This window comes from Lynx rufus, unplaced genomic scaffold, assembly GCF_022079265.1.
Source record: "Lynx rufus isolate CCGP_SWC_20201006 ecotype Redwood Valley unplaced genomic scaffold, mLynRuf1.p SCAF_5, whole genome shotgun sequence".
Lineage (NCBI taxonomy): Eukaryota > Metazoa > Chordata > Mammalia > Carnivora > Felidae > Lynx > Lynx rufus.
This window is the reverse complement of record NW_025814867.1, coordinates 155,340,312-155,455,008: the sequence shown is the minus strand read 5'-3', so window position 1 is coordinate 155,455,008 and position 114,697 is coordinate 155,340,312. Positions and strand designations below refer to the sequence as shown.

Below are 114,697 nucleotides of genomic sequence, written 5' to 3'. Positions count from 1 at the left end.
CTCTCCCCGGCGCCCCGCGCCCCCGCCTGGCCGGCATCGCGGTCCCTCCCCAGCCCCGGAGCCCCCGGGGTCCGGAAACTCGCGGGGGCTGGGCGGGCGGCCCCGGGCGTCCAACTGACAGCCGGGGTCTCCCTCCAGGACCGCCGCCTCCGAGCCTGCGCGGCTATGTGGATGGGGCCCGAGGGGGCGTCAGGAAGGAGGGTAGAGGGACAGGGCGTCTTTTCTTTTCTCTTTTCACTGTTGAGCACCTTTCTGCCAGGTAGGAGCGTGAGGACTAGAGAAGAAGAGATGGCCGGTCCACTGCCCTCCGCACTACAGCTCCGTATCTGGGGTGACACCCCCCTCCTCCTCCACACACTGAGACGATGCAAATTCTCATTCCTGGTGCACTGTTGTGGCCAGATGCAGAACTACTCTTTGGTTAACAAGGGGACGCCGGGTGAAGGTGCCCAGGCCTCTGTCCTCGCCCCCGCCCATCGGCCGCACCCCAATAAAAAAAAAGACACGGCTTGTTGCCGGCGCCTGGCTCAGTACGGCCCACAGCTGTGTTCAGGTAACTGCGTACGGAATGGAACTCCAGGCACCCTCTCATTTGGCCCCAGACTGGAATATCAGATGGCCTGGCGTCTGCTAAAGCCCTTATTATATATAAGTGGGTCCATTTCCTGGTAACCATGGTGACAAGACATTCTTACTCCCAGTCTCGGAGGCTAATGCTTTTGTTCAGCGGTTTGCATGTTGGGTCCGCAGGTAGGAACGCATTTTTTCTCACCCCGGCACACCTGGCTCACCCGTCCCCCCACACCTCAAAGGAGCCAAGTCCCCATCTTTCTCCTCACCTAGAAAGAAGTCAGGGCTTCTCCTGCCAGGCAGGTGGACTTCACACCCAGGGGTCTGACGACCATGGCCAAATTCTCCTCTCAGATCAAAGGAGGAAAGGGCGTTACAATATATGAGTTCAAGGGGAGTGCGGCCCTGCTTTTGTCTGAATAGTTTCGCTTGAAGGTGGACGCATTACCTCGATTCTACCTTTGGCCAAGACGAAGGAATCCTGACCACGGTATTTTCAGGGGCCACTGTGCACGGCGGGCCCAGCAGGCTGTGTGGTGCCTTAAACGTAGTGAACGGGGAAGCCAAAAAACTCCAAGTGTTCTGGAAAGAGGATTCAAATCCACAAACCTCCTGGGGAGAGATGAGGCCAAAAGGCAGAGACAAAGGGGCCTGGCTTCTGGGGCCCAGGGTGGCTGACCAGCCCTGCAGCCCAGCACCTGCTCTGGGGCAGATGGGATTTCTCCGTGAGAACATGCCTGGACACTGCCCCGCTCTGTGGTCAGGGCAAGTAATGTGACATTGTAGTCCCGTTGTGCCGGCCTCCATTCTCTGTCCAGTATCCATGCTCCTCGCTCCCAGGGACATGTCCGGAATTTCCTTCTGGAAACCTCCCCACCCCCCTCACCCCCCCCCCAGTTCTGTGTTATGCAATTTATAGCACTGGTTGGTCAGGAACTAGAGATGTAAGGCGATGCCTGCTGGGCTTCAGGGGATGGCCGAGGGGACAGCATGTAGGAGCTGAGTAAGAAGCCAGGGAGGGAGGACAGCGGGAAAGCGGGGCCTTGTTGGCGTGACTCGAGCTGCCGGCTTTCCCATTGCAGGTGCTGAAAGGGTCCTCACTTCTACATCTGCACACTGGGTAATTAGACTCTCAGCCACACGGGAACTGGGGCATGTCAAGCACTTCCCACCACGCATGGCCCCTGGCAAGCAATCCAATCCCAATCCTCTGGTGCCAAAGCAGGGAATATGCAAACAGCAGACTAAGATCTGTGATGTTTGTCTCAGGACTCTAGGTTGTAAGTAACAGAAACTCAACCCCAACTGGGCTATGTTAAAGGTAATGCGTGGTCCTAGGTTCTTGATCTCTAGCTCTTTCCATGCCTCCACCGTCCCTCTGCTGACCTCCCCCCCCCCCAGCAACGCTGTCTCTGCCCAGCCCACCCAGCAGCTTCAGGCTTGCACGTGCCAAACATCGATTAGCCCGGTCAAACAGGCCACAGAGGAGAGCAGGGGAACCGTGCAGAAAGGTTAGGACACGGGCGCTTCACCGAGGCCATTTTGGAGCACTCTGAGCGGACGTGTGTGCGCCACGCAGGCAAACACAAGAGAAGCTTGTCACAAGACTGGCCAGTCCAGAGCCCAAACCCAGTAGGAATTTCTGCTAAGACACTACTGACAGGCGGGCCGGGCCGAGCTTGAGAACTTCCCGTGGAGAGGCACTCACCCAGTATGTGGCCCTTGCGGCACTAAGTAGCTGTCATTGCCAGCAATGTCATTGCCAACATGTGCCCAACTGGACTCCCAGTCACCCTGGGTGATCCGTGATCCACGGTCACAGAGCCAGCCCTCCTCCCCACGGTAGACCCTAAGTTGTTCGATCAAGGCCCTGTATTTCTCGCCAGGCCTTTGCCTAGAGACGGAAAGTCCCTGGGCCCCCCATCGTTGCTTCTTGGACCATGCCGCTTCTTCCCGCTTACCTTCCCCTGTGTGGGTTCCATTTACCCAGTGTCCCTCGTGAAGCTTGGGGTAAACCACTGACTGCCTATTCAAGGTACTCCCTCCTCTCACTGGGAAGCCAGTGCTCCCAGGCTCCACTCAGACCACCAATAAGGACAAACTTCCCTGGGGCAGAACCAGCTCCCTGATATCCTGGGGACACGCAGGCCAGTGGACTCAATCACCAGGGACTGAATTCACTTTCTTTATAATTACGTACTCACAGTTGCCTAGTTGGCCTGTTATCCCCCAAATTCCATTTTAAAGGCTGTCCGATTTATCTCTGCAAGATGGCCAGCCACTAAGGCTGGGAGATGGGGGGGTGGGGGCACCCTGGGGACTTGGCCTTGGGTGCAAGTGTTCTGCCCTTGGTGTCCAGTGAAGGGAGGGATGGGTAGGTCAGACATCCAGACGGGCTCGTAACGGGACTGCGGACTGACACAGGTGAACGTCTGCAGGGAGCTGGCCGCAAGGGGTGAGGCTGGCTTAGCCTCTTGGACTGCCCCACCCCTGCAGGTCCCCAACACAAGATCCCTCCAGAGCAATCTTTGGGGACATCCCATGGCTTCCCAGCCTCCCCACTCCCAGCTGGCGAGGAAGACATCTCATGAACATATTCTCTATTAATACGGTCTTCTTCATATTTTGGCGATTTGGTTTCCAGCAATTTTGACCTTGAACCTTCTTTGCTTACAGGGTGGCTGGCTCTGAACTGATCTAAGCGGCGGACTCTATCGGCTGCTTTTCTTCTGCTCAACAACAGAGCTACACCAACCTCAACTTCGTTTTCCAGAACCTACGACTTTAGCCCCACCCCCTGCCCCGCCTTAGCAGACACGCAGAGATTGCCTGCTCTCCGCATCGGAACACGGGGTACAAAACAGAGAAAACCCTGCCCTATAGTGTGGTCAGGCGGTAGTCACGGTGGAAAGCTGAAGTTCTTATCCAGACTGGGTATGTTTGTAACTTCTCCCGTGAACTCACCATACTTCAGGGATCCTTCTTTACCTAAGCTGCGCAATTGCTTTGTGGTTTAGGGGAGAGGCAGAGTGGGGTGCACGGGCCTCCCGGCATCCCCTCCGGGGTGGAAAAGTGCCTGTCCTGCCCATCTTCCAGCATAAGAACATCTCTCTCATTTCACACACCAACATTTCATGGAGGAAAACACAAAACCTCACGGGTCTCCCTGCCCAGTCTCCAGCGCCCCTTCCACTACACCTGTCTCTGCACAGTGACAACGTGCCGGCTAATGGGACTTCTTTCCCCGAAGCCTCAAGGAAACTGGGTTTAGGAGGGGACGGTGGAGAGAGGTGTTTGCTAGCTTTTCTTGCTACAACCCAGAGCTCTGACTCTGAAGGTGAACGTTTTCAGACAAGTAAAAGCAAATACGGTGTCATAATAGCCAGCAGGAAAGGGGCTTTCACTCCTCCTGGACTCCTGGCTCATGGTGGGGGGGGGGAACGTGGTGGGGACCCCTGGGCTGGGCCAGCGGGGTGAATCCCACCCCTGCTGTATCCCAGACCTACGACCTCACGGCAGGTGCTAGAGACCTACCTGGGGTCGTGGCCCATGCCTTGTTGGCTTTTCTGATCCTTTCTCTGTCATGTTAGCAGAGAATTAGAGCCATTGGGCCTTTTCTGTCTCTGTTTACATGAAAGCCAGTGCCTCCACTTTAAAATAGGAAGAGATGGGGCGCCTGGGTGGCGCAGTCGGTTAAGCGTCCGACTTCAGCCAGGTCACGATCTCGCGGTCCGTGAGTTCGAGCCCCGCGTCAGGCTCTGGGCCGATGGCTCGGAGCCTGGAGCCTGTTTCCGATTCTGTGTCTCCCTCTCTCTCTGCCCCTCCCCCGTTCATGCTCTGTCTCTCTCTGTCCCAAAAATAAATAAAAAACGTTGAAAAAAAAAAATTTAAAAAAAAAAAAAAATAAATAAAATAGGAAGAGAGAGAAAGAGGGAAAGTACAAAGCTGAGGGAGTGAGATAGAATGAGAAAGAGAAGGCGGGAGGGGTGGGGAGGGGAGTTAGAAAGAATATTAAGAGGTTGGAGCAGGTGCAGGGGAAAACCATGTCCCAGCCCTTGTGGGCAGAGATGGGAAATAGCAGAAGACATATGCGGTGTGTCAGGGAGGGCAGCCTAGGCTGGACCTGCGTAGCAAACTCTATAAGCTGCTTCATTCTAAAGAAACATTGTTTTCATCTCCATGGTTTGCTGGGTTCCTGTTTTGCTGGCCCTCCCGCCTCTTGCCACGTTCTGTCTCCAGTCCCGCATTGCACCCTCTGGCCCAGTCCCCAAGGGGGCCTCTCTCTCCTCACCCTGCTGGGGGGGGGGCAGAAGAAGGGCTGCAGGTGCACGCAGGGTGGAGGGAGGGAGAGGGGGCACGCCAGAAGATGGAAAGATTAGGTCAATGAGGGATGCTTGCAGGAAAAGAAAAATGCAAGTAAATATTCACAAACTAAATTAGGAAGTAGTAAGTGTTGCTGATTATTCCTGTTTTCCTCCATTAGCACAGAATAGAGAGTGGCAGGAAAGTTCTAGGAAAACAATCTCCACAAATGAAGAAAGAGAAAATAACATCTGGCGATGAGATGACCTCCAAAGCTGAAGATCAGGGCAGAAGTCTCAGAGACAGACACAGGAAAACTCCTGGAGGCCTCCTCCCACACATAAATAAAAGCCTTCCACTGAGCCCTTTCGAGCTTTCCAGGTCCCAGTTGGGAAATAACCAGTAACCCGTGGAGTGCACCCCACTTTTCCTCTGTGGACCTGCCCTCCCTCGATCAATCCTAGAACGCAACCCCCACCGGGAACCATTCAGAACGTTCCATCCCTCGGGCCACTGCATTTTTTCTGGAGAGGATTTGCGAGCCCCATGGAGTTGTCCCGGGGACTCGCCAGGGCCCTGAGAAGAGAGTCGACCTCCCCACATGGCGGCCATCTTCCCTGTCTGCACGGCAGGACCTGCTGGGCACCTTGAACAGGTCCGTGCCTCTCGGCACCTCCCTGACCGCAGCTGTGAAGAGAGTGACAGCTGTGTCCACCTCATAGGATCATTTGGGAGGATTAAATGAGTCAAATTTTTGATAATCACGTCTGACTCATAGTGTGTGTCTTATAAATAAATGTTGGTCATCCTCATTAAGAGACCCAGCACTTTCCCTCTGACCTTGAACTAGTACGAATTAGGTTTCAGTCATTTGAAGCCTGAAAATCCTGATTAGGACACACAGTCTGTTAAAAGTCAGGGCCCCTAAGCCAGTCTATGGGGGAGATCTCACAACAAGTTTATAGGTCAACCTCATAACCCTTTATTGCCTTAGCCTCTGTTCACCCAGGCACGTGCCTTATCTCCCCCAGGAGGTCATAAATCCCAATGCTTCTGGAATGTTTCTTTGTCTCCAACATCATGCTGGCATCTAGCCAGAGTAGGTGCTTGATAAAAATCATGAGTTATGTTGAACAACCTCTAATGTTTTGGAAGGTGCTCTAACAGGCATTGTCCCATGTGACACTCAGGACGTCCCCTCAAGGTAAGAAGGCAGATGCCCTCACTGGAACACACTAGGATCTGACACTCCAGCCCCAAGTACAGGGCAGACCACATTTTGTTTTTCTCAGCAGTCAAATAATCTGCCCCTGGTCCCTGGAAGGCAAGGCTTCCATACTGTGTCAGCTCCGGTACAGACCTACTCTCCTTGCTCCAAAGACCACAGGTGGAGTCCTTTGTGCTCTTTGCCCTGAAGTCCTCTTGCCTCCCGAGACACCTGAGCTCTCCTGTGATCCGCAAACCCCACCTGTTCCCTCCCCAGCCAGGGGATGTTTTTCCTGAGCCGCCTCCCTCTCTCCTCCACTCACCCGCCCCCCCCCCAACTCCCCAGGAAGACCTGGGCAATCACCTACTTGAACCTGGGCTTTTGGAAGCAAAAATTTGGTTGGGGAGATTATTTTCTGCATGGCTGGAAACTTCTGGGCAGGCCCCTGCAACTCACAAGTCCCCAAGGCAAGAGAGAAACAATTTAATTAAAAAGATTTGGCTACTTTTTCAGAGAAGGGAGGGAAAAATAGCTAAGGCAAGGAAATTAGCTTCCGAAATTATCTCAGTAAATGATCCTGCCTTGGAAACACAGTGATGCAGGTTCCGTGAGGTTTGGAAACCCCGGGTCTCCCGACTCTTGCTGAGTACTCTTTGCACTTGAGCACCACACCTCTTTCAAACAGGGAGAGAGATCTGAAGAAGTGCGCGTTCAATGTGTTAAAAATCACAGGCACGCTAGTGGGGGTGGGGATGGGGCAGATGTGCTTTTCTCTATTCCCCCCACCGAAGCACGGCTAAAATCTCTGGACATTGGATCCCCCCAAGGAAGGCAGCTATGCTCACCACTATACCACCAATGCACACCTTAGGGGACCCAAAGAACCACACTGGCTAAGGTCCCCGGGTTTTCTTTGTGACTCATATATCCCAAACACTCATTTGAAGAAACCAACAACCTGGAAATGCTAATGGGGACAAACAAGCAAAAAAAAAAAAAAAAAAAAAAAAAAAAAAAAAAAGCCCCCCACCCCAAACAGCCAAAAGAACAGAAAAGGGGCACCCTAGAAATATAGACATTTTTTCGGCAATTACTGCTCTACTCCAGTCAAATACCACATGATAAAATGTGGCCCCATCCCACCTACACCAATAAAGATGAGTGGTGAGCCTAATTTCCACCCTCCTCAGGCCACAATGGAGCACCAGAACCTGTCCCCATCCCTGGTCAACATGGTGGCAGAGAAGACCATAAACGGAGGCTGGAATCCGTCCGCACCAGGCAGTAATGAGGAGCTTCCCCTTTCCTCGCTGGGACGGTGGCAGAGGAGATCCAGTAGAGTCAGGACCTTCACCACCGCCCAGTGTCAACAAGAACTCTACACTCTCCCCAAACCACGGTGCCAGTAGAGATCAGGTGGGGAGCATAATGAGGTCCCCTATCTCTCCCAGCTGGGGAGGTATGGGTGGAAGCCAAGAGGGGATGCAGACTCCAATCCTTCCCAGCAGTAATGAGGAGCTCCTCCCTTGGAGGTCAACAAAGACTGAGCAGGAAACCTGGACTTCTACCCTCATCTGGCGGTAACGAGGCAGTGACCTCCCACTTCTCCTACCTTCGTGATATCAGAGGAAGCCAACTTAAACAGAAAGCTTAAATAAGACCTAAAGTTTCATTACATAATATCAAAAATATTTAAGTTTCCATCAAAATTCTCATTATCCAAGAACCAAGAAAATCACAATTCAAATGAAAAAAAGCAGTCACTGGATGCTAACATCAAGATGCCAAAAAATACCATGATTACCTAACAAAATTTAAAAGCAACCTTCATCAAAATGCTTCAGTGAACAATTGTGACAACACTTGAAACAAAGGAAGACAGAAAGTCTCAGCAAAGAAATAGAAGATATAAAGAAAATGAAATGGAAATTTTAGAACTGAAAAATACGATACCTAAAATGGAAAACTCAGCAGATGGGCCCAACAGCAGAATAGAGAGGAGAAAGGAAAGAATCAATGAACTGGACAATAGAATGACAGGAATTATACAGTCTGGACAACAGGGAGAAAATGGCCTATACATGAGCAGAGGCTGAGGGCTCTATGGGACCCTAACAGAAGATCTAACAGAATACGTATAGTCTCAGAAGGGTGTTTGGAGGTTGGAAATACTCAAAGAAATAATGGCTAAAAACTTCCAGATTTGGCAAAAGACAGAAACCTCCAGATTCAAAAGATTCAAGAAGTTAAGTAATTCCAAATAGGATAAATCCAAATAAATCTACAATAAGACACACCATAGTCAAACTTCTGATACTGAAGACAGTGAGGGAGACATGACATCTTACCTGGAAAGAAAAAGCAATTCAAATTACAGCAGATTTCTTATTGAAAACAACAGTGGTTGGAAAGAATTGGCACAACATTTTTCACTCGCGGAAAGAAAAGAACTATCAACCCAGACTCTTATATCCAGAAAAAAAATCCAGGAATGAAAGGGAAATCAAGACAAATTTAAGAAAATGTGTTACAAGTACACATACCCTAAAAAAATGGCTGAAGGAAATTCTCCAAAACATAAAGAAAATGGTAAAAGAAGGAAGTTTTGTACATCCAAAAAGAGAAAGAACACTTTAAGTAAAAATATGAGTAAACCAAATAAACTTTTCCTTCCACTCTTGAGTTTTTCAAATTGTATCTGATGGTTAAAGCAAAAGTTGTAGTATTGTTTGATGTGCTTCTACATGTGTGTAAAGTAAATATTTAAGACAATTACATTATAAACAAAGGAGGGTGAGGAGGTATAAGGGGAGGCAAGATCTCTACATGATAACTCCAACTTATAAAACCATGACACTAAAAGACTGATGTCATGTAATGTAATACCTTGAGAAACCACTAAAAAAGTAATACAAAGAGATGCTTTCAAAACACAGAGAAGTCAGAAAGCAATTCTAAAAAAAAAAAATGTTCAAGTGACTCCTAGGAAGGCAGAAAAAAGAAAACAGGAAAATGAAAAACATAGAACATGGAAAATAAAAAATAAAATACATACTTAAGCCCAACATGTCAATACTTACATTACATGTCAATACTTACAGGGGCACCTGGGTGGCTCAGTCATTTAAGCCTCCGACTTTAGCTCAAGTCATGATCTCACGGTTTGTGAGTTCGAGCCTGCTTCAGATTCTGTGTCTGTCTCTATCTCTGCCCCTTCCCTGCTGGCTCTCTGTCTCTGTCTCTCTCAAAATAAACATTAAAAAAATTTTTTAAGTGTAAATTACCCAAACAACAGAACTACAAGGTATGTGGAGCAAAATCTGATAGAACTGAAAGAAGAAATAGATAAATTCACAATTACAGCCGGAGACTTAATCGCCTCTCTCAACAACCACTAGAACAACTAGACGGAAAAATCAGCAAGGATACAGAACTCAACAGCACCACTGAGCAACAGGATCCAATCAGTATTTATAGAACGCTCCAGCCAACAATGGGAGAATGCACATTCTTCTCAAATGTTCATGGAACATGTACCAACATAGATCTTATCCTTATAAAACAAACCTCAACACATTCAAAAGAACTGAAATTATGCAGAGTGTGTTCTCTGACCCAAATGGAATCAAACTTGAAATCAATAATAAAAAGATAATAGGAAAATCTCCAACACTTGGAATTGAAACAGTTCACTTCTAAATAATCCATGAGTCTAAGAGGGGATCCTAAGGGCAAATGAAATACAGTTAACTGAATTAAAATGAAAGTACCTGTATCAAAGTACACATGTGAGGACTACATCAGTGTGGAGTGGAAATGTATAGTGCTAAAAGCATATTTTAAAGTTAAAATTTCCTCATTAAAAATGAAGAAAAATCTCAAATCCATAATGTAAACTCTTACCTCAAGAATGTAGAAAAAGAAGAGAAAAATAAACCAAAATATAGGAAATCATAAAGATATGAGCAGAAATCAATGAAATTAAAAATGGAAGAATAAAGAAAATCAATGAAACACGATCATTTAGAAATGATCAGTAAAACTGAAAAACCTCCAGCAAGACTGACAAAGAGGAAACACAGAAGACACAAATTACCAATATTAAAGACAAGGCAGGGGACATCAATACAGATCCTACAGACATCTGGAAGACCGTAAAGCAACAATACAGACAACTCTGCACAATAAATTTGACAATTTAGATGAAATGAATGAATTCCTCAAAAAAGACATAGGTTATTTGAATAGCCCTATAACTATTTAGGAAATTGAACTCATCATTTTAAAACTCAAAAAGAGGAAGGAAGGAGGTAAGGAAGGAAGGAAGGAAGAGAGAAAGAGAGAAGGAACTCTCCAGGCCCAGACAGCTTCCCTGGAGAGTTCTACCAAATGTTTGAAGAATTCACACCAATTCTATACAATCTCCTCCAGAAATAGAAAAGGAGGGAACTCTTCCCAATTCATTTTATTTAACTAGTATTACCCTCGTATCAGACAAAGTATTAAAAAAAGAAAAACTACAGACCAAAATCCCTCATAAATATAGATGCAAAAACCATTAACAAAATATTAGCAAACAATTCAACAATATACATTTAAAATGATACACTATGTCCAAGTGGGGTTTATCCCAAGCATGCAACTCTGGTTCAATATATGAACACCATATTGTAGTACACCATATTAACAGACTAAAGAAGAAAAATCATACAATCGTGCCAGTTGATGTGGAAAAAGCCCTTGACAAAGTTGAACACCTATTCATGGTTTAAAAAAAAAAACACTCAGAGAAATAGAACTAGAAGGCCATCGCCTCAATTTCTAGCAATTGCACTCCTGGACATTTGTCCCAGAGAATGAAAACTTATATTCCCACAAAAATTAGCAAGAAATGTTTACACAGTTCTATCTGTAATAGCCAAAACCTACAAACAACCCAGATGTCTGTCAATAGGTAGTTAAACTGTCGCCCGTCTATAATATGGATCGCTACTCAGCGATAAAAACCAAAGAACTCTTCAATACCCAACAACCTGGATGGATCTCTAGAGAATTCTCCTGGAAAAAGCCAGTCCTAAGAGGTTATACATTGTATAATTCCATTTATGTGCCATTCTTGAAATGGCAAAATTACACAAATGGGGAACAGGTTTGTGGTTGTCAAGAGTTAGGGAGGGGACTGAGTGGAAAGAAAGAGAATGGAGCTATAGAAGGGGGGGGGGATGAGGGACCCTTGTGTGGATGGCATTCTGTATCTGGACTCTATCAGTGTCAGTATCCGGGATGTGATGTTGTACTGCAATTTTGCAAGATGTTACCATGGAGGGAGCTAGGTAAAGGGCACATAGGGTCTCTCTTTGTTCTTTCTTACAACTCCATGGGAGCCTGCAATTAACTCAAAATTCAAAGACTAATTTTTTTTTTTTAAGTCACAGGACAGTCCTGAGTGAGGCCACTCCAGATGAGGTGGCCTTAGACCACCCTGTGGCAGAAAATAGACGTCTCATGGAGCATGGGGAGTGAGGAGGTAGGTGGTAGAGTTTTAGGGATGAATAGGGAGAGGACACGGAACCAGAGAGCACTAGGTCACTCAGGACCACACGGTGGGCTGCCGGGCAACGAAGCATTTATGACCGTTCTTTGTCAACTGTGAAGGTGAGAAGGTGAGGAGGGATGGGACAATGTTCTTCCTCCTTACTAGAAATTATATGTGTGCGTGCACAGGCACCCAGGCACCTGCAGGGACAGTGATGGGTAGGATGCCGGCCCCATCATTAGCCATCTGTGGTGCTGAGCCGGTCCTAACGTCTCAAAGCCTCAGTCTTCATCAGCAAAATGGGAATATCAAGAACACCACCGTGGCAGTTGGATAAGATGGGGTAGTTACAGTGCCTGGGAGCTGAGAAGAGGGAAGGGTGGGTAGCTCGTGTGCCTCTAATATTGTCTTCCAGGTCCTCAGACCATGACCTTCTCCCACCCTCCCCCACTGTTGTCATTACTCACCATCCTCCCAAATGGCTTACTCTTCTCTTCTTCCTGTGATGAACAGTTCTGTGTGGGAAAAATGGGTGCATAAATGTACAAAGGAACTCCTAGCTCAGAGTGACATTTCAATATCAAATGTTAAGGCGTCAGTATGGTAGTCAAAGGTTAAAACTTCTAGTTATAAGATAAGTAAGTCCTGGAGGATGTAACATACGTAGGGCACGGTGAACATTACCGTATTGTGTCTTTGAGAACCACTAAGAGAATAAATCTGAATTTTTTTTTAATGTTTATTCATTTTTGAAAGACAGAGAGACACAGCACAAGCCGGGGTGGTGCAGAGAGAGAGGGAGACACAGACTCCCAAGCAGGCTCCAGGCTCCGAGCTGTCGGCACAGAGCCCGACGCGGGGCTCGAACCCACGAACCGGGAGATCATGACCTGAGCCGAAGTCAGACGCTTAACGGACGGAACCACCCAGGCGCCCCACTAAGAGAATAAATCTTAAAAGTTCTCCTCACAGGAAAAAACTCGTAACTATGCGAGGTGATGGGTGTCAGCTACGCTTATCGTGGTGATTCTTTTGAGATACAAACATTATCAAATGGTTATATGGCACACTTCGGACTAGTACCGTATTCCCTGTCGATTCGTTCTCAATAAAACTGGAAAAAAATTAAGGCATCTTACTTTTCCTTGACAGGCAACTCATCCACATTTACAGACTGGTTGTGTTTCCCTCACTGGTCTGTGGGCTCGGAGGACAGAGAGGCGCTGGCCCATTCTCACTGAGCCCCAACATCCAGCCGATGCCTGCCTCCTACCTGGCTCTCCGGTTATTTGCCGGCTGACCGATCTCAGTCACAGACACTTCACGTCACAGCTTACATTACAAATTTTTGTCGGTGCCCGTACTAACACACACGACATCTTTTCTTTGATCTACAACTGGCTACATTTACTGTATACATTTACATTAAAAAAAAAGTTTTTTTACTAAAAAGCACCTTGTCAGCGACTTACCCACAAGCTTAGATGTAAACACTTCCCAGGGAGCCCTTCTGCTGCAAAACAGACCCCTCTGCACGCAATGTATTTATTTTGCCGTTAAGAAAGGGAAGTAACATCTGCCTTATGCAGGCCAGGATTTCAATTTTCATCACTGCAGACATGTGAAAACCCCCAAACCAGAAGCCATGATTTCAGTTTCTGTTCTGTGTCCATACAAAACGAATTGTTTTAAAATGGGCATAATGCAATCACATGCGTAATAATATTACCAGTGCAATGGTTCCTGCAGCAAACAGGAAGCATGAGAGGTTACTAAGGGTCGGTCTGCTCCCTCTGGGGTTACTGTCACAAAATAGCACCTGTCTGCCCACAGACTGGCTGAGTGCCCGTCTACGGGTAGCTTCCCGCTTTTGGTCAGATGATAGATTTCACATTTCGGAGCGCTGTGAAATTTATTTTTTTAATGACGCACGTTTAAAACAATTAACAGCAAAGACTGCAGTTCATCAGGGCCTTGAGGGTAATAGTCAAGGATAAAGGGAGCATCTCCTAGTGGAAGGTCTAGAATAACTTACATAACATCATATCATGATAACTCTGGTCAATGATCGTCGCTGCAAAGTGGGGACAAAGTGAGCTAGTGAAGCATCTGAGAGCTCAGGGCTTTCGGGGAGAGCAGCCATCACCTAATAGCAAAAACTGATAGCCTTAGAGGCCATGGTGGTTTCGAGAATAGTGCTTTGAACTTTAAAGCTGCTAATTCACTTAATCCTCATCACAACTGCATGGGCCAGACACTATTACTATCCACAGCGGGGAAGTAAGGCACAGATAGGTTATGTAACTCGCCTGAGGTCCCACTCTCCCAGTACCCAATCTCAGAGCCTAAACAGTCAAGGCTGGCTCCAGAGATCGCAACATTTTTCCCCCGTAAGAAGGATTTCTTTTCACTTTTTAAAGTAGAGCACAAAAATGTCAATGTCAGGATGGGTGAATTTTACATGTCTCTACACTTGGATACTCGCTGCCCAGATCGCGATCTAGAACATTTCCATCTAGAACATTTTCACCGTGTGACCTGTATCGTGTGCCCGATCCCAATCAAGCCCCGCCTCTGAACACAAGTACTACTCTGGCTTTGATCAGCATCGATGAATTTTGTTTGTTCTGCACCTTCATATAATTGGCTTATCGAACGTACTTCTTCACGTCTGGATTCTTCCACTCGACAGGGGGTGTTTGAAACCCATTCACACGTGGATGTGTGCGCACCCCCAGCTCCTTCCTTTGTAGTTTGCTTTCCTTTCTGCCACAGGCGGGCAGGTGGCCTGTGTCCGGTTTTCAGCCATTAGAGTGAAGCTGCTGTCATATCGGCCTTCCTGCATGTCCTCGTGGGGGACACGGACATTCATTTCCCTCGAGGAAAAGTCTGGCAGCGAAATCCCTGGGTTATGAAGTAAGAAGGTTTAACTTTAGTAAATCCTACCGATCAGCTTTCTACGTTTCTACCGATTCATACTCCCTGCTGCTTCACACCCGTACCGTCACTGGGCATTTTTGGTTTTTTAGAAAACGTGGCCACCCTGACAGGTGTGTGGTGATCGTATCGCCAAGGTTTTAATTTCCTTCCTGTACTGACTAGTGATCGTCAGTTCCATTTCCCCTCATTTAAAAATGGCATTGTTTTGGGGCGCCTGGGTGGCGCAGTCGGTTAAGCGTCCGACTTCGGCCAGGTCACGATCTCGCGGTCCGTGAGTTCGAGCCCCGCGTCGGGCTCTGGGCTGATGGCTCAGAGCCTGGAGCCTGCTTCGGATTCTGTGTCTCCCTCTCTCTCTGCCCCTCACCCGTTCATGCTCTGTCTCTCTCTGTCCCAAAAAAAATAAATAAAACGTTGAAAAAAAATTTTTTTTAATAAAAATGGCATTGTTTTGTCTTTAGTCTTGGTCTATAGGATTTCTTTTTTTTGTTATCAAGACTTTTAAATTTTTAAGTAATCTCTACACCCAACGTGGGGCTTGAACTCACAACCCCGAGATCCAGAGTCGAACGCTCCACCAATGGAGCCCGCCAGACGCCCTTGTTGGGTAGGATTTCTTGATGTATTCTGGATACGTGTTCTCCGTCCCATCGGTAGGTTGGAAGTGTGTTCTCCCAGTCTGAGGCTCGCCATTCAGTTTCTTGTGTTCCTCGTTTTCATAAAATCCAAGTTCTCACTATTTTCCTTGATGGTTATGGGTGGGGGTTCCATCTGTAGGCGTGCCTTCTTTATGAAATCTCTGCCTACGACAAGAATATGAAAATATTTTCCTGTGTTTTCTTCCAGAAGCACCATTGTTTTCTTTTCACAGCTAAGTTTAGGATCCATCTCAAAAATTTTTTTAACGTTTTATATATTTTTGAGAGAGAGAGAGAGAGAGAGAGAGAGAGAGAACAAGCAGGGGGTGGGGACAGAGAGAGAGAGAGAGAGAGAGGGAGACACAGAATCCGAAGCAGGTTCCAGGCTCTGAGCTGTCAGCGCAGAGCCCAACGTGGGGCTCGGACCCGTGAGCCGTGAGCTCATGACCCGAGCAGAAATCAGACGCTCAACGAGGCGCCCCTAAGTTTTAATAATTTTTTAAAATTATTCATCCTGGTTGGATTGAGTTTCTTGAACCTATGGGTTACTACCTTCCATAAGATTTGGAATATATTTGGCTATTTTTTCTCCAAATACTGCTTTTCTCTCTCCATCCCTCTCCCTCTCTGTCTCCTCTACACCTGTTTGCTATCGGTCATGTCCTTCTCACAATTTGTTCTGGGTTTATGATTTTTTTCCTCTCTGTGATTCATTTTGGATACTTTCTACCGATCTCTCTTCAAATTTATTTTCTTGTGTTCCGCCGTATTCAGTCTGCTGTGAAAGCCACCTGAAATACCCTTGTTTAAAATATTTATTTGTTCACCTAGCATGTCCACTTGGTGATTTTCGTAGATTCCAATTCTCCTGCGAAATGCCCCCTCTTTGCATTGATTTTCTCTACCTTTTACTCTATGCTTCACATATTTATCATAGCTATTTTGATGTCAGGGGCTGCTAATGCTTTTTCTGAGTCATTCTCTGAAGTGTGACCTTTAAACATGTGAGCCATTTCCACAGAGGAGGTGAAATGAAGCCTGTCTCCTGACTCATACGGCTCCTGGTGCTGTGTTACTTCTCACCTACAGCGTGTGGCTGTTTCGGGGGGGTGCTTGTCTTAGGGTGCTGGTATACATTTCCAGGAACCGGTCAGGAGACGGGCGTTGCTATCCACCCTCAGTAATAACACCGATGCAATAACCCAAACTGTGTGGTCACTGGACATCAGGAGGCGTCTGTCCCTCCCACAAACCACACTCAGTTGTCTTGGGCAACACCAAGTCTCTAGATAAAAATTAATTTTCGGGCACCTGGATGGCTCAGTCAGTTAAGCGACTGACTTTTGATTTCGGCTCAGGTCATGGTCTTGCTGTTTGTGAGATCAAGCCCCACGTCGGGCCCCATAGCTGGCAGCACAGAGCCTGCTTGGGATTCTCTCTGTCTGTCTCTGTCTCTCTCTGCCCTTCCCCCAATCGCGCTATCTGTGTCTCTCAAAATAAATTAAAAAAAATCATTTTCACCGTTCTCTCTCCTTGAATTTGCCCATCTGTATTGAGGATCGCTGATTCACCCATTTACAAACCACAGTTTGAGTAAGATGGCCCAAAATGAGGTTTCTCTGTAGAATCTTCTGGGAGAGGGGCTCTTTAAAAATTTCACTACCTCCCTTCACCCCAGACCGTGAATCAGCCGCAGTGGGGGAGCCGGGAAAGAGGTCCAGGACCATGCCTTGGAGCCACTGCTGGGCCACTGGAGGCAGACCAGGACCCAGGTGTCCCCACGTCTTTTACAACCCTTGGCCGCCACTCTACCCACATCGCTGGGAGCGTTGCACCCCAGCAGGAGATGGCTGAACCTGTTTCCTAACTTGACCTGCTGGCCTGAGTCTGTCCAGCTGCCCGGGCCCTCTGTGCCTGTCACACAGGGTCCTGCGGTCTGAGGTCACTATGGGGCAAGACTGTAGCCTACCCTATGGGGCAAGACTGTTGAGGCTCTCGAGGACACAGAGATGAGGGTGGGGTTTCCCTGATGAACTGCAGGGTAAGAGATGAGAAGTAAAAGGTGCACTCAAGTCAACTGCTTTATTTATTCTCCAAAAAACGTCCTGGAATGTTTTCTTGATATGCCCAAGGTTAAATGGGCTTGATAAGAACAGGCCTCAAAACAAAACAAACAAACAGAAAAGTAGGAAGTTGGGGGCGGACCCTTTTGTCCCCAACAAAGGAAGACGGATCCTAGAATGCTCCCAATTAACGGCAGCAGATTCTTTAAACAAATTTTTAATGTTTATTTATTTTTGACAGACAGAGTGCAAGCAGGGGAGGGGTGGAAAGAGAGGGAGACACGGAATCGGAAGCAGGCTCCAGGCTCCGAGCCATCAGCACAGAGCTCTTGAGCCCACGAAGTGCGGGATCATGACCTGGGCCAAAGTTGGCCACCCAACCCACCGAGCCCCCCAGGTGCCCCGACAGCAGCAGATTCTCACAGCCACCTCGCTCTGTTGAATTTTTTCAGAACAAGGACACCGGAAAAGCACGTAAGAATATCTCACGTGGTTGGGATTGAAAAACATACATATACAATTTGATATAAGTCACAAGGATGCTGGCAAAAAAAAACCTCAAACCTGCTCTCACAGTGGGGACAGTCCCAGTGGCCATGGGAAAGGCTGTTCGTGTGACCCTGGAGCCAAGAGGAGAGACAAAAGCAAACCCAGCAGGTGCCTCCCCAGGGTCAGAGGACTTTGAAGACAGGGTGAATGGCTGTGGTCTGATGTACTGCAGCTCTCCCCACGGTCAGTGTTCACGGGGACGGGTGTTTGTCGTGGTCAGGTCTCCGGGCAATGACAGTGGGGTCCAGGCTAAGCCGAGGGGGTGGGTGGTACAAGCTGGTGTGGAGCATGGAACAGCTTGTGGACAGGGCCCCCAAACCGTCCTGTGATGTCTAGAACCCATGAGAACCAACCCTGAAGGCTGAGCATCTAAGAAACTTCCATCAGGGCAGTGGCAGTGATGTGGGGACAGAGCGAGGCTCTGTTCTGGCCTCCCCGTCTCAAGAGCCTACCCTTGAGGCCACGCCCACCCAGCACCGAACATGCGCCCCCGTTGTCAGGACGTTAGCTTCCGAAGGCTTTGCTTTCTGAATCCTAGAAATCCCAACTTAAAATTTTGACTCTTCAGTTGGGTGTCCGACTTCCGTTCAGGTCATGATCTCACAGTTTGTGAGTTCGAGCTCTGCATCGGGCTCTGGGCTGACAGCTCAGAGCCTGGAGCCTGCTTTGGATTCTGGGTCCCCCTGTCTCTCTGCCCTCCCCTGCTTTTGTTCTGTCTCTTTGTCTCTCTTTCTTTCTCTGTCTCTCAAAAATGAATTAAAAACCATTAAAAATTAAAAAAAAATGCTTTGACTCTAGAATGCCTTCACAAAATGTCGGTGGAGCATTGTACGGAAAGGACCTTTCCCACTTCGCTTGGCCCCGCACCGGCCCCACACCCCAAGGACTAGCAGCCTTGCCCCTCCACCTCGCCTGGCGCCATTCCACTGGGGGACACGCAGGATCCGGAGCGCTGGCAGTCCCCGCGCTGGGCGGGCCAGCGGTCTCCCTGGCTTATTGTTTAGAATTTAGAAAGCACTTTCCCATAGACACAGGGGTTAGGTTCCCAGGCCAGGCATGAAAGCCCATTCTTGTTTCACTTGTAGATAAACTGCATTACTGCAATTCTCCACCCGACCACATTGTGGAACTCGGTATAGAAAGTTCTACCACCCTACGTTTGTTGGAAAATATCCCCAATTCAGTCTTCGACCTCCCGGACGTGGGGTATGGGCTCCGTCTCCCCTCCTGCCAGAGACCAATCTTCAGTGACGTGGGCCCTGGGGCTCCCACCTGCGTCCAGATGGGGGCTGGTGCGTGGACCACCATGGCCCAGAGGTGGCAATGCCAGGGCCACAGAAGCAAAGCCAGGAATTGAGGGAAAGAGCGGAGTCCCAGGCTGAGGCAGCGTTTCATACATAAAATTATCAGTAGTTTCTGGAAGTGGAGCCTTGAGTCCCATGCTGGTTTGTGATCTCTGTCACAAGCTAGGGCAGATGAGATGCACACAACCAGAGGTCCTGGTCAGGACAAAGGATCTAACCCAGAGGAGGGCAGGGAGGGTTCATCTCGAAGGCTAAGTTGGGTTCATCACTATGGCTGTCATTGCCTCAATCCCCGTCAAGCTGAGTCTGGGCTCAGCAGAACCCAGAGCCCTGATCGATTAGTGATGTCTGCCGAGGGAAGGGGCAGGGACAGTCCCTGCGTGTTTGCCAATCCTGGCTATGCCCTCACGGGGAAAGTCAGTACCCACCATGTTTTTAGAATTCCCCAAGGAAAGGTGTGCTTTTATACACAAGCCACTCGGGTAATTTTCGGAGGTCGATCATAGAAGCGTTACTTATCAAGGCTTCTACAGTCGGGCACATGAATCTGAAAATGTTGTATGCCAGATGATGTCTGTACAGTGTGGGGAAAAAGAACGTGATCACGTGCTGGGGGAAAGGCTTTGCTATACCTAAAATTGAATGTTGCCTGGACAGCTGAAATCACTACTACTGAAAGGTTCACATTTCTTACCATAGTGTCCAGAAAAGCACAGCTACGTAATATACGTGTGCCTGCTGCGTCCTGAACCTGAATTTTTACTGTAATTTTATCTTACCATACTTTATGAGTCATCATAATTATACATGCATGTATTGGGGGCAGTAAAATAGTATTTTGTTGATCGATTTACAACATAATTTGAAGACGCTTTCTCTCCAAAATGCTAACATTCTATTATCGTCATGTAAAAATGTTTTTCCTCTGCAACGACCCCCTCAAATTGTGTGTTTCAGTGGGTACTTTTCCCGAGCAGCTCCCGAGGTACAACCAGATGCTCCAGGTCTCACGGGAAGCACACCGTGAATCCTGAGTGAGGGAGGGTGTTTCTTCATAGCAGAAACCTCAACACTGCTGACACCCCACTGGAGGAGTTCGCTTCGCACAGCCCAGCTCAGAACCAAGACAGGGGACTGTGGACCCAAAGGCATTCGTGTGACCTGCAGTCCAGTTGTCCAGCAGAGCTCATGCCGGCCCTGCAGCTTCAGGTGGAACGAGCTGGCTTGTTCCCCCACCCACCCCTGAAGAGGTCAGGTCTCCCCTGAAATCCACTGCAAACCTTTCATGCTTTTTAAATAAAAAAGATGTCTTGTGGTTAACATAGTGAGCTCAACTCACATGAAGCAACCACATTTAGGATGTTCTTTTGCGTGATCGCATGAAAGATGGATGGATGGGTGGTGGATGGATAGATGGTGGATAGATGGATGGATAGATGGATAGATGGACAGATGGATGGATGGTGGATGGATGAATAGATGGATGGATGGATGTTGGATGCATGGATAGATGAGTGGATGGATAGATGGATAGTGGATGGATGGACAGAAGGATAGATGGATGGATGATGGATATATGATGATAGATTTTAAATGAATAAATTCCCAGCCTAGGCCCCTCTTGATGGTCTGTATTTGGCTTCCCTTCTTTGGTGGAGGCAAAAGCCCCTGGCTGCAGATTTGCTTACGTTCCAGAACCATCTCTGTAACAGCTGGCTGCCCTGCTCGTCCACGGCTTCCTGGCTGTCACAGCCTCAGCTGTGACATTTCATCATGGGAAATGCCCTGGTGGCTCTTTTTGGCCTTATCATTGCTAACGCTCCCACGGGCCTTCTCTGCCCAGAGAGGACAAAGGGACACCGGTCAGGCCCCTGCACCCTCTATAGTCTGCCGCCTCAGACTGCAGATGGCAGGTGGCCCTCCTGGACTCACCAGGACATTTATTCCCGTTGCTTCCCCAGTGAGCGGCCGCTGGCATGGGACAGACCTTGGGGTGCTGGCCCTGCCTGGACAGGAGGGCGTGCCCTGGCACCCTGCCCTCCCTTCGGCTATCACTGGGCTGCAGAATTAAGTATAAATATGGGCTTCTGATCAGCCACTTAAACTGGCTTGTTTATAATCCCGAATCTGTTTTGCACACCAAATTTTAATATGTCACACTTTCTCCCAAGTAGACGTCTGTAACTGTTTCCATCATTATGAAAATAGTACGTACCTTTTATCAGGCACCTTCCACATGCCTGGCACCTCGCTCGGCTGTTTACATACTTTGTATCCTTTACTCCTTAGGACACCCTAGAGGGGGAGGTGTTATTTCCGGGGACCACGTGTCCTGGTTTTCCCAGCACTGGGGACGGCAGTAAGAGGGGTCCCTGGGACGTGGGACTTTCAGTGCTAAAAGCAGGATGAGTTGGTTGCCCTATATTATCCCCACTTTATGAGAATGTGCTCTGGATAATGGCAGTTTTGAAAATTTGTTGAAACTTAAAAAAAAAGCGCTCTTCCCTATGATTAATTAACATACTGCCATGTGCCCTTGAAAGAATGCATTTTCTGCTTGTTGCTGGCCACTGTTGTGAGCAACCGGGGCTTGACCCAGCTGGGAACCTGTTGGGAAGGGTGTAGAACGTTCTAGACTTCTCTGTCCAGGGAATGAAGGTTTGGGGTTCCTGCCTCCTGCTGGTGCATCACCTCCAGGGCTAAGCAGCGAGTAGGGTCCGGCGGACAACCTCCTTCCAAGGCATCAGAGAAGTGGGGGCAGGGCCTGGGAGACGTGGGGCTGGGCCCGGGGAAGCTTGAGGTGAGAGCCATTGGCAGGAGGGGAGCAGAACCTGCAGGCACCTGTTTGCCAAGGCCACGGCCATCACCAGGCAGAAGCCCATGGACCTGAGCTGCGTACGAGACATCCCGTGCAATTTGTTCTCTAATTTATTAAGGTCTGTTTGGCATGTATTACCTCCTTCCTTTTTCTTTGGGCTTTATTTGCTCATTCTTTTTCGGACTTCTTACATTTGGGAATCTAGTTCATTATTATTTTAGCCTCTCCTCTTTTCGAGTAGAAGCTTTCAGGGTTTTGAACATCTCTTTGAGGAACATTGTTTCTATATCCCTAAGAATTAAGATGTAGGTTTAACATGGCTGTTTAAAATATTTTCTACCAGTGCATGGGCGGCTCAGTCGGTTGAGCGTCTGACTTCGGCTCAGGTCATGATCTCACGGTTCGTGAGTTCAGGTCCTGTGTCAGGCTCTGTGCTGACAGCTCAGAGCCCGCAACCTGCTTCGGATTCTGCGTCTCCCTGTCTGTCTGCCCCTCCCCTGCTCATGCTCTGTCTCTCGTCTCTCTCAAAAATAGATAAACACTTAAAAAAAGAATAAAATATTTTCTAACTTCAACATAGTTTCTTTTTTTGGCCCAGGAGTTAGGGGTGGATATATTAATTCCCCTTCATATGTCTCCTCCCCCCAAATTACCTTCGTGGTTAATTACTCACCCAAGTGTGGACAAAGAATGTGATGTTAACGAAGCCAAACGTGAAGTTTTTTTGAGACCGGGCTTGCGCCCCATTCTGTAGATGTCCTGAGTGTGCCTGAGAAGTCCCTGTATTCTCTCATAGCATGAGATATCTGCATCTCAGTGTATGAAGGTGTTTCTGGAACTCTGGAAGACAGGGCAGGGTGGAGAGGCCTGGGACGGACACCCCCAGGGGAAGCCGGCAGGAGTGAGGATGGGCGGGGGGTGGGGCGCCTGGGTGGCTCCGTTGGTTGAGCATCCGACTTCAGCTCAGGCCATGATCTCACTGTTTGCGAGTTCGAGCCCCGTGTCAGGCTCCTGTCCTGTCATCCTATCAACATGGAGCCTGCTTGGGATCCTCTGTCCCCACCTCTCTCTCTGCCCTTCTCCTGCTCACATGCTCCCTACCTCTCTCTCTCTCTCTCTCTCTCCCAAAAATAAAATAAACATTTTAAAAAAAAGTGAAGATGGGCTCTTCGGACGGGGGCCCTCGAGCTGCAGCCCATCAGGGTTGCCGTGCCCTGCGAGTGGAGCTTTAGTGTGGACGCTGGCACTCTTGATTTCCTGCTCACGCTTTGCTTTAAATGTCATTTTGTCTGATACCGATATGTATTCTTTTGCTAATATTTTCCTGTTATTTCCCCTTCTCTCTCCCTCTACTTTTTAATAGAAAAACTCCTGAGCATAACAGCAGAGAGAACGGTGCAACAAACTACTTTGTACCCTCGACCCTGCTTTAAAAACCTGTTTTTAATCTTCAGAGGGAGGAGTCGGGTTTGAGCAGAATGAGGGTCGCCCACATGGGGTGGAGAGGAGGAACCAGAGTGAGGTGTGCAAGTGTCGCCACCCAGGCCGTGGTGCCCCAGAGGGGGGCGAGGCGCGTGTCCTCGTAGGGGCTGCTTGTGTCCTGACAAGTCTGTCCTACTCTCTGTTCCTTATGTCTTCAGGATTAATCTGAGGCGTGGAAAGACCTTCTCCGCACATTCTCAGTGTGCCGAGACCATTAAGAAAGATGTTTTGATAGTTTCGTGGAAATAAGAACATTCTGGAGGTGGGCAAGTCCTGGTGGAGAGGCCTGGACTCAAACCAGCAGGGCTGGGACCTGGCCGCCTCTCTCCTGTGCGCCCTGGACAAACTGTGGAGTCCTCTGGGCCTCAGTTGCCCTATCTGCATTGCAATTAAATTACAAATCAACAACACAGACGCTTCAAAAGCATGCTTAGAAAATGCAAACACTTTGCTAAGTGACTCTGGAGTCAGGAAATTATGGTAGAAATTAGGAGGCCTCGGCTCCCCCGGAATGGAGGGCTGGCGAGAACACGTGATTTGGTAACAGCTAAATATCATCCCCAGAAGCAACAACAAAAATCAACGAACTTAAAAGTGAGTTCTCTGTAAAAACTCAGAAAACAGGCAAACCCCCTAGCCTGAAAGCTCTAGAAGAGAGGGGGTGGGAGGGGGGAGGGAGAGAGGGAGAGAGAAATTATGACTAATAAGAATGAAAAGTGGGATTTAATTACAGCAAAAAACTAAAGGGATACATTTAAGAGATACTATGAATAACTTTATCCAAGGAATCTGAAAACAGCAATGAAATGCATCATCTTTAGAAAGGTAAAAATCACCAAAATTGAATCAAGGAGAGAAAAGCTGAAATAAGCCCTTAACCCTTGCATCAAAGAACTCGGTAGCCAAATTCTCCCGCCTCCCCTAGGCGTCCCAGACTGATTTTCAGGTGCACTTTATCAAATCTTCAGGAAATAGATCATTTTCATCTTACCTCTTACACAAATTGTTTCAAAGAGAGAAAGAGAGAGAGGGCTATACAATTTGTTGTGAGATGCTGGTATAAATTTGATAAGGAAATTGACCAGAGAAGATGTGTATGTGCAACTCAGCCCCAAGGACTTACTATCTAGACTATATAAAGAATTCCTACAAATTAACAGAAAAAAAAAACCACCTCTATCATTTAAAATGGGCAGAGTAGGGGGCGCCTGGGTGGCTCAGTCAGATAAGCATCCGACTTGGGCTCAGGTCATGATCTCGCAGTTTGTGGGTTTGAGCCCCGCGTCAGGCTCTGTGCTGGCAGCTCGGAGCCTGGAACCTGCTTCGGATCCTGTGTCTCTCTCTCTCTCTCTCTGCTCCTTCCCTGCTCGCACTCTGTCTCCGTCTCTCTCAAAAATAAAGAAACATTAAAAAAAAATTTTACAGAACATAACATGGGCAGAGTAGGTGAACAGGAAATTCATGGAAGAAACCCAAGCATCCAATAAGATGCTCACATTGGTTGGTGAGCGTGGAGCTGGAATGAAACTATGACACCCCACCTCATGCTCCTCGGACTGGCGGATACCTGAAGTCTGTCAATGACGAGTGTCCCCAAGCACGTGGAGAGGCAAGACTTCTCGGGCCTTCCGTGGGGCGCAAAAAATGGTCCAACTACCTTGCAGGGCAACGGGGCGGCATTTGGTGAATTCGAAATTTCGTGTTCTTTACAACCTGATTCTTTTCAAAGCTGAAGGAAAGGAGGCACGCAGTCCTGGCTACGTGGCCAGTGCGTGGTGGCACCCGGCTCTGTCCACCGGGCATTCGCCTCTCAAATGAGGAGAACAATCATGTACGGTGGTGATTCATCTCTTAAGGGCGTTTGAACATTTTAATAAATCAAGACTTTTTTCTCACTCAAATGATTGTCTCATGATTACAAAAAAAAAAGAAAGAAAAACTTCCAAAGTATTTAATCCCAATAGAAGATCTAACCGTCAAATGTCAGCTCTTTGAATGTGTCGATATAAAGGATGTCAAAATTCAAGTAGAGGGGGAAAAAAAAACAGTGGGTGTATTTTTAGCTTTAATGCTAACACCGAAGCATCCAGTGCAATCATGTGAAAATGTTTCCAGGAACATTTTAACCGCTGAAAAATGGCCTGTTTTGTAAAAGGAAACCAAGGGTATTTTGCCGGAGGACTTCCATGTTTCTAAGAAGTTGAATTGGACTTGGGGTGAATGACAGCGTGGAAAGGACCGCTTTTAGGAATCGTTCCTCCCCAGTCCTGCACACATCTACTGTGCTCCCAAGTCAGGCTTTTCAGCTGCAAGGGACACGTGGGTCGTCACGCTGAGCTTCTGATTTTACAGACGAAGGACATCATCTGGCATTTCTCCTGTTTCACTGTGAATTCTTAGGGAGACCCGGGCGTGCCTTCCCAGCTACCTGGTGATCTTTCTCACCTTTGGGGGAGCAGAGCACCCGGGGGCGGGGAGGGGGAGACGCCAGCAAACTGAGAACTTCCAGGAGATGCGCTGATACCTCGGCACTGGATTTTGTGCTTTCAGATGTTGAACCTTAAAGGAGGGGCCACTTTGGGGTTCCAGAAAGGTGTGCGAAAGCAGTTCCACCACCCCCCACCCCTACCTACCGCAACTGTGTGGCTCTGGGGGCCGAGGGTGTGTAAGGAGCAGCCTGATGGGTGGGGGATGAGGAGCAACGATCTGTTAGGGCAGGTGTGAAAAGCTGGGGAGGACACAGAAGACGCTTTGTAGACATTGAAATAGTTCATTTACTGAACATCTGCTATGATGTGAATCATCACACAAGGTAGACCCTCGGAGGAGTCCGGAGCTGTGGGACACTCGGTCCCCAACTCAAGCTCACAAATTAAATTCTGTGAATGCCTGAATGCACATATGAACACACCCACCCACCCACCCACACACACCCACACACACACACACGCCCACATGCATCCAAAACATAACAAATCTTTAACCAGCATTTGATTAAGCATCAGTGATTTGTAGAAGCCCAAAGAGGAACGTATTTCCCGTGAAATGGGACAGCTGGATGGCTTCTAGAAAGAGGTAGAGATGTGTCAGGCATGTATTGGAATTAAATTTACCAGGATTAGTTACAGGCCCATCATGTGCAGGGAAGAAGTCCTTGAGGCCTATTGTCAATTGGCCAAGGACGGGGGCCCTCGCCTTGAGGAGCTACAGCATTTCTTCACTGCTTTATAAAGCCAACTTCAAGCCTACAATTCGAGGTCATTTCTCACGATAATCCAACAGATCAAAATATCTACATGGCAGCTAAGAGAAGGCACGCAGAGCCCGGAAGCTGTGAGGGGACGTGAGCTGATCACAAGGTCCATGCAGCATGTGGACGGCCCAGGGTGAAGGTGTGCAAGCAAACGCTAGAAAGGCCATCAAGGCCATCAGGAAAACATACCGACATTTTTAAGAACATTGCCAGAGAGAGCAGGAATATCCTCCTTCCCCAGGGGAGGCCTTCCTGGCAGGTTGAAGGTCTGTGCACCTGGGAATTCAAGCGGCCAAGGACAGCAGGTGGAAAAGCACAAATTGCAAAGACGTTCCTGCGCTAAAAGCTCTCAGCTTAGGGATGTTGCTAAATCTCTGAGTTCTTGAAGTCGAGGTGGAAATGCGTTGCCAGAACCAACGGGCTTTATGTGAGAAACGAACCCAGGAAGCCAGCTACAATTAAAGCCCTAGCAACAGGCACAGCAGGCAGCAAAGTTTTAAAATGAGCCACGACGTGTGGTTGCACACGTACGTACTGACACCCAGCCTCGCTCCAGGAACACTCTGGGGGTAGAACAGGTGTTGTCTGTGGGTCTATCAAGATTAAAGCTAATTTAAGGGACAAACTGGGGTCTGAAAAACAGGGTCCAACTCTGGTGGGGTTTGTGTGGCCAGGACCCTTCCTGTCTTTCTACAGCGGACCAACCCCTGCGTTTCCACTTGACCCAGAAAGGACGGACATCTTGTCGACCATGTGATCTCGCTCTGACCAATCAGAGCCCCCTACTTCCCAGCCTCAGGGATTGGTTTGGACGTGCTCATGTGACTTGGGCTGGACCAATCAGAGTCCTTCCTGGCCTCTGCTCCTGGAGCTGGTGGGAACGCGGTCCGGGTGCACTGATACTGAGCCAAGGCTCCGCCAGCCAGGGCTGCAGAGCATCCCGGAGAGGTGTCTTATCCGAGTGCCGTCAGGGGCCCGTGTTGTGCGCCTGGACCCCCCTCACCCGTGTGAACCAGTAAGCGCCCTGCCCTGATCAGGCTGGTTTGGGGTGGTTGCAGCTCGGAAAGACTCCTGGCTAATCCAGCCTTTTATGATGATGGTTTTTAAAGTGGCATTTTAAGGAAATTACAGCTAATAATTGCCCAGAATAGAAATAGAACTGCCTGTTAGTTGAGGCCACTGAGAAATGATCTACATTTTAGCGGTACTGATAAACCTTTGTGTTTATATAGTATTTCCCCCAAACTCCCTCTCCCTCCCCTTCCCTCACCTTCCCTCTCTCTCACTCCTTCCCTCCCGCTCCCTCCCTCCTCCTTCACCTCCTTCCCTCCCTTCCTCTCCCTCCCCTCCCTCTCCCCTCCTTCTCTCTCTCTCTCTTTCTCTTTCTCTCTCTCACACACACACCTTTCACAGAGTGTTATGAGATGAAATCAATTTTCCCAGTTGCTAGGATGTCTTTATGTACGAGAGAGTAGTAATTTACCGAAGGGCACCTTATCATTTTAGAAAGTTAGTGGAACTTCTGAAACATCTGGCTCACTTTCTTGGAGCAGTTTTTGAATAGTTGAACCAGGCTGGCTAGTTCCAGAAAATTCTGAGCTCCAGCCGTAGACGGCCATTTTAAATACAAAGCAGATATGGGCACAGTCTTGTGTGGTGCCACTGGGAGTGTGTGTGGAGCCCTTGGGGCCTTAGATGACATTCTGGAAAGTTCTTCTGGAGCTCCCCCGTGGGCCACACAGAATGCTTCCTGAGGAAAAAGCCCTACCTCGATTCCCCTTGGGGATTCACTGACCTCTCCATCCAGTGTCTAGGTTAGAGGTCCCCGTACCCCTGCCAACCACACATAAGCAGCTCTCTACACCCGCCAGGGCCCAAATCGACCCAAAATGGGCTTTTCGTGAGATCCTGGACTAGCTTCAGGCTCAGAGAGGCCCCTGCTTCCAAGGCCGCCTGGATGCCAGAGGTCCAGCCACTGACTCAGCCAGGCACCCCTGCTGCAGCCATCGGGCGCCCGGAGGTGCCAGCCACCTCCCAGAGCAGCCCCTCGTCTCCTCACCCACCCCCCTGGCCACCACAGAGGGACAAAGCTCTGAGAGCCTGGCGACACCCGCCCAGGAGTCACTAGACCCCATAATCCAGGACGGTTCTGACAAGGGGTTGTGGGGCCTTGGACAAGTCACCGAGCCTCCCTGGATGGCAACTTCCCTGTGTGTAAGTGGACAGACTGAACTAGGACGGTGGTTTCCAACTGTCCACGGCCCAAGCCTCAGGTGGGGAGGGAGGGCTGGTGGGGAGGGGGCAGAGCGGCCAGTCTGCCACCCCCCACCCCTCCCGCAGCCAGGCAGTCAGTCCCAGCTCTATCTGAATCACTGGGCAGTGGGGCTCCTTGGCCAAAAAAAAAAGGGGGGGCGGCGCCTGGGTGGCTCAGTCAGTTAAGCGACTGATTTAGGCTCAGGTCATGATCTCATGGTTTGTGGGTTCGAGCCCCGCGTCAGGCTCCGTGCTGACAGCTCAGAGCCTGGAGCCTGCTTCAGATTCTGTGTCTCCCTGTCTCTCTGCCCCTCCCTTGTTCATGCTCTGTCTCTCTCTGTCTCAAAAATAAATTAACAACAACAAAAAAAAAAATTAAAAAAAAATTTTTAAAAAAAGTGTAAAATCCACTTCAGTCCATTATCCTTAAAGGCCTTTCCAGTCCTGAGATGCAGTGAACAGGGAGCCCAATGGCTAATCCACAAATGCATCAGAGAGACAAAGATAAATCTGGAGAGAATCGGAGGTCATTTGTGGGGAACAGCCCCTCTGAGGAGTGGGCACACGGTACCTTCCTCACCCCATCAATAAATGCTCAGTATGTACTGCTAAGTAAATAAGATATGAAACAAGAAGATTGTTGACCTTAAAGCTGAATTTTACATTTGAAAGAAAATTCTTTAGTTTTTCTTTTTAAAAAAAAATTATGTCTATATTAAAGATCCCTCTATGAAATAAGTTCTCCCCTACAACAGCAGGTTAAAACTAGCTGGAAGGGGGAAATAGTATTTTTGGTTTGCTATTTATTAACGTAGAATTTTCTTTAAAGCACATTGTGAACATTTTTATAATCCTCTCAACATTTCAAGGATTAGAAAACGAGAGAAAGATCAGCAAAGCAGAGTAAAACCCATAATGCTCTGATTGTTCCGAATTCAAAATGCTGGAAGAGAAATATTTCCACATCCACATTTTCGGGACTCACTGTTGCCCATTGTGAGTTGGCTTTAACTCTTCCTGAGCCACTCAACCATTCTAGCAAAGAGTCAGTATATAACTTCGAAGCCGTAGGCACGAAATGTCCACACCTCAGGTGATTAATACCATCTGCATTATTAAGCGGTCAATGCCCTCGTGCAGCTGCAGAGAACCCTTTGCATTGGATGCCTGGGCCCCTTTCCAGGCCAGCCAGAGCACGATCCGGTGGCCCACTCCATTCCCAGACCCCACCCAGGGTCACATTTGTTCACAACATAAGCACATCTGAGGCCTCCAGACACAATGACGTACCCAACGGGGCCACGCCTGGCAGCTCCTGGAAGGTGGCCAACGTCGGATTCCACCCTGAGTCCTGATCGGTGACCTTTTCAGCTCTTATCTCTTTGAGGTCCCTGTGTTCCTCTTCTCGCCTGCCAGGTTGTGGCCGGGAGGCTGATGGTGACAACGGGGACAAAGGTGGCCAAAATATATATAAAAGTGATTAGGAGCTGGTGTATATGTCTATTGCCTGCTGGAGGGATTCCACCTGTGTCTAGTGTTTCTATTGCAGCCGTCTGGGCATCCTTCGCTGAGTAAGCCAGTGAGGAAATCAGTGAGTCGTCCAACGTTTGTTGGAAGCCCCAGGCACTAGGCTAAGCCTGTAAGATGAATAGACTCTGTTTTGGCTCTCAAGGGCTTTATTGTCTAATGTGGGGGAAAGACAAATAAATAACAACAGCTCGAAAATGCTGCAACCGCAGTACAGACAGTCCGCTCTGCACGCAAGAGGAAGAAGCAATCACTTGCTGTGTCTTTTCGGCATCTCATGTTAATGATGTGGTTATTTGAAATTTCACCCCCCCCCCACATCACACCGTGGTTTTAAAAGACCCGCTTTAAAAAGCGATCAGCACGTATTATGGGATTCCTACGGTGTGCAAAAGTGGAATGTGTGAAAACAATCCCCCAGAGGAAGGAATGGGCAAACGGAAGTCCCCACTTTCAGTTGCGAGGTCTCAGGCTCTTCAGGTGAAGTGGCCCAGTGCTGGGTGTTACTGACCGTGGACAGTGGCACCTTAGAGATGCAACAGAGCATCACACGAAAAACAAAGGAGCGGCTGAGGGACAAAGCAATGCACAACAGCTAGTACGTGTTCAAAGTGGAGATGTCCACTGTGGAGATGACACCAAGCGCTAAAAAGTACTCAGTTTCAGATGCGTGTTCTGTATGTTATAATCACCACGACAATAAAAATACCTGATGCCCAGCTGATTAAAACGTGGCATGAAAAAATGGAAAAAGAAACAATGTAACAGTATAAACCCCACTATACCCCAAATCATCTGGAACACAGATGGGCTAAGCACTCCAATCAAAGGGCAGAGATGATCAAGGGGGACCAAAGAGCAGAACATCAATGTATGTTTTCTGCAAGGAACCTGTTCTAAATATAGTGACACAGGTTGATGAAAGGGACAGGAATGGGAGAAGATCTAGGACAGTCCTAAATGTGTACACGCCCGATTACAGAGCTTCAAAAGCGCCTGAAGGAAAAGCTAACAGACCTAAAAGGAGGAACAGACAAATCAACAACTTTGGTTGGAGATTTCCGTGTTCCTCTCTCAGTAATTGGCGGGACAAGCAAACAAAATTAGTAACAGTATCGCCTTTGCTCAGGAACACAGCATCAGCCAGAGGGCCTGATTTACAGTTGTGGACCCTCCACCAACAACTGCAGGACCCACTCTTGCCAACGGCACGGGGACATCGGCCAAGGGAGACCAGGTGCCAGGCCACAAACCAAGTCGTAATAAATGTCAACTGGCTCAAATTATGTAATGTCTGTTCTCGGAGCATAAAAGAATTAAACTAGAAATCAGTCGACAGCGAAGTAGGTGGGAAATCTCCCGGATATTTGGAAATTAAATAACACACTTTTAGATAACCCATAAGCCAAGGAAGAAATCACGAAAGAAATGAGAAAATACTGCGAACTGAATGAAAATGAAATCACAACATATGAAAATTGGCGAGGTGCCATACAATAGTGCTTACAAGGGTATTTATATACCTTGGCATATATACATAATACCGTGGCATTCACCTAGGTATTAATATATCGTATTATATGCGATACTCAGGTAAGAAAAGAATAAAGGCCTCAAAGCAATGATCTCATTTCACAAGTTCAGAAACGAAAAAGACGGCAGTGAATCAAGTCCAAATTAAGAAGGAAGGAAATAATAGGTGGAAATCAGTGAAATGGAACATAGAAAAAGAACAGAAAATTCAGTGAAAGTGAAACCAAGTTCATTGAAGAGATCGACGTGCCTGATAAACCTCTAGCCAGAAAAATCAGAAATTAAAAAAAGTCAAGGCCTACATCAATACTAGAGATTATAAAGAAAACATGACTATGGATACTATAAAAATTTTTAAATAACCAAGGAATATTACAAGCAACTTACGCCAATACATTTGACAAGTTACTTGAAATCAACAAGTATCTTAAAACATGCAAATTATCCCAGAACTCACTCAAGAACAAATAACAACCTGACTATCCCTGTATCTACTAAAGCCATTGAATTTGTACTTAAGAACATTCCTCAAAGAAAACTCTAAACCCCGGTGGCTTCACTGGAGAATTCTACTACACATTTTAGGAAGAAGTAATTTTGACCCTGTATAAATTCGTCCCCCAAATCCCGGCAGCCTCTTTTTGTAGAAATTGACCAGCTGATTATAAAGCTTCGGCAGGCAATGAAGGGGACGGGGACACAGCCACACTGTTTTGGAAAATGAATGAATGACAGCTTTAACTGACTGTCCCAGCGTCAGAAAATAGAATCTTTAGGGACAGCTGGGTGGCTCAGTGGGTTAAGCGCCTGACTTCTGCTCAGGTCATGATCTCACATGAGCTCAAGCCCCACATCCGGCTCTGTGCTGGCAAGTCCGAGCCTGGAGCCTGCTTCAGAGTCTCTGTTTCCCTCTCTCTCTGCTCCTCCCCCACTCATGCTCTCTCTCTCTCTCTCAAAAGATAAATAAACATAAAAAAATAGAATCTTTAGTCTTATTCATCTGTGAGCAAATAAATGTTGATACACAAATACTTACGTGGTAGACATTCATCTATTATTTTACTTGACAAAGGAGGACAGATAAATGTCTAAACAGCACCCCCAAAAATGTTCAACATCATTAGTAATCAGGAAAAACCTAAATAAGTCACAAGATATTATCCCACACCCACCAGAGTGGCTAAAATTAAAAAGAATGGCAACACCAAATGTTGGGAAAGACGTGGTCCAGCTCGAGTCTCATCCACTGGTTGGCGGGGGGGGCGGGGCACGGGACAGCGGTGCAACCATTTTGGAGAAATGCCTGGCAGGGCCTTATAAAACTGAACATACACCCGCCCCCTGGGCCAGCCTTCCACTCGTCGGTGCTTACCCAAGGGAAGTAAAAAGCATCAGAAGGATTGTACCAGAAACAGCGGCTTAATCCACACCAACCAAACACTGGAATCAGCTTGGGAGACTGTCATCAGGAGAATAACAAACCGTGGCATTCACCTAACAGCGGAGTCCTATTCTTCGGTAGAAAGGCCAGCACCTGGGGCGCCTGGGTGGCTCAGTCGGTTAAGCGTCCGACTTGGGCTCAGGTCACGATCTCCCGGTTTGTGGGTTCGAGCCCCGCGTCGGGCTCTGTGCTGACAGCTCGGAGCCTGGAGCCTGCTTTGGATTCTGTGTCTCCCCCTCTCTCTTCCCCTCCCCAGCTCACACTGTCTCTCTCTCTCAAAACTAAATAAATAAACGTTTAAAAAACATATGTAAAAGCCTCCTGTTAGTACCGTGACCCTGTGTGCACATCACCCCCTCCCTCTTCTATAGTTTTTGCACCGTCCGTGCTGGAGCATATTTGGTATGTAAGCATCCACAGCTGGGCTGAGTTGTTACGAACTGCGTTCTTTATTCTAAGGAGCCCATCTTGGTCCCGCTCCTCCACGCGTCTGCACCTAATCTCCGCCTCGGCCAACATCAACCACCTGTGCCTTCACTCCTCCTTCGGATTTTCAGCCTTTCTCTGTCTCTGGGACGAGCAGTGCCTCCTAGATAGGGCAGAGAATGGGGCTTTTCGTTGTTAAGTTCATCCCGTTGACGTACATGACCTGACGTGCCCTTGACCATAGTTCCCTCGGATTTCTGTAGATTCCACTTTCTCTTTTTGTGATAAGGTGCCGCGTCCACACAACGCTTCCGGGTAATTCCTCCTCCCGCCGCACGTGCTCTGCTTGCCAGAACCAACGCGGACTTGGGGAGCTCCCGGTGCCCGCGCACCAGCCTCACCTGTCCCGTCCATTCGAGAGACCCTCCCTTGGCCGGGATCCTCTCTCCATCCCTCCTACGCCACTGCTTTCCTATCCCTCCCACCCGTCTTCTGGCGGAGGTCTCGTGGGTGGCCTCGCCTCATCACAGAGACTTTATGCTACTGTCCTTCTTCTTCCTCGAGGGAGAGGGGAGTGCTGACTTAGACCACTGGCTTTTGTTTTTGTTTCTGAGAGAGAGAGAAAGTGCAGGCACTAGAGGTGGGGGGGGGGTGGTGACAGAGAATCCTAAGCAGGCTCATTTGCTCATTTATTATGCTAAGCTACTTAAGGGCAAGGATTACTGCGAGGATCTGAACTGTTAATTGAAGAAATATTTGAGGGACGACCGCCCTAAGATAAAAGCGTGTACAACATGAAGGTCCCTTCTGTCCTCCGAATTTGCCGCCTGCCGGAAAGAATCAGGTATGAATCAAATCGCGCAAATAGTTTAGAAAATAGAATTGCTTGCAGTTAACCTCTGTTCTCTTTGTAGGCTTGCTTGGCTCTACTGATCCAGTCGTTCTAGAACATGTACACGCGGCAAAAGTTTAATCGTCAGATGCTAGGTGTGTGGGCTATGCCTGCCGAGATCCAGAGAGTCTGAGGACATTTCTTGTGCCTTGATATATGGAGGACCCCACCCCAAACCTTTTCTTATGCTCGCCTTCAAAGCCTGTATGTATGGGGTGCCTGGTGGCTCAGATGGTTAAGGGTCCAACTCCTGATTTGGGCTCAGGTCATGATTTCATGGTTCATGAGTTCAGGCCCTGCATCAGGTTCTGCACCGACAGCGTGGAGCCTGCTTGGGATTCTCTCTCTCTGTCTCTCTCTCTCTCTGCCCATCTCCCTCTCTGTCTCTCTCTTTCAAAATAAATAAGTAAATAAACTTTGAAAAATTTTTGAAAAGAAAAAAACAACAACCACCCTGTATGTATGATCTCAAGACCATGAGATCATGACCTGAGCCAAAATCAAGAGTCAGATGCTCAGGGATGCCTGGGTGGCTCAGTCAGTTAAGCGTCCAACTCTTTATCTTGGCTCAGATCGTGATCTCACAGTTTGTGGGATCGAGCCCCACGTGAGGCTCTGTGCGGACCTCATGGAGCCTGCTTGGGATTCTCTCTCTCCCCTGTCTCTTGTTCCCCCCTCTCTCTCAAAATAAATAAAATTTTTAAAAAAAGGAGTCAAGACAGTCAACCAACTGAGCCAACAGGCACCCGTAGACCACCGTTGTTTTTTAGACGGGAAGACCTGCAGGGCATTTTACTGGTGTATCCGCTCTAAGCGCCATTTACATTTTCACCGCGTCATTTTCCACATGAGGGCGAAACCAGATGCTGTCCTTACTCAGAGAAAATCCAAGGCCATTCTTTTATTTCGCTGCCGGGGTTATTAAAACAAGGTAGTCCGTGGGTTAAATACAATGAGGTGGATGAGTAAATCCAATTTCCCATAACGAACAAAATGTGACGATACAGAATTTCTCAGCACAGATGAGCACAACGGGCATCGCAGTCTCCAGGCCCAGAGTCATATAAAATAAACCATCATAATGTAAGTAGAATCTCACAGGGAAGCTGCTTTGCTGGTAGTGACTCGGTTTTACGACAGTAAGACACAGACCGAATGTCAGTTTGACTTTAAGTACAATCCCAGGGAGCTGAAGTTCTTTCCGCTCTCAGAGTCACACGTTTTCAGCACCGTGAGCTTGTCTACACGACATCGGACGGGGCCCAGCGCGGGACATCCTCAAACACACCTGTGTCCACGGGCTCTTTACCCCGAGGTTGTCATTTGAATCTCGTTGCAACGCGTGGCCTCCGATTCCACCTAACAATTCTGTGCAACACTAAACCAAGGGCTGGGGAGTCAGATTAGTCACAGATCCCTGACTTCGGAGGCGGCCCTTGACCGCTGGCCACCGTGGGCAGGCTTAGGGGACCGTCAGTCGTGGGGCTCCTCCCCCTTGGCCGAGGGTGGGGCTTGGACACAAGCCTGGTCAATGGAACTTTCTCACCTGGGCTCGCCCGCTCACTCCCGGCCCACCTGCATTTGCTGCCCGGGCTCAGGCCACTTGCCGTCCTGCCGCAGCCCCAGCCCTCGCCCCCTCACCTCCCTCCCTCCTCACCCCACCCCTCCTCGCGCGGGTCCCCTGCAAAACGTGAACGGGGAAGAAGGAAGCCTTCCTCGGGAGACTGTTGGAGGGAAGCTATGGTGGCAACAGGGATTAGAAACGTTGGAAGACGTTATGCTTGAAAGTGTGCAGACAGGAGCAACTCGGGGCAGCACATCCCTCCCGTGGCCACTGGGGGCGCTCTGTGCGCCCTCGCGTGTCCCGTGTGTGAGTGTGCGTGTGCCCCTGTGGGGGTGCGAGCAGCTGGGGTAAGACACACGAGCAACCCAGGGGACCTTTGCCCGTGCCTCGTCAGCACCGTGAAGCCCACCCCCCACCACCTGCCTGATCGGGAGCAGTTCTCTCGCCACAAAGTCATTGAAGGCTCTGGCCACGTTCCCAGCTGGAGCCGCCCCAGGAACGCTTCCCGGCCCTCCCGTATCGTCCGGACATTCTGCGGCCTGGAGGAGAACGTAGCTCCTTGTGGGCCACAGTAACCTGGCCACGCCCGGGAGACGTTGAAAGAGTCCAGGCAGACCCCGCAGCCGTGGGAGACGGCTGGTGCCGAGGCCACGAGCTCCGCCGCCCTGCCCCCGGCTGCCCCGTCCTTCTGTGGCCAGGCCGCGTCTCCTTGCCTCTCCTTCCTACCTGCCCAGGCCAAGTTTTCCCCGGGCGTTCCCGGTGGCGTCCGCTCACTCCAAACTCCAAGTCCAAGGAGAGGAGGCACCGGGATAGGTGCCTCCAGCTGGGGTTGGGCCGGAGCAGGAGAGGAGCCCCTAGCGGGTGAGGCCAGAGGGCTGGACAGGTGCCCCTGGGGGGGTTCGGCAACCTCAGGCCAGGTGAGGAATTTGCAGACGGCACCGGGTATTTTTTTTAAAGAGTTTTTAAATGTTTATTAGTTTTAGAGAAAAGAGAGGGTGCGGGAGGAGCGGGGGGGGGGGGGGCCCAGGATCCAAAGTGGGCTCTGTGCTGACAGCAGAGATCCTGCTGGGCGGGGCTCAAACCCATGAACTTCAAGGTCATGACCTGAGCCCAGGTCGGATGTTTAACCGACTGAGCCGCCCAGGTGCCCTGGCACCAAGTATTTTAAGGCCACAGCTGGCAGGCGTTTTGTGTGGTCTCGGGGCTCGGGTCTAAGAAGCTGTCCTGGCCCTGACGTTCACCAGGTGCAAACCTCCATCTCCCGTCCGCAAAACGGGGTGATGCCGCCTTGTTCGTAGCAGAAGGGCCTGGCCCGGCGTCTGGCAAGGCAGGGTCCCACCATCGCGGCCACCGTTACAACCACCTGACCTGGCGTCTCTCCTGGGTCCCGTCTGGTCTCCCCTGCGCCCCCGCCCCGTCGTCCTAGCCGTGCAAAGCAGCGAGCCGTCCGTGAGGCCCGCATCGCCTCCTGTGAGGGCCTCCCGCCATTCGCCACTGAGCCCGGACGCGGGTGGAGGAAGGGGGCCGTGTGGACGGCCCCCCACATCTGGGCCGACTGTGCCAGGGGCTCCCCTGGGAGCTCCGTCCCTACTAACTGCCTCACTTTCCTTTGTTTATCTTCCTAGCGCACCTGGGGAGGATCTCGGTTCCCAGGATCCCCCCCTGGGGAGGCGGCTGATCTGCCCGGAGTCCTGGGCTCCTGTCCCCGTGGATCTGCATAATCCACAATTTGTCAGGGGTGGCAGGCGTTCGAAGGGGTGGCTGGGGTCCTCCCTCCAGACACCCCCCCACCCCACCATGTGCCCAGAAGCCCCCTCCGCTGCCTTCAGAATTACGTCTGCATCAGTCCCGGTCCTCCCTCTCCTGTTTCCTTCTGTCCCGGGAGAGACCAGGAGGCCTCCCCGAGTCAGGAACAGTCCTGGGGTGGGTTTCGTTGAGCACCTGCCACGTAGGGCTTGTCAGACTGTGCACAGCCAGGCCCGGGGATAAAAACAGAGAAGTGAGTCTGATTCTGTGGGGTGTGGTGTGAGCTGAGATAGGGGACTTGCGGGTGATGAGAGCACAGAAGGGCCACTGAACCCCCCAGGGCCAAGGCAGTCTCCTGGGCAAGACGGCTCCCGGGCTGTGCCCATGGGAACAGCAGGGTCAGCCGGACGTTGGACGGGTGGGGTGGGGTGGGTTACGCCACACTGAGCAAACAGCATGTGTACGAGCAGAGAAGCGTCTGGAAAGACTGAGCGGTTAAGAGGGTGAGCCCACAGCCCACAGCCGCGTACGTCCGTTTCCTCTCCATTCCATTGGCGTAAAGGGAGCACAGCGTGCCGTTTGCCAATAATAACAAAATAGCACTTTTTGTTGCAAATTCCACAGAGCCAATGGCTTTACGCAGAACGCTCTCGATGACGGTGCCTAACTCTGGTATTGGTTTCGGTTCGATTTCGATTGGACGACTTCTTGTGCTTTTCACGATGCAGCCGTTACAGACGAGGCACATTCAGTTCATCTGCATTAATACGTTCTCCATCACGTTTCTCAAGTCTAAATAATCAGCAAAAAATGTCAGTGCCGCCCGCACTGTCATGCACTGTGTTTCTTCGTGTCCACGGCGCTCACTGCCCAGTTGCGGACAATCACAAGCCATCACCACGATAGCACGGAACGCAGGGCCGGGACGAGATGTGCGGTCGGCAAAGTGCCAGCATTTCCACCATTCTGGGCCAGTAGACACAAATAACCACAGAACGCAGGCGACGGGAACACGTAATAAAATAATGGAAAGTGATGAATTTTGAGCATTCGTTATCTGTGTTTTAATACATAATTCATTTTTTTAAATGTTTATTTATGAGACAGAGCACAAGCAGGGGAGGGGCAGAGAGAAAGGGAGACACAGACTCCGAAGCGGGCTCCAGACCCCGAGCTGTCAGCACAGAGCCCGACCCGGGGCTCGAACCCACGAACCGTGAGATCACGACCTGAGCCGAAGTTGGAGGTCATGCTCAATCGACTGAGCCCCTAATACATGCCAACCCAGGTGCCCCAATACATAATTTATTTAACTGTGCATTTATGTGGCTTATTAATACCAGCTCATGCTGGGCTCCCAAAGCCAGTACAAGGTGGCACCAGCACACCCTGTAGGGACAGACGGACCTCAGAGGTAGGAATGGCCAGTCTGAGTGATGTGTAAAAGGCTGCATGGAGGACACAGATATGAATGTGCCGCTCCTGGGTCCCAACCCCAGACCCTGTGAAGCTATTTCTTACTGGGCAAAAGGGATTAAGGTAACAGACAGAACTGAAGATGTTAATCAGCCGGCCTTAAAATAGGGAGATTATTCCAGGGGCGCCTGGGTGGCTCAGTTGCTTGAGCGTCTGACTTCCCTTCAGGTCAGGATCTCACGGTTCGTGAGTTCGAGCCCCGCGTCAGGCTCTGGGCTGACGGCTCAGAGCCTGGAGCCTGCTTCGGATTCGGTGTCTCCCTCTCTCTCTGCCCCTCCCCCATTAGTGCTCCCTCTGTCTCTGTCTCTCTCTCAAAAATAAATGAGCATTTTTAAAAATTTGTTTAAAAAAATAGGGAGATTATTCTGGGTTACCCAAAGGTCCAAAGGAGTCCCCAGGATCCTTCAGTGTGGCAGAGGAGGCAAGGGGCAGCTCAGAGCGACGTGAGCCCAGAGCCTGGCCCCGACGACCTGCCGTGGAGGTAGAGGGCAGGCTCCGAGCCAGGGAACGGGGTGGCCTCTGGAAGCTGGCCACCTCCCCCACGAGCCTCCCAGAAGAGCCTGCCCTGCCCACACCCCGATTCAGCCCAGCGAGACGTGCCAGGCTTCTAGCCTCCAGAAGTGCAAGGTAACAAACTCATGTGGTTTTAAGCCACCAAGCTTGTGGAAGCCTGTTACACCTGCCGTGTTTCTCTCCCCCGGCCCCCCGACTCCTGGGAGCAACCGTGGGGGTCACCGAGCCTCACTGAAAGAGGCAGGAGGGCAGCGGGATTGATCACATCAGGCCTTTATGAGGATTAATCAGGATTATGAACGTGACGCTCTGCGCGGGTCCCCTTGAACCGCTGCGGAAACGGGGCGCGGGGAGGGTTGAGTCCTTACGAAACCAGCTTCCCTGGGAAGACTGGGTGCTCTTTCCCCCAGAAACAGCGGTGGTTGGGAACTAGCCCACGTCCTGGGGACAACGACCGCTGTGCATTGTTTCCCAACAGTTGCAGCTGCAGAAAATGCCTAATTCCTGACCGCGGCGTGGCCCCGGGCCAGCAAGGCCACTGGTGTTTTTGTTTGCCTTTGTCCTTTAATGACTTGGGAGAAAGCCATCTTTGGGCGTTGTGTCCTTCAGACAGATCAGCAGAGCAGAAAATGCCTCTTTTCTCGGGCACAGCTGGGCTGGGGGGAGGAGGGCCCTCCCCCTCCCCCCACCACCCCACCCCCACCTCCGGAGCCCAAGGCTCAGGTTTCCAGCTGCCCAGCTGCTCCAGCTGCGTCTCACCTGAGAGCAGGTGCAGGGAGGCGGGGCTGGGACATGGACGAAGACCGCAGTTTTACCAAAGCCCCTGCTGAGAGGAGGGGACACCTGCTGTAGAGGCTCCCCGACACCCCAGGTCCCCGCAGACTTTGTCTTTCACCGTCTCATCCCGCACCCGAGGGTCCCCGAGCCCTTCCAGCCTCAAGGGTTTTGGCCTCCAAGTCCAGTTGACTCATTGCCCGGGGAGCAGAGCAAGGGCACAAGGAGGGGGGCGGGGTGCCTTTGGGGTGCCAGGCCCCCCGCCATCCTCCCACCGTCCTGGCCTGGTGGTGCCAGCTGCTGCCTCTCCCCGTCCCTCTATCAGCACCCCAGATGGGGCTCCTGGGGCGAGCCGAAAAGCTCAAGATCCCGGTGTGAGGGGCTGGGGACCGGGGCCGGGGGCAGGGGCAGGTCCACAGAGGGCAAAGCTCTAGTGTGTGCTTCCCGGGAAGTCAGACCCTGGCGGCCGAGGACCCGGCAGTGCCGCCCGCGCGCTGAGCTGTATGACTCTGAGGACGGGGTTTGAGGTGCGCTCACGGGGCCCCATGCGGTGTCCACAGTGTCCAGAATCACAGGGCAGCTTGAGGCCGCTCATTTCTTCAGTCCTGTAGACGATACAGACGGTCAGCCATGGAGCAGGTGGTCGCAGGCAGCGGGGGGGACCCGAAACTGCCATTTCTCTGAGGGTCCTGCGTGCTCGTGGGCTGCCCAGGGAGAAAGTCCAGGGGCTCGAGGGTTCTGGGTCAGACGGGCAGGGAGCAGCGGGGCCGTCGGTTAAGCGGGGCGGGTAGGCCGAAGCTTGAAGAAACATGCGCGAAAGATGAGGTTACCCCTGGTTTGTTGAATCAGAACCTCTGCAGGGGGGGCCTGGGAACCCGCGATGCAGACCCCTCCCCCAACCCCCGGATGCTGGTGCTTCGGGAAGCCTGGGGAAAACCCTTCTCCCGTCACTCGTGCTCAGGGCGCTCCGATGGCGTCCGGGCACATCCCAGCCGTTTCCCAGGCCAGAAGGCTGGCCCCACGGGGCCCCGACTCAGGTGCAACCTGTGTGCCTCCCCCGGACTCCAGACCCAGACCCCAGACGCAGCAAAGTCTTCTGCCCGCTGCCCACCTGCCAGGGGCCTCCAGGAAAGCCAAGCTGCCTGCTGGGCACTGAGGTCCAAGGTCACAGTCCCCACGGAGCCTGTGACCACACTTCACAGTGGAAGGGTGCACCAGCGTCTGGGACTTTTCTCCAGGCCCTTCTCCCGCACGCCTGCCCTGATCCCAGCCCCCGGTGACCTGCGAGGGTCACTGACCCCTAGGAGCACCCAACAGGCTGGCCCTGTCTGGCTCAGCCCCGGTGTGTCCAGCCTCCGGGCACTCAGCCTCGCCCCTCCCTTTTGAGACCACAGAACCTTCTGGACTCTGCTGGACGAGGAGAGAAAAGCCACAGGAAGGGAGCCGTACGGTCTTCTGTGAATTTTTTAAATATTCTAATGTGGTTGTCACAAAACACTCCTAATGCTACCAAAAGTGTGCCCGCACAGGGACCGGATCCCTTGGAGCAGCCACTGGCAGAGCCCCTCCTCCGTGGGGGGGGGGGGGGGGTGAGGGCTCTCGACCCGACCGGGCAGCGGGGGGTGGGGGGGGGTGGGGGGGGATGGGAGGTTCACTCCCAAGGCATCTCCGCACTCCTCACCCCATGTCCCGTTACAGGGCCAAGGACTCAACCTTGCATCTTAATACAGACATGGCTCCGTGCTTGGAATTGCTCCTCGGAGGCGTTCCCCGAACCCACGACGATGCGACACGGGCGGGGTCTATTCCTCACTTTCACAGATGCTTGTAGACACAGCTCCAAACTCGAGATGTGTGTGGTCGGTGATTTGGGGGTAATTTTCCACTGAAAGTTCGGCAAGCTGACTACGTTTTATCTTACTTTTAGTTCCTTGGGGTTCTGTTGTTCCTCTCTCTCTCTCTCTCTCTCTCTCCCGCTCCTCTCTCTTTCCTTTAGTCACAAAATCCACAGGGATAAGACTGGAGTTAGCCTGTGACCTTTGCAATACTTGGGCTTCTGGGCACCAGCTTCGTGAGAAAGAAACCCCACACCTGGCGGGGCCGGGCCCTGGGGAAGGGGGCCCGGAGCACCATGCGCAGGACATCGGCCACAGTGGAAGAGCCTGCAGGCCTGGGGCGCCGGGGGTGGCCTCGGGAGCCGGGCCGGGGCACCGGCAGCTACAGCTTGTTGGGGCTCCGGAGGGTGAAATGAGGGCAGACACACACAGGAAGGTGAGAAATGCTGGTCCCCGCAGTGCTATAAACCGCACCCCAAAGTCTATAGCGGTGCCTTCCTCAATAGCCAAATTATGGAAAGAGCCCAAATGTGCACTGACTGGTGAAAGGGTAAAGAAGGTGGTTTATATACAAAGGTGAGCTACTCAGCGACGAAAAAGAATGAAACTTGCCATTTGCAACAACGTGGATGGAACTAGAGTGTATTATGCTACGCGAAATGAGTCAGAGAAAGACAAATATATGATTTCACTCATAGGTGGGGTTTGAGAAACTTAACATATGACCATAGGGGAAGGGAAGGAAAAATAAGATAAAAACAGAGAGGGAGGCAAACTGTAAGACACTCTTAAATACAGAGAATAAACTGAGGGCTGCTGGAGGGAAGGTGGGTGGGGGATGGGCTAAATGGGGGATGGGCATTAGGAGGACACCTGTTGGGATGGGCACTGGGTGTTCTATGTACGTGATGGATCACTGGGTTCTACTCCTGAAGCCAAGACTACACTGTATGATAGCTAACTGGAGAAGAAAGAAAGAAAGAAAGAAAGAAAGAAAGAAAGAAAGAAAGAAAGAAGAAAGAAAGAAGAAAGAAAGAGGAAGAAAGAAAAAGGAAGAAAGAAAGGAAGGAAGGAAGAAAGAAAAAGGGAAGAGAGAAAGAAAGAAAGAAAAAGGGAAGGAAGAAAGAAAGAAAGAAAGAGGAAGAAAGAAGAAAAAGGAAGAAAGGAAGAAAGGAAGAAAGGAAGGAAGGAAGGAAGGAAGAAAGAGAAAGAAAGAAAAAGGGAAGAAAAGAAAGAAAGGAAGAAAAAGAAAAAGAAAGAAAGAAAAAAGGAAGGAAGGAAAATAGGAAGGAAGGAAGAAAGGAAGGAAGAAGAGAGAAAGAGAAAAGAAATACTGGTCCCCAGAGGCTAAAGGTTTTCAGTCGCATCAATTCTGCCTTGAACCAAACTCTTGGATAAACGTATTAAACCGAGGTCTTTTCTGCCTAGTACGGAAATACCCAAATCACCATGGTTACCAACATGTTTATTTTGCTGAGCTGATGGCAACTTCTTCTACTCTAAAGAGAGGATTTATAAACACTTGAGGGATGAGTAAAATACGAGGCGGCCAAAACGACCGAGGGAAGCTTCCCCGCTCCGGGGCAGGCGGCCCTGGGCCAAGCCCCCCACCCATCCCCGGAGGCCAGCTCTGGGTTTCGGGTGATCCTCCTGCTCCGGTCTCTCTGGGCCTCCTCCCTGGGCGTCTCCTCCTTTGCCGACTGTCATCTGCACCCTTGTGTTACAACAAACGAAGCCCGGGTGTCCTGTGAGTCCTTGGAAAGGTCACCGAACATGAAGATGGCCTTGGGGGACCCCTGGCACATCCTCCTTCCCCCCAAAATGTCCCTGACCCCTGGCTCCATTGGAACAGGATTAAGATGACGCCTGCCCTTTATGGGAGAGAGGGATCTGCCTGTCAGCCTTCCCCCAGCAGGGCCGGGATGGGGAGGGGCATGCCAGACTGGGTCTCCGTCTCCCCGACCCCCCTTTCCCTGTGCAGAGTAGCCCCCTGATGGGCCCTGGTCAGCACCCGGTGGGCGCAGCCGGGAAGTCCTGGGAGCCGAGGGCCAGGAAGCCACAGCGGGACGGCGGGCACGCCCGGGGACAGCACACTTGATCCCGAGGCACCTCCTCCCGCCGACCCCCACGTTGTTCCTGCCCCTCCCCCCGGGGAGCCCACCTGGCTGCAGGTAAGGGAGGCTTCCGGAGGAGAGGTCTCTGCAGCCCATGGCATCGTCTCCATCTGGGGGTGAGGTGGGAGGTGGGGAGCTCTCTGTGGCCCCCGAGAGCTGGATTATGTTAGCTGAAGCTCGGGCTGCAGGTAGGGGACCCACCAGAGGACATCGGCGTGGCCCTCCTTGGTCAAGTGGGGGAGGAGTGTGAGGGAGGACTGCCTCGAGCAAAGAGCTGATGGCTCTAAGACCCCCGTGCTCATGGGCGTCGGGTGAGCCGATCTTCCCCAGACGGAGGGCGGGCCGGGCAGCCCACGGGGGTCGGAGGCCACACAGGCCACGACGGCGACACAGCTTCGAGCACCGTGTGAGCGCTGAGGTGCCCCCTCCCCCCAGCCACCAGGGCTCCGTGGCCGCCCTCCTCTGCAGCCAGGTGACGAGGGGTCCCGGGAAGGCAAAGTCTCGGGGCCTCTGACACAGCCCTTGAAGGGAGACTGAGGGCATTGTTGTTTCAAGGTTCTGCCCCACGGTCCCAGCCCCTTTGGTCATGGCAGGTGGTGAGCCCAGGTCCACCTTAAGGAGGAAAGTTCTGGAGCAAGGGCGGGCATGGGGCTAGTGTTTACCCAAGCCCACCTCGGGGGCCAGGCACGGTGCTCCCCCACCCCGTGTCGTGTCTTTAATATTCTCCGCTGCTCCCCTGGGGGGTCCGAGAAGGAGTGTGAAGGTCAAGGGCACGGCGTGGCCAGGCCTGGGATGCCTGCAGGGCCACCACGTACTCGAGGAAGCTAAGAGGCCCTGTCACAAACCACTGGAGTCGTAGCCAGGCGTTCTCACATGTGCTGCAACATAAGCCCCCCCTCCCAACTTCGGAGCACCCGGTGACACCCGTGGGACTCATGCTCTGCAGTCCACACTCTGGGAAATCTGGCCCAGCTCCTGCACCGACTGCTCGAACGGGGGCAGGTCCCTAATGTCTCAGGGTCTCTGTTCTCTTCCTACGGTTTCAGGGTGCTGACACGGGCCTCCCAAGGTAGCGTGTGTCCATGTGTGTGTCACGCCATGTGACTGATGCCCCGGGGGCCAGGCCCTGGTGGTAAGAATCACGACGTGGACCCCGTGTCTCTCCCGTGTGCACTGGGAGTCTCTGGCTGGCTGAAACTGACCAGCAGGAGGCCACCCCCTTGATGGAAGTGGCCTGTGCCCGGGTCTCAGCAGGCAGAATGGGACACCCTCCTAGCCAGAGTGACTGGCTCAGGGTGGGGACAGGACCCAGGATGTTTCAACCCGGACGTAATCCCAGCTCCTTTCGTCAATAGTTAGGGGAGACACTGTCATCCTTTGGCCATACGTGAATGAAGGAGCGCCTGATCCTGATCACCCCTTGCAGCTACCGGGGGACTAAGAGGGACCTGTTGGCTGAAGCTGAAACCACGGAAGGAACGCAAAAAAGATGAACCAAACCTGGGTCCTTGAGAGCTGCGGGAGCAAGCCTCACCTGAAGCCCACCCTGCCTTGGACTTGCCATTTGCAAGAGGCCAGGAATCGTCTTTATCGTGGAAGCCTGTTGGAGTTGATGTTTCCCTACTCGGAACCCAAAGCTCCCCGACCAACGCTAGATGGCATGCCCCATGCGGGAGAGCCAGCGCCGGTAACCTCAACAGCACCCTGACTCCCACGATTACGCGCTACCTTGTGGGGTGCAAACTCTAGGTAGTCCTTGCATTGAAGAGCTCCCCGCTAAGTCCCTAATCTATTTCTTTCCATCAGAATCACTCTGGTGTCCGGGGTCTCACAGAGTAAGAATCTGCAGCCCCTGGAGTTGGGAATGACCCTTCCCCACCCAGCAGACACCCGGCATCCTGAGTTGTGGGGCCAGCCTGGGGTACCCCGGTTCTCCTCCACGCTCCACAGGCCCCCAGCCCTGCCTTGACCATAACCTCCCCAGCACTTAGACTTGGAAAGATGTCCAGGCTACGTTCAGGCCGGAAGCACTTCTACTCTGTGGCACAAAGGCTTTCCTCCCCCACTCGGCCATTTCTCCGGCTTTGCTGGAGTCCCGGGAACCTGCGGGAAGCGGCCACCGTGGTCCCCACTGGTCCCCACCCGGGAGTCTCCAGGGAAGCCTGGTCCACTGGCTCATTCCCTGGGGGCTCCATTGCACAGACTGTTTCCTGGTGTGGCTGTCTTTTCCCTCCCAGACACACAGAGAGAGAGGAGAGGAGGCGTCCCCTCCCTCAGCCGGTCCTGGTGGAAAGCAGGGTCCCCTCGGGCCGGGGCCACACAGGCGCAGGGCCAGCGCATGGAAATGACCGTTCTCCAGGCGGCCGTGTCCATCCTGAAAGACCGGCGCCGTTTCCCCAGCTGTTTCCGGGACTCCCCGGTCCCACCCCAGCAGAATCGTGTCCTAGGACCCCAAAGCCCTGCAGAACGATTTCAGATTCCCCTTTGTTTGCAGGCAAAAGGCTCAAATCCAGCAAGAACAGAAGAGAACGAGGGCTCTGGTTGCAGGAGACACAAAGGGACCTCCCGCCTTGGTCTGCAGCCCCATCTAGTGGCCGGTATGAGGCATTGCAGGTCGGGTAGAGGGTGCACAGGAAATACAGGTGGTTCTCACCTCGCCTGACCCTTGAGCGCAGAGAGGGCATCACAGCCTGGATCCCGGGCTGGGGAGGACGCGGGGCTGCAGGTGGTGTCTCGATGTGAGAACTGCTAGGGACCCAGAGCCTGAGCCGATCGAAGCCCCCCACCTTGCCGAGCTCCTGGGTGCTCTCTCCACGGCTCAGAGGGACTCAGTGTTCAGGTCCTCGAAGGCTCCCATGCCTCACCAGTGAACCAACTAAGTCTTCTCCGGGGCAGCAGAAAGAGCCTGAACTAGGAGGGAGAAGATCTGGGTTTCCACTGTGAGCTGCTTGGAGCGGTGGTTTAAAATTTTAGCCTCAGTTTGCTTGTCCGTAAAACGGGACCGGGGACTCGTAACTCGTAGGCTTGTTGCAACAATCAGATGGACAAGGGGAGAACGTTCGCGGTCACGCTCAGGTCCCACCGCAGCCCGCGGCAGGAGCAGAGCAGGAGCGGCGACCTTTCAACCAGACAGGCTTGGGTCTAACGCCAGGACCCCGCTTCCTAGCTGACTGCGGGAGGGTCACGTGATGTCTCCATTTCCTTGTCTGTAAAGTGAACATGGTCATGTGGGAGGCTTGTGAGCCACCCAGTCACGGGTCTTGAAACCTGGGTTGACTGAAACGTTTATTGCCTCTTTTCAAGGCAGGCGAGTGACAGGTACCGGGTCAATATCACAACAAATGGGCGCAGACACGTTCCCGGTGTCCCCAGAGTGCCCAGCACAGCACCGTGGACTCAGTGATTCCGGGTAAGCCCGGGAGGCGACTGAACCGAACAGAGCAAACGGCACGGTCACAGTTCAATGTCACATGCGATTTATTCTACTTGCGCAAAATCAGTTTAGCCACATGTTGTAATGCTTTACCGACTCTTGAGAATATCCACTAAATCAAAACACTCGCATTCTCCAGATACGAATCGCTGTTAGTTACACTCAGCAAAATTAATCTCCAATTAGTTACATTCAACAAAAGTAATCTCATGAATTAAAGACCATGACCACCTTGTAATTCTAAGTTCATCGAGGAAAAACGCGATGCTTTCAGGTGTTAGCTATCGAATACAATCCAATTTGTTTCACATAAAGTAAAAAAGCACAATCCGTCAGTATGGTGTAATGGAGAACATTCTAAGGTAAAAATTTAGATTCTACACCCAGTTCCTTATTAATTCATTTTGTGGCCATATGAAAATGACTCACCCATTTCTTCTCTGCTTTCCCATTGTGCAATGGATAAATAGTACCTCTCCTGGGGTAAAATTATATTTTTAAATGGCTGTGAAAATACTTGGAAAAAATATAAAATAGTGAGTATGTGTATGTATATAATGTTATTTCTACTTATAAAGATTTTCATATTAGTGGAGTGTCTTTTGAGTCTCTGTTGTGTAAATAAAAACAATGTCCTGGAAAGGCAGACGTTAAAGAGCATATATGTCCACTAAAAATAACATTAGCAGTGCATTTATGACTGACCTATTGTTAAAAGAACTCCCAAGTGCACCCTCAAATATCTTTGAAAATGTGAAATATATATATGACAGAGCGTTGGATGACTGGCTGGCTGAATGGATGGGTAGCTACGTGGCTGAGTGGATGGGGGGATGGGTGGCAGGTGACAGATGTCAGTGGTGAGCAAAACCAGAAAGGACCACTTGAGCCAGTTAGGAGGGTAAAGAGTCTGGGGGCTCTGGGGCGGTGGAGGTGATCTGGGTGGTGGCAAGGCCGGATCCAAGCTTGTTTGAAGATCCCCATGCCTGGGGCATACCCCTCACCCCACCTCCTACTCCAAAAGCTCTTACATCCGCCTGGTGGGCATTGCTTATCTGGGACCTACACAGACGATGGGTCTCCTGGGTCAGTCAGAGGCTGTGTTTTCACCACCCCCGGGACTCATCCAAGCTCTGGATGTGGGACAGAGCAGGTTTCCGTCGATGCTTCATGGATTAAGAACCGAGGTTGATTCACAGCCACCTGCACGGAGAAGGAGGTGACCAGGGTCAGTGCGCACGCCGGAAAGGAGAGGTTCATGCAGGAATACCCCCCTGAGCCTGGGTAGTGTAGGGTGACCATCACCCCGAGGACAGGACTTCTACGCTCACTGGATGGTGAGAGATTGTGCCCGAATAAAAGGGCAGTGGCTCCCAGAAGGCACAGAGGAATGGGGACCATGGCGGCTGGACTGGTCTCCGGTGAATGGGGCTCCGGTGGATGTCAGCACATAGGTGCGCCTGGCCCGGACACCTGAGCCGGACGACCACACCCTCGGGGCCTTTGTGCCATTGTCCTGTCTGCGGAGGACACACTGAGACGCGGGGCTCCCGGTGCCGAGGGCCGCGCCGAGTGCCAGCCTGGTGGGGACGGTTTGTTTGATGTTTTTCACAGAGCACATTTTTGCAGGAACTCGAGACCCAGTTAGAGATGTCCTTCACTTGGGAAACAGAAGCCACGGGAGAACAAGAAAGGGTGAGAGGCCAATCTTCCCTCCGGTGTTTTTTCATTTTAGGTGGGGAGGACATCCAGAGTCACCTTGCCCCCACACACCAGATGTCCTCAGAAATTGAGCAGGACAAACGTTGGCATCCTTGTTGGGATTCACGTGGTAAGTATTCAGTAAGATTCACTGAAATTCCCTTGGAACTCTATCCAGGGAGGTGACTGGCCTCGTGTGCTGGCCCCGGTCTTACTCTGCCCATCTGAACTGCAGTGGTTCCTAGAACTTAGATAATGTGCACATATGCTATCAGGTCCTGGAGCAAAGGGGCCGCGGCAAAGCAGAGGCGTGATCCCTGCAAAACCAGCTCCTGGAGCTCCTCTAACGAAGACGAAGTCACGCGGAAAGCGACGTCGCCCCGTGGGGGACGTGTGCTAATCTGGCCTCCGCTGTGTGACTCAGAGGGTTCGCTTGAGCTCTCTGGGCCCGATTTCCTCATTTCAAGGATAGCTCCTATCAACCACACTTTGCTGGGTTGGTTCAAAGTCTTATCTCAAGAGAATAAAGAGCTGAGTGTGGGGAAGGCGGCCTTGGCTGGGGAAGAGACTGAGGAGACAGGGGCATGTCCACACGACAGTGTCCCCTGATGGGGGACAGGACGCAATGGGTCAGTAAGCAGAAGGGTCTCCATGACTCAAACTGCGTGGGCCCCAAACCAGAGAGAGACTAGAAGGCGCCGTGCTAAGGAGTCTTAGTTATAATCGAGTGTCGTTGAACCTGAACCACTGCCAGTCACCCACATGCTGGGGCCCTCGGGGTGGCAGAGAGCCCTGACCAGTGGGGGCAGCACCTGCGTCCCCAGGGGCTTCAGGGCCCCAGGAGGGTTCTTCCTTCGGACCACAACACTGCTCCCTCCACTGCTGGGCACCATGGAGCCCCACGGAGGGAATTGTGCATTTCTCAGATAATTGCTAAAATACAACGTCTCCGGGTCTCCAACGAAAGGAAAAGCCAAGGGGCCTCATTCTAAACACCTGCCAGTCACGTGCACGCCAGTCTAAGTTACTGGAGCTCCGTGGCTAAAAGAATGGACCCCAGACCCGAACCCCAGCTCTGTCCCTTCCTAGTTACGTTCCCAGGACATTCCTTCACCTGCCTGCCCCAGGTCCCCAGCTGTAAAAGTAGTAATAACACAACCTCACGCGGTTGTTGGGAACCTGAGGGAGTTAACTTGTTTACAGTGTGTAGGAAGGGTTCTCACGCACCCACACGCTCAGCACTCCTGGGTATTTGCTAATATCGGTAAGAAACAGGGTCCTTCCCCAAGAGCCTGCTTGAGAGGGGAGAGAAAGAAACCCTGATGAGCTATGGGGTTGCTAAGGGCGTGGGGAGAACACAGCTCAAGTCTGGGGAGTGTGCGGACAGAAAACCCCACTGAGTCTGGGGGGAAGCTGTCTGCTGTCGGAAGGATCAGGGCCCCGAGCATTGAAAGGGCAGAAAAGCGTCCTTCTGGCCAGCCAGCGGGGGGACGATGAGGACGTGGTTGGTGCGGCCGTCCTAAGCCAGGCATCACACGCTGTGCCCGGCAGGGAGGCCAGTGACGAGGCAGGACTGAGGCCGGGGGTCAGGGGGAGCTGAGATTCCCTGTGGGACGTCCCCCAGCACCGGGGACTCAGTGTGGCCCTGAGCAAGTCAGTCCCACCGGGGAATCTGCCATTTTCCCACTGGCAATTCCTACGGAGTGGGCTCTTCTCACGTGATGGGGTTTGTGAGGGAGAGAGCGAGACAGAAGTGAATGTCCCCTGCTGGGAGAGGTGAAGTGATAACCTGAAATCCTTGTTCGGGGCCACCTCCCGAGTCCTTAACTCCTGTCAGGGGAGGGAGCTCCCTGGCAGGCCAGAGGGGCCAGAGACACGCAGGGGACTGGGCGCAGGGGAGGGGCGTAGGGGAAGGGTGCAGGGGAGGGGTGCAGGGGAGGGGTGTAGGGGAGGGGTGCAGGGGAAGGGTGCAGGGGAGGGGCATAAGGGAAGGATGCAGGGGAAGGGCGTAGGGGAGGGGAGCAGGGGAGGGGAGCAAGGGAGGAGTACAGGTAGGGGGTGTGGCTAAGGGGTGCCGGTGAAGGGTGGTACCCAAGATGCCTTGGGGCAGCCCCAGGGCCCAGAGGCGATCCCAGGCCACCGTCCCGTCTGTAACCACATGGAGTCCAACAGTGTTTGGAGGCAGCAAACGACAGCTGCCAAACGTGGGCTGTGATTTTTTCTCTCTAAATCTCAAAGCCTTTACAGAAATCACAGGCCTGGGCGATCCCCCCTACAGGCGGGCGCTAAGAAAACGGCGCTCCTCCGGAACGAGCGTCACCCGTCTGTGATGAGCTGTATTTGGGCCCAGAAGGAGGTCCAGGCACCCGTGACCGTCATGGCTCAAAAGAGCCACTTCACGCTCGGGGTGCAGGTACTTAAAATCACGGAGAGGACACGGCAAGGCAGAGGCGTGTGCCCATCACATCATCCGGGACACGAGGCACAGTTCGTGGCAAGGGCAAGGCTGTGGGGACACGGGACAGAGAGGAGTCGCGGATTCACTCAGCACTCAAGGTGCCGGAGGCCGCCAGGGGTCTGCCTGTCCTCACCTGGTTCCTGCCCTCTGTGCGCATGGTACCGCCGTCACCCGGCCCTGCTACAAAGGAGGAAAAATGAAGAAACCAAGGCACCAGGGGCTCGGGGCCTCACCTGGGGCCGCCCGGGAGCGGGGGGCACAGGGCTGGCCTCGGAGGGGCACCGGGGCCGGCTCTCGTCTCGCCGCACCCCCCGGGGGCTCCGCGAGGCCTGCCCTTGTGCAAATGGACAGAACCTGACCTGGACAACCGATGGCCCACTTCCCCTCCTGCAGCTTCGGGGGCTTTCCGCTAAGGGGCACGGAACGTGCCACCGGCCACCCGCCGTTCTCCAAAGCCCCCAGCACACGCCGTGTCGTCTCCGCCAGTGGCGAGGGTAGGACGTGCGCATCGGAGGCACGTGGTTCTTCACTCACCTGCGGGCCCGCCGGGACCGCCTACCCAGAGAACACCTGGTAGCCGAAGTCGTCCGGCCCGGCTCTGAAGCTGTATTTGCCAGTCATTCTCTGGTAGTGCACGAGGACAAGGGCAGCCGCCCCGGCCACCACGGCGAAGACGGCCACCACGATGAGGACCAGGTAACCGGCTCCCAGGCCCGGCTCCGCGCCTGGGCGCTCACCTGCAGGGAACGAGACGGATACAGCTGTGAGGTGTGCCCAGACCGGGAGGGACGCGTCTCCGTGGGCCGTGCGTCACCCGCGGCCCCAGCCCTGCAACCTCATGGTCAGGGTGGACCGGAGGGCTTAGGACGGATTGGCGATGGAGCGAGCTCGCCACGGAGTCCGCCGCTCGGTGACCTTATTATCGGGATCTGACTGACCCGGAGCACCGTGCCGTGAGGCTCCGCACGGGCCCGTGTACGTGTGGGTTTCCGAAGGGGACAAAGCAGGTGTCCCAAGCCTGAGAGAGCGGGCATCAGCCAGGACAGCTCAGCCCGCCCGGCGTTCTGGATAACTCCTAGCCCCCCGGGGAGCGACAGGGCCTACGGTGCGGGGAGGTTGAGAGCTCGGCTGCGCGTGGAGACCCGGCTGGGCGCTGGAGAGGAGCGCGGGCCTTCCCTGGACCCCGACGGCCGGTAAAAACACAGGAAAGCACGGACCCAAAAAAGTTGGAAATGGGGACTCGAGTATACTCAGGCACCCATGTTCATAGCAGCATTATTCACAACAGCCCAAGGGCGGAAACAAGCCAAGCGTTCATCAAAGGATGAATGGATAGGGGCGCCTGGGCGGCTCAGTCGGTTAAGCGTGGGACTTCGGCTCAGGTCATGATCTCACGGTTCGTGGGTTCGAGCCCCGCGTCGGGCTCTGGGCTGACAGCTTGGAGCCTGGAGCCTGCTTCCGATTCTGTGTCTCCCTCTCTCTCTGCCCCTCCCCCACTCACACTCTGTCTCTCTCTCTCTCTCAAAAATAAATAAACATTAAAAAAAAAAAAAGGATGACTGGATAAACAAATGTGGTCCATCCACACAACGGAATATTGTCTGGCCATAGAAAGGAGCAAAGTCCCAGTGGGTGCTTCAACATGAAGGAACCTCAAAACATCATGCCTAGCAAAAGGGGAGAGTCACAAGGGACGGCACACAGTATGACCCTGTCTATAGAACTATCCAGGAGGGGCAAAACCAGAGGCAGAAAGCAGACTGGTGCCCGGCTCGGAAGGAAGGGGACAGGGAGGGACTCCTAATCGGTGCGGGGCCACCAGCCGTCCCCACCCCCAGGGGAGAGAACTGCTCGCCCCCGTGAGGAAGTCGGGGTGCGTGGAGCGCAGTGAGAGTGAGTGGGACCCACGACAGGGCACCTGCGGCGGGAGCCAAAACCACCCCTACACCACGTTCACCTCCGTCCAGTCCCTCTGCATTGGGGGTGTCCACCTGGGTGACAAGGGACACCCGAGAGCCTGTCTCCTGCGTGGTTGCCGAGGTAGATGTCACTCTGGGTCTCCAGGGCATAGCACAGGTATGCAAAGTGGTCCGACAGTGGCATTGGGGACGCCTCCTGGCTGCCTGGGACAGAGGCAGTCATATCCTCCAGAGGGAAGGGTGTCCTGGATGAGGCTCTTGGGGACGCGTGCTGGAGCGGCATAACCTCCCAAGGCGCCCAGACACCGGACGGCCAGTTCCCCGACAGCTGCAGGGCTGGCCCCTAGACCCGGCCTCTGCGGTGCTATGGCGGGCGCCTGGCCTCCTCCCGTCCTCCGTGCGGGGCCGCGGTGCTAGCCCGAGCAGGGGGACCACACTGAGGATGTTGCAGCAGGAGAGAGGTAGACCCCGCTCACAGTGGAGCCCAGGGCGGAGCCCGGATGCAGCCTCCGGAGACAAATGAACCTGTCTGCTCGCTGCCTGTTTCCCCGGGTTTCCGTCACCTGCAGCCGAACGCTCCCACCTGACCCACCGGCCCAGAGCTGCTCTAGGTGGGGTCCACAGGCCAGCACGGTCCACCGGTTACTGTGGCCCCGCAGTGGTTACCAGTCGACACAAAATGGAGAGCAAGACATGACCCTCCCCATGGGAGGGGGTGTCTACCTGCCCAGGAGAGACCGGTCACGTGGCGGGAGTTGCATGCGGGGCCCACGGTCGGACCACCTGTCAATCTCTTAATAAAGCACTGGCCCTTCACCAGGATTGCTTGAGAAGCCTGCACCGCGGGCAGGACGGTTGCCATGGTCACTTGGGGTAACCCACACAAACAGTTGTTTTGCAAAGACACTGAGTGATCAATGCTTCGGTGACGGGGACACAGCCCCTGCTGTGGGAAAGTGATGGAGAGCCTCTAAGCACATGTAGGGAACCCCCAGCTCCTCACTTCCGGGCAACCTCAATGATGATTCTGGACCCTTCCTTCCGGGACATTTGTGCATCTGACAGACATCACCTCAACTTTCTCTCCCTCTTTGTACAAAGCAACTCTAGCGAGGGAGGACTAATGAGTGATCTCGTGAAGCAAATGGCCAAGGAAGAGTTCCCGGAAGGAAATTAGAATATTGCGATGCTAACATAAGATGTCTTGGCAGCATGCATTCCGGAACGATGCCCACGGATTCCTCCTCAATCTCACCAATGCGCAGTGCTACGTGCGTCCTCCAGAACGATACGTTGAGGTCCTGACCCCCACTACCACAGAACGTGATGGTCCTTGCAAATGTAATCAGTGAGGGACTCCTAATCGGTGCTGAAGCAGGAGAGGCTCTGACCCAATAGGACCCATGTCCTTGTAGGACGGCCATGTGAGGACACAGAGGCACCAGGGGAACCCCACATGAGGACAGAGGCAGAGCTCCAGTAACGAGATCCTGCCAGCCAAGGAGAGCCACAGCAGCAAATGCCAGAAGCTGGGAGAGCCGGAGATAGATTCTCCCTCACTGCCCTAGCGGGACCCAGACCTGTTGACACCTTGATCTTGAATTTCTGGTCTCCAGAACCATGAGGTGCTCAGTCTGTGGCACTTAGTGTCCTGTGGCCCCAGCCCCAGAAAACTAACATGGGGGGGTGGGGGGCAGAGAGTGGGTGCACAGTCAGGGGACAGAGTGTGGGCACAGGGTGGGAGGGGGGCAATCCCAAAGAGATTTGTCTGCCAGTCTATCCCACCCCTGCAGTCCCCAACAGTATTTCTGTTCATATACACAATTAAAATGCAAAGTTTCCACCAACCGGGAGATTCCATGTTTCTAAATGACTTTTCTGTACATTTATATGGCACAATTATGGAGCACACAAGAGCTAATAACACAATGAGAAAGAACGATGCACCAAAGGAATGATCCTTGTTTTTGAGCCTCACAATTTATACCCTCATTATATTTGGTGTTCTCTGCAATGGTTGTTAGTTGATGCTCTACTGGCTACAAATGATAACAACTAGCACTTATCTGGTAATTTCTATGGACAAGGCACTATATGAAGTAGAAATTAGTACTATTCCCACTTTATAGATGTGGGAAATGAGGCACAATGTAGTATGCCCATGTTGCAGAAAAAAAAGAGAGTGCTGGACACATAGTAGGGATATATGCCTGCCACATAGATGGAATAATGAATAAGTGGTTGGATGGATGGAGGGATGGATGGATGATGGGTGGATGGATGGTAAGTGGATGGATGGATGGATGGATGGATGGTGGGTGGGTGGGTGGATGGATGGATGGAAGGATGGATGGCTGGCTGGATGGAAGGATGGATGGGTGGATGGATGGGTGGATGGTGGGTGGGTGGATGGGTGGGTAGGCGGGTGGACGTATGGAGGAATAATGGATGGATGGATAGGGTCCAGAAGACTCAGGAATTTTCCCAAGACCACACAACTAGAAGCATGAGAGTCCATATTCAAATTCAGGTCTCCTAACTCCAAGCCCAGTGCTTTTTCCACTCCAGTAGTTTCGACATTATCTATAATATCTGTGAATAAACAGGAATCCCATTTCTATAAACGAGAATGCAATTCACACATATTGTCTTTCGTATTAGGGCTCCTGGTCAACCAGTTCTCCTCAGCAGGTTAAGAAATGAAGAGGGTAGGAGAAGAATGTGGTCCCAGGATGGGCCCTTCAGCTGCCTGATGACCAGTGCAGACACCAGAGCCCGGAGCCCAGCTCCAGAAACTCTGAGTTAGTAGGCCTAGGACGTGCCCCCAAACCTGGGGTCTTTTAAATTTCACAAATACTTGGATGAGAACCAACAGTTGAGAATCGCTGGCCCTTCTCTTACTCCCTCATCTTTCTTCCTAAGCCCTGATCAACATTCGGACCCCGGCTCACATCCCGCATCCAAAGCCCAGAAGTTCTTGTGCAGGAAAATATGGAGAGGCAAGGAGGGCCATCAAAGTAGGGAAGAAAAGCAACAAAAAAGGAAAATCGACTAGGATTACATTTAGCTGCAAACGGGAGAAAAAGCCAAATAGCAGTGACAAAGAACATGGAAGTTTATGTCTTTCTGGCACAAAACTTGGAGGTCGGAGACCTGGCCTGGCCTTGCTGCCTTGCTCTAAGGTGTCCTTGGAAATGGGGCTCCTTCCAGCTCCTGTCCCCATGGCCCTCCCCTGGGGTCTGAGAAGGGGGATGATGAAGAAAGGGGAAAACAATGGCCTGAGCCCCTGGGGAGCTGGCACTTGACCTCCATTTGCATTTCATTGGCCAGAACTTACTCATAGGGCCACACTCAACAGCCAGGTCGACTGGAAATTATGGTTTTCATTCCTGGCAGCCAGCTAAAAATGGGGTGGGTTGGGGGTGGGCGTGGGTTTCTATTAGGATGAAGGGGCGAACAGATATTAGGGGACAGCTAGCCATTTCTGTCTTCATACCCAAAGCACGCCATTTCCCCCAACCAATTTTTTTTTTTTGAAAAAACAATGAAATCAATCTCAAAGGAAATAAAATGTCTTCCTGGAAAAATGATGGCAGCCTTTGAAATGACATGGAATGTAATTGTCTTGTGGAAGTTTTATACCAAGAGAGAAAGCGATATCATTTTTTTATTTTTGCATCTTCCGAGTTAACCAAGCCCAGAATAAACAGTTTAGGCATCACCTGAGTTCCTGTGGCCCAACAACCCATTCGGTGTGTTTATCCAACATAAACACATGGCTCGAAATACTGCTTTATCTAAGGGTGTGCTGACATCCTGAAGCCCCAGCCTTTTCTTCTGCAATGTGGGTATGACAACGGCCCCTCCCTCCCGGCCACACTCTGTAGGTGATGGACTCGATGCAACCCGGGGAAGTCGGGGAAGTCGCTCTCAGCAGCCAGCAGCTGTTATGTCCCCTGATCCCGAGTCTGCTGCGGAACATCCCAGGTGCTCTGGCTCCCGGGGGGGCGGAGTTGTGGCTCCCACGCTGGTGAGATGGGACTCAGGACCGTCTAAACCAAGTCACCAACTAACCTTCAGACCGGACGAGGGGTCCCCAGGATGTCTGGTGTATGGTGGATGCCTCGCTGCTTCTCGGGGACTTGACATCGTTGCAATTCTGTTGTTTTGAAAGAAAAGAAACTTGGAGTTAGTCGAGCAGAACTACTGAGTTCGGAGACGAGTCCTGACCGTTGGGGTAGTACCCTGATCCGTACATTCTATCTGGCTGGAGACAGCAAGTCGAGGGTGGGTGAGCTCAGACAGGGGAGGGACCTGGGGGCCTGGACCGCCTGGATCACAGGAGGAATCGAGGTTCAAGAGAGCAGCTCGCTGCGCCTCCAAGCCCTGGCCCCTCGGCCCCTCAGGCCCTCTGTGGGCGCTGAGTCATGTTGGCGTTCTCCATGGCCATGGCCAGCTGCAGCCGCCTGCTCCTTTCAATGCCTCTGCCTTGCACGAAGGTTCAGGGACACGGTGGAACCTTCTTAGAATACACCTGCCATGGGCTGCATTCTGCCCCTCTAAAAGATGTTGACCCCATAGTCCCCGGTACCTGTGCATGTGACCTTATTTGGAAATAGGGTCTTTGCAGATGAGGAGAAGGTGAGGTCATTAGGGTGGGTACCTAGTCCAACATGACTGTGTCCTTGGGAAAAGGGGACGTTGGACACAGACACAGACATGCACAGAGGGGAGATACGAACACACGGGGAGAAGCTGGGTCTGCACCCCAAGGGGAGAGCCTGGAAGGACTCTCCCTCGCGGCCTGAGGGGGAGCCAGCCCTGCCCCAAGGCTGATCTTGGGCTCCCCCCCCCCAGGCTGTGAGAGAATGCACTCCTGATGTCTCAGCTGCAGCTGCAGCCACAGAAAAGCAGTCAATGCCTCTCCTAGGAAAGCTGGGAAAGGAAGGCGTGAAGCCATATTATCAAGAATCTGAGAACCGGCCCCTCCTTACAGAGGTGGTTGTGGCTATTAATACTCTTAGTATGTGTGAGGGGCTCTCGGAGCCTGGTGCAGGGTCATGCACGCCCCTAGCTGACAGTCACCCAGGGGTCTGTGTCCCTTTCAACGCTTTTTTTCTGGAAGATTTACTGTGTGTGAAAAAGTGACATCAACAAAATTGATGTTCTTGGGTTTCTTCTCCTATGCGTGTCCCGTGGATCCTTGAAGGCTGGTGACCTGGGGGCAGGGATGGGGACGGTAGGGGTTCTGTGAGCAGCACGGAAACAAGCCCATTGCCCAGAGATGAGGCAAACACACAGCCCCTGAACCCAAGGCCAGCAGAGTTCTCCACACTGTCCTGGGAGCAGACCGCATGTGACGGTGAGCTCACATCCTCGTCTGTGGTGTGAACAAGGCTCTCAAAACTCAGGACTGCAAAGCATATTTCACATTCAAAGGTCTATGGAAATGGGAATGTAAAATTATTCATTATCCCAAATTCGTGCACATGAAAATAAAAAAAAAACCCTCTTATTAAATATCACAGTGGCTGGGATTCAGTAGTGTTCCCTCAATGTTACTAAAAATAATACTGAATTAAAGCAAAGTTTTTACACCTGAATATGCATTAAAGCACCTGGAGGAGAAGCACCACTGCATCATGGCCAGGAATGGATGGGATGGGATGGGATGGGATGGGATGGGATGGGATGGGATGGAATAGGGATGAGATGGGATGGGATGGAATAGGGATGGGATGGGATGGGATGGAATAGGGATGGGATGGGATGGGATGGGATGGGATGGGGATGGGGATGGGATGGAATAGGGATGGGATGGGATGGGATGGGATGGGATGGGATGGGATGGGATAGGATGGAATGCAATAGGGATGGGATGGGATGGGATGGGATGGGATGGGATGGGATGGGATGGAATAGGGATGGGATGGGATGGGATGGAATAGGGATGGGATGGGATGGGATGGAATAGGAATAGGATGGGATGCGATGGAATAGGGACGGGATGGGATGGGATGGGATGGGGATGGGATGGGATGGGATGGAATGCAATAGGGATGGGATGGGATGGGATGGGATGGAATAGGGATGGGATGGAATAGGAATAGGATGGGATGGGATGGGATGGGATGGGATGGGATGGGATGGGATGGGATGGGATGGAATAGGGATGGGATGGGATGGGATGGAATAGGGATGGGATGGGATGGAATAGGGATGGGATGGGATGGGATGGAATAGGGATGGGATGGGATGGGATGGAATAGGGATGGGATGGGATGGGATGGGATGGGGATGGGATGGGATGGGATGGGATGGGATGGGATGGGATGGGATGGGATGGAATGCAATAGGGATGGGATGGGATGGGATGGGATGGGATGGGATGGGATGGAATAGGGATGGGATGGGAATGGGATGGAATAGGAATAGGATGGGAATGGGATGGAATAGGAATAGGATGGGATGGGATGGGATAGAATAGGGATGGGATGGGATGGGATGGAATAGGGATGGGATGGGATGGGATGGGATGGGATGGGATGGGATGGGATGGGATGGAATAGGGATGGGATGGGATGGGATGGGATGGGGATGGGATGGGGATGGGATGGGGATGGGATGGGATGGAATGGGATAGGAATGGAAATGGGATAGGAATGGGAATGGGATGGGATGGCCAACATGTGGTACGACATCTGGAAGGATGTAGCTTAGCCAGCTAGCTGCAGAGTCCTCTGCCCACGGGCTGCCTGCCATCCACGCCTCATTTCACACCTTGTGCAGAGTCTGCTCCCAGAGGTCGGGCCCCAGAGCCGCCCAAAGCCTGGGCTTCAGATAACAGAGTGGCCCTCCTCAGGGTGATCAGGGGCACAAGTCAGGCACAAGGTTAGAGAAGTAAAACACCTACTATTTTGCACGTGCTTCCAGGGGAGTCCATGCAAATACGAAGCCTGCAGTGCAGGTAGACGATGGAGTTGTTGATGAAGGAGAAGATTTTCAGCTTAAACTGGGCCTTGCTGGAGTCCCCGTTCTTGATCACGTTCGTGTGTGTGTTGGGGATGGGGCAGCTGGGAAGGAAGGAACGTGGCTCATTAGTGAGGAGCCGGCCTCCCATCCCCGTCCCAGATGAGCTTCCCAGCAGTACCTCTGACTGCACACACCGTGTCTGCCATCACCCATGGGAGGCGAGGACCGCCACCCTCCGGTCCCCCAGGGACGCGGCCCCCATATCCGTGCGTGTCTGGGAGGCGGCCCACACCCGACACCTGCCTGTTGTTGATGAAGCCAAACATGACCGGGTCCCTGGCGTTGCTGGATGGTGTCGCCCAGCACTCGGTCAGGACCACCTTGAGGTTGCTCTTCTGTTTATAGAGCCCCACCTCGATCTTGACATCATCACTGGCAGACACACTATAATTTCGAGGTATAGGGGAGTCCCCAATAAACAACCGCATCTCGGTGACAAAACTGCCAGCACCATGGAGGTCCTCGATGATGGTATAGACCCTGTAAGAGTGAGTGGTTTCAGGAGGTGCGCTCCTGTGACCCCACCGTTCCCATTGCTCCCCAAAAAGCAACTCCAAAGAAGTATGGAAATAAAGGAAGACCGCCCAGATGAGAACAGGCAAGGCTACCGACTCTGAGCTGGCTGGAGCCGTGTGTCGCCCCCCAACTTGAGTTTGGAGGAGACTCAAGGACAGACAGGGGAGGGGCATCCTCAGAGAGGGAAAGGGAGGCCCCAGGCGCCCCAGGCGTGTCATGGGGAAGCCGTGGGTGGGCTCACCAGCACTGGAGTGTCCTATGGGATTGGCGAGGGTGCGTATCTGGCTTTCTTTGGTTGGTCTTAAGTTGGAAGTGAGGACAAGTATTAGGGGCGCCGGGGGTTACGAACCAAGTCCTAGCCACTGTCCGTTTCTATATTCAGTCTCACAAAAGGATCCCCAAGTGACTAAAATCCTAAAGGAACCCAAAGCTGGGGCACCTGGATGGCTCAGTCGTTTGGGCGTCCGACTTCGGCTCAGGTCACGACCTCACAGTCCGTGAGTTCGAGCCCCGTGTCGGGCTCTGTGCTGACAGCTCAGAGCCTGGAGCCTGCTTTGGATGCTGTGTCTCCCTCTCTCTCTCTGCCCCTTCCCTGCTCACACTCTGTCTCTGTCTCTCAAAAATAAATAAACATTTAAAAAAAATCCTAAAGAAACCCAAAGTAAAGGCGCTAGAGTGGACAGTGAGCTGGAGAGGGGTGGGGAGAGACCCTCCACTCACCCCCATTCTGGGGTGTAGCCTGACGACGTCAGGAGGTCGTTCTGGAAGGCACAGTGGATGGGGCTCAGGATCTTCAGATGGTGGATGATGCCCTCAGGGGACAGGTCGTTCCTCAGGGTGGTCCTCACCACCGTACTCGTCACGTTCTGAACACAAACAGGGTGTCAGTGCGCTCCTGGACCCCAGCAGGCCCCCAACACGACTGCAGACTGGTGGCTCAGGAGTGTTGGGGGAGGGGTGGTTCCTCTCTAACGCTTGTCCCCAAAACAAGAAAACCCAACAATCTCTTCCTAACATCAAATGCCAAAGAGAGTGTGATGTCCCGACCCCTGGTTTAGCCTGCGTCCTGTGCCCACGTTCCTCATTGGAAGAGAACCAGAGACAAGCCGGGTCAGCCGACACCCCCAAATAATAGATCGGATTCCTCCCCCAAATAACCCCCAAGCACGTTTCTGAAAATGAGGGCACGATGTGCTCCCTGAAGAAATGGAGCTAAAATCAATTGGTTAAAGTCTGCACAAGACCACCAGCATCCTCTCCGGGGGCCATCACGTGGGGGTGGGGGTGGGGGTATGACCTGGAGCCCAGGGGCCAGAGGACCAGCTCCAGAGAGTGAACGTCATCGTGTCGGGGACTCCGGGAGTGTGAGCACACTCTCCACCCGAGCCCCCAGGGAAAACGCTGACGGGGTTCGTGCCTGGGAAGGGAAGCCCGAGGACAAAGCATGAAGACTAGTGGTTTGTCTTCTGAAGTTTGGCAGGACAGACCCTCCAGACGGCAGCGCGCCAGTGCACGGAGATGCACCTTCCCTGGCGCACGAGAGTTCCAGGATTTCTCCAGCGCCCAAAACAGAGCCGGAGCATCTGAGTCGGGCCGATCTTTCTGGGAAAACCACCATCGTTGTACTGAAGCCGAACCAAGTCCTCCTTCGGCAGGACGCCCCAAGTTACATTTGTCCCCAGCGCTTTGCTGGCTCGTGGCTTGGAGTTTGATCGGCACGGTGGTGGGCTCTCCAAGACTGGCAGCCCCGCACGGACACCTCCTACGTCGTCACCAGCACAGGGCCCGGCGCCAGCCAAGGACAGCTGCGGGTTGTTCGTGGTTGATGCGGAGGGGCGGGTGCCGTCCGGCTTCCGCTAAAGTCACCGGCCTTAGCCGTTTAGAAGTAGCCAAGAGACAAGGGCATCTGTGTGAAACGGACAAGCCGGACCACCCACGTGGGGGGAGCAAGGGGTGGGGCTTAAATTTATGCTGATGAGGACGTACTGATGAGCGTCCACGGGAGCACACATCCACTCCGCGTGGGCAGCGGGGCAGAGCCCCTCTGAGCCGCACAACAGGGCATCGGGCCACAGTAAGGCTTCCAGGGCAGCGTGGGCCGAAAATAGAAATTCAGAGCCTAGCAGCACTAATGGCACCCATGAATCCGACGGAGACACGGAATCCAGCGGCCAACCGGGGAAGTGGCTGTTTTCAGATGGTCCTGGGCTGAAAGTCACCGCAGGGAAGACGTTTTGAATGTTCTTTTGCTTCTCCAGCCCCTACATCGACTTCTTACCTGCTGCTTTATAAGAAACTACAGCATGTGTAATTTCACGTATGAAACACAGCAGGGCAGACACCGGTAAGCTGACTGCAGCAAAGGGTCGTTAGCTTATGTTGGAAGCTACTGGAAATGACTGGTCTCTCTGGGTTTTTATATAAATGGTGAGATTAGAGTTCTTGAAAACCACCCTGATTCTTGGAGTTCACCTTCCTTAGTAGAGACTAGTGATGCTACTGCTTCTCTCTCTCTTTTTTTTAAAACGTTTATTTATTTTTGGGACAGAGAGAGAGCATGAACGGGGGAGGGGCAGAGAGAGAGGGAGACACAGAATCGGAAGCAGGCTCCAGGCTCTGAGCGGTCAGCCCAGAGCCCGACGCGGGGCTCGAACCCACGGACCGCGAGATCGTGACCTGAGCCGAAGTCGGTCGCTCAACCGACTGAGCCACCCACACACCCCTGCTTCTGCTTCTGAGAACAAACCTGCCTCAGTTCTTCATTGAAGTATCCAAAATGGAAGCATTGAAACACTTTTCGTTAATACCCGTCTCCGGGTGTGCTCGTATCTCTATCTCTGTATTGTGGAGAATTTATCTACATGATGCCTGTGGGCCCTGTGGCTTTTTCCAGCTAAGAAGCAGAAACTCTTTCAGTACGTGAAGTGTCGTAACGGACGCAACATCAAGTCTCTGACGGACTGTGCTCCAGGCGCCCAGTCCAGAGTGTCTGCTCCCAATGGCACACGTAAGGTGCCTTTGAAAATTACTTTGTGGGGCACCTGGGTGGCTCAGTCAAGTCATGATCTCACAGTTCCCGGGTTTGAGCCCTGCACTGGGCTCTGCACTGACAGTGTGGAGCCTGCTTGGGATTCTCTCCCTCTGTGTTCCTCCGCTACACTCTCTCTGTGTCTCAAAATAAATAAATAGGGGCTCCTGAGTGGCTGAGTCAGTTAAGCAGCATTTGACTTCGGCTCAGCTCATGATCTCAAGGTCCATGAGGTCAAGCCCCGGGTCAGGCTCTGTGCTGACAGCTCAGAGCCTGGAGCCTGCTTGGGATTCTGTTTCTCCCTCTCTCTCTGTCCCTCCCTTGCTCGTGCTCTGTCTGTCTCTCTGTCTCTGTCTCTCTCTCTCTCTCCCTCTCAAAATAAACATTAAAAAAATTGTTTGAACACAGGCTTGAATTCTTAAACTGCTTAACCAAAACCAGGAGGCAGACGGCTAACTGTACATACTCCATTGTACTCGTATAAGTAAGTCCTCGAGGAAATTTTAGTTGTCGACAAATGTCAAGAAACATCAAGAACTTTTGTGGCTTCCAGGGCTGGGATGATTATCAGAGATGAATCCCCTCTGCTCTGAACGGCCGAGCCCTACTGAGTGGACCGGCTGTAGCAGGTGCCTGGCCGGCTCAGAACAGGGCAGGCGGAGAGTCCGCGCAGCCCCGCCCCCGGGGCCCCGCCCATCGGCAGGAGACTCCGCCCCAACAGCCTGCCTGGCTGCGTTGACCTGACCACGTTACTTTCAGCATCGTTCCCTCCTGTTCTGCAAGCCTGCGGTGCGCGAACTTGGGCCCGAGACCCTGAGGGCGGCTGTGCCCTTGCCCACCCTCCAGCCTGTGCCCACAGACTCTGGGGCTCAGGCGCCAAGGAGCTGCTACCCCCGTCTCCGTGTCGGGTACCTCCACGCGACCGTCGGGGATCCTCGAGAAGTAAAGCCCCACGGTTATGTTTAGGCTGTGCTGGCTGGAGGGCTGGAGGGGGGCCGACAAAGGCTCTGCGGTCCCCGGAATGTCCTGGTTGCTCCTTCAACCCAGAGGGGGTCTGAGGACCCCCAGGGAGGGTGGACGCACAAGCAGGCTTAGCGTGCGGGGGCGCTGCTCTGCCTGGGCTCCCACACATCCACGTGCCCGCTGACCCCACAGCTGCCCGGCCCCCACGGGTCCACGCTGACCCCCGCAGCCCCAGCGCCTGGCCCCGGGCAGGCCCACACCTCACCGCCGTCTCCACCCGTGCCCCATCTCTCCTCTGGCCCAGACTCTCCCCCGAGAAGTCTCCCGCCGTGTCCCTCACCAGCCTCTGGAGCCCCTGCCTCCCTCCCCGGGGACAGCCCCCGGACCCACTGTCCACAGCTGTGCCTCCTGCCCAGCAGGACATTGCCTGCTGGTATCGCCTCCCCGGGCCTGTGGCCCTTGGCACCATGAACAAGCTCAGCCCCTACAAGTGCCCGGGGCCCAGGTGTCCCCACTGGGGAGCAAGGCCCAGGCTCCAGCCAGAAGCATCTGAGGGCCTCTGCCTTCCTTGTACCCCTGAAGGCCCCTGGAAAGGCAGAATCACAGACGCTGTAGGGCTGGTCCCCGGAGGCAGGGCAACCTTGACCTTGACCCCCCCCCATGGACCTTGCCGAACCTCCCAGTCCCATTGGTTAAACTGGGGGGGGGGGTGCAGCAGACCAGAGAGGCTCACATGGGCCCAGAGTGGCCTCCAGCTGGGCGGCCCCACCCCCTGACCGGGAGCCTCTTTGTGCCGGTAGAGGGACGACCCTGCGGCCGTAAAAGACTGCGGTAAAGACGAATCCCGGTAGGACCACAGTCCCTCTGGCCGGGTCGTTCTGATCACACCAGGCCACCTGCCGGGTGCGCACACTCACGCACACACGCACACACACACATTCACAATCACACCTACACACACACACGTGTTCTCACACACTGGCACACCTGGACACTCACGTTAACACACGTAGCTTTCCTGCCTTTTCCGTCTCCCCCCGGCTCTCCATCTGCTATACTTCAGCATCACTGGGAGCATCCTTCAAGCCCTGAAACCCACCCCAGGCCCTTTGCACCAGAATCTCACAGGGCGAGAGCCCAAAACTCCCTCCTGACTCCAGGGCACAGTCTGGTCCCTGGTGAAGACTTGCCCTGTCCCCCTTTGTTGGGTCCCCCCGCTTAGAGTCAGAGACCTTGGGGTGCACAGCCTTCCCTGGTCCCTCCCCCATATGGTGCTAACACTCGCTGCCCCCGGCCCCCACACGCAGCCCCCCGCCCCACCCTGGCCGCCCAGCCCTTACACTTTGCACGACGGTCCCGCACTCGCTCCACCCGGCCACCAGGAGCACGTGCGTGCTGTTGTGGTCGCTCACGTTACAGGATGGGTGTCCCAGGTACAGGGAGGACTCGGGGATGGACTCCTGCTGCAGGAAGCGCCTCTGGACGGCGATGGCCACCTTCTCAATGTCGCAGAGCACGCTGACCGCCTCGGTCAGGTTCAGTCGCGGGGGCAGGCCCTGGGGACCCGGGCCGGCACCTGGTGCCATGGCAGCCGCGGTTCCTGTCGGGGTGGGGGCCTGCTCGGGGCCAGCGGCCAGAGTGGGGCCGGGAGCCTGGGTTGTGTTTCCGGGAGAGTCACCTGCAAGGCACAAGGAGGTGGAACCAAGGTGGCTCTGTGTTCAGGGACAGCCACCCGACCCCTGGCCCGTGAGGCCCGCACGGAGGGACAGACGGGGACGGCAGCAGACACGTGGACCCCGCGTCCCGGCCGCAGCCCCACACAGGCCCCTGCTGCGTGCTGGATGTTTGTAAAGATATTCAGGGTTGTCCGGGGGCTCCCTCCCGGGCCCGCCACCCTGGCACCTGCCTTCTCTTATCCCGAGGTGGGGCTCACCCACTGCTCTGCCCCCTCCCTGCGGTCCCTCATCTCCAACACGCAGCCCAAAGCCCGGCTCGTGGCGTTCATGCCTTCTCGACCGGCCTCACCCGCCTCTTGGCAGCCGGCGTCCCACCCTCTCCCACCACCTCCCTGCAGGGGCCCGCGCCGCAGCTAACCGTAACCCTAACCCCGCCCCACTGCAGCCCTCGCTGCCCGGTGCTGTGCTGCTGTCCTTTCAGACTGGCTCTAAGACACCTCTTCCGGGAAGCCCTCCCTGACCGCGCTCGTGGGGCTACAGGAACTCAGTCCCCGTGAGCCCCCTGCTTCTCCCTCCAGCAGAGCACATCCTGTCTCCGGTGACAAGTGTTTACTCGCATAAACGTCTGTCTTGCACCACTTGACCACAGATCCCTGGCTGGCAGGGGTCACCTCAGCGTCAGCGCTGAATCTCCTGAGGCCCCATTTAACGGCAAAAGTAGCGGGTGGGAGGAGGGCCCCAGGAGAGGCACTTCTCCCGTGCTGCTTATCACACGGGCTGCGTGCTCTGTGCGGTCGTCTTTTAGAACCCGAGAGAACGTGGCGGGCCTCACTGTAATAAACGGATTTTCCCATCACGGGCACTTGGGGGATGCGAGGCTGGAGACGCATGGAGAATGGGAAGGGACACATACGTGTGCACATACACGCGTGTGCACGCAGACGCACACGTTAGAAAACTCGTCCAGGACGGAAAAACCTGCCGACCTCGTTGGGAAAAGAGACGCTTTGCCGACGAAAGTCCTTCAAAGCACAGATCACCCGACAGTATCTCAGGAGAAGGGATTGTGAGACTCTCACCGTCACAGGATCTTCCCGAAAATTCCACAGGGAAGTGGGGGGCTCCTCCCGTGCAGCTGCAGGCGTAGGAGCCCAGGGTGTTGTGGCAGGACGCGCCCGGCTCACAGTCGTGCTCCTGGCTGTCACATTCGTCGTAATCTGCGCGACATCAGAAGCAAGACAGACACTGTCACGGGGCTCGAGGGCCGCGGGTGAGGGGCGCTTCTGTGCCCGCTGTTACACACGCCTTGTGGGGGGACGTGCGTCTCGGCCAGCAGAGATGAAAATCACTGAGTGACACCGTAGGTGGACGGTTCTGGGGGGCTCGGGGGACAGGGCGGCACCCACTTCTCAGCCAGGATGGGGACACGGGCTGGTGTCAGGACGTCTGCTGGGGCTGCTCCGGAAGGAGGGGTCCTGGTCCCGGGGCTGAGAGGGGCCGCAGAGACAAGACCACAGGCCCCCGGCCCCTCGCCTCGGGCCCAGGCGCGCCCACAGCGAGCCATCCCTGGGGAAGGCACTCAGCCCGCTGGCTCGCTCCGGTCTCTACGCTCCGTCACTCAGTTTGTTCACAGCGACACGGGTTTACTGCAGAAAATGGGTACAATCCGCACCTAACGCCACCTCCCACATACAACAGAGTTCTCACGGTGACCTATGTCCTTGGGCCCTTTAAAACACAGACTGCGACGCAGCTCGGGCCGTGCTTTACATCTACATGGGAGTCCCGCTTCCTTCCCCCACCCTTATTTCAGGAATGTTTTCTGTCTCAACACGCCTCGCTTTTAATGACCGCATCAAAGGCCATGGCGTGGGTGTGCCATGAGACACTTAATATCTCCCCTGTTACGGGGCTGTCGACCACTTCCAATCTTTTCCTTTTCTTTTTTTAAGTTTACTTATTTATTTCGAGAGAGAGCGCGCGAGCAGGCAGGAGAGGGGCGGAGAGAGAGGGAGAGAGAGAATCCCAAGCAGGTTCTGCAGCGCTTAGCCGAAGGAGCCACCCAGGCACCCCCAGCCTTTTCTTTTTTTAAAAACGTTTATTTTTGAGACAGAGTTGGGAGCAGGGGAGGGGCAGAGAGAGAGGGAGACACAGAATCCGAAGCGGGCTCCAGGCTCTGAGCCGTCCGCGCAGGGCCCGACGCGGGGCTCGAACCCACGGACCGCGGGATCATGACCTGAGCCGAAGTCGGACGCTTAAGGGACTGAGCCACCCAGGCGCCCCCTCCTTTTAAAGTGACACTGAAGGTGGATTTCTTCACCCAAACTGTGGTCCGAACTGAGGTCTATGTCTGTAGGGTGAAGTCCTGTGAGTGACCTTCCAAAACCAGAGCAGGTGGACACCTTTAAAACTCTCGATGAATACGGTCAAATTGATCTCCGGGAGGTGTGAGCAAATCCTGTCCCCGCCCCGAGGCCCGCACCCACTTGGTGCTGCTGGGGTCAGTGTTAGGTATTTCTGGTTAAAACACCACCGCTCCCGCGGCGGTGGGAACATCCGTGATTATCGCTCTTTGTGGCTCATTTGCAACTCTTGTGTCACACGTTGTTCAGGTCTGGGGTGTGTTTGTCTTCGCAATAAAGTCAAGTGCAGGTCCTTAGCGCTTTCTTATCGACCGACGCACGGCGTCTCTCGCTTTGGGATGTAATCCTTCGTCAAACTACTCAAACCCTGTTTGGGTCTGTTGTTGTCTTCACAGGGGTGCCTTTATTTGGTTTGGTATAAAACATTTACATTTTTATGGAGTCGCCCCTGTCGGCCTTTCCCCCTGGGGGGCTTGGTTTGCCTTCTGTTTTGAAACTTAGAAAACCCTTCTTATTCCCAAAACCAGAAAAATATTCATATTATCTCTGGTTGTTTTTGTACACGTAAGTTTTTGTTGTTTATTTTCAAGTACGCTGTGCGCCACGAACGGAATTGCGTCCCCGAAATGCGTACACGGGAGCCCCAACCCCTAATGTGACCGTATTTGCAGGTGGGGTGTTTAGGAGGTAACTGAGGCCAAGTGAGGCCATTACGGAGGCCAGTCCAATGGCACTGCTGTTTCTGTAAGAAGAGGGGCCAGGCACCCCCTCTGCAGGTGTAAGGGAAAGGCCACGGGAGGGCAGAGGCAGAAGGTGGCTGTCCCCATGTCAGGGAGAGCCCCCCTCCCCCCGGAAATCTACCCCGGACATCCAGCCTCCAGAACTGTGAGAACATACGCTTCTGTGTTTAAGGTTCTCCATCGCCGCATTTGGTTACGACAGCTGCCCACTAATACGATTTAGAGAAGAGAATCTAGATTGCCTTTTCTCCCTGCTTTCCTTTGCATTTATTTTTACCAGGATCTCCTTGGAAACTGTTCTTGGGAGGAAGTGTGGCTGCAGAGAGGGACGCGTCTGCCCCCGGCCCAGTGATGCGAGTGGCCCAGGAGGCCCAGGGGGGGACGCAGCCCAGGAAGGGAGCAGCGTCTCCGGACAGCTGCACGCACGGCTTCACCCGAGGATGTTTTGAGCCCTTAAACCTCCGGAAATAGCACAGTAGCCATAAGACAGACGAGGGGACTGTGTGTTCCACACTGGCATCTCCTGCAGGGGGACCCCGAAGAGACCCACGTGCTGGGCTCTCCCCGCCTCGCTTCCAGAACACAGTGAGTGACCGGGGGGCCCGGCCTCCGCCTACCTTGTATGAAGGTGTCTTCGCCGACCACCTCCAGCAGAGAGGCGTTCCGGAGGGCAACGAGGAACACGGCAGACACCTCGCGGACATCCACGTCTGCGATGATCAGCAGGTTAAACTCCACCACGACGCTGCCGTTGGCGACGCGGGTCACCTCCATCTGGACCCCACCGGCGTCCACGTGCCGAAGCATGGCGGCCGGCAAGGAATCCCGCACCTTTAGAGAAACCGCACAGGTAAAGGGCCACCCACCGGGAGGAAGCAGGTGCCTGTCCCCGGGACGGGGGAGGGGCACCTCCTGGGATTCTGGCCAGCAGCAAACTGGTCCAAGCCAAAGGTCAGTTCTGGGCCCGGTCTGGTGAAGCGAGCTGTGTCCCAGGTCCAGCACCAGTGCCTGTGGGTCCTGAGCCCCAAGAAGAGCCCCGCTCCCCCACAGTGCGTCTGCTGGCCAGTGTGGACGAGACGCACAAGCCCCACCCCGGGGGGCACATCACTCATGGGGGGCTCACGACGGCATTTAGAACCTGCTCTCCTCAGCTCAGAGCCATGGAAGGCGCAGGCCGGACAAGCGGTCGTGGGAGGGCGGGGGGGCGTCTCTCTCTCTCACTGTGTTTTCTAGAACAATCCTTTTACTGCTGATGCTGCCACGATGCCTCAGGCTGTGGCGTTCTGTCCTAGCCCCTCACAGTCCAAACACCCAGAGATGCACACCGCCTCATGACGGCTGTAGACAGTCCATAGAACGCCAGCCTTCTGGAAAAGTGCACTTCTAGGGTTTGACCTCATCCAGAGCCTGCCGGGTGTGGTGGCCCAAGGCACAGGCTCGTGGGTTCACTTCCCAGCGGGGGACAGCCAACGTGAACAAATGTGCTGTCACCCTGCTGTCACTTGGGCACCATCATAACCACTGGAATGACTGACTCTCTCTCTCTCTCTTTCTCTCTCTTTCTGTCTGGGATGTCCAGAGAGGGATCAGTCACAAGCTTGGCTTAAAGTCACTTTGGGTTGCATTTCCAACCAGTCTCAAAGCAAAGCTCCAGGCCCCCTTGCTAAGAAGTGACAAGGAACGAGGCGTCGTGTTAACCCACAACCTCCCAAAGTTGGTCCGAAAGTCCTACGTACGTGATAAGTCGCACCATTACTGGCTATCCTGAAATTCTAGACAAACCAACAACAGTCCCCAGAAATAGGCGAGGAATGGTTTGAAGAGGAAAGGTTACTCCAGACACGTGAGTGGAAAAGGGGCTGCCTCAAGGGACCACCGGAGCCCTGAGGACTGGCGGTCGGGGCTGTGGCTTAGCGTCGTGTGTCACAATCACAGAACCTACAGAAGAGGGTGAATGGAGCCATCAACAACTCTCAAGTCCACGCACTGGGCCAAGAGCTGGGGACCCCAGGATAAATAAGGCAGAACCCCAGGTCCCAAGGAGTCCCAGTGGGACACTTCCCGGAGGCGGGAGACCCATTTTCCAGGCCAGCGATGCCGTGAGGGGAGAGCAGAATCAGTTAGCGAGCCAGGGGGCTGGCACGTTAGCACGCTCGGCCTGGAGGTGGTGCCGCTCTGCTTAAACCCCAGAGTCAGGAAAAGCTGAAATGGACGAGGTGTAAGCAAGACGGTGAGACCATGACAAGCGTGTGCTCTTCTCCTCAAAGGGGCATCTAGGCGCCAGCAGAGAGAACACGGAGACGGCCACCCAGACTGAATTGTAACAATACGCCGTCTCTAGGGATGTCAGTGGGACGACAGGGGAAGCCTCAGAAAGATCAGGAAACATAATAGCAGAGCAGGAGTCACTTCAGCCAGAGAGTGAACCCAACCCAGTGTGCATCAGAGACCGAAACGTGGCCTCTGCGTTCGTTGGAGCGTTATCCGGCCATAAAGAGCGGTGAGCCACTGTCGATCCCTGAGGACGCGCTCAGGGAGATGAGCCCGACACAAAAGGTCACGTATCGCATGATTCCGCGCACGTGAGATGCCCACGGCAGGCAAACCCACGGGGACGGAGAGCACATTAGTGGTTGCAGGGGCGGGGGGTGTGGAGAGTCACCGAGAATGGGAGAGGGGCGTCTTTTGGGGGTGATGGAAATGCTCCGGAATTAGACAGCGGTGACGGTGGTACAATTTCACAAATAAAATCTAAACCGTTGCACTAGGCACTTTTTTTCTTTAGTTTTTAACATTTATTTATTTTTGAGAGACAGAGCACGAGCAGGGGAGGGGCAGAGAGAGAGGGAGACGCAGAATCCGAAGCAGGCTCCAGGCTCCGAGCTGGCGGCACAGAGCCCGACGCGGGGCTCGAACCCACGAACCAAGAGATCATGACCCGAGCCGAAGTCAGACACTTTAACCGACTGAGCCACCCAGGCGCCCCGAGGGAATATCACTTCTGAATCTACACCCTACGCTATAGGTCACTTGCTCCCACGCTAAGCACTTTTAAAGTGTGCATTTTAGGATGTGTGAAATAGATCTCAGTTTTTTAAAATTTTCTTCGTGGGGCGCCGGAGTGGCTCACTTGGTGTCCGACTCTTGATTTCGGCTAGGGTCATGATCCCGGGGTCGTGGCATCGCGCCCCGCTTGGGATTCTCTCTCTCTCTCTGCCCCTTCCCTATGCTCGTGTGCTTGCTCTCTCTCTCTCTCTCTCTCTCTGTCTCTCTCTTTCCGAAGCAAGGAGGCGGCAGAGACAGCTACTCAGCATCTAATGATAGACCCCGGGGACGCCAGGCATCACGCTGGAGCCGGACGCCCAGCTTCCTCCAGAAATGAGGGTCCCAGGCCCCTACAAGCACAAGTCCTGCTCGACTGGGACTGAGATTCTGCCCCCCTCCCTCCCGCACATCCCAAAAGGAAACAGAGACTGGCTTTGCCAACTTACCACCCTGAAGAACAGCTCTAGGAAGTCCTGATACTCCCTGCTGCTTGTGTTCCGGAAGGGCTCCACGTACCTGACGTTGGCTATTCTGACTTTCCCTCTGAGCTTCTGGGCCGCTGCGGGACAGAGAATAAACACGTCTGGAGCGGTAACGCAGTAGGTAACGGTAAACGCGTTAGGTGATGTATTAGGTGACACGTCCTGATAATGGCACTGTCATGTCGGCCGAAAGAATATCAGTGCCCTGCGTGCACAGACACAGCCCAGCCCACCCCAGAGGGTGCCGGCACACAGCCTGGGCACAGAGAGAGAAGCTTCCGGAGGCTGCAGAACCGGGCCAGCCCCTGCCACTCTCCTCTCTCTCTGTGCACAGGTGTCCAGGTGATTCAACGGTAGGCACTACTTTGAGAGTGCAAGAAGTCCCTATTCATTCCGGGGCCACAGGTGCACAACTGGGCACCCCGGAGAAGCCAGGACAGAGGGTGGCCTCGCCCCGCCTCTGCTCAGCGCCCACAACTCAGGACAGAGGGCCAGAGGTCCTGACCCTCTCCTTCCTCCCCTAGAGCACTGTTTCTCCGCACGTTAAGGGCAGCCCCTGCTTTTGCACTGGTCTTTTCCATCTGAGTCTGTTCCCTCCACGCGGGGCCTCTGGAGGCCGTGGGACGAGAATGTGGTCCAGGAATATTTCCTGGACCAGCAGCCCCCTCGTTCAGCCCTCCACCAGATGTCTGCGGGGTTCTTGCTCCGTGCCCAGCCTTCCGGGCAGTGGAGGGAAAGGCCAAGGTTCCTCTGCCCCCACAAACCCCAAAGCCATCCCAGGACATACTGCTGGATGACCCCCAAAACCACGCCCTGGGGATCACTCCCGTCGCTGTGCCTGAGGGCCACCGGTCCAGACACAACAGCTGGAGAATGCAGCCTGGTGGAAAAGCCCGGGAAGCGGGACGGATGAGCATACGGGTGAGAAGGGACGTGGACCCACCCCCAGCATGGGTCACACGCCCACGGGTGGCCTCTCCTGCCGGCAGGTGAGACCTGCAGAGGCCATGTTGACGCGGAAAGCCCCACACTGGCTCTCAGAGGCACCGACCACCCCTTCTCCAGCTCGCCACGAGCCTGCCTGAGGGCATCCCCGCACACCGTCTCCCCTCTCACCCCCCGGTCCTTGGTTAATCGGTACTTCAAAGTATGCAGACAGAAGCTCTGACACCCCCAAGGGCTGTGCACCCCACCTCGGGGAACACGGCCGTCTGCTCTTGGACAGCTGCCCAAGATCTGGGCACCCATCTGCGATGTCAGGCCGGCCCTCGGCTGTTCGGGCAAGTTAGACTTTCGGGAAAACATCCGGTAGGAAGGAGGAAACACAAGACTGATCTGAACACGTAACTGCCACAAGCACCAGGGCCGACAGACGGGCTGTCCGACGGTCTGACGTCCCACCGTCCACCTGTCCTCCCCGGAGGCCGAGTGCAGGCCCTCTGAGAGCGGGGACATCAGAGCGAGTGCACAACGCTCAGTCCAGCAGCGCCGCGTGCATTTTCCTGCCGCGGACCCGCGAGGACGCCGCCTCCCCGCTGACTTTTGACAGCCAGCCCCGTGCGAGCTGAGCCGGGCTGATAAGAGGGCAGAGACCCAGCTGCTCCCCCGCGCATCCAGCTCTGTCGGACCCCAACCCACTAAAAGCCATTCTCGTACTTTTCCCCTCCCTTTAAGAACAAGTGGGGACAAGCGTTTCTGAAACCCATCACCCACCTGTCCTGACTTTCAGGCGGGCCCTGGCACTTCCGTTCCCGCAAGCTTTGGCCGCTATCTCCACCAGGTGCAGGACGCCAGGCTCCAGGCCCGACAGCGTCAGGCTTGCGTCTCGGGTCTCCAGGTGCACCGCGGGGCTCCGCGGGGAGGTCAGGGTGAGCTGGAAGGTGGGGTGCGGGGTGAGATCCGCCGCCCACGCCACGTGAAAGCTGGTGCTGGTCACGTTGGACACCGTGACCCTCTCGATGGGGACGGGAACTGGGAAGTGGATGGAAACACGGAGAAGGTTAAAATCAATCCGATGTTCCAAGGAGACAGAACAGGAGAAGCCTCACCAAACGCTAAAATCAAGCACACGGCCTGGGGACACAAGAGGGCCTGGGGGGGGGGGGGATGCCAGCCCAGGGAAGTCCTACAAAGTCCCCTCCTGCAGGCAGAGCACGTGGTACAGGGTCCCCACCCCCGGCCCCAGGGCTCGACTTCCTGCTCCAGCCTTGGGTGAGACAGGGAGGCTTGGGAACAGGGAGGAGAGAACTCTGGAGAAAGGTTGCTGTCCTAACAAGCTGCCACCGGGGACCGGGCTGCACGGTACCCCACTTGGCCCAGCCCTGCCTACCACGAGCAATCTACCTGGGTATTTCTCACAGGACTTTGACTCAACGTCTGCATGAGGCTTTGCCAACTGGAGCTCAACTCTTTCCCAGTGTGTTCAGGCCTCAGGCCACGTGTCCCCAGGACGTACGATCCCAGGCACTCACCACAGGCCGGAAGCTTCAGAGACTCAGGGGTGGGGGCCGAGGGAAGGTCCGGGGAGCCGGAGGGTCCGGGGACCAAGTTCTGTGGCCTTGTGGGGTCCAGAGCTGCTGGTGCTGTGTCCCCAGTGGGGAGGCTGGCGTGCCAGACGATGTGGTCCGTGGGGCCCTCGGTAGGACTGGGCCAGAGGGGCCGCTCCGTGCTCGAGTCTCTCGATAACCACCCAGGGGTGCTCAGCGAGCCATTCGTGGGCCCAGAAGGGGAGCTGTGGGTTGCTCCAGGAGCTGTGCTGGCTGTCCACTGGCCTGTCGTCAGGCCTGGGGCCCTGCTGGGTGCTCCCTCCTCCAGGCCTTGCCTCGTGCTGTTCCTGTCCTTCCCGACCAGGCCGCTGCCCCCTCTCCTGGGTGGGGGCCCTGGGGTCTGGGCCTGATTTGCTGCAGGGGTGCCCCCCGGGTGCCCAGGGCTGGGCCACAAGGCAGATGTCTCTGGGCCAGGGGCTGCTGTCTCTGTGCTGAGAGCTGGGGCCGTAACACCCGTTGCTGGAGCCAGCACCCCTCCCGTGGGGCTCACCACGTCACCTGCTGAGACACATCCACCCTGAGAGGAGACATCTGGTCCTCAAACACCTAAACAAAACCCACCAGATGCCACCCACAAGCGAGAGCCTCCCAGGCGGGCCCCAAGTGGGGACACAGGCAGTCTCGTTGGGGATTATGGCGTTATGAGTATTTAGGGGGCTCAGGGTGGGGCTTGGTGCTGGTCACTGACATCAGCCTGCTGGACGGGACATGACTAAGGAAAGAATGCGGGACAGAGGCCAGCGGATGTTAGAAAGGACGTGGGATATCAGGTCCCCGGGGGGCAAGGGTGGGGCCCAGAAATGCTGGGGGAGGGGGTGGGGCGCACCCTCACAGGCCCGGCCCGCGCGGGAGGGGTTGGCGTCCCTGGCCGTCCGGCACCGACAGGTGTAGGAGCCCTCGACGTTGATGCACTGGGCAGCGGGTGAGCAGTCGTGCCCCCGGCTGTCTGCACACTCGTCCCAATCTGCCGGGCGGGAGAGGAACAGGACAGAGCCCGTGAGAAGTGGCCCGCGGGCACTTAGGAAACAGAACAGGGATCTGCTCAACCATGTCTGCAGCCCACCGGGGCAGGGGAAGTCCCTCCCTAGAAGCCTGTCCCTGAACCGAGACCGCAGGCTCAGCATCTGCTTGCTCCGACCTTCACGGCTGGCGGGGCTGAGTTGGCACCCACCGGTGTGGCTATATTCCTCTCTCGTGCATTCTTTGTCGCCAGACCCCAAAAAGCAGGACGCCTTCCCTTCTCTCTGATGCGCCAACATCGTCTAATGTTTTAGTACTTTAACAAAGAGAACCGAGCGAGCCAGGAGGAGTCCGGCTAAGTGCGACCTGAACTTTCGGTGACGCGGCCTTGGAACGCTCCTCCCCAGTCTGGGAAACCACTCCAAGAATCCCAAAGACACCATGTCACCTCAGCTTCTGAGCTGAGCAAGGAAGAGTGCTAGGTAAGTGTGTCAGTCCCCCCCCCCCCCGGGGTCCCCCAGTGCTTGCCCACCCACCACGCCCAACACAGCCCGGCACTTTCCAGGACCAGCATTGGCCAGACTGTGAAACAAGGTTCGTGGGGACCACATTCCCTTCCCTCCCCGTCCTCTCCGACCTCCTCTTCCGGTCGTCCCTCCCCCACCCGCAGGCCTGCTACCCCCACTCATACTTGCTCTAAGGAAACACCTGCTCGTCTCATGCATTTGACATGTGACTGAGGATAAAGCGCTGTATGTGATACTCATGGTAAACCTCAAGCAATAAACATCTCAAGCTGTATTCCAGGCTGGGGGGGGGGGGTCGGGGGAAGGAGGGGGACAGGTTTCCCACGCCCCAGAACCCAGCCCTCAGATCCCTGCCTGTCCCTCCCGGCCCCAGGGGAGCAGGTGGCTCTGAGCAGAGTTGTCTCTTGAGGAGGAAGGTGCCGGGGTACCTGCCAGGGGTGACCCGGGCGGTAAGGCGGGTGTGTGTCAAGGCCGGCCACGAGGTCCTTCTGCACGGGATTCTCTAGAGCCGAAAGCGGAAGCACCCGATCCGGGCTAGACCCGCGGGCTCGTCAGCTGATGCAACAGCTACCCCTCCACCCTGGCCGGGGCTCCTCGGCAGACAGGGCCCCGGTGGCCGGGCCCGCCGGTCTTCCTGGAGCTCGCCCAACCCCCCCAGCCTGCAGGCAGCTCCCGGAGTTTCACGGGGAGCCGGAGGCCTGGGGTGGAGCCCAGGCTGGCCAGGCGGCAGGGCCCGGGGGGAGAGCAGAGGTCCCAATTGAGACCCGGGCTCCAACCACTGAGCACCCGGTGGCTCTTTTCAGTCGTGGTGAGTCACCCGGCCTCCCCAGCGCGCAGCTCATAAGTGAGCCCGGAGCAAGGCCGGGGCAGCTTCATTTGGTCCCGTAGCAAAGCCCCAGGCCGGGCAGCTGTGCAGTTCAGAGGGAGGAGGCAGGTCCACAGGGAGAGCTGCCGTGGCCTCTGTACCTTCCGGACCAGCCGGCTGAGCGGGGGGCGGGGGCCGGCCTTGCAGCTGGGCAGAGGGTGTCCCCAGAGGAGGGGACAGCCCCTGTGCCGAGCTGGGACTCCCGCTTGAGCTGGCCCCCCAGCAGTGGGTCAGAGAGACCCAAGAACAGGCTGCCAGGTCCTGCCGGGTCCCATCTCTCCTGCGGGGGCTGCGCCCTGACCCTGCCAGCCCCCCCCCACCTCCCCCCACCGCGTCGTTGGGACGCGTTGACTCACGGTGGGCGAGAGCCCCCGAGTCGCGCAGGAACGCTCCGAGGGCACCAAGAAAAGCGTCTCTGTGTGAGCAGAGGGGACGGGAGCTTGCTGTGCTGGGGCCAGCTTGCTGGGGTCGTGTGCAGTGAGAATGAATACCCTTCCCGGTCCCCCGGCCGCGGGGCCGCCTCTCGGAGTGGGGGCTGCCTGCAGGCTCTCCTGACAGAAGCCAGCGGTCACTGGGTCGGAGGAGCCTCCACGGGGCCGGGAGCCCCCCCCCCCCAGATAAACAGCAGAGGCCTCCTCATGGCTGGACGGAAGGGGGACCCCCACAGCCACCGCTCAGGGTCCAGGGTTAAGCAAACAGCCGCTGTTGGGCAGGAAGGCCGCAGGGCGGGACACATAACACGACCCGCTGAGAACCCCAGAATATTAGCGGTGGGGGTGCCTCTTCCTCCTCTACAACACTCCTGTGAGGTGCTCCAGCTGGCCCGAGGCCGCAGAGTTCATTCCCTGTCACTGCGAGAGGCCAGTCCGAAGTCCAGAATCAAGGGGGGCAGGGCCTCAGCCCCTCGGGGCTCTGGGGAGGGTCCTCCCTGGTTCTTCCAGCTTCTGCGGCTCAGTGGGCTCCTTGGCTCTAGCCTCTGCCTCCGCGTGGCCTTCCCCCTGTGTCTCTGGTTCTCTCTTCTTCTGTGTCTTCTGATTTAGGTCCTCCCCGATCCGGGATGATGGCAGATCCTTACCTGATCTGCAAAGACCCTCCTCCCAGACAAGGTCTGAGGTTCTCGGGGGACCTGTCTTTGGGGGCCACTGTTCAGCACACTGGCAGAGAGCTGGCAGAGCCTGACGCCTGGCGCACAGGGACAGAGCTGGCAAGTAGCCCACGAGGGCTGGCTGGGCCGCCTGCCGACGGCTCCGCTCTGGTCTCAGACGGGTCCCCAGGGTGCACCCTGAGGACCCACCCGCAGGGCACCCTGTGCCTCCCTGCACTGAGCCCCCGGAGCCCAGGTGAGGCCCGCCGGGCGCAGAGGACACCTGCCGTCTCTGTCCCTGAGGGGGGCGTGACGAGCCCACCCCCGGCTGAGCAGGCGGGTGCTTCCCAGGTGTGACTTCAGATGTGACAGTCCCACGGCCTTCCCTGCATCCTTGGGTGGGGGGGGGGAGGTTGGAACAGCAAGCCAGAATGCCACCGAGCTCAGAGCAGAGGACAGAGCTGGCTCTCGGACGCCCGTTCCGCGGACGGAGCCCCTGACAGGCTCCCGGACACTGAGCCTAGAGCCGCTCTCCCTGCAGGGAGCCTCGTCCCTGGGCTCGAACGGCCAGACCTTCCTTACATGTCGGCTGGCTCTCTCCGCCTCTCTGTCTCTGTCTGTCTCTGTGTCTCTGTCTCTCTGTGTCTCTCTTCATGTCTCTGTCTCCATCTAAGTCTCTGTCTCTGTATATCTCTGTCTCTGTGTCTCTGTCTCTCTGTGTCTCTCTTCATGTCTCTGTCTCCATCTAAGTCTCTGTCTCTGTATATCTCTGTCTCTGTGTCTCTGTCTCTCTGTGTCTCTCTTCATGTCTCTGTCTCCATCTAAGTCTCTGTCTCTGTATATCTCTGTCTCTGTGTCTCTGTCTCTCTGTGTCTCTCTTTATGTCTCTGTCTCTATCTAAGTCTCTGTCTCTGTATATCTCTGTCTCTGTGTCTCTGTCTCTCTGTGTCTCTCTTCATGTCTGTCTCCATCTAAGTCTCTGTCTCTGTATATCTCTGTCTCTCCGTCTCTCTGTGTCTCTCTTCATGTCTCTGTCTCTATGTCTCTGTCTCTGTATATCTCTGTCCCTCTGTCTCTGTTTCTATTTCTGTCTCTCTGTGTCTCTCTTCATGTCTCTGTCTCCATCTAAGTCTCTGTCTCTGTATGTCTCTGTCTCTGTCTCTCGGTCTCTCTGTGTCTCTCTTCATGTCTCTGTCTCTATCTATGTCTCTGTCTCTGTATATCTCTGTCTGTCTCTGTCTCTCGGTCTCTGTGCCTCTCTTCACGTCTCTGTCTCTATGTCTCTGTCTCTGTCTGTCTCTCTGCCTATGTCTCTGCTTCTGTATCTCTATGTCTCAGTCTGCCTCTCTCATCTGTACCTCTATTTCTGCCTCTGTCTCTCCTCCCTGCCTCGCCCCCACCCCGCCCCTCTGTCTCCAGGTCTCTCCCCTGTCCTGATCTGTGACTTCCTGCCTCAAGGCAACATGAAGTGACATTGCATTACGTTTGGGCCAATGAAACAGATATAGACGCCTACGTTAGCAGGTGGCCCGGCCGCAGTGGTGCTGGGCCCTGACACACAGTCAGCCCCCGGTGCCCTTGCCCTCGAGGGTCCTCCAGCCCAGACCCACCCTGTGCTCTGGCCATCTGTGGCAGTGAGCCGCAGGGGCTCTGGGGTCCCCGTCCCACCCGGAATAAGGAGATGTGAGACGCGGGTAGGCTCCCCGATCCCACGGAGAGACTCAGAATGCGGGTTCACATTTCACGTACTCGATCCACCTTTTAGAGGTTCAGGGCTTTGGGGTGCCCCGGCGGCAGGCTGGGGCGTGGAGGAGAACTGACCTTGCACGAGCGTCCCCCGCGGATCGATCTGGAACACGGTGCTGGCCAGCAGAGGCGGGAGCATGGGGGCCAGCGTGGAGACCCCCACTGGGAACTCGGGGTCCTGCACGGTCAGCCTGAGCGTCGCCACCACGCTTCCAGCCTGGAGAGAGACCATCTGTGTCCTCAGCTTCCCTCTCCTGTGCAGGTCGGAGACGGCTGGCGGGAAGGCGTTTTCAACCTGGCCGAGAAGAGGCGACAGGCACTCACATAGAGCAGAGGCCTCCGTTAGCGTCTTAGAAAACCGTTCATCGGGGCCCGGGTGACCGACGGGTGGTGAACAGAATCCACGTGTCCCCTTCACGACCAAGAGGAGGTGCCCAGAAACCAGCCCCTTGGGGCAAGCCGAGGCACCCCAGCGCCCTGCACCCCAGCTGGGCCTCCCCAGGGACAGCCGGGCCAGGCCGGGCCCCGTCAGCCTTGTGCGGGTCTGCGAAAACCACTGCAGTCGGGGTCCCCACCTGGAACGTGAGATGCCCCATCCGCTCTGTGTGCACACCCGAAAACTGGTGTGTGACACACAGACCCTGGGAGTGGACGGACAGACTGACTGACAGGAGGGACCCCGAGGGACGATCCCATGGCTATTTGGAGCTGCCCCCCTCGCTGGCTGCATCCACCAGGAGACACACAGGCAACCAGGTGCCGAGGCCAGCGTGCCGAGCAAGGGAGACACCAGCCTTGCCCCGCGCCCCCCCACACCGTGCCTGCACACGCGAGAGGATTTCCAGGCAGGAGAATGTGGACCCTCCTTCCGTCCGTCCCACGTCTACACGTCCTGCAAGCAAAAAGCGCTAACTGCCCTTCAGCTGCAGGGTCTCTTTCCAAGACGTCTGTAGGATGAACAGCGTAGGAGGAGACAGCGGTCCCTCCAGAGCAAAGGGCAGACTTGTTCATGTCTGATCCCGTAAAGATAGTGTCTCTCTCCCTGGAGCAACGTTTAGGCGGATTTCGGCCCCTTACAAGATCCCGTTTCCCTAAGCTCGGGGCTGCCCAGCTGAGACGCAGACCGCTGTGTGTGTGTGTCCCCCCCACCCCGGCCCCTCCGTGTCACCACCGTGGGACTCGTGGGCCAGAGGGAACTGGCAGCAGCCTGAGGCTCACGCTGCTTGCTGCGCTGTGAATCCCTCGTCTTTGACCGGCGCCTCCCGACAGAAACAGGCTAAGTCATTGGTCTGCAGGAAAGGGAAAATCTCAGCCCATCCATGGTTCTGGACGGTTCAGCAAGTTGCTTCGCTCCCCGGTCAGGTCCCCGCTGGCCTGGCTCTCCCCGGCCGCGGGTTGTTGGCTCCGGTTAGCCACGGAGAGGGATGGGTACGGGCACCCCCGCTACAGGCCTTTCAAGCGAAGGCGCCCCGGAGCGGGAGGCAGATGCCCAGGTCCCCCGGATGGAAGGTTCCACAGAAAGCCCGGCTGCACCATCACGTGACAGAGCCCGTCTGAATCAAAGCACAGTCTTCAGAGACGCTTTGGCCCCAAATCTAGATTGAGTGCCCCACATGCGGGGAACATGTGGGTAATCACCGTGGGATCTGGGCTGGGGGGACGCGCCCTTGTGGCGCCGTCGCAGAGAAGGGGCTCGGCGCGGGGGCGGGTGCACGCGGGAGGCTCGCTCAGACGCCCCCTCCCCCCACCATGGGGCACCGTGGTGGCACTTTGGCTTTACCTCGTGGAGCAGTTGTCGAGAAAAGTCCCGGAACTCGGTGCTGCTGCGGTTGAGAAGGGCCCCCGTCACGTTGCGGTTGAGGACCCTGACGGTGACTTGGAATACACGGGCATCTGCAACAGCGGGGGACAGAGTAGCGGACGCTGGTCATCAAAAGTCACGTGCTTTGCTAGCACCGCTTCCCAGGAAGCCTCTTCTTTTGAGGGGACGTTTGTTGGAGGATAGAGAGAAGCTGCTGGATCGGGGAGCCGCGTTGGGGGACGTGATATAAGGATGGTTTACTTCTGTGCTGGAGGGCAGGAGCCGCCCGACACACACACACACACACACACACACACACACACACACACACACACACTTCTACACCAGGGCAGGGACGGGCGGGACAGGGGCAGAGGCGTGCCCTGCCGCGGGAACCGGCTCTCAGCCAGCACACATAGGGTCTGAAGGCCCCTGCGGTCATCCATCACCCCCCATGGCTGCCACTTTCCCAGCCCGATCACACGCACACAGCCAGCCAGCCAGGTCCTCACGCCGGACCCACCCAGGGCCCCAGCACTAACGTGACCAATGCGCCCCATCCGCCCGGGGCCTTCCGGGTTTGTGCCCCGAAAGTCCCACGTAAAAGCACACTCTGCCCCAGGCCAAGCAGCAGGGGCGGTCACCTGCGAGGGAGGCACCTGTTCTTCGGACACAAGAAAAGCTGGGGGAGTAAGGTGGGACTGGGTGACACCCAGCTCTTCCTTTCCTGAGCATAAAACCGAGGTCCACGGCCGAGCCCGCTGTGTCGCCGCATGTCCGCTGACCTAGCAGCCTCTCCCCTCCCCAGCTAGCGGGCTCGGCTCGCAGGGGCCGTTTACCACTGCTGCGTGCACACACCATGAGGGCCCCAGAAATGTCACCCGCGTTGTGCACTGTGCCACTCTGGACCTTCGTCCATCTTCAGAGGAAACAGGTATCCCTGTGGGGTCAGCCTCGACCCTGCCCATGGCGCACCGCCTCCTGGAAGGTCAGTGCCCACCTGCGCCCGGGGAGTCTGCATTCTCCGCGAGAATGCCCACCACCTCCCAGTGGCTCCTGACACGGCCAAACTAACTCAATAGAGCCTTTAAAGGGTAGAGGCCGATGTCATCAGAGGCCTGCTCGTTCCGTCCCTCATTCGCCCATTGCCACCATCACTGGCGCTAAGCCCCGCACGGGACAGGCCCCCGCTGCGTCTTGCGTGCAGCTGTGTCCGTGTCAGGGAGCTTTACCGTCCCCGTCACCCACGTCCGCAGCCAGCGGCCGGCCTAGGACACGGCTCCCGCCACCAATGTGACTGGGGCCTGCCCCACTCAGGGGCCGCCTGGCCGGGCCAGGGGACATCAAGTCACGGGGTGGGGCGAGGTCGGCCACCTGCAGAGCCCCCCCGCCCCGGGCCACGCCAGCTGCCCTGTTGGAACTGAATCCCCAGCTCGTACCTATAACATGCTGGTTTAGGTGCAAGAAAACCCCTTCACGGCACCCACGTAGCGGGCACCACGGTAGCTTTTCGAGTGCGTCACGGGGGAAGCGAGGCAGCGCCAAGAGGCTTTCAGGTGATGTGAGCTGCGGTTTGGGGGAGTCACAGACTCAGCCCCGAGAACTCGGTGCGCGGAAGTCTCTCAGCGCGTGCGAATCTCTACCCTTTCTGCTGTGTTACACTTTCCGCCCCACTCTCTGCTTTCTCAGTCCTTCCAACCTGAACGTGGGGCTCCCCGTGGACCCTCCTCGCTGCAGGTGGGAGAGCGAGCCCCCCGGACGAGACGTGATGTAGGGGCGCGAGGGGAGACCACAGGTAGCAGGCGGAGCGCGCACGCGTGCCCTTACCGGTTCTGACGGCCAGTGTGGCGGTGACGTTGGCCCCGCACCCCTGGTAGCCGGTCCGCACCCCGTAGAGCTCTCCGGCCTCCAGCCCCGCCACCTCCAGGCTCCTCCCCGCGGTCCTGGCGCTCCGGAGGAGCTCCTCCCCCTTGTACACCTGCACGTGGAAAGTGCGGGGCCAGGGAGAATGTAAACGCCAAGACACCCGAAAGCTGCTGCTGGTGACGTTGAGGGTCATGTAGTCCCGGATGGGAGGGCAGTCTGTGGAAGAAGAGAACGAGGAAGATGAGGCGACACCGGAGAAGCAACGAAAAGGCAAAAAGCCAGCAGTGGGACTCCAAGATAAAACGCTTCTGCACAGCAAGGGGAACCATCAGCCCGCAGGGCGGGAGGAAATGTTCGCAAGTCACGTGTCCGAGAAGGGGCCAACATCCAAGGCGTAGCGAGGATGTCTACAACTCGGCAGCAAAAACCCCCCCCACAATCCAGTTAAAATGTGGGCAGAGGATCTCCGAAGAAGACGTCCGCACGGCCAACAGACACAGGACAGCGTCACTGACCGTCAGGAAATGCAAATCAAAACCACACGCAGACACGAGCTCACGCCTGTCAGCGTGGCCAGTTATCAGAAGGACGAGAGAGAACGATGCGGACGTGCGCCGCTGGTGGGGGTGTGGTGAGCCCACGGCGGAGACGGGATGCGGGTGCCTCAAAAAGTTAAAAATAGATCTACCCCACGCTTCTGGGCGTGTATTCAAACCAAAGAAACCACACTTTCTGGGAGACACTGGCACCCGCCCCCCCCCCATGTTCATTGCAGCGTTATTCACAAGAACCAACACAAAAGCAACCAAGGGTTTGCATTGTGGCCACGATGGTGCGTCAGGGGATGAGCTGTGTCCTCCCCAAATTCATCTCTTGGAGCCCTAACCCCCAGCACCTCCGGATGCGACTGTGTTTGGAGATCGGGTCTTTAAAGAGGTGATTTAAAGTGAGGCCGCGAGGGTGGCCCTACTCCCATCTGACCGGTGTCCCTATGGGAAGAGATCAGGACACAGACACACACAGAGGGACCACCAGGTGAGGACACAGGAGGGGACGGCATCTGCACACCCAGGAGAGAGGCCTCAGGAGAAGCCAGCCCTGCCCACGCCTGGATCGGGGACTTCAGTCTCCTGGACTGGGAGCGAATGGGTTTCTGTCGTTTAAGCCGCCCAGGCTGTGGTGCTCTGTTCGGGCTGCCTGAGCAGATGAGCACACACGGGGGGTGCTGTTTCTGTGCTATGTTTATAAATGTGATCTCGACCCCGATTCACAGGGCCCGAGTGTTCTGATTCACTCGCTTGTGGTCATCTGCCCAAGGACCTCCGCCGGGATCGCCCATCACTCGGAAGCTATGGCTCGGAGGGAAGCCAGAGTCACGAGTCAGGCCGGGGCTCCTCGCGCGTCCCTGTCGAAAGACCTGCTTCAGGGAGCAGTACTCTAACGTAACAACCAAGACCTGTTTTAATACTCAAACAGAAGTCAGTCTCTCTTTGGGAAATAGGAATTCTATAAAAAGTAGACGGCCCTTGGTCTAGTCACCATAATTTTTACATCAGAATTTGAGTTCTATAAAAAACAAGCCATGAAGGCTTTTAAAAAAATCTTTGAAAATCCAAAGTAAAGAAAAAATAATTAAAAAGTGTCTGACGTTCCCCCAAGCCCCTCACATAAGGATTCATAGGACACATGCTTTCCAATAGCATGACAAAGTCCTGTCTTTCTGGACAAATGCGTATGCCTCCTCTCAGTCAAACATAAACGCTGGTACAATTCAGCCTGTTTTGCCTTGGCTGCCAGGAGGCTCAGAATCAAGTTTCGTGCCCCACTCTTGTCCTTCGCCCAGCCTTGCCGTGTCCTGAAATCACAGAGCCCTGTGTGAGTGTGCTTCCCCACTGAGCCCCCACCGGGCCCCCGAGCAGGTGGATATGAACCGCTGGACGCTCATGCCGGGTGAGCCCAGCCCTTCCTCCGCCGTCATTCTCGCCCACGATCGGTGCCCATCTCACTCCTCACTGTTCCTGGTGACTCTGCTAGGATGGGGGGTGGAGCGTACTTTGAAGAAGACGCACCTGTCTTTTTTACCGAATTGTCCAGTATTTTTCTGTGCGTTTGTCACGCAAACGGACAGGGATGCAGTTTCACATCCTTCCCGATGCTGTCTTTTGTGGCAAGAAAAGGAAGACGTGATTTGGCCGAGGGGCGGCCAGGTCTTGGGGCCTGAGACTGTGGGTCTCACCCCCACCTCCCCGCCACTGGAACCCTGAAATCAAAAAGACGCCCCTGCAGCCCAACCTTCCAACAACCACGTGGCGGTCAGTCTGCCCCTCGGCAACAAAGGGGTCGTGGGAAAAGCAAGGGAGGGCTACCACGCCTTCTCCCCAAATCCGCTCAAAGCACAATGTTTCCACGTAGGCAGGCCACACGACTGTCCTGACAGCTCAGAGCCCGGAGCCTGCTTCGGATTCTGTGTCTCCCTCTCCCTGCCCCTCCCCTGCTTGGGCTCTTTGTCTCTCTCTAAAATAAACACACATTAAAAAAAAAAAAAGTTTTAATAAAATTTTTAAAAAATGAAAAAGGCTGTCGCTACATCTGTGAAATGACCTGATGAATGGGGCACAGGAAGAGTCTAGAAGGTACCGGGCTGGCCGGAGATTCAGTCACTCTTCAGTGAAGATGCAGTCGGTCCCTAGGTCCCTGGGCCAAGAAGCTGCCGACCCGGTCGTTTTGAATGCTGTGAAACCTTCCGTGCTGCCGTGGGCCCAACGTTCCCGCCGCTGAGAGAGTCTGGGGGCCTGAGGAGCCCCCCCCCTCCCCCGAGGGTAATGAACGCCACCACAGGCACTCACGTGGCTCTTTCTCCCATCCAACACCCGGAGCTATTCGCACTTGTCCACATTCAACCATTTTTGACCAACTACCGCGGTAACTTCGCGTGGTTCGACGTTCATCGAACATCACTGCACTCTCAGCATCACCGCTGACACTGATGGAAACGACGCTGAATTAAAGCCCACTGCCGTGCCAGACACGCGCGCCCGAATGACCAAGCCAGCGTGGCCCACGTCCAGGGACTTGGACCGTGGGGACGCTCACAGGGAGCTCCGAGCTCCCTCTCCCACGACACCGGTCACGCCGCCGTGCGAGCTGTCAGTGATGCGGGTACAGCCAGCATTTGCCGAGTGCCGTGGGCACCAGGCAGGTTTTCCCGTTTAGTCCTTCCAACAACGTTACATGATGGCTCTACTAGCATCCCATGTTACAGAGGACAAAACTGAGGCCCGGAGAGGTCAAGGAGGCAGTCAACGGCAACACTGTCCAACAAGTAACGACAAAGTTCTCTTGCTGTCTATCCCACCTGGGTGCTATACTGCATAGTGACCTCCCAGGACAGCAGGTCCTGACCCCCAGAACCTAGAAATGCCACCTTCTTTGGGAAAAGGGTCTTTGCAGGTGGGAGCAAGTCGAGGATCTCGAGATGAGATCATCCTGGATCACCAGGGCTGACGCCAAATGCCGTCACCAGACTCCCGTCCTCCAGGTCCGCCAGATGCGTGAGAGGGTCAGCGGCTGTGGTTTTAGGCACCTTGTCTGTGGCTCTTTGCCACAGCCATCCAGGAGGTGGCCTCTTCTTAAACCGCTTTTCCAGGCCGCTGCCGGCTAGACAGTGCTGCTTATGGGAAGCTTCCTATATGCCTTGCTGCACATCTCACAGTCGAAGGCTGATCGCGCCTCCCTGGGACAGACCCGGAGCCGTTTCAAATGGAAACGGTCCTTCTACCCCCTCCCTTGTCTTCCCAATCACTTGGGTTCTTGTCCCTCACTAGCAGGACACCTTCCCACCGCCCTAGAGCTTTCCAACGCTCCTCTGAAAACGTGGCCCCAGAACACAATGCCCAATTCTTGACTCTGCGTGATCCGAGGGTACCGTTGCCCTCACGTCTTCGCCATCCTACAGCCGTGAGCCAGATCCGGAACCTGACGTCTGTCTCGGTGACACAGCAGATTCCCTGCGTCCCCGGGTCTGGAACCGCGTTTCTTCTGGGCAACCTTGACCCATCTCTGGAGAAGCAGATCAGGTGCTACCGGGAACGCCCCCTTTCCCGTGATCTCCCGGGTCCGCCTCTGTTCCTCTTTTCCCTCCGGCCTCCCAGCTTGCCACCTGAAAAGGTGTCACCCTGTGAAGGTGGAAATGCGGAGGACTCCGGCCAAGATGCTGAGCGCCCGGTTATCCGAAGCCTGGCCGCCAATGAGGAACGCTGGCGTCCGTGAACCTGAAAGGCTGCTCCTCGCCAGCCCCGGCCGCCTCTCCAGCCGGCAGCCCTGCGCTGGCCAGGCCACGGGTTGGCGAGACGTTTCTTCATGGAGCTGAACAGCTGTGAGGCGCCAGCTGGGAAGGAGACAGCGTGGGAGGGAGTTAGGGGGACCCTGAATACAGTTCCACCTGGTCCCGAAAACAGATCGTGTTCCCGCAAGAGAAGCAGGCACCGCGAGGTTATTTCCGATGGCTCTTGCTTTGTGCAAGAATCCGGCCGCCCATCGCGTCACTCGCTGGATGACTAATTTCACGGGAACAGCATCGGGGATTCGCGCTGTATTTTCCACGGGTCTGTACTTCCGAACCATTCCAGTAGACTGCTCATTTATATCAGCGTCTAAATGGAAAACATATGCCGCCTCCCTGAGCGATGTGCAGTTGGGATTCACTCCGCCCTCCTGGTCTGGAAACGCCGCCTGTGTCTCTCCTGCCCTGCGAGAGGTGAGGTCAGGGCGGTGCCGAGTTTTTCCCACTTGTGTTTCGCTCTCGAGCGGCCCTTGGTCTCGAGGGAATCTTGTCGCCCACGGCGTCGAACGGCCTGGCAGAGTCCGGCTGACGGCATCCCTCACGGTGAGTGGGGTCTGCTGTCTTTTCAGGTTAGTAGCCGGAGGATTTTCGGTGACTGTATCCAACCTTCTGCGCTCGCCGAAGGACAGGATTCTCCCCCGGAGGCCACAGCACAGGAGACAGAGGATGGTCTGCGGGAGGCTCTGGGCGAGGCTTAGCGGGCACATTTGCGCGTGGAGGGTGGTGCCGATGTCGAATCAGACCCCAGAGTCAGGAAGCACAGCAGAGGAGCGTTTTGTGGCCGGAAGTGAGGCTGGCAGGTGCATTTTTTTTTTTAACATCCGGGGACCCGAGGAAGAGTCACCCCTAATAAACACTTGCTGAGTGCCTACTGCTTGCCAAGTACAGGGATGCGCTGGCAGTGACCAGGAAACGAGCCTCCCGGCCCCGTGGGATTTCATCCGCCGCGAGACGGAACATTCCAGTGGGAGAGGACTGCACACCGCCCGCTCCTTGAGGGGTGCTGGGGACCAGCCCCCTCCCCAGCGGGGGCTCACAGCCTCTGCCCCTTACCCACAGCAGAGCGGGAAGGGTCAGTAAATAAAAACCTTCAATTATCACCCCAGTCTGGCTCTGTACCAGCCAAGAAAAATCCCACCGCCCTAGCGTGCCGGTCCACTCCTGACCCTACACACGGGGACACGGCCAGTGGGATGCCCCGTGGCGGCTCTGGGTCAGGAACAGATCATTCAAAATCGGAGAGGTGTCCTCCAGCCAGAACACTGCTAGGAAAGGTCGCCTCGGGTGACGGACGGGGACCGGGTTGTCCGTGAGAACCAGCTTTGGGACCTTGTGCCAATGGTCACCTTCCTTTACCTGGACTTTCTCTTCTGAAAATGAGTGAGATAGGGGCAGGTGCCTCCTGGGGGCGCTCTACAGGTTAACCGAGGTGAGACCATAAGGAGCTTATTACAAAGCCACGGTGAGTTAAGTGCGAAGCAGCTCTTGGCCGTGTTATTATTATGAGCAAAGGGAGGGACCTCACTGTGATGCTCCTTTAAAGGGGAAAAGGGCATTGAATTACATTACCAATCAATTCATGCTCAGTGATAACAACACTCTCCTTAACCACTTCGCAGAGTCAGTGGAAGTTCTGGTCTGCAGAGCAGAATGTTGGGAGCAAACTAAGTGCCCCCCCACGAGGAAGATTGCCCAGAACCTCATGTCATTGCTGCGGAAGGTGATCACAGGGGTCCCCGCTTCTCCGCGGGGGGGGGGGGACATCTCAAGAGCCCCAGCGGATGCCTGAGCCACGGATGGCACCGCACCCTCTCACATACTCCGTGCTCTCCTGCATACGTCCCTGTGATGAAACTCAACTTATAAGTCAGGCACGGGGAGAGATTAGCGACAGTAACAACAGAATAGAATCATAACAATATTCTGTAACGAAAGTTACGTGAACATGGCCTCTCTCTCTCAAAATATCTTACTGCCCGGAACTCACCCTTCCTGCACTGATGGGCATTGTGACAAGATACCCACGTGACCAGGCTACGTGCCGACATGACATCGGAAGCAACTTCGTCGGCTTTCAGACCGCGGGTAAGTGACACCGTGGAAAGCGAAACCGCGTGTGAGGGGACCGCTCTGTTACCCAGCCATCGGAAACCATACTCGTGAAGACCGGTTTGCGTCCTGGAAAACTACGTGACAGGATGGTGAGTGAGGGAAGCCAGGCACAAAACCGCACTGACGGCAGGATTTAAACAGCGCCAAAAACCCGGGAGTGACCAAGAAGACAGAAACAGTTGCTGGGGCACCGACACCAGCGTTTGCCCTTCCTCTGTAGGTACAAGCTATTAAAGTAACACATCAGGTTCTGGGAGGAAGGACGGGACCGCGTGCGGTGGGCCAAGTCCAAAGCGAAGGTGCCAAGCCCGTCACAGCCCGTCCTGCACCCTCCTCTCCCGCCAGCCCCCGCCTACAGTTCGTGCCCGGTCGCGAGGCCTGGTGTTGCCCGCCGACGTGTGTCCCCAGCGCGCCCACTGTCCCCCGCCAGCCGCTGCCCCCGCGTACCCCGCTTTGCACCCTGCCCAGCTCAGTTACAGCGGGGTCAGTCGCTGCACATGGTGGGAAAGCCCACGGAACGGGGCTGGGCCCGCAGGCGTCCCCCTCACGTGGAGAACGTCTGAGCCACCTCAGGCCCAGGCTCCTTCGCTGTCTGTGCTCCTCCGTCCCGAGGGTCTATCCTCAAAGTCACCACGTATTCACCACGTGAACACGGCCTTGGCCATCGTAGTCCCAGGCCCACCCTGGTCTCAGCGGGGCCGGTGCCCTCATGCAGTCTTCCCAACCCCCCTGGAAACTTCTGCTATATCTCATTGGCTAAGGTGAGTCATGGGTCACCCTACCTGCAAAGGAGGTAGGGAAAAGTGGTCTTTGTGGCTGGGCACACATCCACACAAAGCTCACTCCAAGTGCCGTCACTAAGGAAGGAGAGACCGGGTTTGGGGTCTGCCACGACCCCTCTGGTCTATTCTCTGCCCAACAGCAGAGCACGCCTGAACACAGGTGCAGTCATATCGTCCCATCTGCCGCTGAGTGCCCTCCAGAGTCTGGTCTGACTCCAAGGACAGACGGCAACGTCCTGCTTGCTCCTGAAGCCACAGGAACGGGACCTCACGTATCATGGAAGAAAGGGGCACCCCCTGTGGAGTATGAAGGAGTCTTGCCAAAACAGGGTCAAACCTGAATCTGAATCCGATGGTGCGTCTACATCAGGGGTTCGTACCCTGGATGGGGATCATAGGCAGACATCAGGGCTCCAAGAATGTAGATGAGACAAAGAATCTTTATTTTTGCTAGCGTCTAATTAAAATGCAGCCTTTCCTGGGAGCACCTGGGTGGCTCAGTCGGTTAAGCATCTGATTTCGGCTCAGGTCACGATCTCGTGGTTCGTGAGTTCGAGCCCTGTGTCGTGCTCTGCGCTGACAGCTCAGAGCCTGGAGCCTGCTTCGGATTCTGTGTCTCCCTCTCTCTGCCCCTCCCCTGCTTGTGCTCTGTCTCTCTCTCTCTCTCTCAAAAATAAGTAAACATTTTTTAAATAAGATAAAATAAAATAATAAAAGATAAGATAAAATAACAAAACAAGATAAAATAAGATAAAATTAAAATAAAATAAAATAAAATAAAATAAAATAAAATAAAATAAAATAAAATAAAATAAAATGTAGTCCTTCCTTCGGTCGAGGCTCTGGTACCCACAGAAACCACAGAAGCCGCCTACCACAGGACAGTCCGGCACTTTTCCAGCATCCTTTGGGCTCCTCCTTTCAACGGTTAAACTGCACGATTTAATCAGTACACGAGGCTGTGTATAGCTTCCAACTCAGTTTGGGTTCTCCCAGAAGCAGGACCTGAGACGAGGACTCCTAAGCAGCTACTTTGGGAAGCTGGAGCAGGAAAGTGGGGACACAGGGAAAGGAAGGTGACAGGGAAGTGTCTTCTACGGAGGCGGTTCCAGAATAGACAACCACCTGATTCCCTCGGGAATCTCCGAGACGAGAGGTCACAGGCGTGCCCCTCCCGTGAAGGCTTCCGGTGGGGAGACAGAGCGGCCATGCCCAGCAATGGACAGGGGACCCAAGGGATGGGAGGGGACAGTGTGGCTTCGGACAGCTGTGTCACCATTCGGGGTCATAAGATTTTGATAACTGTGTCCCCGTATGGTCAGTTTGCCTCGTCATCCTGTGTATTTGATGCACCTGGGCACATTTTGTGAAGGGACCCACTGGCCTCACCAAATGCTCAGGGATCTGGGCACCATTAAAGGGAGAACCAGCTGTGGTTTAGAAAATTCAGAGGAGGGGACAAGTAGTGGCAGCTCCTCCCGGATGCCACTCGGCAGATCCCAGCTTACAGGAAACTCAGCTGGGCAAAGGGACCAGAGAGGTGGACCCCAGAGAGGTGGAGGGGAAACCCCAGATTGCACCTCAAACAGACTGTTAAAAAATGATGGGGAGGATGACGGGGCATCAGGAATCTCAACAGCCTGGATGTTTGATGATACTAAGGAACTCCTGTTTTGTTTTTGTTTTTTTAATGTTTATTTATTTTTGAGGGAGACAGCGAGCGAGCATAAGCAGGGGAGAGGCAGAGAGAGGGGGAGGGAGAGAGAGAATCCCAAGCAGGCTCTGCACCATCAGCACAGAGCCTGATGCGGGGCTTGAACCCGCGCACTGTTAGATCATGTCCTGAGTTGAAATCAAGAGTCGGACGCTTAACTGACTGAGCCGCCCAGGCGCCCCTTGTTTTGGTTTTTTTAAGGATGATATGAGATGGTATTTGGGTGTTTTTTAAAATCTCTCACTCTTGGGGCACCGGGGTGGCTCCGTCGGTTGAGCGTCAGACTTCGGCTCAGGTCATGATCTCACGATTGGTGGGTTCGAGCCCCGTGTTGGGCTCTGTGCTGACAGCTCGGAGCCTGCTTCGGATTCTGTGTCTCCCTCTTTCTCTGTTCCTCCCCTGTGTGCACTCTGTCTCTCTCAAAAATAAATAAGACATTAAAAAAAATTAAAAAACATCTCTTACTCTCACCTCCTAGAGATACATCCTGGAGCAGTGACAGATGAAGTGATATGGTGGAGGGGGTTCCAGATAAGGGGTGGGGGTGGGTGGCCAATGGGGACAGACATGGAGCAGGGACGGTCCCAGGGGAACTGCGGATTTTCATCACACTCCTCTCTGTGCTCGTACCTGTCTACTAGTTTCCAGAATAAAGACTGAAGAATCTGCATGGCCTTACCACACCGGCACAAGGTCCTGCCCCCTTGTCCCCAACCCCTCCACTGCGCCCCATCCCCACCACTTCCATGTTCCTGGACTCCACCGTGCATGTGCCTCTGCTGGGGCCTGGCCTCACCCTGGGTCTGAGTTTCCTGGAGCTGCTATAATGAATGAGCACAAACGTGGTGCTTACAAGAGAAATCCACTCTTAGGTTCTGAGGTCAGAAGTCTAAGATGCGGGGGTGGGCAGGACTGTGTTTTTCTGGAGAATTCAGGGAGTCTCCCTCGAACATCTCCTCTCCCTGGCTCTGCCCCCCTCCTATAAGGACCCTGTGGCGACTCTGCCCTTACAAATAATCCAAGATCGCCCCCCCCCCCCAACCTCAAGACCCTTAGCTAATCCCGTCTGCAAAGTCTCTTCTGCTGGGTAAGGGACAGGATCACAGGCACTGGGTCAGGATGCAGACATCTTTGGGGTTTATCATTCAGTCACACATCCTCCTTGCCAGCTTACCCCCGACTGCACTCTGGTCTCTGCCTAAAGGTCATCCTGTCCAGGGGCCTGCCCTGGCCACAGCAACCTGAGACTGCCCTCCCCCGCCCCCCCCCCCCCCCGCAGGCCTCACCTCACCCATCACTCTCCTTAGTCTCAGTAGCTGAACCACTTCCCCACCTTTGGTATTTGTCCACACCTGTGTCATCTTCCCTAGTGAAATGGGAGCCAAGGCAGCAAGGGCTCTTGGGCACTGAAGGGTCCATTAGAAGAGTACCTGGCGAATAGCAGACACTCATTAGAGTGTGCCGCACATGGGAATGGATGAATGGATAGATGGTGGATGGATGGTGGATGGATGGATGGATGGAGGATGGATGGTGGATGGATGGATGAATAGATGGATGGATGAATGGATAGATGGATGGATGAATGGATGGATAGATGAATGGATGGATGGATGGATGGATGGATGGTGGATGGATGGAATAGATGAATGGATGGATGGGATGGATGGATGAATGGATGGATGGATGGATGGATGGATGGTGGATAGATGGATGAATGGTTGGTTGGAGGATGGATGGTGGATGGATGGATGGATGAATGGATGGATGAATGGATGGATGGATGGTTGGAGGATGGATGGTGGATGGATGGATGGATGAATCGATGAATGCATGGTTAGAGGATGGATGAATGGATAGATGGATGAATGGATAGATGGATGGGATGGATGGATGAATGGATGGATGGATGGATGGATGGTGGATGGATGGTGGATAGATGGATGAATCGATGAATGGATGGCTAGAGGATGGATGAATGGATAGATGGATAAATGGATAGATGGATGGCTGAATGGATGGATGGATGGATGGGTGGGTGGATGGATGGATGGATGAACGAAGGCTAACCTGACCCTCACCACCCTCCATGCAAGCTGGCAGTTCCAGCTGCTCATCTCTGGTCACCATCCCAGCTGCCCACTGGGCACCTGCACCTGCTGCCTCACCACCTACAGACAGCCCAGCAGGCTCCAGCTCCGTGCCCCACCCCCACCCCGAGCCACACAGCAGACTAGCTGCAGGTGACCGTCATCCCCAGCTGGGGAAGCCCTGCGGGGAGTGGGAGAAGACATTCCCAGGGTGGCCTCCCAGAGTAGGAAGGCTCGAAGTGGGTCCCAAAGCTGCAGGAATAGGCCAGGGTCTCTCCCCACCAGCACACGAATGTATGTTGGCGTCTCCCATCTTTTCAAAAGCCCCTCCTGAGAGTCATGCCTCCTCCAGGTCAGCCTGGTTTCTCTGAGCCCCTTCGTGGTGCACATCTGGGAAGGATGCTTCATTCTTCCCTGCCGTGCTTCCTGCCTCCCCCTGGCTATTTGTCTGCACCTGCTCTGGCACGGACTCCTAAATAACAGTGTCCCTCGGCCAAGACCCCCATCCCTTCTCCCAATCCGGGCCGTATTGTGCCACCTGGATGCCGACGCCCTGGAGTTACACATGCAGCGTGGCCCCCTCGGGGTTCCCGCACCAAACACCCAGCTCGGTCAGCACCTAGCATGGGTCCTCAATTTCACCTCCATCTCAATTTAAACTATTATCATCAGTGCGAATAACCGTAGCCTTTTTGGACTCACTTGGGGATCCCCACCTGTTCGTGGTTTAACCTGCACAACAGTTGCTGCCTTCTCCCCTCTTCTTGCCCTGCATCGAATGAATCCGTAAGTCTCAAGTGCTTGTCTCCATGGGTGCCTTGATCCCGCCTCTGCCCACCGCCTTCCGCCATGCAGATCCCGGCTCTCTGGTGACTGACTCCACAGCACTTTCAAAACACAGCCACTTCTTATTAGAACACCCAACACCTGTCACTCCCCTGACCCACCTGGACCAGAGCTATGTACCTGCTTATTGGTGTCACCTGGGTTGACCGTGCAGTTACAGGGACAGTCCAGGTCCCTCCTGTGGGCCCATATAAGTGTTGATCATGCCTCTACGCTCTCGGAAGGGTCCCGGTTTACACAATAAGCTATACAGGCATCTTCTTACATGCTGTGCCTGGCACGCATCTGGCCGTGTTCTCTACTGAGTCTCCTGAGAGCAAAGGCTGAGACCTTTCTGCAAGCGCACCCAGCAGGGTGAACGCACGTAAAGGAACATTCGCTCCATCGAAGGGCGGACGGCCCGCTCTGAGACCAGGTACGCTGGAAGGAACTGACTCTCCCCTGGGCATAAACCAGCCTTTTCCTCCGTGCACGACCAGAGGGGCTCTGTGGCCTATGGGCCCTCTAGGCTGGAAAGGTTCCTTAGGCCATGCCTCCCCCAGCTGGGAGGGCCGGGAGGCTCACCCCCATTCATGCAGCTCAGCTTCTGGGGTGATGAGGTCAGCGGCTAGGGGTGACAGGTGCACTGCTGCAAGCCCTCCACATTCAAACACTGCTCCTCCCTGGGGGAGGCATCGACTTCATCCAAGAAGCACCCACTGACATCTATTGACAAGCAGAACAGGGGGGACACTCGTCACAGCCATGACCACCCGGTCACTCACGTTAACCTCCAGACGGGTGTCCCATGGGCTGAAGAAGGGAGTCCCCACGTTAACCTCCAGATGGGAGTCCCATGGGGAGGGGTCCCGGGGTCACTTCTGGAGCCCTGTCCTAGAGAGCCCCGGGGCCCACCAGGTGCCTTCATCCAAGCAGGTGGCCCGTGTGTCAGGCATGTGGCAAGTTCCCCTTGCAGGGCCACCTGTGCCCAGGTGGTTGCTGCTGCCTGAGAGAAGTGCTTTGGGGCTGTGTCGTCTGAAGGGTCATGAGTGATGGGGTCCCAGCCTCCTGCCCAAGGACAAACTTCGTACACGAGCAGTTTTCTGGACCAGAAAGGAGCCACTGCTTCCGGCATTCAGAAGGCACCTGCCACTCTCCCGTCGGCCAGTCTCATGGAACAGCGGCCCGGACGAGGATACCCACTCGATCCCGGAGCAGCCAGGACAAAGGGGGACAGAGCGAGGCCGCTTCACAGTCCACCCAAGCCAGATGGGAAACACGGACCACCGAGTCACCTGCGGAACACCACCCCACTCCCTTGGCCAAATGAGTGACTATTCGCTCTTGACCAATCACGGCTTCTCTCGGTGTTGGCGTCCGCCTCCCTCTAGACGAGATGTACGGAGAATGTCCAGCCTAGACCAAGCCCCCCCTTCGTTAGTCTCTCCCCACACTGTCCTCTAGTGGACTCTCTCTGACCCCCTACGGGACGGCCCCGAGTTCCTTGCTCTGTGCCTTGTCTCGTGGCCTGGAGTCGCAAACCCTGTATGCACACTACAGGTGCCTTCCATGGTCTGCGACCGAGGGCCCTGTCGGAGCGGACAACACAGGCTCTTCTCCTATTGGCACGGCTCGGCTCGATCTTCAAGAACATCTGTGGATATCGAAGGGAGTAAAATGCAATCGCCAGAGTTTTCGGCGGCCTCCAGACCCTGGCGCACCCCGCTTAGGGCGACCCTCGGTGTCACAGAAGCTGCAACGCCAAGAGCAGCCATCACCCCGCAGCTGGGAGCAGCAGGGGCAGCTGCCTCCCGCGGGCGGGAACATTCCACGGGGCTCAGCCTTCCGCTCACATGCCATCCACGGCTGCTTCCGGGCCACGAGGGCAGAGCTGAGCCGTTGAGACGGAAGCCACGTGGCCCGCCGCCCAAAACACTTACTGTGTGGCCCTTTCCAGAAAATGTTTGCCGACCCCTGACACAGACCCCTCCCACACACAAGAAGAAATACAGACAGTTCCTTCCAGAAACAAGGCCACCTCTGTGTGCTTCACCAGGTTCGGTTTTGCACAGTTGTCCTGGACGGGCCTCCCAAGGCAAGAGGGACGGTGAGGGAGCCGAGAGCTGACGGAACAGGTTGGGGTTCATCTGTTCTGGGATTTGCTGACCGGCACTGGGGTGTTAGGACCCAGGGCGGTGTGGGGGAGACACAGAGGAAGCGGGGGGAAGGGCAGAGCGAGGGCGAAACCCTCCTGGAACCCGCACTTTGGAGCTCGGAGTTTAAACCCGGTTTGGGCCAGGATGAGCTGAACGCAGGTCGGACCACCCCCCACCTGCTGGACTGTCATCCCTGCAGCCCCGCCCCCCCACCACGGCCACCAAGGAGAGGAAAGGCAGCACCTTGCACCCGGATGTCGATCACTTCGTAGACGCGCTGCACGATGCTGTGTAGCGTCGCGGAGACGTTGGCCACGGGCACGGGCCACGGCAGGCCCAGCAGCAGCTGCGACACCGTGGTCGAGGGGTCCCCACTGGCCGACTGCAGGTGGTGGACGGAGGGGTGCAGCGGCTGCAAGGCACTGGTGACCTGTGGAGTCAGAGTCAGAGCGTCACTCAGTGGACGGGCACCCCATCGGGCAGACGGGGAGACAGGCCAGGAGGGGTGCAGACCAAATGTATACACACACACACACACACACACACACACACACACACACACACCACGCTGCTCTGCAGAAAAGACCCTTTGCAACATTTCTACATCTGTCATCACCCCAGCAGACGTCCTGCAAACCAGACCCTAAATACTTTTATGACACGGTTGTCATGGCTCGAATCGTGTCCCGTTCAAAAACCCCGGTGTTGAAGTCCTAACCCCCAAACCTCAGAACGTGACCATATCTGGAAGTAGGGTCATTGCCGATGTGATTACTGATGACGAGGTCGTTGCGGTGGCCCTTTGTCCAGTTCGACCGGTGTCCTGGACACAGAGATGGACTCTGCAGGCCCGGGAGGGAGGGGCCTGGGACGGACTCGACAGGAGCCGGCCCTGCCCGCACCTCCGTGCCGGCCTCCCGGCCTCCAGAACGAGCGGGGGGACGCGTGTGCTGTGTGGGCCCCGCCTGTGTCACAGCCGCCCCACGGGAAACATCGGCCCCAGGCCCCCCAGCCCCACCCGTGCCCCGAATCAGGCGCGGAATCAGAGGGAGGGAACCCCCGGTCTCCTGTCGTGCGCGTCTGGGTCTCACATTCTGCTTTGTTTTTGAGATGTCATGACCTCTTTCCTCAATTCATACAAACTCGTCTTTCCCCGTCCTCGTGTCTCCAGACCCCAAGATAGCGTTGACCCAAGAGGCGGTTTGGGGGGCGCTAGAGCCCGGGTCCCCAGCAGACCGGAAACACCCCTCACGGGGGCAGGGACACGGCTTGTAACGTGGGAGGTGGAACAGGGTGCCGGCTCCAGCCTCGCGGGAGTCCCTGCATCAGGGAGCCCGTGCTGGCCGCAGCCGGGAGCCCGCGGGAGGCAGGTCCCCCCGCAGGTGGCCACAGTGTGCCTGGAGGGGCAGCACCCACTCATAAGAGAAAAGGGGTGACTCAGGACATTACTCCAAATGCCAACAACCACAGCTCACAACCTACGTCGTCAGCACCACCGTAAGCTCCTCACGTGTGCTTTTTAAACCTCAAACCCCGTCTCAGGTAGGATTATAATGATCCCTATTTAATGGAAGCATCTGAGGCACAGAGAGGTCAGGTAACTTGCCCAAGGTCACACAGTAACGAGTACCGTGTCAGGATTTGCCGGGAGGTCTGGCTTCTGAGCCACGTTTCGAACGGTCGACTGGCCAGCCCAGCCCGTCCACAGGCCACCAAGAGACAAAAATCACTTCCGGTTGGGACAGGCAAGGAGGCTTCCAGGTGAAGGCGACAGCTTGGAATGCCTGCCTCGCTGCTTTACCGGACGGCCCGGAGCAAGGGGAGTGTGGGCGCCGTCTGTCTCGGGCCCCCCCCCCCCCACCGCCAGCTGGTCTCAACATCGAAGAGGGACTCAGCTCTGACACTGACCCCGTGACTCCCAGTCGCAGGAGGGGTGCAGCCTAGGCCCCCAGGTGGATATCTCCGAAGCAGCCACAGCCCACACCACGAGGGGTGCCTTTCAACGGGCCCCCCTCGGAACACCGCCCCGTGCGCATTTTATTGCACACGATTCATACGTCTTGCAAGCTGCTCTTTTTTAGTTAAGAATTCACATTGGGGGACGCCTGGGGGGCTCAGTCAGTTAAGCGTCCGACTTCAGCTCAGCTCACGATCTCGCGGCTCGTGGGTTCGAGCCCCACATCGGGCCCTGGGCTGGCAGCTCGGAGCCTGGAGCCTACTTGGGATTCTGGGTCTCCCTCTCTCTCTGCCCCTCCCCCGCTCACACTGTGTCTTTGTCCCTCTCAAAAATAAATAAACGTTAAAAAAAAAAAAACTTAAGAATTCACATTCGGTCCTGAGCCAGCCATTCCGGGGTCACCGGCGGGACCTTCCGCGACCCTCGGTTCCCACCCAGTGTCTCCACCTGTGTCAGCCCGGGCCGCCTGCCCTGGAAAGGAGCCCCGACCGGGCTCTCAGTGCCCCCACCTACCATGGAGTACAGAAGCCGCATGTGATTCAGCAGCCTGGGGTCCACCTCCTCCAGCTCCTTGAAGGCCATTTTCACCAGGACGGTCACGTCGTACCAGAAGGTCACCGGGTCCCTCTCTGGAGCTGCGTGAGGGCACACGCCGGTGAGCCGCAGGCCTGGGGGCAGGCCGGGGCCAACGGAGCCCCAGAGAAAGAAATCTGCTGCCAGGGACAGTGTGGGACGCTTTCCCCACCTGCTGAGCTCACTTCTCTTACGTTGTAATATACGTAATCCTACGTGTACCATGGAGGTTATTATTACACACAACGTGCGCTAGGTATGCGGTATGTAGTATGTGTGATATTTACACTCATGTAGGCAGTGTAACAGCATAATCCACACACACTGATACTATTTTTTATACTATGTATACCTGTTACCACATAACCACACGAAGACAGTACATATTCTACTGATACTACGACATACATTATGTGTGACACGGATGCATTATTTATGTATGTTTCCCTAGTTCTGAGCCTTGACCAGCTCGTTCCCCTGGGGGCAGCCTACGGTCAAGAGCAGAGCTTTCCAGATCCGACAGGTGCGTGCTGAGGGCTGGGCCACACACCCGCGAAACCAGTGCTCTGACAGCGTCCTGGGTCCCTGGGGTGCTGTGGGAGCCACCTGCCACCAGCCTTACGCCTCTGCACCGTGACGCAGCCCAGCTGCCGGCGAGTACCGTCCCGAGCCCCCGGGGCTGCCTCGGGCACTCTCGGGAGATCGGGGTCACTGCTCTTGCGGGAATATCCTCCCTCCCCGGGGCGGCCGTGAGCTCTCCCCGCCTGAGACTTCAGCGGCCGGATTTGGACAAAGACACTGCCCGGGAGCAGAACGTGTCCCGTGCACAGGGTTGCGGGCTCCCTGTAAGACCGGAGCTGCGGCTGCCAGAAACCCACGCTGCTCCAACCTCACCCAGACCAGAGCTTCGACCCTACCTCGGGAAGCGGGAGCCACACAGTGGTGGCCCCGGGGGGAGACGCAGCACTTCTGAAGCCCGGGGCAGTCTGTGTCCAGCGTGCACGGCGAGGCGGGTGCTTCCGGCCCCACCGCGGGGCAGACCCCGGGTCTCGAGGCAAACTCCCTGGACCGATTCAGGGCTGGAGGGAAAGTGATCAGCCGTCAGCGATGTTGGCAGCGGGCACGGCGTCCCGGCACCCCGGGCACCGGATTCGACCTGCGGTTCCCGGAGACGCACAGCGTGACCCACTCGAGGGCCATGTCCTGGGCTGGGCATCGCCTCACCACATCCTGCAGAGCCACCACCGAGGGCCGCTCGCTCTGACTTTAACATAGTCTAACCATCTTTCCCGGAAGGAGGACACTGTCCACTGGCACCCTGGGGGTCTCCTTTCTAGGCCAAGTGCAGGGGCTGCACCGCCCCCCTAGAGGCCCCCTTGCTGCTCTGTGTCCCAGTGGCTCACGCACGCACTCACTCACTCAACATTTACTGAGCAACTACTATGTGCCGGGCATGTGCTAGGTGCCCAGGATCCAGCAGTGGGCCGGAGGCCAAGTCCCCACCTTCAGGACACTGGGATTCCAGGGGGCGGAGGCCAGTACGCACATAGACCTGTGGAAACTCGGCCCAGGAGTAGAGGAGACACGCTGGGCCTTTGAAGACTGAGACGCGGTGAAACTCCTGGAGAATCTGTGGGCGCGAGGGGACTGACCAGGAGTCAAGGTGCTGGTGCTCAGGATGATAGAAAACTCAAGAGCAGGGCGGAGAACCTGACCCCAGTGGAGAGCCAGGGCGCTGCCCTCAAGGGAGACGCTGTGCTGGGGACACTCCTGTGGCAGGACCCGCCACAGCTCACGGGGCCGCACACCAGAGGTGCAGCTGGGGACCAAGGAGGCTGGGGGGCGGCAGGGAGGGGCACAAGGAAGGTGCGACCCCGGTGCAGGTGTCCGAGGAGAGGCCCGTGTGATCACAGCCTTCCTGTCTCCCACCCCGGGGATGAGGGCTCCGGCCGCCTTGCTGTCGCACAGGCCCACCCGGCTCTGCCCAGATTCATCTGAGGCCCTGCACCCCGCCGGGCCTTTGGAAGTGCAGCTCCGGGTCCTCTGGGCTCCAGGGAGACCAGAGAAGGCCAGCGAGCGGGTAACCAGGCTCCGCAAAGGGGAAGGTTAGCCCCTGGGAGACGCGTGGGGTCCCACGTGGCAGGGAAGCCGGGGGGGCTGCAGTCCCAGGGACAGCCCTCGGGACTCCCACGGACAGAAGGGAGGTGGCGGCCCCTCCTTGCGTGGGAGCCCGTCACCCGGGGCGGCTGTGCCAGCCAAGGAGGGGAAGAGAAGGCCAAAACTGCCCAGAGGAGAGTCTGTGTTTGCTCTTCTCACGGAGCCGGGCCGCCGCCTGCTGCCGGACCCACGCTGCTGAGCAAGGGCTCGAAGTTCGCTCTCAACACCGTCTTCCTTTCCACGCTGTCCCTGGCTCCCTCGCCGCTTCCCAGGCTCCGGGTGGCTGTTCTGATGTCTAAAGTCCTGGAGGCACTGCCACGCCGGGTCTGGCTTTGGGGGCATGGAGGGTGGGCCTGTGGCACAGCTTGAGGTCCTCGCTGGGGTGGGAATAAGGGCATCCCTGTAGCGCCACCGTTCAAGGCCCTCAGGTCCATTGTTTTCTGTCCCATCGTAAAAACTAATGCTCTCAAGGCTAAGGAGACAGGAGATTAAATGTAAGATGAGCTCCCGGGACAGAAAAATGACATCAGGTTAAAAAACAAAATCCGGGGCGCCTGGGTGGCTCAGTCGGTTGGGCGTCCGACTTCGGCTCAGGTCATGATCTCGCAGCTCGAGAGTTCGAGCCCCGCGTCCGGCTCTGTGCTGACAGCTCGGAGCCTGGAGCCTGCTTCGGATTCTGTGTCTCCCTCTCTCTGTTCCTCTTCTGCTGTGCTCTCTCTGTCTCTCAAAAATAATGTAAAAAATATATAAAAATAATTTAAATAAAGGAAAATCCGGGGTGCCTGGGTGGCTCAGTCAGTTAAGCATCCGACTTCGGCTCAGGTTACGATCTCACGGTTTGTGGGTTTGAGCCCTGCGTCGGGTTCTGTGTCTGGAACCTGCTTCAGACTCTGTGTCTCCCTCTCTCTCTCTGCCCCTCCCCTGTTTGTGCTCTGTCTCTGTCTCTCCCTCTCTCAAAAATAAACGTTAAAAAAATTTTTTAGGGGCGCCTGGGTGGCGCAGTCGGTTGAGCATCCGACTTCAGCCAGGTCACGATCTCGCGGTCCGTGAGTTCGAGCCCCGCGTCGGGCTCTGAGCTGACCGCTCAGAGCCTGGAGCCTGTTTCAGATTCTGTGTCTTCCTCTCTCTCTGCCCCTCCCCCGTTTGTGCTCTGTCTCTCTCTGTCCCAAATAAATAAATAAACGTTGAAAAAAAATTTTTTTTAAAAAAAAGCAAAATCCAAAAACAGCGTGACGTTGAATTAACAGCGATGCTCAGTGTCGGTTCCTGCATTGGGACAAATGCACCATGGTAACGAAAGACGCTACCATCAGGGGAGCTGGGGCGGCTGTGTGGGTTCTGTCTACTCTCTTGCCATCCTCTCTGTAAATCTGCAGCTATCCTAAACTAAGAGGTTTATTATTTACATGGAAAGAAAATAGGGGCCACCAAGAAAAACCGGCTCCCCAAAATGGCTGCCTGATCTCAACAGAAGTGATTTCAAGTTGAAGTCCATCTTAAATGGGCTGCCGCTGCCCCCCACCCCACCTCCCGTCCTCAGAGCTGGACGGCTTGCTGAGAGCCCAAGAGAACACTCAACAATTCCAACTTGGGGGAAAGTCAAAAATCTGCTTCTCCTTCCACTAAGTCAACACAAACAATGAAACAGGACGGTCCAGTGCCTGGCAACCCGGGGTTAGTTACAGTTCAACGAGCCAGCCCGGAGCTTTCCGTCTGGGCAGCGGCACTGAAGCTCTCCCCAGGGCTCGGAATCCGATCGGCTCTGGAATAATCGTCCCGCCCGGCCTCCTCCCTCGGAGACCTTCTTCCCCAAAGGGGTCCTGGTCGTCAGCCTGGGGAGGCTCCCGGCCCCCTGGGGTCCTGGGCTTTCCCGTGAGCCTGCGGGAACCGGGGCCGTCTCTGCAGTTGGCGAGCATCGGTGGAGACGCTCCCAGGAATTCATCATGAGTGAGTCACGCATCGGTCCACAGCACTGTTTGTAGCATATGATACTCATCACGGCGTTCTTTATAATAAAGAGCTGGAAACAACGAGACGTGGAGTGGCAGGGGCTTGCTTAGTAAGTGCTGATACATCCATCCATATGAGGCAATGCCATGTGGCCATTAAGTCATGCTGCAGCATAATATTTATTGACAGGACAGATGTTCCAGATACATTGCTAAGCGGGAAGAGCACAGTACGAAAAGTCTCGGCCAGGGTGACCATGCTTTTCTAGAACGTCTGCCCCGAATGAAGACTCCAAGAGAATATTGACGGTGGTCATTTGTGGGCAGTGGGCCAATGCTAATTTCTCTTTGTTCTTTTCTGTTTCCAGATTTTCTGCGCGGCTCGTGTATTCACTGTCGTAATTGTGTTAACAATTGCATTGAAGTAAAATCACGCGGGACTTATCGTTGCCTCCCCGGTGCTGGACTTAAATAACGGGAAAAGTCGTGTAGACTGAAGGGAACATCGCCCGTGTACTCCACCTGCCTTCCCTTTCTAGATGGTCGGGTGCTGGGTGGGAGGGGACAGAAGCAGACAGGTCTGAGGTTTCGCCGCGGCCTGGGGGTAGGACTCCTAGCCCTTTGCGAAGATACAAGTCAGCCCACACTCGGAGGGAAGTACCTTCTGCCCGCGTGTCCTCCCCAAATCCCCAGGCTGCCCTCCCCCCCGCCCCCGGCTAACACAGGCACTGGCCCTGCCTTGTTCTGTGCAAATAACCAGCGGGTCTCCCGGGTCACTTAGAGAGACTTGTTCTGAAGAACCAGCCTGTCACCAGGCACCTCTGGACCAACTTTGATCCAAGGAGCCGAGCAAGCGTGGAGAAGGTCACGGTGCTCGCACAGCCAGCTGCGGGGTGGCACCAGGCCCCGGCACCCCACAGGGGCCTTCCTGGGGAAGAGGCCCGAGCTCAGCATCCGCCCCCCCCCCCTGCACCTGCCATATTGACCCCCCCCCACCACCACCACGGCCCCTTCCTCCAATCTAACGGGGGGGGGGGGGTGGGGAGCCCAAAGCCCAAGTCCATGCCACCTCGGTGAAGTCACCTGCCTCCCCCGTCTGTGACTCCTTCTACATAAAGGCAATGCTCCTGGCCATTGGTGACCAGGAATCTGCCCGGCTGGCCTGTCACAAAGGACACACTCACGGAAGGCCCCCTTCCCCTTCTCCTTCCTTGCAGGCTCCTGACGGCCTCCTCTCTACACTGCTGCTGGAATGATGCCTCGAAGGCCCAGGGGGACCCCAACCGCACTCAGTCACCTCTGAGGGGCCTCCAGTCCTCCAGGGGAATTGTGGAGGCCTATAGAGCCTGGCCGGGCTGAGATTTAAGGCAGGAATGTCTGTAGCCCGGGAGATGAGAAGCAGCAAAGCAGACCAGGAAAACGGGTCTCCTTTGAAAGGTCAAGGCTGGAAGCAGCCTGTGGGTCAACATGTTTTCTCACCCTGTAAATGCTTAATCGAAAGCAGTAAAACAGCCCCCTTCCTATGACGTATACACCGCCCCCGTCACGTTCCCCTCGCTGCCTGCACATCACTACCTGATCGCCCTGTTGCCCTGGATCACTTAGGAGCGTGCTTTGTCCCTGCTTTTGAAACGGCGCGTCCCTTTCCCCTGCACCCCTTGAAACGTACTGGTAAGATTCTCGGCAAAAACCGGAGAAGAGCTTTGCTCGGGGCGTCACCCCTAGAGCGCTTGGCCCCCTCGCCCTCTCCTTTCTCTGCTTCAGGGGTCTGGAGTAATCTGTCACCCGCCGCCCCAGGGTTTGCTGGTCAACCCGGCAGGGAATCCTCCTCGTCCCGCTCCCCGTGTGTCCCCCGCCACAGCCCCGCCATTACCTGCAGCTTCCCAGAGAGCCCTGCCCGTGGGACTCTCTAACTGGAATGTTCTGGCCCTCTCCACACCTGGTGAGTTCCCAGTTAAAGGCGCCGAGACTCCAAAAGTGGGGTTGATGTCCCACGAGAGGCATTTCCTGGGGGCTGGCTTGTCGAAGGCAAGACAGATGGACAGCAGGTGGCGGGGAGGGGACGCCAGCCCTCCCTCTGCGAGCAGCCGCACAGAAAACACCAGTCAGCAGGACGGGGGCTGGGGGGCGGGGCTCCTCCGGCCCCCGGACAGGTGACCTCACTAGTCGAGTGATCGTACAACAGCGAGCAGGTGGGAAGAGTGTGGCCTTCCCAGGTGAAAATGGTCAGAGCAGGGCTGCACCCACCCGCTACCTAACCGGGTCCTGAGCCTCCGTGCCAAGGTACCCGCACTGGGTCCCCCACCACCCCCAGGAAGAGAGGTGCTCCCCGCGGGGCTCCCTTCCTGCACGTGGCCCCGGAAGACAGTGAAAGCGGAAAACGGGCCACTGTCTGCACGGGAAGGGACTCCCCAGATCCAGCACCTGGGAAGGACACCAGGGGACTTTTAGGGCGCCAGTGGGAACAGCCAGGTGGCACCAGGCTGGGGGCCCTGGGGTCATACATCCCCACCTGGTTTTTATTGGTGGTGGCAGCGTGGTGATGGTGGGCAAGCATCAGCCATGCCCGTGAGGTTGCTTCGGGCGACCTGAGAACGGCGTGCTCGGGATGACTCGGGGAGCCAAGCCCACGCAGCCTTCTGGAAGGGCTGCCCCAACTACGTCCTACAGCCCCTGGGTGGGGAGGGGGCCGGTGCCCCTGGGTGCAGCGTCCAGGCCCCAGCCCGCTGCCATCCTGGCCATGGGCCCTGGGGGTGGGTCACGTGGGGTGCCCCTCCCAGACCCCCAGACTGCTGCTGGGTGCCCACTGGAGGCGGCAGACCTCATGCCTTGGGGTGGCCCCTCGAAACTTACTGGAGCCACATCCGTCCTACCTCCCCTCCCTGACTGGGTGGGGCCGGGGAGACCTTATGAGGCTCAGAAACTCATTTAGATCTGGTATTGACTCAAATGTAACAGCCACCGCCACCCACCCATGCACACACGCCTGCATCCTTTCCCCTGGAAGAGGTCTTCTGGAACGTTCCCTCCGTGTCAGGAGGGCTCAGACAGTGGCGGGACACAGCCACAAAGCGCACCCTGGTAACTGCCCCAAGCATCTTCCCAACAGCCCTGAGGAAGGAGGAGGACTTGGGGGCCCCCGGGGGTGAGAGGACCATTGTTCCAGAAGGGGCCGAGGGGACCTTTCTGTCTCTTTCACACATGGAGGCTCGGATTAGGATTTCAGTTAAAGAAACATTCCACTGCAACTTTTAAAAAGAAAAGATTGCTCTCTCTCTCAAAAATAAATAAACATTAAAAAATTTTTTAAAAGCGGGGGACGCCTGGGGGGGCTCAGCCGGTTAAGCGTCCGACTTCGGCTCAGGTCATGATCTCACGGTTCATGGGTTCGAGCCCCACATCAGGCTCCGTGCTGATGGTTCCAAGCCTGGAGCCTGCCTCCGATTCTATGTCTCCCTCTCTCTCTGCCCCTCACCCACTCACACTCTGTCTCTTTCCCTCTTAAAAATAAATAAACATTGAAAAGAGTTAAAAGGAAAAGACTGGCTGTCAATATAGAGGAGATTTGCAATGCTGGTTCTCAAACCCAGCTACGTGTTCAAATTGATCGAGAGCTTTAAAAAAAAAAAAATTCCAATGCCCCAGCGATGTCCCAGACCAACTCTATAACAATCTCTGAGGACTGGACCCAGCCATCAGCGTTTCTAAAGCTGCCCAGGGGCCTTTGACGTGCAGCAGGCCTGAGAGCCACTGCGCCCAAACAGAAGTTCTCAAAGCGGGGTCCCCAGGGAGCATCGGTACCACCTGGGAACTTGTACTTCGCCCCGACCCATGGGTTCCAAGATCTGGGGGTGGATGAGCCATCCAGACAATCCTGATGCACGCCCCAGCTTGGGGACCGTTGTTCCAGAAGGACCTAGTAGGTTCAGCTTGGGGACCGTTGTTCCAGAAGGACCTAGTAGGTTCAGCTTGGGGACCGTTGTTCCAGAAGGACCTAGTAGGTTCAGCTTGGGGACCGTTGTTCCAGAAGGACCTAGTAGGTTCAGCTTGGGGACCGTTGTTCCAGAAGGACCTAGTAGGTTCAGCTTCGGGATGATTGTTCCAGAAGGACCTAGTAGGTTCAGCTTGGGGACCGTTGTTCCAGAAGGACCTAGTAGGTTCAGCTTGGGGACCATTGTTCCAGAAGGACCTAGTAGGTTCAGCTTGGGGACCATTGTTCCAGAAGGACCTAGTAGGTTCAGCTTGGGGACCATTGTTCCAGAAGGACCTAGTAGGTTCAGCTTGGGGACCATTGTTCCAGAAGGACCTAGTAGGTTCAGGGCTAACGGTGTGCACAGCGACCGTCCTGAGTGTCATCAGGAGTCCCAGGGAGAGGACAAGGGAGCCGCCCCTCCCCCTTCCCCACACCCGCCGGCGCCCCGGACTCACGCGGGACGCAGTAGAGGCCCAGCTGCTCATAACCCCGACAGCAGTCGGTCACGTTCCTGGGCTGGGGGACGTCCACGGCCAGGTACCGAGTTCTGTACACCGTCTTGGGGCACCTCCTCCACGGGATCCACCCGCCGCAGGGAGCGTAGGTCACGTGCGACGTGTGGACGGCCTCCACTTTCTGGACGTTTCGGGTCACGCTGTAGTTGCACAGCTGGAAACTCAGCAAGGAAAGGCCGTTTTCTGCAGGGGGGAGGGGAGGAGGGCAGGGATGGAGGGAGACAACAGAGAAAATTCGGGAATCAACTCGCTAGGAGGGGTTCTGGATAAGTCCTCCACTTCTGCAACAGCGAGGGAATCAGTACCTCGGGCACCGGCAGAGCCCCCGGGCCTGCCCACCAGGCAATCGCATGAAGCGGGGGGAACGAGGCGTAAGGGGGACCTACACGCCCAGCAGTCCCCTCTGCAGAGCCCCGAGATGCCACCGGGTCCGATCCATGCTTTCTGCAGCCCAGGGGCTGACCACACGCCGAAGACATGGAGTGGGGGGCTCCGGCTTCTGGGGCTCATGCGCCACGCCCCCTGGTTCAGCGGGCTGGAGCGTCCTGAATCGCCCCTGAATCTCCACGAGCCCCGGGTATGCCGCACGTGAAACGCACACACGCCCATTCCCCCCGGTAAATATGCATGAAGGGCTGCCCCTCGCCAGGCCCAGATGGCAGCGACAGTTGGGATGGGGTGGAAGGGTACATAAACGATGCTTCGAGCACACTTGAGAAGTTCACAGGTGGCAAGTTAGCGCAGATGGGAGATGAGAGCACCGCGCCCCCTGGAGGACAACATCCACCTGCCGGCTCGCTCTCTGTGTCTCTGGCCTGGAGCCCCCTTGCTGCGCACAGATGCCCGTGGCCCCTGTCCCTCCGTCTGCACGATCGTGGGGTCCTCAAGACCCCGAGGCACCCCCTACCTTCACCAGCCTGGGTCGTGGGGCGCCCGTGTGCCCACGGAGCCTCTGTGGTAGCAGGAATTGTTACGGGCTGAATTGTGTCCCCACCCACCCTTCCAAAATTCATGTGTTGAAGTTCTGGAAATAGGTTTTGGCAGATATATTTAGTTAAGAGGAGATTATGCTGCAGTAGGGTGGCCCCAATCCATGATGACTGGTGTCCTCACAAAAGGGGGAATTTGGACACAGAGACAGACACGCAAACGGGAGGGCGCCACGTGAGAACGCAGGCAGAGATCGGAGTGCTACCTCGACCGAGCAAGGGTGCCAGGGTCTCCAGAAAACCCCCAGAAGCGGGGAAGAGAATGGAGCGGATTCCTCCGGAGAACCCAGCCCTGCGCACGCCTTGATCTCGGACTCCTGGCCTCCAGAGCAAGGAGGGACTAAATCGCTACTGTTTGAGCCTCCACTGAGGTGCTGTGTCGGGGCAACCCCAGGGAGCTAACGCTTAGCAGCGAGCCTGGGGCTCTGCCCTCAGGAGCCCTCCGAGTAGGAGGAAGGAATCAGATACTTACTTAACCTCTGAGCTCTAAGCTTTGTGCAACTGTGCAGCCGCAGGGGAGGCGCTCTATATTATAGTGTCTACCCCTCCGTGAGAAGCTGGGTTTCTGGGAGCAGCTGCGAGATGGCAGCAGAAATAACCTGCATCACCAACACTAGGACAGCACCCGAAAGACTCCCTCCTTGGCCTCACAGCATCCCACGAGCGTGCAGAAAGCAAGACTTCGGGGGCTGGTGACCCCCGGGGAGAAATGGGGCCGAGCCAGCCGTCCGGCTCAGGCTGATGAGGGAGCCTGCAGCCTTACTCTGGGCAGAACGCGGTGCTGAATCCCAGCACCCAGGGCGAGCCCGCTCCGAAGCCACGTGAGCCGAGGGGCTGTCTCCCAGTCGGCACTGCGGGTGGCAGGGCCTCTGGGAAAGGACATCACCTGCTGCCGCTTGTCCCCAAAGCGATCGGTTACGGCACGCTTTGGAGAGGAATGGGGAGGCCCTCGTACCTGGGGCTGGGCAGCAGAAACCAGCTTCCCAGGCCAGGTGACGGCCCAGAGCTTGGATGTCACTTGGATGAGGGACTGGAGAGGCCACTCACCGAGTGATGGTGCCGAGCAAGACAGAGCCCGAGGCTTCCAGCACCAAGAATTTGGCAAGGTGGCTCTAGGTTTTGTTTTGCATCTGAAACCAAAGAGGAGATGCCAACCACTAATGAAGGTTACACTTCCCCAGCCTCTAGAGAGCCGCTGTCTCCATCCAGTCGTGACAAGGTCCCAGCTGAGCATCAGCAGAGCCTTCCTGCACGCAAAAGTGCACACACACACACACACACACGCACGCACGTCTCCCCCGAAAGTGCATTTGGGATCTGTTTTGTTTTGTTTTTTGCCTGTTCCCAGGGGACACCAGGTCCTCTGAATCCTGGTTCCTTGGCAGAGTCCAGAGGAGAAACCTTAGAACAATTCCTCCCCGTTCTGTAAATCCTTCCAGGAGCCACCAGCACGGGAGTCGGGGGTCCCGGGTTTTAGTCTCAGAGGTGGGAAACCTTATCACGCTGGAGTGAGTGTCACCCGGGGGTCAGAAGATCCGAATTCGCACCCGCTTCCCCGAACACCAGTTGTGTGATTCTGAGCTCGTTTCACGCCCTCCCAGTGACCCCATCCCATGGTCAAGTACTATCCGCGCCCCCCGGAAGTAAGTAAATGGAGCTTCGCCTGTAACAGCAGCATGTGGCACATGACAGCAGGTGGCTGAGCAGCCCTGATGTGACACTGAGCCTCTGCCCCCCGCCCCGGGTCCCCACAGGCACCGTGAGGGAGGGGCTCGTGAAGTCCCTCCGGACATTTCCAGCTTCTCGAGCCTCCCGCTCTTAGCGCGACTGAGCTGCAGCCTTCACACGGTGCCCAGTCCGCAGGGAAAGGCAAGGGAAAGAAATCACCGCCCCAAATTCTGCTCGTGGCGGAACCAACTTTAAGCCAGTGCTAAGCCGCAGTTGACTGTGGAACCTGGGTGAATTCCCAGCTGAGTAAGACAGATTCCAAAAGCAAATGATTTCAAAGGTTTGCGATCTCACGGCTCCAAAATCCCGGGCTTCAAAACCCTGACCTGCCTCAAGCAGGGACGTGTGCCTGGCAAACGCTTGGGGCAGGTGCCCTCGCTGGGCTCCTCGCTGTCCCGTCGGCCCCTTTGCACCCTCGTGGACCGAGGAGGAAACTGGGGCTGGCGGAGCCCAAGCGGGGGGACCTGGCGGTGAGAGCCCACTTCACAAGCCCGAGCCTGCCTGGCAGGGGAAGAAGGTTCGAGCCAGGGCCCGTGGCAATTCAGCTCACTGCCAGCTGGGTGGCCTCGGGCGAGGCCCTGACCGCTCTGGGTCTCCCTCTCCTTACCCGCGAGTAGGGGACTCCAACCCTCCGAGGCTCGGGAGACTTCGATTCCGAGCCTCTAAGGACGCACCTGTCAGTGCGGCCTGCGGACCCGCAGCAGAAATGCACAGTTCCGGGCCCCACCCCAGACCCGCCGACTCGGAATCTGCACTTAAACACCACCGACGCCCAGCTGACTCGGGGGCACGCACACTGCCTCTTTCGTGGTCACCAGAAAGTTTGGCAAAATGGAAACGACACCACCTCTCGAAGCAGATGCGTCTCTGTGGGGCCGCCGCCCTCACGAGACCCACTCCCCGGGAGCCGCCACCCCCCCCTGCTCCTCCAGCATCCCCCATGCCGAGCCCAGAGCCCTTACCTGTAAAGCCGCTGGCCTGGCTCAGGCCCACCGTGCTGACCAGAGCCACCAGGGCCAGCCCGAGGGTCCCGAGCATGGTCGTCGGAGGCAGAGCGGCTCTAGGCCTCTCCTGGGCGGCTACACAAAGGGGTCTGGGCCACCGGGGCCCGGAGAAAGGGCCCTTCTGTTCCTGCTGGCGGTGGCGATGGCTTCAGAGAGCGTGCTCCGGGGGAACGGTCCCTTATGCCTGCTTGTTAACACCCGCCACCAGCGCGGCCGTGTCCCTCGGGGGGCCCGCGTGGCACAGCCCATTCTCGCAGCAGACAGATTGCATCTTTCAGGAAAGGTGAGTACCCAACCGCCAGGCGGCATCGCTAGGGCCCATCTCGT

General features: G+C 55.1%; 1 protein-coding gene across 1 annotated transcript; it reads right to left on the bottom strand.

The window, feature by feature from the left end:
- Positions 1-44,536: 44,536 nt before the first annotated feature.
- On the bottom strand, positions 44,537-114,404 carry UMODL1 (uromodulin like 1). The gene is given in 25 exon segments (XM_047100494.1): positions 44,537-44,673; positions 44,801-44,935; positions 52,579-52,754; positions 52,905-53,082; positions 58,339-58,423; positions 61,178-61,337; positions 61,540-61,776; positions 62,533-62,678; positions 67,144-67,481; positions 68,559-68,696; positions 71,200-71,413; positions 74,074-74,186; positions 75,823-76,080; positions 76,581-77,153; positions 77,482-77,619; positions 81,913-82,132; positions 83,618-83,730; positions 85,466-85,720; positions 89,337-89,348; positions 97,967-98,095; positions 99,769-99,955; positions 101,996-102,117; positions 102,973-103,134; positions 110,590-110,832; positions 114,329-114,404. Coding segments are annotated over 25 exon segments (4,545 nt in total).
- Between the last annotated feature and the right edge of the window lie 293 nt (positions 114,405-114,697).